Genomic DNA, 144,179 nt, shown 5'->3' with positions numbered 1-144,179 from the left:
TGATGTTACCAAAGAGATTACATTATTAAAAAGATTGGGAAAGCCCAGTTACCAGTATGAGAGGATTACATTGATGTTTTAAAAGATAGCCAGATTGTTGAATACTATTGAAGTCAACAGTAAACACAATACAAAATAAGCAAAGGAATACATTTATCTCCTGTAACTGGAAAATATCATTAAGTTTTGAATTCCCAAATTATGGAATTTAAACACACACACACAAACATATATATCCTTTTATTAACTCATTCACAGAGACTAGTTAAATGATATCTGAAAATTAGTACTAGTTCTAGTGTCAATAACCCAGCACTTTTGAATTTTAATACTGACACAGAGAGGAATCATTTCCAGGGAAATAAAATAATTTTAAATTAAAATTCCTTGAAGTTCCAAAATTTGGTAAGCCAATAAGATTGAATTTGGATTCTTCACTAATTCAGCTTGAAGACAAATCCAAACCTTTTAAAAAGATTACATAATTCTAATCTAGGAACCAGCCTAAGCAAGCTTTGACCTCTCTATCTGAGACTCATTGCACCAGTCTTGTTTATAGAAAAGAAGCAAAGTGCAAGAAATGAACTTGAAAATTAGGACGTTATAAGGAGAACAAAACTGTATTTAGTCTATTGGAGTAAATTATCAAAACAATTCACGTCATACATGAAAGCATTTTTGTTGTGAAATTTTCAAATAATACAAAGCTTGATACTCCACAAAGAACACACTCGACCAAACCTGTTTGTATCCTCATGTCTTGTAGTCTAAATTGGAAAATATCTCTATACTTATAGGCTTGGTCTTAAATGTAAATATACAATAAATATTCATTTATCTCCAAAATGCAAGTTAGAAAACAGAGTGCTTTAACTTTTAAATAGTAGGATATTCAAAAAATCATAGGAATTCCCACATATGCCAGAGATGTAACTCTGCTTTGTTGTTACATGCCACAGATTTGGAAAAGTTTCTGACGAGAATATGGATGTCAAGGGAATAGACTACTTATTTTCATTTCCGTGCAGATTGATAAAAGGGCATGAGTTGAGTCATATTTATCTAGTAACAGATCCTTTTTTGACTTACCTTTTCTTTAGTCCAGTGTCTAGAGCTTGGTAGTAGGCACTTTAAAAATATTTGTTTAAATAAAAAAAAGATAGAAAGAGTATATATTTCTCATTAATCTAGAAGATATAACTTAAAAAAAACAAGAACCAGAGCCTTCCTGTTTCACCCAGCATCATGGTGATAACACCTTCTTAAGAGCAGAAGACATTACTGACCTCAGCTTGGTTTGTATTTGAAAATATTCTATATATTCCTTATGACACTTCAAACCCAACAAAAACCACCCTTCAGGGGCGGTATAGGAGTGTACTTGAATGTGGCTATTATAACTGACTCCATTATCACAATTTATGCCTGTCTTCAGCTTTAACACTGTTAATAAGAGGAGGAAATCTTGGCTTATCTTCAGTATTTTCATACCATCAGATAACTCTCAAGTCAATTTGGCTAACTCTACTTTTCCTTTTAAACCAAGAGTTGGATTGTCCATTGGACATCTGTACACTTGACCAATATCGATTGTATATTCCTTAAGACCAACAGCGTACCATATTCAATATATCCAAAAGTAAACACGTTAACTCCTCCTCCCCTCTTTTCTATCTCAAACCTAAGATTGTTTCAGTATACTTTTTCTTATTGGTTACAATTCTTGTAAAGAAAGTAATCGTCCATCTAATATCCATTTCTCCTTCGTGTTCAACAACACAACATTAAGTGTATTCAGAACGGCACAGCGTTCAGATAAAATACAACACTTCCCAGCCACCCTTGCCACTAGGTGTGGCCATGTTACTAAGTTCTGGTCAAGGAGAAGTTGTTAGGTAGGAATTCTGTGAGCTTTTTAAAAAGGAGGGGAAAGGCTGAGCTGTGCTCATTTTAGCCCTTTCACTTCCTGCTCACTGCCTGGCATATGAAAGTAATAATTGAGCTCCAGCAACCATCTCGGACAATGCAAATTGTGATGAAGAAGAAAAACGGGTGGTGGAGCAGCAAACTGAAGGAGCCTGGGGCTCTGTTAACACTGTGTTGCCATCATCTAGGCCTAGGATGCCTACCTTCACCCTTGGCTCATCGAAGAGAGAAATAAACTGCTACTTCTTTTAACCACTGTTATTTCTGGTATCTGTTACTAGGAATAGAAGGCAATTCCTTACTAATGAAGTACACAAAGTCCCCAAGAGTCCCTCTAGAATTTCTCCTCCCTTTATAATCCACCCCAATAGCCAATTAATCACCAAGTCCTATCGGTTTAATTTCTTTTTTTTAATTTTATTGACATAACATTGTATCATCACGTTATATAGCTTTGAGATGTACATCGTAATATGTTTCGAATTCTGTGTAGATTACATCATGTTCACCACCCAAAAACTAATTATAGTCCATCCCCTCACAGGTGAGCCTAATCACCCCTTTTGCCCTCCCCCTCCCTTCCCCTCTGGTAACCACCAATCCAATCTCTGTTGCTACGTGTTTGTTTGTCATTGTTTTTATCTTCTACTTATGAGTGAGATCATATGTATTTGATTTTCTCTCTCTGACTTAGTTCGCTTAGCATAATACCCTCAAGGTCCATCCATCTTATCACAAATGGTTGGAGTTCATCATTTTTTATGTCTGAGTAGTATTCCATTGTGTATAAATACCATATCTTGTTTATCCATTCATCCCTTGCTGGGCACCTAGGTTGCTTCCAAGTCTTGGCTATTGTGTATAATGCTGCAGTGAACACAGGGGTGCATGTATCTTTATGCATTTGTGTTTTCAAATTCTTTGGGTAAATAACCAGCAGTGGAATAGCTGGATCATATGGTAAGTCTATTCTTAATTTTCTGAGGATACTCCATAGTGCTTTCCACAGTGGCTGCACCAGTTTGCACTCCCACCAGGAGTATGACGGTTCCCTTCTCTCCACATCCTCTCCAATTCTTGTTGTTTCCTGTCTTGTTAATTATAGCCATTCTGACTGGAGTGAGGTGATATCTCTTTGTAGTTTTGATTTGCATTTCCCTGATAACTGATGATGTTGAGCATCTTTTGATATACCTGTTGGCCATCTGTATATCTTCTTTGGAGAAATCTCTGTTCAGATCTTTTGCCCATTTTTTAATTGGTTTGTTGGTTCTTTTGTTGTTGAGATGTATGAGTTCTTTATATATTTTGGATATTAATCCCTTTTAACCCCTTAGCTGATATATGGTTTGCAAATATCTTCTCCCCATTGTCAGGTTGTCTTTTCGTGTTGTTGATGGTTTCCTTTGCTGAGCAGAAGCTTTTTACTTTGATGTAGTCCCATTTGTTCATTTTTTCTTTTGTTTCCCTTGCCCAGTCAGACATGGTACTTGAAAATATGCTGCTCAGACCAATGTCAAAGAGCATACTGCCTATGTTTCCCTCTAGAAGTTTCATGGTTTCGGGTCTTACATTCAAGTCTTTAATCCATTTTGAGTTGATTTTTGTGCATGGTGTAAGGTAATGGTCTATTTTCATTCTTTTGCATGTGGCTGTCCAGTTTCCCCAACACCATTTATTGAAGAGACTCTCCTTTCTCCATTGTATGCTTTTGGCTCCCTTGTCAAATATTAGCTGTCCATAAATGTGCGGGTTTATTTCTGGGCTCTTGATTCTGTTCCATTGATCTGTGTGTCTGTTTTTGAGCCAGTACCATGCTGTTTTGGTTACTATGGCTTTGTAGTATATTTTGAAATCAGGGAATGCGATACTTCCAGCTTCTTTCTTTCTTCTCAGAAATCCTTTGGCTATTCGGGGTCTTTTGCTGTTCCATTTAAATTTTAGGATTCTTTGTTCTATTTCTGTGAACAATGTTGTTGGAACTTTGATAGGGATTGCATTGAATCTATAGATTGCTTTCGCAAGTATGGTCATTTTAACGATGTTAATTCTTCCAATCCAAGAGCACGGAATATCTTTCCATTCCTTTGAGTCTTCTTCAATTTCTTTCAACAATGTTTTATAGTTTTCAGTGTACAGATCTTTCACCTCTTTAGTTAAGTTTATTCCTAGGTATTTCATTCTTTTTGTTGCAATTGTAAATGGAATTGTATTCTTAATTTCTCTTTCTGCTACTTCATGGTTAGTGTATAGAAACACAACTGATTTTTTTTTTTGCATTTTATTATGTGTAAATTTTATTTCAAATGAGAAAATTAAAAAGTTAACTTGTCCCAGAATACAAAATTAGTAAACAGTTGAGCTGGGATTCAAACTTAGGGCAATTTGAGTCTTTTCACTAGAGTAGGGTTCATTTTCCTACCAAATTTTTCTATACAAAGATGAGAAAACGATGAGAAGTCTCTATTATTACTTAAATACACAATAAGCATCATTCATGTCGTATATTTTATTCATAACATCCACAATATGATAAACTGTACTTATTTTGGCACCAAAACATCCTATATTCTACTTCAAATGCTGATATTAACTTTGTGGCACTATACCAACAGTAACTTTTTATGGAATTGAAATAAATTGTTGGAACCAAACTTCCCACCATCCCAGATGACTGGTAACCCAGTAAGATAATTCAGCTGAAGAACAAACATGTTAAGATGAAATTGTCAGAATATGCATTGCCTTTAACTGGCAAGAACACATTAGCTGATTGGCATTTGTGAATTATCACTAATAAATCTCCAGTGGTTGAACATCCTAAGATTGATGAAACAATTTACAGATAGACAGTAAGATGCCAAAATGTCAATTAACAAGCATCACTTATGCCTGGAAACACAACTGATTTTTGTATGCTGATTTTGTATCCTGCAACTTGACTGTATTTATTTATTATTTCTAAAAGTTTTTTAGTGGATTCTTCAGGGTTTTCTATGTATAAAATCATGTCATCTGCAAAGAGGGACAGTTTCACTTCTTAATTTCTTAAATTGGTTCCAAATTTTCTGCTTTCTCTCCATCCCCACTTTGATTGATTTAGTTCAAACACTCGTCATCTGTCACCACACCATTGCAGCAGACTCTAATTCACCTGCTTTCAATCTCACTTCCCTGAGGTATATCATCCACAGTGCTACCAGAGTGCTTTCCTTGAAATGATTATCTGATCGTAATCCTCTCTTCCCCGCCTCAAGTTCAAATATCTTCAACCAGGTAATTTTTTTTAGTGTGCCAAAAAGTATGAATCTTGAGTATTGGCCTTTATCTGACCTTATGCTCTAGAAATTCAAAACACTGGCAGTTCCCTGAATACCCCTTCTATGCCTTGTCAATGCTGTTTATTCTGGAATGCCTGTTCTCAGACTGTTGGGTATAAAATTCTTATTCATCAATTAAAAACGTATTTAAGTTTCTCTCTGAAGATTTCATGACTCTCTGACTTGCTAAACACATCTCCACTCTGTAAAATTCATTGTACACAATTCTATTATTTTATATCACACTGTATTATTATTATTACTATTTTACATCCCCTTTTCCTTTAAAAGACTATGGGCAACCTAAGGACAGATAGAATGTATAACTCAGTTTTATATCTCCAGTTCCTATCTCAGCAACTGAGGAATAGTTACACGGGTCACTCAGGAAGTATTAGAAGCACTTGTGTTGTAGTGTGACTTCTCTCTGGTATACTGTTAGCTAACAAATCCCCAAGAGAGGATGGTATCATGGGTCATCCTAATTGAAGCCAAAATCATTCAGGATTATTATCAACATTAAATGACCATTGGTTTATGTTGTACAAAGTTACTGTTGTGGGTGGGCTTGCCAGAGAGGGCAAGGGTCTTGGAAAGTTAGAAAAAAAACAGGTGGTGGCATAATGATGTTAAAACTATCTTGGTACTATGAGTGATAGCCAGCAACATTGACTCAAGTTTGCAACGAAACAGAGCAATTTGCTTATGAATGAATATTTTTACCAAAATTCTTTTCTTTCTATCAAATTTTATTACAGAGAATTTATTATTCAGGCCTGTATTTGTAGGTTATTATTTCTTCTCCATATCCTTTGGTTGTGGTTATCTTATCATCCAGCCCTAGGCAGTAGATAATCTTCATTTCTACTGTTTAAAATTCAGCAAATTTAGCTTCTTTTAGTACTTAACATGTTTAAATGTCTTAGATGTTTGGAAAATACTAACATAAGCTTTTCTATTGTTTTGAAATAGTTACAATCCCCTGCTTAGACATATTTTTTAGTACTATTTTAAGAGGAATAAGGCAGTTTAAGTACATTTGGTAAAATCTTTGGTATTTAATCTTCAGAATTTAGTGGTTAGTAGAGAATCAATCATTTTCTGCTAATACTTTACTCATTAGACTTGGGTATTTGATTTCCCCCATTGTAATCCATGATCACCACTACCAGATTGGCCCCATTTTGAGAACAATCCATTATTTCCACAATAATATTGGTGTTCTCTATGTATGGCATATCAGAAAGTTAAAAATTTCAATTTGGATGCTTACTCAACAAACAGCCTTCCTGACCGATCTACTCACTATGCTGCTCTCGCAGAAACACTGCTGTGACTGAACTCCGATGTAGGTCAAGTCAACAAAAACGTTATTTCTTTCACCTTCAAGGACTTCAGGCTGTCCATGTACTTTTGAGTGTACATAAAATCGATTTTTAAAAAGTCTTTAGAGATATATCTTTAAAATCTATGGTAGATATTTTTTCTTATCTGCCTCAATATTGGCTTTAATAGAAGTAAAATTACTATATGAGCTACAGTGACATCCACTCAAATCATAAATGGTAGATAAATTGGAATTCTTATCAATATCGTAATTAAAATATAATTAAATTATTTTTCTACTTTGAAGAAAGTATGGACAAATTTTAAACTTAAAATGAAGACATCATTGATGCAGAATGAAGTGGAAAGGAAGACGATATTACTATATCTAGAAAAGTAAAGGAAAAAAGAACCTGGAAAAAGTCATGTCACAAATATCATGATTGGCCGTTCATTGCAATTGGCTGCAGAAGAGCAAAACGAAAAAAACTACAGTATTGTGGTGTTAAAAATGATTGAAGGGGCCAGCCCGTGGCTGAGTGGTTAAGTTCGCAGACTCTGCTTTGGTGGGCCAGGGTTTCATTGGTTCGAATCATTGGGCATGGACACGGCACCGCTCGTCAGGCCACGCTGAGGTAGCATCCTACATGCCACAACTAGAAGGACCCACAACTAAAAATGCACAACTATGTACCAGGGGGCTTTGGGGAGAAAAAGGAAAAATAAAATCTTTAAAAAAAAAATGATTGAAGATGCTATAGTGGGCAATGTTACATCAGCAAATACATGGTGACTTTGATGTGAAGTTTTCTCTCAATAGTCAAAAAAGAAACAACAAAATTAGTCACATAAAATTAGAATTACTATCCAACAAAAATTTTAAAGAATATTTAACAGCTCCTGACAGTATAACTCTGGAGAGGTTTAATATAGCTTAGATTCTTGCAGACACAAACAAGAAGACATTTTTTGGACAGAGAGATGGTAAAAGAAAGTCTACTTTCAGTTATGGACATTTCGTTAGAAAATTATGAAATACATTATTAAAGAGATATTTTACAAAAAGTGAAAGATCTCAATTAAGCCATTATCCAAAAGAAACCTTTCTAATAATATCAAAGATCATTTTATTAAAATTTAAAACTTTGCAAGAATTTGTCTTTAGCTTTAAATTAGTCACATGACATAAGAGGCACCGCCCAGTGAATACTTAGGGTACATTTTGTGTGGAAAAACTTCCAGACTTATAAAGAAGTGTAAATTCACAGACTAAAATATCAATTTATAGTGTAGATTTTTAAATTTTCTACTACTATCCAAGAAGAATTTTAGCTGGATATAGAAAAATTGGTTTCTACATGACTGATAGTCTTGCATTTTACCTTTAGCTCCATGATACATTTTGAGTTAATTTTTATGAACAATGTAAATTCTGTGTCTAGATTCATTCTTTCTTTTTCTTTTGCATGTGGATATCCAGTTGCTCCAACACTATTTGTTGAAAAGACTGCATAAATATTGAAATAAATATTGAGGTGATTCTCCATGGCTGTTGTACACATCTTGTGACAGCCTTTGTCCCAGACTCACTTTTCAAGGATGTTTGTATAGCAAGCAGTCCTCGAAGCTAGAAATAGTGTCCCTTTCTGGGTCAGAGGGAAGATTCGTTTCCTGACCAGGCTAACAGATGCTTCCCTCAAGAGAAACTGTTGGGCCAGTTTGCTAGCAGCCCCCTTCATAAGATTAGGGGTTTCCTAAGCTCAGGGTTCCTCAGCAGTGAAACACATCCACTGTGTGTTCTGCATCCACCTCAGCTTACTCTACATTGCCCCCACGGGACTTGAGTGACAAAGGGGACCGATGAGAATAGGAAGCCCCTGTTGTGCCTGTTATACCATTACAAATAAACTGTCTGAATTCTTTAAGCTTGCTGTTTCCTTACAGATCCAATCTAGGGAAATGGGGAAAGCAAATCTGGCAGGTCCACATCATATTGTTGCTTAGGAACTGTTTGAACACCTGACAAAAATCACATTGTAATGTGACACAGAGAAAGTAATTTGAACTGAACCAATCTGTTGACACCAAATAAATTAATGACATGCTTATGAATAATAGCATCAACCACACACGCCTGGCATGTGCACTACAACATAACTATGATATCGCAGGCCATTCTTGGTTAAAGAAAACTGTAGTCTTAACGAGACAATAAAGCTGTGTTAAACAGAAAAATATTTACACTGCTTTATTTTTTATATTTAAATTTATTACAATTGAATATATTTAAAAATTCAATTCTTTATTATATAAGCTACGTTAGCTTAATAACTATGTCTGGCTAGTGGGGACTGCATTGGATTCCATAGCTCTAAATTGTGTACTTATTACTCTAATTGTTATTATCTATATAAACACATATATAACCATGTACACACATGCAAATATATATAGACACACATATACATATATTCAAATATATATATGGTTTTTCATCATTGATTAATATCTTAATCTCATTAAACACTATAAAATCTTTCATGAGATAACTTTCATTTTACTTCAAGTCTTTAAATTAATTATAAGCCTCTATAGACAAAAACATTTTTGGAATGAGAAGAACAAAATAATATAAGAAACGGAGTGTGTTGGATTAGATGACAGGACACAAGATATTTGGACACTGGTTTTGTATTACAGTCATCTCAAGTTTCTCTACGAAAACTACATTTTGACCCTAAATGTATATTATTCTTAAATTGGAAAATCTTACACATTCGTTGCCCAAACAAAGGATGGATTCAGAACTAAATAGGCCTATTAAAACCATTCTATGCTTGTTTCCAACAGTGGTGGATTAAAGCAGTTGTAGCATTATTTGACATTATTGTCGGAATAAACTGAAAACTACTAAAAAAAAAAAAGAAGAAGTAAAATTACTGGCAGAGGAAAAGATTTCCACTCTTACTCCCCAAAGAAAATGAAATTCAAGTAGATGAGTGGGAGGATTAAGGAATATTTGCACCTGATTTTTAACCACATCCGATGGCAATTTCCTCAGCTGAATTTTAAGTAAATTTCCCAGGGTCACAGAGCAAGTATCTGTTGGAGATAGGATTCATTTCTAGGTGAGCTGGCTTTGGCGTCTCCACATGAAACATTTTTTGCTGTAAGTGTCTCCAGTGGATACTACATTGATATTTAACAAAGCATTACAGTTCAATTCAAAATGATTTAACAAAATTTATTGAGAACCTATATGATATAAACCCAAGATGCCTGACTCTGTAGAGCTCACATTCAAACAGGGGACAACAATGGACAATTAACATAACAAATAAATACATAATCCAGTGTTTTAGAAGGTTGTAAGTGCTATGGGAAACGACAAAAAGCAAAAGGAAGAGCAAGTGTAAGGGAGACTGGAATATTTGGGAATGAATTATATTTGTCAACATATACCCTCCATGGGAAAGAACTTTATCAACCAAGGAACAGTGCTTGTATATAGTTTATATAGATAATATAAAATGAAGTCTTATAATCTTCACTCATTTCCAAAGTTACTTAGGTCAGTATCTTTTCTCCTATACCTTCCGTGAGGTTATATCATATATTGTAATATAATTAGATTTTAAAAATCACAGTCTGCATTCCATCTCAGGATCCCCTAAGTGAGTTTTATTAAAACAAAATTTTTACACCAAGGTACATTTTTTCTGCTATAAAGTTCTATGAGTTTTGACAAATGCACAATATCATGTAGCCACCATAACAATATCACACAAAATACCTTTTTCCAGCAGCTCCCAGGCAGGTTCCCTGCTGCAATCCAGAATGCAGTCAGCAGGAACCACATCCCTGAACGCAGGGACTCTTCTTGAGCCTGCCAGCTTTCAGACTGGAACATATACCATCAGTTGTCCTAATTCCAGGTCTTTGGATTCAGATTTGAGCTAAACCTTGGCTTCCCTGAGTCTCTAGCTTGCTGAATACAGATCTTGGGACTTCTTGGCCTCCACTATAGTGCAAACCAATTCCTTGTAATAAATCTTATATATATGAAATAAATCATACATGTATATGATTTAGTATAAGAAAATACAATTCTCTCTTCTGTTATGTATTCTTCTGAATATACACATACACTCATACACTCGGGGTATATATGTAGGATATCCTATATGTATACATGTCCTACATATGTATACAACAGGATATCCTATCCTATTGATATCCTATTGGTTCTGTTTATTTGGAGAACCCTAACTACTAATGTAATAGCTTATTTCTTTTTGTCACAGATTTATATTCTACTGTATGGATGTACCCCTTTGTTTATCCATTCGCTTATTGAAGAATGTCTTGATTGCTCCCAGCTTTTGGCAGTTATGAATAAAGCTGCTTTAAACATTCATGTGTAGGTTGTTTGTGTGGACATAAGTTTCAAACTTGTTTGGGTAAATACCTAGGAGTACAACTGCTGGATTGTGTGCTAAAACTATATGTTTAGCTTCCTAATAAATAACCAAATTGTCTTCTGAAGTGGCTGTACAATTTTGCGTTCCACCAGCAATAAATGAGAGATCCTTTTTTTCCACATCCTCACCTCAGTTGTATCATTTTTTTGTATTTAAAAATATAGTCTTACAGTCTCGCTTTGAGTCTTAGGTAAATTTTAATCTTTTCCTATACTCAAGAAATAAATGAGATAAGAATAATTTAGAGAGCCTCAAAACTATTACAAAGAAATACATCTCCAACAAGACAGAGAGCCTTCTTTACCATCTCCTTTACCTGTTGCATAAAGAATAAGAGCCATAACTCATCCTTACACACACTCACACGGGCACAGCATCAGACATATAATAGTCTCAGTGTGTAGGGTTATGCAGTACCCCTGGAGGGATAGGGTCTACACCTCTTACTGCCCGAAACAAAGGCAGTCTTTCTTCCCAATCAATCCTCTTAAAGCTTTTTCATTTAGTTTATCAGAAACAAGATGGAATGCAAAGTGTCTTTGTTCAGTATTTATCCAGACTTCCCATCCTCTAGAACTCATGAGGTGATCATTTTCATATCCTCTCTGCTTCATCTGAGAAAACAAGAACACCACTACTAGGGTGTTAGGGAATCTGTAATACAGCTAGAAACTAGGCAGCTCTTATTGATTCCCTATTCCCTGCTTTTCCCTGTGAAATGCAAACCAACTCCATGACAACAGCCACGACCATTATTTAGAAACAGATTTTCTGAGTTACAACTGAAGCCTCACGGACAGCCATAAAACCTTCATTCATGGCTTACGTTTCTCTTATTTCATGAGTGGGTTAGAGGAGAGGCTTTCCATTTTGTAATAACAATTTTAAAAAAGGACTTCATGCACTACTAAGATGCTTTCTATCATAATATATAATTTAATTATTAAGCCCACCAAAACAAACAAAAACTAACTTATGAGAAATTATTGCCTTAGCTAGAAACCGCTGCAAGGAATTCAGCATTATGAAGTGTGTCTAGAGAAAATTGAAAATCAGTCAATACAAATAGCTAGAATGCCAAAGACTGAATTGACAACCTAAAATCCTCATTAATATGCCCCCAAATGCAGCAGATTTAGCCAAATGTTGATGAGGCCCATGTGCTTCCACAGTGACACATTCGTGGGACTTTTCCCCAAGCGTCAAAGTCCAAATGAGGGAACTTGAAGTCTCGAGCAAACTTTCTCTCTGAGCCCTTGCTGCCATCCCACTAAGATTTCAGTTTCAATCTTGCCTGTTCTGTGAATACCATTCGCCAGCTCTTAAATTAGATGTTAGAGAAGTTTTCTTGGCACAGCAGAAAGATTGTGCTGAACAGAAAGAAGGAAATGCAAATACGTGGAATTCAGAAACTAATTTTCAGAGTTGCCAAGCAGGACTCCAACTCTCAGGAGAGTAGCAGCCATCTCCACACCTGGATGTCATTAAATTTCGTATCATTGTTTATGCCAAGACAGAATCTGGGCTGATCTTGGTCACTCAAGATTGAGCAGCCACCTGGAACAACATTGCTGAAAATGTAAATTTAAAAAATTTTGTTCTCTAAATGTATGCCACTATTTTTTCACATAAGGCAAAAAAAGAGAAAAAAAAATAAAAAAGAAACCTCACTGCCTGTGGCCACTGCTTAGCTGACAACACTTTTAATTCAGTGGAGGAGATAAGTTCTATCATTGTCTTTAATAAGTGTGGTCTTTAATAAAATGAAAAGAAATTAAATAATCATCTTATGAACTTGATCCCAGTAGGCGTGGAAAATTCTGGCTACATAGTACCTCCAATGTGCAGGAACGTTGTCTTTGATGGATGTGTTAAGTTTACTAATACCACTTGCCTGGAAAAAAAAAAAATGCACATAAATGAATGTTTACTTTCCAGTTTCCTTTCCACATTCTCAGTATGACAATGTTCCCAATTGGGAAAAAACCGCTCCCTCCAGGAAAGTATCAGAATCTCGACAGGAAGCAAGTATAACCTGTTTAATAAAGTACATTCAAATGAACTGTTATAATTTTGGGAAAAAATAACCCTTCATAAGGGGATACATCAAAATCTCCTGGGGGAGAAACGTGCTATGTTTATACTATCACAATAGTCACACAAAAGTTTTAAAAGGCTAAAAATAATTGACTGCAAGGTAGGACTATTTTTAAATGGCATTTATTTTTTTTAAGTAGACATATCACATTTTATATGTTTTCAAGGGCCTTCAAAGTTTTCAAAGAACTATGACCTAAATGTCACCTTTACAATGCTGCTCAAAACATTTGGAAATTTTCATCTGGAAAAGTCTAATGTAACTAGCAAGCAAGAAAGAAAATCCATCTCTTTCCTTTACAGTCATATACACCTGTGACCCATATTTATTTTATTGTGCATAGCCACTGGATTTGTCCCCATAGCATTTTATATGTTTACCAAATCATCTTTTAATGCAGTGGTTTATTGAGAATCTGAAAAGCGTACAAAATGCAAACCCCCGGACCCTAACGTGAGAAATTCTTACTCGTCTAGGTATCTTTGATGATTTTGAGGTAGTTTGTGAAGAACAATACATATTGATTAACATTCCATTAATGGATGGAAATCTGCTTCCATTAAGGAAAGCTGGATGAGCATGCCAAAGGCTTTGAAGACTTTTCCAAAAAAATTCCAAAACAGTTTCGGGCAATAACACCAACATTACATTAAGTGAATGGTCTCCAGTATTAAGAACCTTCAAAGGCAAAATTTTCTTGAATTTATGATTGTTACAAGTTTATCTTCCTAAGAAGTCCACAGGGTTGTCTTTTACGTTATAGTCTAGGGTACGCTATTTCTGGCTAGCCTGCTGGTTGCCTCCTTCCTCTCGGCCAGAAAACTTCTGACCTGGCTTGTCAGTTCCTACATGGACTGCTGTCTTCTATGATTTTTCCTATCTGCCTTCTGTCCAGTCATCTTCCTCAGCTCCACAGGAATGATTGATTGATCCCTGATTTGGAATTTCTAAGCTAGTGTTAGACTACTGTCAGCATTGGCCACCATCCATTGAGAGGAGGAGCTAAATAATAACCTCTAAGTACACGCCATCTTCCTGAGTATAGCATGTTGCCCGGAGGTAGAAAAAGAGGAAGTATCTTTAATGATTTTGTCAGTTAAGCATTTACATTACATGTAGAAAAACTTTTGACAGTGAGGATTATAAAACACTGAATGTGAATAGCTTTCTCTGGAAGTCTCTGGGGTGGTTAACACGAAATTCTGCCGGAAATCAGAGAGAGAAATTAGAGCTGTGAAAGTTACGTTTTCTTCCACTTATTTCCCTTTACCAGCTGGGAATGATTCTCTTGACCTGGACTTCTCTTGCTTACCCATAAAGGCTAAACATCTTTGGGCTCCTTAACATAAGAGCCAAAGATCAGGGAGGGGAAGGGGTGAAGGATCATGGTTTCTGAACTACAAACTTTTATCAGACATCCCCATTGAGCTTCAGGATTAAAACCAGTGTAGCACACACTCTAAAACCTATACCGTGCTGCCTTCAAATTGGAAAACAGTTTTAACTTCATAATGTACATTTTTGGGACATGTAATTTATAATTTAATTTATCATTTAAATTATAGTGTCACTGAATTCAGCAAAGTCATAATCAGAAATTGATTTTTAATTCTTCTCTCTAAAGAATATTGTCAATGACCTCTAAATATATTTGGGCATTTTGTTTACACAGAAAATAAGCATTTGTTTATTTCTAGATGTGTTTTAGAATATCAACATCTGTATATTAAAAAAGGTTACATCAGCTTATTCCATTCTATAATTTAAAAATAAAGCTTTTAAATTTCTTAGAGTTTTACTGCCAACAACACATCTTGAATTATTTCTAGCATCCTTTCTGCTAATTAACATACTCCTGATAGCAATTTTGATAATGATATTTATAGTGTTTATAGAGCCACCTCCAGAGCATTGATTCCTAATTAGGGTAATTCAGATGCTAAAAACCACTCCCTGGGTTTAGATTAAAGCAAATCAGACACATACAGCACACTATTTATTCCGAAGCATTTTGAAGTAAGTCACTACACAGACAATATAGCACATTCTAAGAATATTGGCTAAATTTAAATTCTAGAACAACAGCTATTTGATATTTAAAACTTTGAGTGCACCATAGGTATCTTCAGATTATTATCAGATAATTAGCTGAATATTATTACTTGGATTTTGAAGTATGCATGATTGCAAGTTTTAGTTCACTTATAAAGGGTGTTTATGCTACTTCAGGAGGATAAATGGACAGAAATATGTCTATAAAATTGAACTTACAAAACAGTTAAAAATAAAATGATATCACTAGTTAGGACTTATTATTATTAACAATGGTATTGATAATAAAAACAATAAGGATAATAATGTGCCATTATTATAATCATCTATGTTCGTACTGATGATAGATTTTAATAAATATGGTACAAATACAATGCATACCTTGAAGAACATATTTAGTTTAACTTCTCAATAATTAACTGATACCTGCTCTATTCTTCTTGAAGTGCTTTTTTTATCTTGTTTTCAAGAATCCCATATCCCCCTGGTTTTCCTTTCCTTAGATTTCTAACTGCTGGTGCTCAGTCTTCATCGTAATCACTGCTTCCTCTGCCAATCCCTTACTTATTGACAATTCTCTGAGTTCTGTGTAGCCAGGGCCTTCTTCTCTCATTGGGTATTTCATCCACTTCTAAGTCTTCAGGTGCCATATATATGACTCCCAAATCAAAATTTCCATCTCAAATGTACATCTGACTATCCAACTGTCCATTCATCTACTTACTTGACTTTTTATAGCAACTCAAAGATACTCTCCTAGTCCAAGAAACCAATCTCTCCCCAGGGTTTCCAAAGTATCCTCCTAAATGAGCTCCCTGCATCCAATATAGTCTCTCAAAATTATACTACAATCCCAGAAAACTCTCTAAATGGAAATCTCATCCTGTCACTCTTCCTTTTTTTTTGAAAGATTGACATCTGAGCTAACAGCTGTTGCCAATATTTTTTTATTTTTCTTTCTTCTTCTCCCCAAAGCCCTCCAGTACATAGTTGTGTATTCTAGTTGTGAGTGCCTCTGGTTGTGCTATGTGGGATGCCGCCACAGTGTGGCCTGATGAGCTGTGCCATGTCTGTGCTCGGGATCAAACTGGTGAAACTCCGGGCCACCGAAGCGGAGCACACGAACTTAAACACTCGGCTAAGGGCCCAGCCCTCTGTCATTCTTATTCTTAAACCACTTTAACCACTTTTGAATGGAGTCCTAAAATCCAAGGACCTTCACAATCTCACCCCTACTTACTTCTCCAGCCTTGATGTCATCATTTCCTACTTCATTCTTTTCTTATTTATTTTAAAATTATTTTCCAGCTTTATTGAGATATAATTGACAGATAATATTGTGTAAGTTTAAGGTGTACAATATGACGATTTGATGTAAGTATATATTGTGAAATGACTATACAATAAGGTTAGTTAACACATCCATCACTTCACGTAATTCCAATTTTTGTGTGTGTGGTGAGAATATTTAAGATCTACTTTCTTAGCAACTTTCCAGGATATGATACAGTGTTTTTAGCTATAGTCACCATGCTGTACGTTAGATCCCCAGAACTTATTCATCTTATAACTAGAAGTTGTACTCTTTGATCAACATCTCCGCTTTTCCCCAACTCCCAGGCCCTGGTAACCACCATTCTATTCTCTGTTTCTATAAATTTGGCTCATTTTATTTTTAGATTTCACATATAAATGAAATCATACAGTATTTGTCTTTCTCTGTCTGACTTTTCACATAACATAATGCTTTCGAGGTCCATCCATGGCTTGATTGCTCAATATTCCATTGTCTGTACGTACTACAGTTTACTTATCCATTCACATACTGACAGGCATCTCAGCTGCTTCCACGTTTTGGAAATTATGAGTCAAGCTTCTATAAACATCCATGTGCAGGATTTTGTACGGACATATGCTTTTTCATCCCTTTTGGGTAAATACCAAGGAGCACAATTGCTGGATCATGTAGCAAAAGTTGCATAGTTTTGTAAGCAACCAACAAAGTGCCTTTCAAGGTGGATGTACCATTTTGCATTCCCACCAGCAATGAATGAGAGTTTCTGTTGCTCCACATCCTCGTTGACATTTCTTATGGTCAGTGCTCTGGATTTTGGCCATTCTAATAAAGGTGTAGTGGAATACTTAATTTTAAGTATCACTTTACAGTTTATAAAAGCTGCCTCTTCTCATTTGATAACAGTGCATATTTTATATACTCCATATATAAATAACAACAAATATAATTCTGTCTTAAATAAGACTTTGTTTACTAAACAAAAGACAATATGTAATGCTATTCAATATAAATTATGCGCTAGAGTGTGTACATTGTTTTTATATTCTTCATAAAATTTCAGATTAACACATCAAATGTAAAAGTGTAGTTTAATTGCATTGGAGGGATAATGAACCATGAATCCACTTGAAACACATGAGGACTGGTCTTTAAATACATCTATAATGTATTCAAACGTCTGATTTTTATGAAAAAGTACTGAAAATATGTGTGAAGAAGAGCAAGCAGTACAGGAAATTTTAACACTTGAAAGAAAAATTTTCAAAGAACTTAGAATTTGCAAAATTGTTTGCAAATTATTTCTTATAACACTGAGAAAGACCCTACAAAAGAGGAAACCAAATTTCAGAAAACATAAAAGCAACAGCCCAAGTAATCAAGGACTTGAGAATTCCTCAATATCTGTTTAACTCAGGTGATACTTGCCAAGTCAAATGAAGGTTCTATGGCATATAAATTGCATATGCTTTCCAAAAAGACAGAGTCTGTATTTATTGTATGTCCTGAGGGAAATGGGTGATCTCAAAGTCCTAGAAATAAAGTTAAAATGGTAATGGATACAGTCTATACAATGAAACCTGCATAAACTATTTCTTCCAGTTTTTCTTTATCTATTTACTGTGTTGCATCCAGGTACTATGTTAGGCATTGTGGGAGTACAAAAGTGAATTAGCTATAAATCTTCACCTCTGGGTGCTAATAATGCTTCACAGAGATTCTAAAAATACTTAAATATAATCTATGTGACAAATGCCATGAGAGGGACAAAGATAAAGTGTTAGAGTAATGTAGAGCGAGGAGGGTTACTTCTGCTTGCAGGAGGTCTGTAGATCCGGGCTGCTGAGCGGGGCCTTCGGGTGTGGGTACATGCAGATGGAGATTATGAGCATGTTACATTAGGGAAAAGCAACAACTTGAGCAAAGGAATAGGAATAAGAGCGAAAAATATGGAAATAGATGGAAAAGAGCAAACAGTTCAGTTGACATAGAGCATAGAAAGATTGAAATGCAATAGTAGACGATGTTTGGAAACACAGATTGGACCCAGACTTTAGAGGACCTTGAATAGCATGGTAAGTGTAGTTCTTCAATTCAGGAACAGTGGCTAAAGTTTGAGTCAGATAATGAATTTGGTTGAGAGCTACCCTAAGAATACAATAGTTCAGATCAGGATAAGGGCAAGCTCTCTGTTAAAGAGGTAACAGTCCTCTTCAGAGGGGCTCCAAAGACGAACGCTTCTCGAGTCAACATTGGAAAGGGCCTGGGATATTACTTGGCCCTTTATTCTCATTTCTTATTTCTCTTAGTTTACTAAAGCAAGAATGTATCACCTTCAATTATTTAACATTTCTTCTCCCATAGTAGGAATTTGTTTATATACTCATGCCAAAATTTCTGTCTTTCAAAAAAATAATTTCAACTAGCAATGATATTATAATAAAAGTGTGATTCATTGAGTGTCTGTAATATCCCAGATACTATGACAAGCCAGTTAAAATATATCATTTCATTTAATTATCATAACAAGTCTACAAGTATAATATTTTTATACTAATTTTACACATAGTGAAACTGAGGATCTGAGAGACAAAATCACTCCTTCATTGTCTTATAACTAGCACGTTAAGAGAAATAAGATTCGAACTCAGAATATTTTGACTCCAAAATAAGCATAGTCTATTCACTATGACTGACTGAAAATGCGGTAAATTCAACCACTGATCTTTCTTGCATAAAAAGCCAGTGAATTTTTTTAGTTTGAATTGTATCTTTCAATTAGTTCTGTCATTTGAATTTCCATAATAGAGATCTTAGATGAAATTCCTCTTTTCCTCTTTATTCTCTGCATATAATATGGCTCTTTTCAACATTTATCGAGATTAATTGCTTCAGACTCAGTAACTTACGTGATATTTGTGGTTCCTAGAGGAAATATCCAAAATACTTAATAACTGATATGGCATGGCAGCAATCAGTCAGGCAGCAGGCAATCGGACTCAGCCATAAATAAACAGAAATGGCAGCTCTGATACAGACCAGCTAAAATATATCTCTTGTCAATATCATAGGAATTGATAAACAGTATTGCCATTCAAACAAATTCCCTGTTGACTGCATCTCTCATCTTTTATCTACTGAATTGTCATAACAAATTCTGACTCTTGAAGGATTTGTTGAAGGAGCAGTGGAGGGACTTTGGAGAGATGTAGGCTTCATGCTCTCAGCTTGGAGCTACACATTCTCAAGTAACCCCTTACCTCTCAGAATCCATTTTCTCCTGTGGAAGCAGGGTCCATAACACCTACTCTTCAGACATTTATGAGGACTACGTTAATGTGTGACTAGGGCCTCATAGCTGCTGACACAAAGCAGGCACCGTCTTGGATGCTATTCTTCACTCCTCATGGCCCCTGCATTGGTTCTTTTCTTTCTGTTTCTTCAGCCTCTACTTCTTTAATGGGCTAATCTAAAGAAATTGTCCAAAGGAAAAAAAATCTCTGTTTCCAAATAAACAGATGAGCAATATATTTTTATTTGCAATTTTTTTTTGTTATCGTTATCCTAAATCCTGTTTTATGCTTTCCTTCTTCTCTAAACTTTGCATTTGTGGCTGATTTTCATCATGGTTATATATCTTAAACCTCAAGAAATGCCTTTAGATAATGGTTCAGAACACTTTGTCTTATAAAATTAAACCTGCAGTGTAATTCCATGGAAATTCCTTTTCTTCTTGCAACACCCAGCCCTTAAAGGATTGTTCCCAAAGGATCTGTTCTTAGCCAAATTCTTTCACTTGCTTCATACTCTTATCTATATCCATGATTTCAAGTGATGTCTCCCAATTCTACATCTGTACCATGTGCTCTTCTTCTGCAATCCACACACATATTTCTTTATACTGATTATCTCATCCTGAATGTCTCAACAGCATTATTTCCCCTCCCCTTCCACATTTCGAAAGATGTGCATCACCTCCCCTGACCAAATCCTGCTCTTAATACCTATCTAGTTACAAAATCAGAAACCTAAGAACCAAACGAAATTCCTCTCTCTCACCACCTCTACCCCCAGATAAGACTTGCGCTTTATATCCTTTACTAAATCATGTATTTACATGTTCATTCATTCAGTTATTCAATGTGTATGTTGTGCAGGGTTACTATTATGTTCCAGATACGTTGAGGAAAATAAGAGACAAAGACAGGTTTGGTGCCTGCTGTCATGGAGGAAAAGAGAGAAATAAAGGTGAATGACTGGATTTGGGGGCTCTCTTCTTACCTTAAATGATTTTTGTGAGGCTCAATCTGAACAAATATGTGTAGCATTCTATTCTACCTCCTGTTATAATTAGTTGTATAGTATAATTAGGTGTATAGAATGTATTAGTCTATCCTTTTTCCTCTGGACTGTAAGTGAAAGAACCATGTGTCATTCATCTCAGCAGAATGTCTTCCACCTAGTCCATGATAAGTAATGTTCATTGAATTAAAAGAGTGAGATGGAGTGAATGCTGAGGTGACAAATGACTGGATATGATAAATAATCTCCCTTGAGAAACTTATACAGAAACTTTCTACTTTATGTTTAAAAGCAAATTGTAAGTTATTCATAATCCATTCTGCTGCATTTTTAAGCACCCATGAATGGAGTGAAGCAAGGATTTAATGATTTTTGTTTCATTGAGGAAACATCAAGGACAGTGAGCTGAAATATGCCTTGAATCACCACCTGGTTTGGGAAAGAGTGAAACACTCCCTCCAAAATTCAAACACTTCCTTAATTGGGTTATTTTTAATGGACCCTTTCTCCTACGATGTGTCTTGGATTTATTCTCAAAAGGCACCATAGTCATCAAGTAGCTAAGAGCAAGGCCATGGTCTCTGTAGACCCCACAATGATAGCCTCTAAAAAGATGGCTTCCCAGACAATGGAAAGAAGTTACTTCATTAGTAGTCACAACATGATAGGGTTGTTATTTGTCAAAGCACAAGGCTTAAGCCTGACTCTAGGGAAGAATATTTAATGAGATAAAAGGATCACTTCTCCATTCTTTGCACCTGACAGGATATATTATTATTATGTTCCTAAATGTGAAATATCACTATAGACAAAGAGTTGAAATAATGCCAAGGGAAAAAATAATGTGTGCGTTGCATTTCAGATCACTGCCTATTTGTAAACTGTTCTGTAACCTGCTTATTGCTTTCTGGACTCTTTTAAAAATAGCACATTCCTTGTGTTCTCCCTCCTAAGGATACTGGAGGAGCTCAATGAGAGTGAAGGGAATAGAATGAGCAATGAAATGTTTACCATGCAAATTTCAGCTCAACGAATAATGTGGTATATCTCCTCTTGACTAATTCACATTTTATGAGGGCTATTTTTAAGTGCGTGCCTCTTTCTCTATTGACTTTGCCTATGCTCAAGGGAGTCTGCCACACACAGGAAACATTTGTATCGATATTTCTAAAATGAACTTGCTCATTCATTTGGTAGAGTATTTCTGATTCATCCATATCTGCCCTCTTAATGTGAAGTAACACTACTTTGATTAGATATTAATTGACTACTCTTTAGTCTACTACACTTAGGAACTTTATTTGTGATTGCTTATAAAGGTAAGAATGGGGCTTATCCATGCTTCTTCCGAGGGAAGAATACCTTAAGTAAGACTTGTTTTAAAAAATATGCATAATGAAATAAGTCAGACAAAGAAAGACAAATACTGTATCTCACTTCCTTGTGGAATCTGAAAAAAATCCACAGATACAGAGAACAAATTGGTAGTTGCCAGAGGCAGAGGACAGGGTGGATTGGCAAAATGGGTGAAGATGGTTAAAAGGTACAAACTTACAGTTATAAGATAAATAAGTCCTGAGGATGGAATGTACAACATGGTGACTATAGTTAACAATACTCTATTGTATGTTTGAAAATTGCTAAGAGGGTAGATCTTAAAAGTTCTCGTTACAAGATGAAAGCCATTGTAACTATGTGTGGTGATGGACATTAACTAAACATATTGTGGTAATCATTTTGTGATATATACATATATAAAACCATTACTTCGTACACTTACAACTAATACAATATGTCAATTATATCTTAATTAAAAAGAAATCTCAGACCTCATCTGTTCTACTGGACTAATAATTATACATAATGAATGTAAATGTGAATATTTACTACCAAATCCAAATCTAAACCATATTCTTAAGAATTCAAGAGCCCAAATTTTGTATAGTTTTTTAAAGTGCAAGAAATTAGAGTCTCATTATATAAGTTGGATCTATTTCCTTTATCCAGGTTCCAGGTCCTTCAGATTAGCTAATACTCATTTGTCAAGCTTTCATTTCTTTGGAAAATTTCTAAAGGCAAATTGTCAAAAAAGACACAGTTATGAATCAGAAATTAATCATGAGCAGTTAAAAATCTAAGATGATAATTGAATCAATTAAGAATAGAAAAATCTAATGATAATTGAATCAATTAAGAATAGAAATCTGCCAAACCAGTTGTTTATTGTCATATAGATAGATTGACCACCATGGAACTATTTTCTCTTTTCAACCACTTATATCTTCTTTATATAGATACAACCCAAATTTCTTTACTATTTTAAAAAAAAAAAAAAAGCATGTGTGTTTAGATTGTGACTGGTTGTCAAAGATCCCCACTGTGGTAGACTCTTGCCTGACCAGTATCTATAATCCCCTACCCCATTTCTGGTAAGAGAACTTCAATTTTCCTTTGGCAAACCAATCTTCTCCCACTCTCAGTCTATGTGGTCATAATGAGACTGTCCTCATCCCCCAGCTTCACTGGCCAAGCAGAGTAACTATGATTGGTCCAGAATAGGTACAGGATGCAACTTGGGCTCAAGAGTCTCGCCCTAAACTTTCACTGCTTGGAAAAGGCATCCTTTTCTCCTCATGTTCCTAAACTTCTCAAAAATAAGTGAATTTTTCAAGGTCATTGCTTGGAGACAACCAACGTGAGAAAAGAGCCAATGCAGAAGAACACAGCACTCAAATCTGGAGAAAGAAACATTTCCTGAAGTTATTGCTGAGTTCCTAGATCTACCTGTGATCAGAACTTCAGAAAACTACACAACCCTGATGAAAAAATCACAGATATCAATAAACGAAGAGATATTTCATGATCAATGACTGAAAGTTTCAAGTGATTTGAAGATTCAACTGATTCAAAAATCTTACGTCCACAAAAACTGCACATAAATATTTATAACAGTGTTGTTTATGTTTGCCAAAAGATAGAAGCAACTTCCAAACCTCCAACAGGTGAATGAATAAACAAACTGATATATCCATGCAACGGAAGATTATTCAGTCATAAAAGAAATGAGCTGTCAAGCCATGAAAAGACGTTGACGAATTTTAAATGCATATTGCTAAATGGAAGAAGCCAGTCTGAAATTCTATGTGATTATATGACTAGAATTATATGACATTCTGGAAAAGGGAAAACTGTAGAGACAGTAAGTAGATCAATGATAGCTATAGGTTCGCAGGTAGCGTTGATTAGGTGAAACATGGCGATTTGTTGGGAGCAGTAAAGCTGTTCTGTATAATTGTCTCAGGGTAGAGACATGATATTATGAATTTTTCAAAACCCATAAAAATTTACAGCAAAGAGAACTAACAATGCTTGCAAGTGTTATAAAATTCATTTAGGAGGCTGGGGATCCTATGAAGGAATGCAGATTGTGACAAGAAAATCTAACTGCATTACTAATGTAGAAAACAATCTCCCTGAATGGAGTGGGGGAAATGGTGCCGATAAGTAACTTTCAAATTTAGTGGATTCTGTAAAACTAAAGGCAAAAATAACTGCACATAGGCACTGTACTTTGGTTGATAAAGTTTGTTTCTACAGGAACACCTGTTAACAATTAACCAGTTAACAATTCTGATACTGCTATACATTTATACTAAAATTGAACAATTACATAAAATTATGTAAGTTAAAGAAGCCAAGTATAAAAGAGAGTACACTAAATGAGAGTTCCAGTGATATAAACTACAAAAACAGGCAAAAATATGTTGTTAGAAGACAGAATTCTGGTTACCCTTGGAGCGTGGTGGGGTGGATAGTTACTAGAAGTGGGCATGGGGAGCTTCTGAGGCTCTTGGTCTGGGTGCTGGTTACATGGGTGTGTTCAATTTACAAAAACCCCATCAATCTGTGCACTTATGTTCACTTTTCTGTTTGCATATTATACTTCAAAAAAATGGTTAAAAACATAGAGGGGCACTATGATGTCGTGGAAAAGTCACTGCCTTATAGAAACTGCCAATAATTAGCTATAAGAGCCTGAGCTACTTAACTTCTGAAATTGAGTTTCCCCATTTACAGTATATCATAGGGTTATTGTGAGAATTAAATAAAATCAAAGTATGTGAAGGTATCACAAAGAAACTTGACCAGTATTAACCACGCTTTCTTAATGTAATGGCTTTCCGACTGCTGTATTGTCATTATCACCAATGTGGAGAAATAAATGGTGCATTACTCGTTTTCAATTATTTTCTATATTCTTTATCCAGAGAATGATTATCTCAAGCTCAGTCATCAAGGGGTTCCTGTATTTATGAGTTTGTGTCACATAGCATGACTGCCAGGTGGATATAAAGTGAAATAAGACAAAATAAATACATGTTGCTTCCTCACAGTGTCAAAAGTTGACAATGCTATTTTGGGCAGTATTTCATGGTGAGATGATTATTGTCAATTTCAACATGACTGTGTTAAGATTGCACCTGGAAACAAAAATTTTTTTCAATTTTTGGTCGCTCAGGAACCTCCAGCAGTACACCAAATGGTAGGAAGCCTAGGAAGTGGTTCAAAGAATCTATGAAATTCCATGCCTGTAAGAAAAAAAGAAGGAAAGATGATGGGTTAAAAATGCATCTGGTTTTGCTTTGTCAGTGAGAATGAACGTAATAACTCACAAACATGAGAAAGGCATAAATTCTAAAATAAGAGGATAAATGATTACAGTCAAGTATAAGAAGGTATATCTATGAGTAGTAGGATATCATTTTTTAAAGGAACAATTTATGTTAAACATTAAAAAGAAAACACCTCCTGAGGACAACAACTATTCAACTATGGAATGCTCATTTAAGAGAGGCAACGTAAGCTCTATATCTCAAGATAGTGCAAGCAAAACAGATTAAGCAGCCAGAGGGTAGTTACAGGGAATAATGTTTTGCTGACGAGATGTTGGTTTGGTTTAGCATCCAAAATACTGAAATTGGTCTCATTTAAAAATATACTAAGAGATACTTAATTTCAGATAATTTTTTCTGTCTTTAGCTTGTGTTATTAACAATTATTTGTCTCTGAGTAAGTGGATAAGAAAGATGAAAGATCTGTTTCATGGAACATGTTAATGTGTTTCTGTAGTGTCAGTAAACATATAAATTGGTCTTAGATTCTTACTATCATCCTTTGTGTTATATGTATAGCATTCATTTACAAAAGAAGATTGTGAAGAACCTGGCAAAACAGGTTTCCGCCACGAGGAAAAGTGGTAGGCCAGCAAAATGTTAACGCGTCCATTTCACCCAGAATGGTTTTGTTTGTTGTTCTATACAGTCTACGATATTTACAAAATATTTGGTAAGTAGAGCTTGGTAGGATCTGAAATTCTTACTGTAATTTCATTTTTACCTAGGAAATTTAATACTGTATTACTGTTAGACCTTCAAAGAGCTTTAAGGAACAAGAAAAATCAAAATAATTGAGTTCCAAATATATCAGGATTGAATTTATTCCATAGCACTTAAATACCCTAACAGAATCTGGGATTCAATATGGTGCTGAAAATTGGATTTGGCATGGCATAATAATTTCTCCATTTTGTATTTAAATACTGAGCCTAATTTAGGTACGTGTAATTTATAACTTATGGGGCAATTAAATTCTCATGAAAGCAGCATTTGTTCACTCTTTTGCTGTCTTCTGGTTTATAAATTGTCTATGAGGTAAAATTGATATAAACATTCTCAAAATCTCTATGTAAGAAACATCACATTGCTTTTTAATTTAAATACTTTGACTTAAATCACCATTTCCAGAGTTTCTAATAAAAGTCATTGGGATGGGGAGGTGGGGAGACATTTTTTTCTATCCAAGAATTGTGGTATAAGAGTTCAAGAGAGAACACCCATTTCAAAAAGTTGGAAAATGATTTTGCCCTTGATCCATCATGGTCTACCCTGAGAAGGTCATTGCCCAAATCAGCCCTTCTCAATTGAGAGTATTGAAAGAGTTAAGCCCTAAAACCCTAAGGCATTCATTGTATATAATGAATTGACTTTTCTCCTATGCTTCTAGAATGGTACTACCTATAAGACATCCCTGGGAGAATTGACAAAATATTCATTTCTTACGGAGCTTAATTCTCTTGCAGAACCTTGGTTGAGAAAAGGAGGTTTAACTTCGGGTAGTCCATTTTAAGCCCATTCCTTGACTACTCACAGCATCCATTCATGTCCTCTCAGCCCCTGGGACCTTTTGACATTTCCAAGACCCCTGTTACAGCAGTCATTTATACAACTCCATCAGATGTCTTTCCATCTTCCAGAGCCCTGTATGAGAATGGGGGCCAGATTTCATCACTCACAGGGAAATTATCTCCTCCACTGTCCCTTAATTCTGGCAAATCTAGTCTTCCTCCATCTCTCTTTCAACCCTTCCAAGAGCCCTCTAATTCTACTCTACCAAAACAAAGCCTCTTGATTCTACTGGAGCAAAGGAAGTCTCAAGCACAATTTTCTCTTTTGAAAGAGAAAAGAGAAATTACCTCCTATTCTTTCTTGAAGAGTCTGAGTAGCAACAGGGCAAGATAATTTCTCAGTTAATCTGTTTAGACATGAACATCTCAGCTGGCTCCTTGCTCCTTGCTCCTTCCTGAGGGACAGTATTTCCTGAGTTTCTTGACCTTCTTCAAATCGTGGCATATAGAGAAAATTATGGGATATGGGCTGTTGGGGAAAAATGGAGGGAATTTGGGGACAACTCTATGGGATCTGATAAAAAGATAAATCATTACACTCCTTTATATGGCATAATTGTGATTTAAAAACATATGAAGTATTAGAGAAAATATTACATTTTGAATTTGCATAAAATGTCCAAATATAATCTAACAAAAATTTTATGGAACATAAGATTATATCAAGCTTTTTTCCAGTGAAATTGATAGATAATTTCTCTTCAAAACTTTGCCAAAATGATCTTTTCAAGTTCTTGAAGAAACTATATTTGGATCAATAGTTGATAATAATTTTAAATCATTGCTATGAATCATTATAAATGATAATGTTTGAAATGTAAAAATTCTGACAGCTATTTCTTTTCTGTAATTTACAAACATACTTTTGAAATTTCCTGTAGTAATGTGAATGCCCTTCAAATTCAAGTAGTTTTTTGTATGAGGCATTTCCTAACAACCATCTGTAATCACAAAACTGCTTGCAACTAGCTTGCATGGCACTAAAAGGAATTTTGCATGGCACAAAAAAGAATTTTCCACTAAATATGAAGAGACTGCTACCTAAAGCTGTACCCTCCAGAAGCTTCCACATGGCCACTGATTCCCCCTCCCCTGACTTTATCACCTTGTGCTGCTTCAGTGATCCTCAGGCACCTGGAGCAAAGGATCCTCCAAGGGCCACTTTTTCCATGGAGTATGTTTGCATCTGGCAACTGAAACAGAAGCTCAAAAGATAGAGCACCTCCTTGGCAATGCTCAGTATCACATACTATAGCAGTACGAACTGGAGGATGCTGAATACTCTGCTGCCTGCAACACCTGCAGATTCATCGAGCAGTGGGAAGTGTCAGCAGTGGGGATGGGAAAGGTGATGAGAGGATGGAGGAAGAGCTCCACCCACCCTATGCTCCACCCCATGAACCCCTCTAAAGACTGAGAAGACAAATCTTTCCTGTCACGTGTGTAATGCATTTACTGTTTTGCAAAGTGGTAAAATACCAGTACCAACCTCTGCCTTAGGCAATTTTGTGGAGCCACTCTTCCTACGTCTCCTCTTTCGTTCCTTGGCCTGGTTTCAATTTCTCAATCCAGCGCTATAAAATAATATTGCAGTTGAATGCTCTACTTTTTTTGTTTAATTCGGATTTTTTCCATGCATGATATTGTCTAAATGTCCTTCTCACCACCTCCAACACTACCTCCTTCATCCAAGCCTTCATTTATGACTGTGATAGACTCCTATTGTTTCCATCTCCACCCCATCCCTTAGTGGATTGTATCTGGAGCCAGCAGATTAGGAGATTGATTTTATTAACATATTAAGCATATCATGTCACCCGCCTTCTCAAACCCTCTAATCTATCCACTTATAACTAAATACAAAACATTACCATGGTCATGCGGCCTTAAATAATCTAGTCCCTAGCTACTTCTTCAACCTCATTTCCAACTTCTTTCCCCCAACTCACTAGGCTTTAGGCATTCTAGAAACACTCCACACTCCTTTCTGCCCTTTGCCTTCTATGATCTTCCCCCAGTTCTTCCTCAGCTTCACGCGCTCATTTCTCCATTCAGGTCTCTCTACTTATGTGTCATCTGCTGGACTCTCTATCTAAAATACCCATCTATCACTTCATTCCCATATCTTGATTTACTTTACTTCACTATCTGAAATTATATCATACAATTATTTGTTGATTTGTTTGTTGTATGAATACTCCACTGAATGTAAGCTGCTATAGGTCAAATATTTTCTTTCATTTATGGGGTATCCTCAGTGGCTAGAATGGTGTCTGGTAGATAGTAAGCCCTCCAAATACATTAGCTATTTTTCATATTCAATATTATTTCATAAATCAGTATTGCCCTGTCCTCCTGCTCAGAAAATGTTTCCAGGGTCTGAGCCCATGCATAGAACCTCAAGTCAAGATCTGGTGTGTGAGTGAGGGTAAACTAATTAGAATACTTCAGAAGAAAGATTTATTTAATCAAATTTATTGATATTGCGTGGCATCTCTCTTCCTAACCCAAGCCCCTCAATGTAAAATTTGACCACTTCTTTAAATCTTCTACTGTTATAGACAATGCAATTGTCCAATCAATAAACTCAAAATCTTTAGTTGCCATTGGCTACGAACAGAGTTCTCAAATAAGAGTTCTGAACTAAGAACCATTTCTAAGTTACCAAGAAAATGTAAAAACTACTTTTATTCCTCAAGACTTACTAACTGAAGATGCAAGAAGTGAAATAAAATACTAATTTTATTTTTATCTCAATGGCCTGAAAAAATGAAGAGAACTTCTGGTGTTTCTTATTTATTCCCAGCAATTGGCATATGTGCTGAGAGAATATAGTGTTGGCTTAGCAGAAAGGATTTCCTTTGAAATCTCAGAAACTTTATGCTTATTCAACCCCTGTGGCATATGATATACTACAGTTATGACCTATTACAGGAGGAATAAACCCTTTCAAATTATTGGATTTTTCATATTCCCTTATCATTCCTTAAGGGTAGAAGAATGCTTTTTTTAAAAGCTTGAAGATTACTGATAAAAAAAACCTTTTTAAAACTTATGATTTATTCTGCTGCCTTGTTAAGCTGGGAATATTTAATATGCTATAGCTTTAATTTCCAAATATTATCATTATTAACTTAAATTTTTAAATTAAATTTTAATATAATGATGTTCTCTGGAGGTATTGAGATTCATAGGCATTTTCCCACCCACATTAAGTGACCCCAGGCTGCTGTGCTTTTTAATTCTTGTTTCTCATTGCATGACTTTTTCTGATTAAAAATTAATACAAAGTTTTTATTCACAAATTGAAAAGTACAAAAAGTATAGAGGACAAAATTAAAAAGATCATAATCACCAGCTAGAGCACTAACAAAATGATTGTGTAATTCCTAATATTATTCTTTATATTCATACTTTTAAAGACAATTAGGATTGTTTTGTTTACTTATATGATTTTTAAAGCATAGTTTCAGTCATATTTATAGCTAGATAATACCTATATAATTTTAATGACTATGAATTATTCTGTCTTATAACTGCCATTTATTTCACTATTAGCCTTTAACTAGAAAATTACACTGATTTTAACATTTTCCCTAAAATAATACTGCTATGAACACTCTCATATGTAAATCCTTTTGATCATCATTGAGTATTTTATTAGAGTAAAAATGAGAAAGTTAAATTACTGAGTCAAAGTATATTTTTAATCCTCTTCATATATGTTGCCAAATACCTTTTAAAAATATTGTACTCATTTATATTTCCATAATTATGAGAATAACCATTTAACTTCACCCCAACAACACTAATTATCATTTTAAAATAAACATTTGTGGGGCTGGCCCGGTGGTGCAGCAGTTACGTTCCGCATTCTGCTTCTCAGAGGCCCGAGGTTCACCGGTTCGGATCCTGGCCGTGCACATGGCACAGCTTGGCAAACGCCATGCTGTGGTAGGCGTCCCACGTATAAAGTAGGGGAAGATGGGCATGGATGTTAGCTCAGGGCCAGTCTTCCTCAGAAACAAGAGGAGGATTGGTAGTAGTTAGCTCAGGGCTAATCCTCCTCAAAAAAAAAATTTAAAAATAAATAAAAAATAAAATAAACATTTGATAGTCAAATAACAGAAGAATTAATGACCAATTGCACTTTTTGGTTACTATTGAGACTGGACATTTTTTAACATGTTAACTAGCCATTTGTAACATTTTGTTTCATATGAAAAATACCTGTTCATACATTGTGACCTTTTCAAGCAGACTGTTTTCTTTTTGGTTTGAAATAACTATTTATATGTGTAGAATAAAACTTTGTCATAAATGTTTCACATTTTTGCCAGGTTATTATTTGCCTTTTTATTTTTAAATGAATTAGTGAAGGAAGCAAGAAGAGGAATCATCATGCCATTTGATTTCTTGTAATTAAATATAAGTAGTTGAAGAAGCTGAAGTGGATAAAGTCTTGGAAAAATAACAGCTTCTCTCTCCGTTTTTCATTAATTCGTTTTTCTTTTAATTTTTTATGTATTTGTTCAACAGATATTTATTAAGTATTTGTTCATTGAGATGATAAATTAGCATCAACTCCAAATGGGGAAACAAGCATTGACACAGTGAGATATACACCCAAGTCTCTAGAAGATGTAAGATGAGCCACTGACTGGATACTTTAGTTCTAAAATAGCTGAACTGCACGGTCATCTCTTGAAACCAAAATTCTAACTACAAATTCCTCATTTGAGGGAAAGTAAAAGAATAAAAATTATTAAATCTGGTGCCTGCTCAGGAACTACTCTTATAAACGTATATTTTGAGGGAAATATGGAAAGCTGGAAGGTGGAACATACACACAGTGATAAACTGTAGTGTGACAGGAGTCTGGAAATAGAGAGACAGAAAAGCAAGAGGCATAAATGAGCAGAGGCTTGTTAAAAATGCCAAAGACAATAAAAATGACATTTTTAGAAATGTTGAGAAGAAGAAAAATGAGGTCAGAATAAACCCACTGCTTGGGGGCATATTACATAATTCTGGAAGGAATAGCTACTGCATGGGATGACAGAAAGAGAATTCAAAAAGATTTCAGCAGGAAAGAATGAAGGGCCAAAACTAACAAGATGAAATTAGATAGTGATAAATGAATCAACTTGCCCTTAGGTTAAAAAAAATCAACTGTACAAGTACAAGATTGGGAAAACAGGACAGTCCACATGAAGAGTACTCTGGGGTTTTCACTTGATTGAAAACAGTATGAATCAGAAGTTCAGAGTGTGGCCAAAAATGGCCACAATCATTATTGGGTACATTTACAAAAATACAAAATTACAGAGATAATTATCCTCTAGTACTTGGTCCTTATCAGAACACACCTATTATACTTTACAGAGTTATAGGCATTTTACTTTAGAGAAACAGGAGAAGTTAAGACTTACTAGTATCAGTGGTCAGCCCTGGCAGGCTAGTGATTAAGATTTGGCTGCGTGGCCCTGGTTTGTTTCCTGATCAAGGAACCACACTACCCATCTGTCAATTGTCACACTGTGGCAACTGCGTATTGCTGTGATGCTGAAAGCTATGCCACCAGTATTTCAAATATCAGCTGGGTCACCCAAGGTGAACAGGTTTCACAGAAGCTTCCAAACTAAGACAGACGAGGAAGAAGGAGCTGGCCACCCACTTCCAAAAAAATTGGCCATGAAAACCTTATGAATAGCAGTACAGCATTGTCTGATATAGCACCAGAGGTGAAAGGATGGCGCAAAAAGACTGGGTAGGGTTCTGCTCTGCCATACACAGGGTCGTTAGGAGTCAGAATCAACTCGAGAACACTAACAACAAAAAGTATCAATGAAATTTCTCCTGTAAATGTTGCACTCAACAAAAGGCATGAAAATTGTAAAATATTTGAACACTATGATAATAGAAATAGTTTTTACTTGTTCTCTATAGTTCCAGAAGTTAGAACTGAATGCAGTGGATGGAATTCACAAAAATATAGATGCTGTTTTAATATTCAGACGATTTTTAATACAGTGTGCTCCTGATCTCTGGAAAAATTGAAAAAAGGGTCAAGAATGTGTTAGAAAGGACTTAACTATAGAATAAGATCTAACAAGAGGGATTCTCATTGCCTTATCAGCTCACCGTTCTATGCTAATCTAGTTTTCATATTTGTTAATGTAACTTAGCTTCTTCTCATCAATTTCTGTCTTTGAAATAACTATGTAAAGAGTTGCTCAGTTATTAAATACATAACAATGACTAGTAAATGTCTTAGTATTCACTTTTTAAAGTGTTCAAGGAAGTCTAAGAAATCAGAATGGAGGTGAAAACTATCTCTTCCTGGCTGCAAGAATTTGGGCAGAACACTCCATTTTACTGAACTTCAATAGCCAGGCAGCTGATTCTTCTTAAGATAGAAAGCAAGTCCCAGCAGATATTATTATCCCTGGTTTGTAGATTAGAACAGTTGGTTGATAGTGCTGTTTGTTTCTTCTATGTCTTTGCTGATTTTTTTCTCTACTTGTTCTGTCAGTTTCGTATTAAAAAATCTCCAAATATGATTATAGAATTTTCCTTTTCTCTTTTAAAGTCTATCTATTTTGCCTCATATGTTTTGACATTCTGTTACTGGGAGTTTCCACACTTAGGATTGTTATGTCTTTGTATTAATTAGTCTATTACTCTGTAAAACATTATACCAAAACTTAAGGGCTTGAAGCAACACATATTATCTTACCATTTCTGGAGCTCAGGAATCCGAGTGCAGCTTAGGTGAGTCGTCTCTCGCAGTCGAGGTGTTGATTAGGTCTGCAGCCATCTCAAGGCTTGTCTGGTCAAGAATCTGCTTCCAAGCTCACTCAGGTGATCGTCGGCAGGATTCAGTCCTTCCTCAGCTGTTGGACTGAGGGTGTCAGTTCCTCATTGACTGTTGGTCTGAGGCCACATTCAATTCCTTATCTTGTGGGCCTCTACACATATCAGCATGCTTTCTTAAAACATACAATCAGGGAAGACGAGAGAAATGACCATAAGATGGTAGTCAGAGCCTTTTGTAACCTAATCACAGAGGTGACATTCCATCACTTTTACCAGTTTCTATTAGCTAGAAGTAAGTCGCTGGTCTGGTCCACACTCAAGGGGAGGATATTATGCAAGGATTTGAACACCAAGAGGTAGAAATCTTTGGGAGACATGTCCGAAGCTAACTACCAGAATCTATTTGTTGAATTAACCCTTTTATCCTTTTATTATGTCCTTTTCTGTCTCTGGTAATAATTTTGTTTCGATGTATATTTTGTCTTTTATTAACACAGACACAGTTTGCATGAAATATCCTTTTTCTTCCATTCACTTTCAATCTATCTGTATTCTTATTTAAAGTGTGTATCTTGTATACAACATATACTTGGGTCTTTTGGTTTCCTTCCATTCGTCTCTGCCTTTTAGTTGTAATGTTTATTTCATTAATTTTTTATACATTTAATTTAATTATTAATATTGATGAATAGTGGTGTGCCATCTTATTTTTTGTCTTATACTTGACTCCTCTATGTTTTGTTTCTGTGTTTCTCCTTTCTTGCCATTTATTTGGACTTTAAAATATTTTTTAGAATTTCATTTAAGTTTTTCATTTGGCTTCTTAGCTATATTTCTGTGCTTAGTCATATATTCTGCATTTTCTTTTTGTTACTTCAGGAACTTCGAAACATTCTTAAATTTTCATAGTCCACTTATAGTGAATTATGTATAGTCATGTGTCAGTTAATGATGAGGATACTTTCTGAGAAATGTGTCATTAGGCAATTTTGTGCAAACATCATAGAGTGTACTTACACAAACCTAGATGGTATAGACTACTACACACCTAGGCTCTATTGTACTAATCTTGTGGGAGCACTGTGGTACATGGGATCCAACACTGCCCAAAACATCGCTATGTGGCACATGACTCTACTACTTCATGTAAGTATAAAAATCTTGTAAACATGAGACCGTAGTTCCCATCCTTTACATTATAGTTTGTTATATATATCTACATATACTATAAATGCGACAAGACAATGTTATGATTTTTGCTATAAACAGTTACATGGTTTATAAAGATATTTAGAGGAAAAAGGAGAAAAGAAAAAAACAGTCTTTTGCATTAACCCAGATATTGACAATTTCTGTCGTTCTCTATTCCTTTCTTAGGATCTGAGTATCATTTTCCTCAATTTGAAGAATTTGTGATTTCTTGTAATTCAGGTCTGAAGAACATGAATTTTTAGGGTTTTTTTAATCTGAAAATGTCTTTATTTTGCCTTTATTTTTAAAAGATATTTTAGCTATATATAAAATGGTTGTTTTTTTTTTATTATTTAAGCACTTAAAGTATGTTATTACTCTATCTTCTGGTTTCCATGGTTTCTGATAAGAAGTCATTGATTCTGACACGTAATATGCTATTTTTCTCTCGCTGCTTTTAAGAGATTCTCTTTACCTTTGGATTTTAACAATTTGACTTTGCTTTGTTGTGCCTTGTCGTTAGTTTCTTTAGGTTTTCTCTGCTCGATGTTGACTGAGCATCTTAAATATATGAATTTCTCTCTTTCATTAATTTGTCAAATTTTGGCCATTATATTCTCAAATATTTTTCTGTCCAATTTTCTTTCCCCTTCTTCTTCCATTCCAATTATACTTATATTTTACCACTTGATATCATTTAACAGGTCCCTGGACATTCATTCATTTTTTAAATATTTATCTTTTTTGTTACAATTATCAATTTTTATTGATCGATCTTCAGATAAGTTTACTCTTTTCTCTGTCAAGTCCATTCAGCTAAATCTTTCCAATATTTTTTATTTCAAAAATTATATTTTTTACTTCTACTATTTCCTTTTTGTACTGAGTTTTATCTTCACTAAAATTACCCATTTCTCTATTGGAATATACATTGGTTGAAAAATTGTTCTCTTTTAGTTCATTGGGGATAATTGTAAATCTTGCCTTAAAATCCTTATCTGTTAGTTTCAACATCTAGTTTATTTTGTGGTCAGATGCTGGATTTATTTTCTTTTGAGAGAATATTCCTTATTTTTTTGCTCTTTATATGTTGGGCAATTTTTTATTATATCCAGGTTATTATGAACACTAATTTTTAAATATTCTGAACTCGGTTTTTTTTTTTCCCAGTAAGAATTACCTTTTTTGTTTTAGCAGTTAATTTTCTTGGCTGTGTTGGAACTGCAAATTTGGATTCTTGCATGGCAGCTCTGGTTTCATGCATGTCTTTGAATCTGTTTGATATTAAAACTGAGAGAAAATATTGTTTACAGTTGCCTATATATGTACCATTATGATTCCCAGCATTCCTTTGTGTAGACCCAAGTTTCTTTTTGGAATACTTAATTCTGCTTGAAAAATATATCTTTTAATATTTCTTATGATGAAGATTTTATGTCTTTACTAAATAGATTTAGTAATGGAATTCCTTCGGCTCGTTGATATGAAAAAATTTGTTTCCTCTTTAATTTTTTAAATGTTTTTGCTGGGTATATAATTCTAGGTTAATAGAGTTTTTTGCTTGTTTTTAAATTTAAGTACTTTAAAATGTCATTCACTTGTCCTCTGGATTGAATAACTTTAGATGAGTCTGAAATTCTTGCCTCTTTTCCAATGTACATGATATACCCTTTTTCCTCTGGCTGCTTTTAATTTTGATCCTTATCACTCATTTCCAGCAATTTGACTGTGATATGCCTTGTTGAGTTTATCCTACTTGCAGTTTATTGAGCTTCTTTGACATGTGATTTTCTAGATTTCACCAAATTTGGAAAATAATTGGCCATTATTACTTCAAATATTTTTAGTTACTTCTTCTTCTAGAACTTATACTGTACCTATGTCTCACTTCTTGGATTGTCCTATAGGTCACTGAGTCTCCATTCATTTATTTTTTAGTCTTCTTTTCTTTCTGTGATTTAATTTGTATTATGATTTTTCTCTTTGTAATTTTAATTTCGATTGCTGTGTCTTAAGGTTCACTGATCCTTTTTTCTTCAGTGTTTCATCTGCTATTAATCTCATATGTACTATTTTTCATTTCAGATATACAATTTTTCATCTGTGAAAATTATATTTTGTTCTTTGTTATATTTTTACTTTATATACTTATTACATTAATATTTTTCTCCTTAATTTTGAACATATTTCTAATATTTATTTATTTTTGGTGAGGAAGATTGTCACTGACCTAATATCTGTGCCAATCCTCCTCTATTTTGTGTGTGGGATGCCACCACAGCATGGCTTAATGAGCAGTGTGTATGTCCCGCCTGGCATCCTAACCCACAAACCCCATACCTTGAAGCAGAGAACATGAACTTAACCCCTACATGCCACTGGGCCAGCCCTTCTAATATTTAAATAGAGGTTTTAAAGCATTAGCTAATTCCATCATCTCTGATATCCTAGTTATGGATCACATTTTCTTGCATCTTCATATTTCATATATAAATTGAGTAGTGTATATTGTTGAATGCTGGTTTTATCACCTTCTTTAAGATGTGTTAGACTCTGTTAAGCTACTTACAGAACAAAGTGATACTTTAGAGGCCTGTTTGAAAGCATTTTTAGGTCAGATATAGAATTGCCTTTACTCTAGGCATCGTTTAGCCCCACTACTTAGGGGTGCCCCACCTGTATTCTCCACTGAAGGCTAGGTGTTCCATGGGACGCTTGCAGGCTATTAGGAACCTGAACGTTTGCCAGATCTCTTGTAAGCTTCGGATTTTAGTTCTCTAGCCCTTCCATTTCTAGCCTTGTGGAATTGCCCCCTTGATTCTGTGACTTAGATTTAGCAACAGGCCCAAGGGATTCCTGTGGAGATTTATGTATCTCTTTCTCCGTGAAACACCCTTCTCTCCAGTACTCTGCTCTGAAAGTGTTGGCTACCTCGCCCTCCCAAGAATTCTTCTTTTTGTCCCATGAATTCTGTAAGACCACCATGCTTTGCTTAGTACCCCTCTTCTCATAGCACAGTTTGTTAAGTGCCTAAAGTCAAGACTAGGACAGAAAACCTTGCTTGTTTCCCCTCTCTCAGGGATTACAATTCTGCACTGTCTGTTGTACAGTATCTGAATACTGTTTATTTGAATACATTATATGTAGTAGGAGAGCAAGTCTAGTCCCAATTACTCCATAATGGCCTGTAGTGGAAATACCCACACTATTTATTAAAAGCAGAAATCACTATAAAATACATTGCTTGTGGGTTTTTCACGTGTTTAAAAGTCACTAATAATCAAAAGATATTTCAGACATCAATCAAAATTGTAATAAAGTACTAAGTACTATATTTCCTCTAATTAATTTTCATAAACACTATTACTAATAGTGTTACTATTAGATAATTAATTCTAGGCTATATTATCACTAGAAGACAAAAAAAGGCAAAAAATAAATTCAGGTTTAATTATCTCTGCTTCTTGATCTTTAAATTAGGAAAAAATCTTCAAAATGTTGTTTTCTTTTTTTAGCAGGATCACCTTATTAAATCTCAGCTGAGTCTTTAGAGACAATCATTTCTAACTACACTGACGAAAGTATTAAAATATTAAATAAACTTTTAGCATTTAAGATGTGCAAAATGGTTTGGAATAGTTTTGTGATTTTTCTTTTCCTTAATCTTCTATACTACATTGGTCATTCTGTCCAGCACCTAAGGTCACCTTATAAATTTAGTTTATAATAGCTTGAACACTTTAAATCAGATCTCAGAATTAGTTTAAATCAGTTTAAAATTTTGACCAGTTTAGTTACTAAACCTATACTAGTGATTGAATTGATTATTTCCTCAACTTACTTCATTATATTAAGACAGGTGGTATCTATTTACCAACTCCTGGATTTTCTTTTATTCACACATTAAAATGTCTACAAATCTTATTTGGGTAAATAGATGCATGAGGATCTCAGAACTCTTAACTATTTATTGGCAGAACTTAGGTCCTTAAAGAAAGCAATTGTGAAGAATTTTTCTGATTAGCTAGTAAGTTTACTAAGAAATATTTTAAGGTTCCCCGCACATTCGTATTTCCCTGCATCATATACGAGCCAGCAGATTTTTTATACTATTGCTCTTGTTGAAGATGTACAGGTTTTGAACCATGTATCCCTGGATCTCATGAATAGCTCTTTTGGTGTCTCATGGCGTGAGAAAAATTAAATATTAACTGTGGGGTCACTGGTATTTGGATACCAATGCACTTTATTTAGTTTTCTCTTGATTTGGTGTTTTATCCTATAATTCTTTTTGAGAGATATTGGATGCAAATTTGAACCCATCTTTTGCTATGATTTCCACAATTAAGAGTAAATCAGCTGTCCTTGCATTTACTTTGGGAGGATCTTTACATCACTTAAAAAGGCATGCAAAATATACGTTATCTCCTGCAACAGATAATGTAATATGCTTTTGTAAGTTCTAACAACATTGATTCTCATGTTTTTAAACATAAAACAGAAATTTTTTTTTGTGGGTAGTGATTGTCTTTATTTTATTCCTATAAATATTTCTGTTTTAGTGTGACGCATTGATAGTCATTTGTAAGTGAAGATGAATTTAACTTCTTATACTTGCATTTGATTTTCAAGTTTTGGATTTTGTAACAATGACACAGGATCAATCAATATTGGTTATATTCAGGCATATGATTAGGTTTTGGCGTATTTAAGTAAACATATTTCCAGCCATCACATTCACAGATGAAAATTCAACCATAATACGTGATTTATGCATTTCTTCCTCTCTCTGAAATTCATCTATTGTTAACACTACCTCTAGGTTCTCTACAAATTAATTTCCCTTTCTATAAATTACACTTCTTCCTGTATGTCTACATTAACCAATCTGCCTTAACAATGACTATAGCTTGTTATTCTCTTTCTAATGGGGAAGAATTCTTTAAAAAGTAAAGCAGTGACTAAAAACCAACCGAAGTTTAGGCAAATAGATGCTTCATTATTTCTACATATAAATTGGATCATTTAGATGACTTCAACAAGGTTTAAATAAAATAAACTATGCTTTATTAAAGCCAAAAACTATTAGAAAGATTCTAAGAATTGGCTATTTGGTGGACTGATTTTTCAAGAAGAGGAAAGTGAATCCGCTAATTACTCAACATAAGTGGTTGAGTTGTTCTCCAGACATCACAATAACTGGAGACCCAAGGCCAAATAACTTATACTTCTTCCTTCTTTGCTATTTTATTTTTAAGAGAAGAGTATTCAAATTTTTTCAAATATAGAATACAAATATATCATAAGGAAAGTAAATTACAGTGTAGAATTGAACTTAAACTATGAAACAAGCCCTGAATCACATTTAAGAAAACTGAAACTTGTACTTATCTTATAGATTGTATAACACTCAGCTTTAGTGTTCTCAGCATTGGGGCTTTAGAAAAAGAAGCTTCTAGTCAGAGTTGCACTAATGCACTGCACGAGTCTGCATGTAATCGGAGGTCAAGATGTCCTGGTCTTGTCTAATGTGTCCTAACTCAGTCCTCCTTTCTTCTAATCCTCCTCCTTCTTCCGGACATCTCCAAATGAGGAATCCAGTTTTTGAGAGAGGTGACCCACAGCCCAAAACACCTTCTCCTCCCTCTACTTCTTGGATCTTTCTGATGGAATACCTCGTGATTATTTATGAGGTAAAATCAGGTATTTGAAAATGAGGTCCAGACACAGCGATTCCCAGACTTCTAGAGTCCCATGTGCATCAGATTACAGCACGAAAATGCCCAAGCCAAGCTTGACCCCTGCCTTAATGATTCTGAGGAGGGCTACTGTCATAAACAGTCATGCAATGAGTCAGATTTTTTACTTTAATAATGCCCTTTCCAATAGAGTACTTAAATGTACACGTCTCTTGAATTTGAGTGAGAACATGCGACCCCAGTGGTCCTCGGTCTGACGACGCATCCCAGAACGTGAAGCAGCCAAGCAGCGCAGCTAGGGGAGAGCAACGGTCTGCGGGCTGGGGAGGAACTGCGACCACATCCCCACAGAATTACAGCCCCAGTCAATTGCGTTTCCCACCCACCTGCCTCCAACACGGAAGCTGACAGGTCGAGACAGCAGGGAGTACACGCTCCTAAGAGCAAGCTTCAGTGTAGCTCTTATACAGAGAGGAGCTCCTTCGTGACGGTCCTTCAGAGTTTTAATGAATTTAGGAGTCTGGCCTCTCTCCATCCCCTGCTTTCTGTCTGCCTTCCTTTGCCCACTGCGCCCCCACCCCACCCCGCGTACACGCAGAAGAAAGTTTTACACAGACTGAGCCCCACGTTGACGTAGGCATTGCCTCCCCTCCCATCTGGGCAGAAGGGAACGAGTGGGGGAGATGCAGAGCTAGGGATCGCTTGCATTGCTAAGGTTAGGGTCCTGAGGTGGAGCCGATCAAGTGCCAGCCAGGAGTATTGGTTCTAGACCCACAAATAGATCAAGATTTTTCCCTCCTCCATCAACCTCTTAAATCCCAATGAGGTCAGTGCAATGAGAGAGAATCAGATCAAGAGAGAGGGCGAGGAAGAGGACGACGACGAGGGAGAAGAAACCCAGACGGAAAAAGGCCATCAGACAAGGTCGCTTTTTCTGGCGACACAGCAACTGCGAGGAGCGTGGTGCTGAATATCATCCGCCCGCTCAGCCTGGGGACCGAGGGACTAGCAGAAGCACTTTGTGTTATCAGGAAAACAAAGGAAAGGAGACGAGAGGCAGAGTAAGAGGGAAGCTCGGGGCAGTTCCGCTTTGGATCTCCGGGAAGCAAAGCTCTTCTCCTTGGCAAGGAAAGAAAGGGGAACCTGAAAGGGTCTGGAAGGCTGAGGAGGGAGCGGGGTTTCCCTACGGAGACTCGGGACGCGGCAGAACTCTGGACAGCGCCTTGCGAGTCGGGCTCGGAGCTTCCTGGCTCCTCCAAGGTTTCAGGCTCCCTCTTGAAAGCCCTTCTACTGATGTGCTCTCCTCTCCTGGACTCCGACCACCGAACCCAAAAAAATCCTTCTACGATCCCTGTATGAACGTGCCAGGGTGTAGAGTGGCTCTTTTGCCTCTTGTCCGGTCAGGGAAGAAGGTCTGCGGTTCCGGAAATCCAGTCCTTGTGGATAATGCTTCGCTGGTGAAGAAAGAAAAGTTTTGGGGTCTGGTAGGGGGCAGAGGGGTAAGGAGAATAGTGGAAGAAACAAGGTGGATTGTTGGTTTCCCTCTCTGATCTGGAAGGAATGATGACCGAGGAAGGATGTGCACCAGCGGCCAGATTATTGGGAGCCTCTTGGTGCTCTCTGTGCTGGAGATAGGGCTGGGGGTGTCCAGCGTGGCCGTGGGGGCGGTCAGCTTCAGCCTGGCCCTCCGAGATCACAAGCCGCAGCTCGGAGACTCGTCCCCGGTATGGAGCGGGGTGTGTGTACGTTGAGCCATTTCACTCTCTCTTTACCTCTTTACGGTGATGGTCAGTGTGCGTGCGTTAGTCGCTCCTTCCCTGGGGAAGAAAATCATAAATCTCCTCTGGCTTGCGTGTGGGTTCATGTTGGCAGGCTATGCTTCTTTATGCTGTTCTCTTAATTATTAGTTGGGTTTTTTTCCTTACCTTGGCTTAAGACCAAATTAAATGGCTTTGTTTAAAGTTGGAGGGGGCTGAATCTGCAAAATGCTGCCCAGTGGTGCCGCTTAGGGAGTCACACCTGTCAAGGGCAAGCTCACTTAGCCTCTTGTTTCTTTTACAAGGAAAATCAAAATGAAAGTGTTACATCATTTTCTTGTACCCGGAACAAGCAAGAATAGAGTTATACATTTATATCTGGGTAGCAGCACCCCAAGTACACCAAAGGCAACACAGATAAGACAAAAAGAGAGATGTGGTATGAGTGAGCAAGGAGCATTTTATCCCAGAAAACATTGCTCTTAATGTTCCCTTGCTAGGTTTCTGATGCTTCATGTCTAAAAACTCTTTTGTAAGTTCTAGGCAATAAGTTAAACAACAAATGGCATGATATGTAAGAACAGTCTAATAGGAGAGTAACTCAGCTTGAAGAGTACCTAATGCTTGGAGAAAATGTCATAATTTTCACTGGGTCAGATGGCAGACCCAAGAAGATTCTTGTTTATCTAGTTTAGGCGAATCTCCAGGAAAGCCTTTGAGACCCATTCCTTCCACCAAGGATCAATAAAATAACTCAGCACTATTCCAAGTGTGGGCCTAATTGTGAAAATCATATTTTCTTCTCCTTTAAGTTAAATAGCTTCTATATCCCTCTGGGTCTCTAGCTTGATTATACATTCCAAGATAATTTAATAGGATATTATTCTGTCGCTGATAATCAATAGGTATAATTAACAATCGTGGGTTAGTTACTTGTGCTTTAAGTCACTGAGAAAAAAATGATCATTTAAGAGTTCAAGAAAAATCACTCCAAAGTAGTTCGTTTTTGAGGAAAGTTCTAGCATTCTTTAAACTGGTATAATTATGCTTTAGAAAATTAGTTTTTATATTTTAATTTTTCAAAGTGAGGCGAATGTTTTTAAATTGCAGAAATTCGAAGAAAAAAGAAAAATGGTGTTCAATTCTAACATTGAAATCCTCCAAGAACCCTTGTTCTGAATTCAATAATAAGTTACTACCAATCTCCAAATAATTACCTCTATCTTAATTATGTAATTTTTATCAATCTGTATTTTAAATTTAATATGGAAGGCTAAAAAGCAAATCTTAAATTTGATGATTTCACATCTTATAGTAGTAGCAATTATTTTGAGAATTGCAGTTATTATTATTGCTATTATTGTTTAAACAGAAATAGTCAGACTAAAATTTCTATCAGACAATTGTTAAAATGAAATGTCAACATTTAAAGCAAGAGGAAGAAAATGTGATCTTTTGATGACTTATGAGGGAGAAGCCTCAAATACTCTTCAAATCACTTTCCCTCTGAAATTCCAGAAATTGAATGAGCAAACTTAGATTGTCTCTAAACAGTATTAAAATATCCAGTTTTTCTTCAAGAATTAAGAAAAAGATGACATTTGCTTGACATCATGTAAAAAGATAAATGATTTTTTTCTCTTTTCTCAGACTATTATCTAGATTAGTCAACATATGTGTACGTACAGAAAACGAAAACTTTGAATCAGTTCAGTGAAGAGCAAATAAAACAGTAAAAATATATACATATATGTACACTCATTATCATAAAGAATTATTTCCATTTTAACTGGTTCTTTAGAGTAGCCAAAATTTACCTAGGATCCTCAAACGATAGTCTGGAATTCTATTGTCTGACTCAGTAAAATAAAAAAAAATACATGTGATTGAATGAATGGCTTTGAAACTAGAGTCCAAACAGTTGGTCACTTTTATAAACTAAAGTTAAAATAATCAAATATATGAAGAAATAAATACCCAGTTGTGATCATTGTTTATCATATTATAGGCTTGTTAAATTGATTTTTAAATTATTTTTCAGAGGTCATTTGTGATACGGTTTGAATTATCCCAATTCTGTCAATGATGAATTCATATAACCAATATTTATAGAGGGCTTACCATGTATAGGGCGTTTTACTTTTTAGCACATATTTAACACAAAGACTTTTCAGAGGAATCAGAATGTCTAGCAGAGGAAACAAGATGGGTACATTGCAAAATTTATCAGCAGAGAGGAATTAGAGTTTGACCTCGGAGAGATACAGGGGCAGATAAAGAGGAGGGAGGTGGGTGGTCAATGAAATTTCCATGGGAGAATTATCATTTTTCTCTTGATCTTGAAAGTTTATTGGGACTTGGAGTTAATGTATCACAGTGTTAAGTAGCATATCACAGTGTGAAGTTTGGAGTCTACCCGGGTGCAAATCCCAGATCTGCCATTTGCTATCTGGGTGATTAGCCAGTTTCCTCATACTCCATAAAACAGAGTAGTTAGCAGACACAAATGAAGTAATGTTCTTAGTAAAGTGTGTGGCATGTAGTAAGCACTGAATAAATGTGGGCAGCTAATACTGGGTGCGCAGACTGGCAGTGAAAGATATGAGAAAGGAGAGCGTTTCAGAGAGCAAGGATGAAGGCAAAGACATGGGACAGGACAGGTTGTGTTCCAAGAAGAGCAGGCTCTTCTATTTTTCTGTGGTTTAGGTGGGTGAGGGGGAGATAAGGATGCAAAGAGTGGTTGGGGCCAAATCATGGGAGGCTGTGTGCCAGTCTCAGGCAAAGATTTATTTCCTCTTATTTTCAATAATAATAATAATAATAATAATAATAATAATACCAATTTTTACCTCCCAGAGAGAATCCAGAAAGATGCAGAGGAAAACTAGATTAAGAGTTGTTAATCTCTCTGGTATTTTACGAATTAAAAATCTGTATTATTTATGAATGGTAGATGAGATTTTATAACCTGTCAGGATAACCATAGTCTATAATCACAGTGTGTTTTAATTGGTTCCATCAAGTTTTTCCTAACATATCAATATCATTATTACAGGATTTCTGATTAAATTTTAGAAGTCAATGGAAATAAAAACTGTACTATGACGGGATTACTTCTTATATACAGACCCCCAAATCATAACTTTTTCATCTATGTCAAATACACTAAGAATTCAGGCAACTATTTCAATTATTTGGACCCATATATACAAATTTCAAAAAAGTGGCTTTGAAAATAAAGTAGTACTAGATAAAGGGCTTAAAAGTCCATGAAATGTGTGTTCACATGGATTATTTCCAGTCACTATTTCATAATCAGGCAAAGGATACATTCCTATGATCTAAGAAATGTGGGCAATTAGAATAAAAAAAGTCATTTAACTATAATTTCATAGAGAAAGGAAGCTATAAATTCCTTTATAGGATTTTTGCTTCTTCTTGATTCTTTGTTATAGCTGACATAGTCCCCTCATTGAAAGCGTAAAGGAAGACATTACTGTTAGATAACAATGAATGAACCATTGAGTAAACTGCTTTGGAAAGCACATAGCTATATGAAATATAATTGATGTGTGAGATGTATTGACAGGGAGTTAAATAGACAGGGCTATGTTTCTAAGTTGTTTTGCAAAACAGTCAGTGTCCAGTGCATCATCTGTAATGGGAATGGCCTGTATTTAATAGTACACAGATTCCTGGATCCAAGAGAATTTTATTTTGTTGCTATAAATTGACACGTGGATATCCAGAGATTCAAATGGTGGTGTCCAGAACAACACTTGATGCTGAGTTGTATTTGATAAATACCATGCTAATTTTATCCATTTATATCTGATAGTCATTCTATAAATTTAATTTATTAAAATAACTTTTACCCCACATGTAAACATGGTCTTTTAAAATATTCAAAAATTTTATTGTCTAAATCATATAAAGTTTGAGTGATTATTATTGCTTATTTTTCTGGAGCATATTTGATTTGTATATCATAACTTTATCTGCTTAATAAGTCAGATACTTTGGGTGCGTGAAATTTATAGTAGTATGATTAAGGCATATATTTATTATGTGAACTCTTGATTCACTATGGTAACAACTCAGCCAATTGTAAGACTGTGTTGAAATTCACCTACTATACATTCTGATCCATATCACAGCAACGCGAATGAGGTGATGTATATAGATGATAGCTGATGATTTATTTATTTATTTATTTATTTTTGGTGAGGAAGATTGGCCCTGAGCTAACATCTGTTGCCAATCTTCCTCTATTTCGTATGTGGGATGCTGCCACAGCATGGCTTGATGAGCAGTACATAGGTCCATGCCTTGGATCCGAACCCACAAACCCCAGGCTGCCAAAGCAGAGCACACGAACTTAACTACTAAACCACCAGGACAGCCCCTCTAAAGCATCATTTTTAATATTTGAATCTGTCCAATTAATTTAATGAAAAATGAAAAAACAATAAAGTGAAAGTAGCCCCTCAAACAGTTACTTCAAATGTCCACAATTTGAAGTTAGTGTGTCTCTGATCAGCTAATATATCATTTTTCTCCAGAGTCAAAATACATAACATAAGGGATTCATATCCTTTAGCATGAGATGAAAACATTGTTCCTATTCTCAAAAAAAATTTACAAGTGTACATTTGTGCCCCATTTTAAAATTAATTTTAATTATACCATTAATTCTTAAACAAATTCTCCTTTCAAATGATTTTTAAAAAGGATCAAAACTGAAGTTCTTTTCCGTACCACTTCACCAAAATTAGCCACTGTTATAAATTTAGTGGATAATCTCATGAACATTTCTCCATGCATAAATAGTATTGTTTGAGCATACAGATCAATTTCGATCAAGTTTCTGGATATAATAAAGCCCAGGTAACGACTCTTTTCCTTATGACGCACACACTCATTCTCAGGTGCTACTTGTTATCTACTCAGGTTAGGCAACTAGATAATTGGCAATTGGATAAGTCAGACAAGCTAAACTACTTGGAAATACAGTTATCATTCAAGAAAACATACCATGTGTTAAAATAATCATGAATATAATGTCCATTTCTGGTGTTGACTTATAATGGTATGATGAAAGAAAAATGATGAGTTTTGCCATTATCTAATGAGATTTTCTTTTGTCCATAATTCATCCACGTATAAACGGCGTATGTTGGAATTTCTATTCAGAGGCCATGACAAATTCTGCTTTGGGATTTGGCTTTATCCAAGGGTATAACTGGTCTTGAAGATTTTGCCATGGAAAGATTAGAGGATAAGAGAGAATAATTTATTTGTTGACAACTTGTTTGATATAAACATGATCTGAATAAGTCAAGTCTCTTCTTTTGGACGCTTTTGCCTAAAATATTCGTTAGTTGTCTGGATTGGCTTAATCATTAGCCAGATCATCCAATATGTGCTTCCAATATGGCCAATTTAACTTTTTTGTATATTCACTTAGTCCTCACATAATACTTAATTTTATTGGTAGATAGGAGGCATAGCCCAGTCATTCAAGCTGAAATGCCTGTCTGTAAAATTCAATAAAAACTAGAATAGATTTTGGTGTATGTGTGCATGCACACTTACCAACAGGGGAAAAATCCCAAAATTTTATGTTCAAATGATGTTGGGCCATTCAGTTATGAAGTGAACCAAATTTCATTTTACTACTGCATTATATATATATAATATAATATACATAATATTCCTTCAATTGATTTTTCTATACTTAAATATCTAATCCCAGAGTTGATAAAAATATTTTACTTTATTGTATTAGTAATTTTGTCAAATTACCAGGTAGCCACTCTACAGACAGAGGTTTTTTTCGACATGCAAAATAGACAATGCTAGAATAATTAGATGATAGCATATAAAGACTCTCACTGAGCATATTTCTAGGAGAGTGAGAGAAGAAACCATGTGACTACTTTTCTCTATGATGTACAAAGCCATGCAGTCCTTCTCATGAATGCAGATCTAATCTACATATACTTTATTCAAATCGAATGACAGATTGGATTGATACATCTCAATATAACTGTGGCACTGGATAACTTATCTTTCTTCACTAAGTCAAGGAGAGAAATGCCGGTACCTATCTCACGCAGTTGTGCAGCTAAGACAATGCTTGTAAGTCTGTCAGTACCAAGCCTGGCACAGAGTAAGTGTTCAGTGAACATTCGCTTCTCCTCTCTTCTCCTGCCCTTGTGCTGTTCCTTAACTGCCTGGAACCTAAAGCACACCAGTAGTGCCCTGGTTCTCAACATTTCTCCAACACCCTTCATTAACTCCAGTTTACTTCAGCTTTTTTTTTTTTTCACATATAGTATGTGTCTAGATAGGTTTTGATTTAATTCAGGTATATACATTAGCAACTACAAAAATGTACCAAAATATCAACATTAGAGAGGTCATGTAAATATTCAGCTTAAAACTGAATAGGAAAACAGTTGCTGCTGTAAGATACCTCTCTTTGTTCTTGTCTTCAAGGTGGAGAAGATGGTAGAAACTCTATCTTAAACATATTCAGTAATCAGAAAAATTAGACAATTAGAGAGTTAGGCAAGTCAGAGAGTGGGGTACAGTAACTACTATTTATGCCACAAAACCAAGTCCTTGCAAACCACATAAAACTATATAAGTTCTTGTCATAAACTCAAAATAAAAGTACAAATTAATACTCCTAATAAAGATACTTAATATCTTGGAGACTTGTATGGTTTTGCTAGAACTACCCAAACAGCTTTTGAAGCAATGTTTATTACACATTGCATTATTAACAGATGCAGCAATGAAGTATCTACATTACAACAATGAATCTTATAACCTTAATTAGTGCTGATGATTTTTAGCACCAGTGTTAACACTCCTGAGAAACAATTCTAAGTTCCATTAGTTCGTAATATATTATTAAATACTGGACAAATTATGTGGTCAAGGCAAAAAAGAAAGTGTTAGTGGTTAAATAGGTCATCTTGGGAGACAGGGTGACTTGAGCTATTTATCCTATAGAAATAATACTAGATATCATTTATTAATAGTTAATTATGGTCCAAATGCTTTCACATACATTAATATACATTATTATTTCAAATCTTAACAACTTTATGAATAATGTAGTATTTTATAAAGTTTATATAGGAAAAAGAACTGCCTGGAGTTCACTGAATCAATCAGCTGAGTTTGTATTTAAAGCCAAGGTAGGCTTTATTTAAAATCTGTACTTTTTCTATTGCATTACGTGGAACATGGGAAACTTTCATGAAAAAGTCGTTTACTAACTTTTATTATTACCTTTATTACTTTTTACTATTACTTACTACTTTTATTATTTGCTCCCACCCCAGAATATATGACTCAGGCAGGATGGCATAAATGCCAGGTCCCAATCACTGTTCGTATCCGTTTCCTAGAAGACATAGTCATAGTCAACAGGTTAACAAGCACAACCCCCATGTTCTCAGAAGAGGGTGAGATATTAGACTAAATTTTTCCTACCCCTAAAGCTTAAGTCTAGCCTTAAAAAATAAAGCTAAAGTATGCATCTCAAATGATCGAGAGCAAATCAGGAAGACACGAGACAACATATTTAAACATAGTTCAAGATGAGAGGTAACATTGAGGTGTCAAGGGTGACTTCTTCATAGAGGAAGAATTTTATCCAGGCCTGGGAGATTGGGAAGGTTTCCAGTGGACAGAGGAGAGAAGAAGTTGTGCTAAGCAAAACTATTAACATGTGTAAACTCATGGAAGGGATAATAAAGTGGAGAGTTTTGGGGAGATTGAGGAGACTGAACTTGTTAGAGCAAAGATGTGCTCACATAAAAACTGGTAAGTGAAGATCAACCTCATCCAAATCGGATGGGACCAGCTTTAAAAGGGTCCTGAAAGAATGGCGAGACTAGGCTGCTTTTGATTTCCAACTAAGCTTGATGAGCTCTGCAGGGTAAAACCTGAGGATCATGAGGCCAAGCCACTTGGGCCAGGCATGCCTGCTCAATTTCAAAGCAAAACATCAGCCCTTGCTTCCAAGATGCGTATCCTTGATCAAAAGAAAGAGTTGAGTGAAATCTTGGGACTTGAAGGAAGCGTAAATCTACCACAACAAACCTAACCCCAACTTCAAGTGACTTTCCTGTTGATGGTGGGTTTGTAAGATCCTAAGTTCCTTTTGTTCAATTATTCTTACAGCTGCCTGACATACTAAGATAAGAGCTCAGTTATTTAATTGGAAGTATCAACCTGACACAAAGAAATGAAAATAGGTTTTGGAGGTATTAAGACTTCAGTTCAAATTCTGGCTCTGGTGTTTTCTAGTTTAAGTTTAAGTGAGTTACATTATCTCACTGAGAAACCAGCTAACTCATCTGTAAAATAGTAAGACTATTACCTATCTCATGGGGTTGTTCTACAAATTAAATGTAATACTTTTTAAAGGGTTTGACTTATCTTAGGTATTCAATAACTATGACTGACCCACCACGATGGTATGCTTTTTCCATATTTCTGGAAAATCCATTTTCTGTATGTGAATTCTCCTTGTGTGTTACAGACTTTTTATTTTCATACATTTCTGAAGAGGAGCTTATTGTAAGACCATTGATGAAATTGATCTTGGACTGAAGGCTTGGTAATATTTAGGTCAAATACCCTCTCTTAGAAAATGTGGACTTTTCATAACCTATTTTGGACAGTAATATTCAGTTGTGATTCAGTGCTAGGTCAATATTCGGATAAAGAGGTATAATTTTGTTTGTTCTACTAAATAGAGACGTGTGTTTGATTTTTCTCATTATTTTTGGCTGAGCTATTGAAATTCCTAGCTAATTTTCTACTTGTTTTCTGCCAATTATTTTCCTACATGGATTACTCTGAGGAATTAAAATAATAACGATAATAATGATGACTTAATAAGAACAGCAATGGCAGCTTATGTTTATGATACACTACATTAAGTAAGAATTCCAACTGCTTTTGTAATACCATCTATCCCAGCAGATGAGTTTCTTCGCTTAGAGGATTTAGGATTCAGTGATTCGAGATCAGAAAGTGAAATCAGTAACAGGAGTAGGATAAAAACCTAAATCACCTGAAGAAAGAATGCATATGTGGTTGTGGATGTGTGCACACATGCATGCATGGAGTCATACACATGCACAGGGGAGATGGAGAGAGAAGAAATTCCTAGGAGGAAGTTGATAATTGTCACTGATATGCAATGTTAGCTGCATTTAGGCTGCCAGTGCCCTGATTTGGGGGCAAGTTCACAACTTTTGTGACCCTCTATCAGCTACAGCTTATCTCCTAACTGATTGGCTTTCGGAAACCGCCAGGCATGTTGGATGGACATTCACTTGTGGTGTTGACAATTCTTGGGAAGAACATAACTTCTATCTTCTAGTCCCCTGGGATCACTGGCTATTTTCAACTCTGTGAGGATAAGGACAGGTCACAAATCATAGAGTCAAAGCTGGCATGTACCCAAGGGAGTGCTTTTTTTTTCTCTCCTCTTTACCAAACCCATCTTCTACATTTTAAACTCTGCTATATTTCACACATGTATCAAGTTGTGAGCATTATATTTGAATGTTGCCAAAATATATTACAGCATCTAAGTTAATTTTACATATATATATCATGAGAGAATCTTAAAGAAAAGAATATAAACAGGGGGCCGCCCGTGGCGCAGGGGTTAAATTCACACATTCTGCTTCTCCGCGGCCAGGGGTTCACCGGTTCAGATCCCTGGTGCAGACATGGCACCGCTTGGTGGGCCATGCTGTGGTAGGCGTCCCACATATAAAGTAGAGGAAGATGGGCATGGATGTTAGCTCAGGGCCAGTCTTCCTCAGCAAAAAGAGGAGGACTGGCAGTAGTTGGCTCAGGGCTAATCTTCCTCAAAAAAAAAAAAAATCATGCAAGTTGGGATAACGCACATTAAGGTAAAACTTCCTTAAGTCGTACAAAAATACTTATCAAATTGTTATTATGAAATATCTCATACAGAGGTCTTGTACAACGTCTATAAAAAGTTTAAGCTACCTTAATAAATGAAATGTTATTGACATTATCAATACCTGGATGCTCAATATTGACTGCATCTTCCTTCGCTTCCCTCCAAATTAACCATTCTTAAATATTTGTATAAGTTTGAAGTTTAAAATTTATTTATTTATTGTATTTGGCTAAAATAACAAAAATTTGGACAGAGGAGATAAACTCTTCTGGTTTTGTTACTGTTATCTGAGACAGTTTTACTTTGTTTCATTTTAAGGACTAACATGAAAAATGACTATATCTAAGATTTATTTGGACAATTGACACTTAAATAAACTGCAACTTCAAAGTCCCTCTTACCCCAAAATTGTGAGTTTAGTTACAAATTTCTTCCTACTTTTAGAGTAGAAACATCTGTAACATCAAAAAGCCTTACTTACTTAGCACACTGAAAATATTTGACAGATTATTTTTGAAAAAGAAAAATGAACACAAAATAGAATTGGATCAGAGCACAATGCATAATGCACTAAATACAAGAATGAGTGCATTATGTGAACACCGAGGGAGAGATGTGAACGAATGACATTCTAAGAATCAAGGCTGAGTTTTTCTCTACTCTGAAGGCTTTGGGTCCAGATCAGTGGGAAGTTTCTAAGATTTTTGGGACTTCGATTCATTTAGAAGAGTTTGGCAGGCCAATCAACTATATGCTATGTCTGACAATTTCTTCTGAAATTCATTCTTGCGTATTGTTGGTTTCTTTCAGTTACTTTAGAGTCTCTGAAAAGATTTCTCTCCCTACTTCCACCCCATTGACCACTGTGGGGTTTTCTTTCCATGTCTCCTTTGAGTGCTTTTGCTTTAATTTCTTTCTTTTCTGTGGTTGCCTCTTATCCCATGCTGTCTGCTAAGTCACCAAAATGGCGCTAATGGAGGAGTGCTTATCACATCAACATATGTGTTGTACATTTTATACTCTTGTATTTTATTTTTCTGTGAAGTTGATTATATTTGTGAGAGATAATAGCTCTGCTACAAAGATGTACATTTACCCTTTTTCAGTTGAACTGGTTTTGAAATTTTCTAGAATAGAAGAACAATAGTATATGGATCTAAGTGCCTTATTTTATTTCAGTGCTTTGTTCTCGGGTGGAAAATAAGAAATTAGTTAGAGCTTAAGGGAAAAAAGAACACTGCATAATTAGCAGGGTTTTCCATGGACTAAGAAAAGAAAGAAATATAAATAGGAAAGTGGAAAAGTGGCTTCTTTTAAAGATGAACACTATGCAAAAATGCATGAGAACTGGGAGAAGGGAAAGCAAAGGCCATTGAGGAGATCTGTACATCTAATAAAGGTAGGGAAAGCTCAAGGACCTGGGTTGTGAGGTAGCACAACTCAGGGCCCGGGATCCCCAGGGCTTAGGCTTATGGAGATGGGGCCAAATCAATGCGGAAGTCAATGGCAATGACACTTGATGGATCTGAGCTCCATTATCTGCATTGGGTTGGGAGGAGTCAAGAAGAAGAATGACAGCACAATGTGGAGAAAGAGCTATGGAAAGTCAGAGGAGTCAGGTTTCTTTTCCCATTCTCATGAGCCTGTTGTTCACTCTCCTCAGTTCTCTTTCCTATAAGATTTATTCAACAAATATTGATTCCACAGCTGTGACATTCTATTCTCTGAGTTAGGTTCTGAGGATCTAGCAGTGAACAAATAGTCATGATCCCCCCCTCATCTGAAGCTTAATTTAAAAAATATGTAGAAAATGAAAAAATAAGGCTTAAATTAACAATTACAGGTTGTGACATGTTAAGCAGGAACACAGGCTTATGAAGAATATAAGATAACTTTTATTAATAATGGGGGAAATCAGTAAAAGGATCTCTAAGGAAGCAATATTTTCTGACAACAATGAGGCATTATCCAGAGGAAGAGGAGGAAGAGCATTGTTCCAAGCAGAGTGGACAGCATGGGTTAAGACCTAGAGATAGGAAAAGTTTAGTGTGTTTGAGAAACTGAAATAAGGCCAGGGTGACTGGAGTATCGCAAGTGAGGAGGAGGAGGCAGAAGGTGCTAGTTGAGGTAAGAGGCAAAAAGAGGTAAAAATCACTTAAGGCTTTATACAAATGCTACAATATTTTGATTTTTCCCTAATTATAATAGGATTCATTGAAAGATTTTAAGCAGGAAAGTGGAAAGATTATATTCGCCTTTAAAAAAGCTCATCTGCGGGGCCGGCTGGGTGGCGCAGCAGTTAAATTCCCATGTTCCACTTCTCGGCAGCTAGGGGTTCGCTGGTTCGGATCCTGGGTGTGGACATGGCACTGGTTGGCACGCCATGCTGTGGTAGGCGTCCCACATATAAAGTAGAGGAAGATGGGCATGAATGTTAGCTCAGGGCCAGCCTTCCTCAGCAAAAAGAGGAGGACTGACAGTAGTTAGCTCAGGGCTAATCTTCCTCAAAAAAAAAAAGAAAGAAAGAAAGAAAAAGCTCATTTGGGGCTGCAGTTTAGAAAACATGTTGGAGGTAGACAGGTTAAGAAGTCACAAGTCTAGTTAAGAGGCTACTGGGATGTATGATACGATGGTTACTTGGATGAGAGTGGAGGTGGTAAAAATAAAAGAAGCACCAATATTTGAGACAAAGAGTCGAAAAGATCATGTTTGATTAGATGCCATTGTAAAGTATTAAGAATGACTCTTAGATTTTGGGATCCAGCAAATGGTAAGGTAGTGTTCCCATTTACTCTTTCGAAAATCAGACTATTAGAAAAGGAAAAATCGTGTGTGTGTGTGTGTGTGTGTGTGGTATAGGGTGGAGAGAGATCATGAATTTATTTGTGATCTGTTAAATTAGAGGTGCCTGTGAGATAGCCAAATGGAGAGATGCTGTGGACTGTTAGATGGGTCTAGAGTTTAGAAGATAGGACTGTGTGGAAACCCAAATGTGTGAGTAGTCCATAAATAAAAAGTATTTAAAGCCACATGACTGGTTAAAACTACCCGAAACAAAGCCTTTAGTTGCTAGAATATCCAAAAGCTGGATAATGATGAGGAGGTAGAAAAAATAGACTGAGAAGTTGTGACTAGGGAAATATGCTGAAGACCAGGAGAGTATGGTGTCAGAGAAGTCCGAAGGAGGGAGCTTCCCTGTAAGATGAGGACTGAAATGTGGAGGTCATTGCTTACCTTAGTAAAAGCAGTTGAACAAAAACAACGGGAGTATAAGTCAGTTTGAAGGCTGCTTGTAGTCTCGCTTACTGAAGCCAGTCTGAAGTCTCTAAAGAGAGAATGGGAAGTAAGAATATGGAAATAATAAGTGTAGAAGCTTGATGGTGAAGGGAAAGAGAGCGATTGATGTAAAAGTATTTGGAGTCAAGGAAGGTTTTTGGTTTTAAGGGAGATTTTGGAACACTTCTGCATGCTGATATGAATAATGGAGTAGAAAGGGAGAGAAAGTCTTTGAGTAGGTGAAGGGTGATTGAATTTAGAGCTACAGTGGGAGGTTTCATGTTGATGAGTTTTATCTTTGTCTACTGTAAAAAAAAAAAAAGAGAGAGCAAGACAAATATGAGTGAAGATGCAGATAGTTTGTCACACTTAATGGCGAACGGTGAGAAGAGTCTCTGATGGCTTCTGTGTTTTCTACTTAATCCAAGCCCTTTCAATAGCTAAGGGTAAAGAAGAGATAGAAGTCTGGTCTGAGGAGTACTGAGAACATCATTAAAATGTTTTCTTTCCCCATTGATTGAGAATTATAATTAAGGTACAAAATGTAAACTGGTTAGAGATGCAGGAGTAATTTATTCCAGATACATCATTTCATAGATAAGTAAACTGAAGCTCAGAGAATTAGCTGGCTAACTATAGAATTGGGCAAGGGTCCAAGTTGTCTAGTTCTTAGTCTAAGACTGTTTCCACAGATGCCTCAAAATATTAAGTATCCTTAAAATAAGTGGTCAACCAAAAGGAAAATGACACTGTCTGGCTACTGCCCCAAATTGATCAGAAATCATTTCAAATTATTAGCACTAGTAAACTATCATGGAAATGTAATAAGTGTTTCAACAAATTTCAGGAGTTTCCTCCCAGTTGGGAGTTTCAAGGAAGCAGTTTTCTACAAAACTTGTGGCATGTTCTCCATGATGCTTTTCCTGAGCAACTGGGAAATGGTAGCTAATGTTTAGAAGTTAGCTAATATTTCCAAACCCACAAGAGCTATTGATCAATGTAGGTAAGTAAGCAAATTGCTTTCAAGAAGGCTTTAAAAACAGATTCCAAAGCTCGTTTATCAAACTGGACACAGTTGAAGAGCTTGGCCAGGGAATGGCAACATTCTGTAGTTCTGAATATTTTCTGACTGAGTGTTTTCTTTTTAATTAAAACATATAGGAATCAAAGCTAACAGTCAGATTTAGTACACAATTGTACTAAAACACTTAGGAACAAACATATGTATATATATTGTGCCTTCATCCAACATTGCTTTAAAAATTGTCAAATGTTTCAGAAAGATAGATGCCTTTAAAAGGGCCACATTAAAAAAGGTGCTTTTTTTCCATAAATGTATCCTTGACCATGGATGTAGCAGAGGGTACTTATCACTGATGGAGTGAGATGAGTTTTTAATGTGATGTTAAGAACTTAAATATCATTATGAAAGACAAGCAATGTCCACCAGCTTTATACCCCAATCACTTGTAATTAAAATAAAGGATTTTCTCAAAGGAACAGTTCTTTCAGAGAAAGAAGCATAACTTTAATCCATGATTTTGCTAATGTCTTTTCAGCTATAGCTAAAAGGTATCATCAAACATCTTAGGCCTTCAGACCTTCAGAATAGTCTTTTAGAGGGAGTCATGGCGAGTTTACGAAATGTCAAGTTGAAAGTATCTGCTTTGTTGAAAAGATACAAGTTTTGGAGACATCATGCAATGAGTTGCCAAGAAAGTTAAGCCATCAGAGAGCAAACCGCCTCTAGAGTGCTCATATAACTGAAATTAACTAATTTAGGGAAGCATTGGGTCTCCTGGTGATAAGATATTGAGCAGAAAACTTGTTTTTCTTTGACTTTTGACCACAACTAGAATTGGGTACAATCTAGATTTACACAGTTAAAATAGCCACTAGCCACATGTGGCTATTAAGTACTTTAAATGTGACTAGTCTGAATTAAGATGTGTTATAAGTAAAAAATGAACACTGGATTTCAAGGACTGAGTATGGAAAAAAGAATTTAAAATATCTTGAGATTTTTTAATGTTGATTCCATGGAGAAATGACAACTTGAATGCATTGTTAAGTAAAATATATTATATTCACCTTTTTCTTTTTTAACATGACTACTAGAAAATTGGAAGTTGTATATGTGGCTCTAATTTGGGGATTAAGTCCGATTTCTTTTGTTCAGCTCTTGTCTAGATACTTTTTTTATCAAAAGAAGTAATTAGCTGATCAGGAAAATCTTCATGCTTTTTCTACCTAAATTATGAGCTATAGATGAGGAAAGACTCTGAGACAATTTGAGTTATTAGTGAACTGGGAAGGCTGAATTGGCTTAGTTGGTTGGTAGAGACACTAGAAGTTTCTGAGTGATACAGTGGAGCATTTCCCAAAATGGACACTAAGTTACCTGCTCCTGTGACACAAGATTTGCAAACTTTATTTTTATTTATTTATTTATTTTTGCTGAGGAAGATTCACTCTGAGCTATTGTCTGTGCCAATCTTACTCTATTTTGTATGTGGGACACCACCACAGCATGGCTAGTGATTGAGTAGGTCTACGCCTGGGACCTGAACCCACAAACCCAGGACACTGACACAGAGCATGAAGAACTTTAACCACTTGGCCACGGGACTAGACCCCAAACTTTATTTTTTAAATGGTGAAATCAAATACTCTGTGTGACTTTTTATTAAAGAGATTCCAACTATCATTTGGCAGGTACCAAAAGTGTTTTGGGAGAGGAGAGGCTTTTTCTCACTTCTCCTACCAACCTGAAGTCATTCATTCACTTATCCATTCTGTATTTCTGTATGTGCAAGGTCCTGTGTTAGTGCTAAACTTTTAAAGACTAACAATGTATGACACCTGACTAAGAGGAGTTTAAAACCTTTTGGAGTGACTGATATATAGGTAATAGTTACCATAAAATATTATCAAATGCATCAGTGTTATAATAGACATGAATATAACATGCTTTGTTAGGTTCTGACTAGGAGCACATAGCAGTGTTGCAAAAAGCTTCACAAATAAAGTTAATATTTACACTGGATCTTGATATTTAAGAAATAATTTTCCAAATAAAGGGAGAAAATAAAGATTTATTGGCACCTGCCCTGTCCCATAGCCAAGGCTAACCACTCTCACATGGGTTGTCTCTTTAAATTCTACAATCATGTGGCATTAGTATGAGTCTCCTCATTCTTATAAAAGGAATGGAGAATATCATTGCATTATAAATGATAAGTTCAGTGTCAGAGAGCTGTGATATATGTTATGGCAATACTGGAGAAATGTCTGCTAAAAATGAGTAGAGACAAAATAAGTCCACTTAGATTAGTGAGGAGAGAATGTCAGAGCAGGGAGGCACTCGCAAATCCCATCCAAGCCAACTCCTTCCTTTGAAAGGTGAAGCCCAGAGAATTCAATTGACTTGCCCAGTATAATTTAAGGACAAAGGAAGACTGAATGGGAACCTAGGGGCTCTGCTCTCAAGTGCAGAACTTTTCCAGCAAAAGTGGATGGCCACAGCCTCCCAGCCCATGATACAGAAGACAGTTCCATCAGAAGCTGCACTTTGGTAACAATACATGTCAAACCCTACTCATCCTTTACTGCAAGCTCCCAGCTTGTTTAAACAAGATTCGTTTCTGTATTCTACTATTTAGAGTTGCAATTATAGTATTGTTGGCAATTTTTTCACATAATATCCCTTTTTTGAAATTCTGATGATTTTCCCTCCTCTTTCTTTGCCTTCCTACATATTTGTTCCTTTAACAGGACTGATCTTATTGAGGTAGTTATGTTAATACACAGCCTCAAATATATAGGACCCTAGAGCTTCCCAATAAATCAATCTGACAAATAATAACTGGGCTCACTTTAAATGAAACACTTTGCTGATAATTTAAAGATAGATAATTATCTGGACTCTGGATTCAAGGGCTTTATAGCTGTTGGGGGAAATGTATGCAAAAAATAACAGATATTGAGCACGTGAGATCTTCTCAGTGCTTTACACTTACTATTTTATCTAATATTTACAGCAATTCTATGAAATGTGTTCTCTTATGCATCTAATTAAAGGGAACACTGTGGCAAAATAATTTAATTAACTTTCTCAAAGTCACACAGCTGGAAAACGATGGAGCCAGGATTTAAATCCAGCCAATTTGTCTCTAGAGCAGTCACTCCATCACTAAACTACATTGCCTCCTACTAAATCCAAATAAATATAGTTAAATAAAGAATTCAGTGTATGAAAATCCTGTGGATGCACAAAGAAAACAGAAGTGGGAGACAGATGACTGCATGGGGGATGCGCAGTTGGTGGCAAGTCTGGAAAAATGAAGTAAGGAAGGCTTGATGGGAGGTGAGGAGAGAAAGGCATTCCAGGTTGGTGGAGACATGATCCATGTAAAGCTGGAGAACGGTAAAGAGAATCTTGGTTTCAGAGCACAGAATGTGCAGAAAGAAGAGAGTCTGAAGAGGCTGGCTTGACCTAACTGTGAGGAACTTGAGTTCTATACTATGGAATTGAATTATATACTTTTTAAGAAATGGACAGGTACTAAAAATGATTGAAACCTTTTGAGGATGGAAGTAACATGAGTTAATATATTTTAGGAATAATCACCTAGGCAGCAGAGTGAACAATTAGAGCCAGGGGATTATGCACATCTTTCATATTAAAATTTAGAATCAGGATGAAGGTAACTCCAGTGGGAATAGAAATAAAAAGGGCACACGTGAAAAACTTCATGGAGGCAGATTTAACAAACCGTGGTGAGAAGCAGGCTATGAAAAATAAGGGTGATAGAGACTGGAAATTAAGGCTGACTTTCTGCCTGGTTTAAAGAGAATGAGAGATATTGAGTACACTGAGATCAGAAAAACAAAAATGGAGGCATATTTGTGGAGGAGTAGAGGAATTTGATGAGTTCCAAGTAGTTAAGAGATAGTTCAGTGAAGGTTGAAGCTGTAGAAGGTAGATCATGAAACACTTCATAGACAGGTAAAGATTTTTGACTTTCTCTTAAAGGTAATGGGATAGCATTGAAATATTTGAAAAGTGGAAGTCACAAGTTCAGAGAAGAGTGGATTTGATGGAAGCAAGGGTGGAAAGAACAATTTGAAACTTTGCTGTAACACTGATGAGAGATGATAGTGGTTTGGAATAGAGAGGAAGCAACGGAAGTGAACAGAAGCAGATACATTTCAGTTATATTCTGGAGACAAAAAGAACACTGTGTGGTTCAGTGACTGTGGTGCATGAGGGTATGAAGGCGGTGTCAATGAGGAGTCCCAGATGTCAAGAATGAAAACTGAGTGGATGGCTGTGCTATTTCCAGAAGTGAGAAATATTGGAGGAGGAAAATATTCTCAGGAGGAAGACGACAGTATTTTCAGGAGAATATTTTCACAATATTTTCAGGGGAGATGATTTGGACATTCTGAGTATAAAGTATTTTTGTAACGTACCTGAGTGCCTGATTCTTCTAGTTGGCTTCAGTCTTAGTTTCCACATTGTGGCCCCCAACAGTTCTCAGGTCACATCAGCACCATACCTAGGCCAGTAGAAAAGACAGTCTCCCTCCCTGTCTGATTAAACAAAATTTCTAGAATTTATTCTCTTCTCCTATGATTAACCTTACTTGTATCTTATGGTCATATCTGAAGCAATCACTGTGATGAGGAGGACAGAACATCCCACTTCATTAAATGTGGTTCACAGTGCTGTGGGAGATGAGAAGCAGATGACTGACAGTGAGGGATAGATGATTTTCTCAGCAGAAAAATGAGGTATAATTGCCAGAAGATGAATAAATAAATTCTGAAGAGCAAAATAACATATTTCTACCATCATATATAATAATTGATACCATAGAAGTGAATGAAATAAAAATAAAAATGTATAGTTTGAAATTTGGGGAGGGCATTGTTGTTAAAAAGACAGCTGAAACTCCGTTTCTGAGCTCAGATAGAGGTTGATTCCCAATATACAGACATGAAAAGTTTTTGGCAGAGAAGTAATAGTTAAAGCCACAAATAGCATAGAATGAGAACAGAATTGAAACTTCAGGAATACCAGCTTATAGCATGACGAGGAAAAAAAGAATCCAACAATAGAGAGTGAGGAGTGATGGGCAGAAAAGTAGGAGAGCAATCAGGAGAGTTCAGTGTCATGGAATCTAGTGAGGAAACTATTTCAAAAATAAAGGAATGGTCAACAAGGTGTCCTTGATAATCTTTGAATAAGCAATTTTAATGATGTGTGGGGATAAAAACTGCATTACTGGGGCCAGCCCCATGGTTGAGAGGTTAAGTTTTCATGCTCAGCTTCCCGCTGCCCAGGGTTTCGCTGGTTCGGATCCTGAGCACAGACATGGCACCGCTGGTGAGGCCACGTTGAGGTGGCGTCCCACGTGCCACAACTAGAAGGACCTACAACTAAGAATACACAACTATGTTCTGGGGGGATTTGGGGAGAAAAAAGCAGGGGAAAAAAACTGCATTACTTGATTTGCTCAACAAATAATTATTGAGAGCCCACTGATTGTTAAGTATTGTGGCCAAGGACCTTACTCTTCCATTCCAACAATTTAATAAATGTGTACTATAAACCAGGGACCAAGTGTTCTAGGTAGGAGTAGGGTTCTGGTGGTAGCTATAAACATGAATAAAAAGTAGTCATGTCCTTAAAGAGCATAATGTCTAGTGATAGAGATAATAAACATGTAAATAACTGTAATATGAGTGAAAATGTTATAAGGTCCGTAAAAAGATGCACATAAGGTACTATGAGAATTCAAAAAAAAAGATGAAACCACACTGGTGAGAAAATTTGAGAGGGACCAGGGAGAACAGGTAAGAATAAGAACAAATTTTGCCAGAAGACAAGTGGATGCAAGCAAAGATGGTAAACTGAGAGTATACAGGAATTATTATGTCCACTTTGGCTGTAAGATATGAGCACGAGACCAGTTCACAAATTGAGTTGGAACTATCCATCTGGGTCCTGATGACAGCCCAAGAAATTTGTTGAGCCATTGAAAACAAATCGTACGAAGGAGTGAGATACTAAAATAAGAATGAACTTAGAATGAAATTGGAGAAACAGAAGGCAGAGAGACACTCCGGAAAGCTCTTGTATAATCCAGGTGAAGACTGGTCTGAGGGAAATAAAAGGTTCATTGTGAATGCAGAACTAATGGCACACAGTAACTGATTTGATGGGAATGATACGGAAAGGGGGAAAATATCAAAAGTGCCTCTGAGTTACGAGAGAATTGTAGTAGGAGTGATAGAAATAGGAAAGTGATGAGTGGAAGCAGATTTGAAACTCATTTTGTGAGTATCCCCGCTGGATCTCTTTTGTTGACTCCCATGCATCTGGCTGTGAGCACAATGAATTGCAGAATGATTGTGGGCTGAACTAAAAATAGACGAAGCTTTTATGATGACCAACATCCTGTGTTATTCTCTGGTCTCTTGGAACATGGACCCACTTTAGACATGACATTTTGCTTTGAAATATCACATTCCGAGGCAAGTATTGGCAACACTTAGAAGACTTCCTTTACATCAAATAGACATTAATATATTTGATAATTATTTTCTAGAAGGTAGTCCACTTGTAAGCCTTGAAGTCTTGTTAATTGCAGCTCAGTATATCAGGGCTAGAAGTTGGAGAGAAAAATAGTGCCCAAATCCCTGAGTACATATTGATGTGAGACAACCCGCCTCCACGAAGGAGGCAACATGAGCAAATATAAACACAGTTTGGGCAAAAGACAAGATTCTGTGAATGAGAAAAAAAAGCAATAAAGAATGAATGCATAAAAAATTTTTTATAATTACTATCAGGAATTCAGGCACTGGTCTGTACTAATCAGACACTCAAAAATATTATGCAATTTTAATAATTGTCAATAGCTCCTTTTATTTATGGTTTATTTGGCATTAGAAATTACACCAAGCACATCATAGGCATTATCTCATTAATCTTTTTAATAGCACTACAAGATAAGTGTTAGAATCCTTGTAGTAATATATGCGTTTTACGGATGGGGAAGTTGCGATTCAGAGAGTTTAAGCAGCTACTGTAAGTCCCACTAATATGTCGCATAGCCAAATTTAAAGCCTATGTTTTCCTGACTCCACGGTCTGTATTCTTAACCATTATGCTATACTTCATCCATTTCTTTTAAGTCCTGGCTGTAAAGAGCAGTGCTGGTTCTATATCCCAGACCTTAGTGGACAACACCCATCCATTCACATTTTCCCAGAGTGAGAAATGTCCTGGAGCATAAATATGGCTTTTCTAATGCTTCGGAGTACCCAGCAGCTCAATGTGAACAGTCATTGCAGATACCTTTCTCCTGCTTGTAATTTCATTCTGCCAGCTGATGCACAGCCATCATGCTATCTGTCTTGTCAGGGGAAAGGGATTATTTCCTCTCCCAATATTTGTGCTTCCTTTTCACGTCATTTAGCAGAAAAACCATGCCAACTTGCTTCTTCTTAGTTCTACACTAAAAACCAAAATAACCACGATGTCCTTTTTCGCTAATCAGATGCTCTCTTTATTTTTTCCCCTCAGTAATCAAAGTAACACTTAAAATTGCATTACATATTTAACCATCACCCTTAACTTGTTCCCAGTATTGCAGTTATTCCTCACAGACAACTTTGGAAACGAAACACTATTCAAGGAAGTGAGCATTGGAAAACTGTAACCTTTAAAACAAATATTTAGAAAGACATAATACGCCATTGTTCCTCCTTCAGAGATTCTGAAGCTGTATTTTGGTTCCAAATTGTGCAAGCTTCACTTTATTTCTGAGGGAATGATGTTATTTTTACCGAGCTCTGTAAAGTATAGAATTATCCATAAGGGAAAGGAATTGGATAATGGGTGATATTTGTTTATAGACTTCTAAACCTTGTGGACCTCATATATTTTCATCTCTGTTGTTCTGTTTGAGAGAGGAAAATGGCCTGGAATAGACAACACCAGAGGGTCACTGCTTAAAATTATCCACCACCCAATGGCACACTTCCACCGGTTTGACTGACGTGTTAATTCTTCTGAGATACAAATACCTGTAAGGAGGGGGGTAAATGCTATGGTGACGATTAGGAACGTCAACAATCTGAAAATTTGCTAGAAAGAAATCTCCTGACTAGAAGAGGAAGGTCTGCCAATTTATTGATTTGCTTTCCAGGTAATTCCATTGCTGACACTTTTTTCTTAAAGAGACAGAGAGAGAAAGACAACAGAACATTCAGGAAAGAATGATCATGAAGATGGCTGAGGAGCCAGAGCATACTTGCCCTAGAGAAAACACAAGGTTAATGGTGTACTTGTCTTAAAATGTGGACAATGGATAGACTCCACAGGGATAAAGGCTTCAGGCTTAACGAAGGAAAGAACTTTCTGACAAAGTTAAAGAGAAAAGCTAACTCTCTTAATGGAAGAGATTGATCCTAAACTGTAAAGACTCTTCTCAAGCAAGTAATGCAAATAATATAGTGATGTTGGACATGTTATGATTATATGATTCACTTATTTCCTTGTTTCGACAGCAACAGGCTGAGCTTAGCCCCAGCAATTAGGAGAATTGTTTGTTAATGTTGTTCATTTGAAAGCAGGAGGGAGGATAAATGGAAGAGAAGAATTTGGAGGGGTAGTTAATGAATGCAAGGCTAACTCACAAAAAGCCTTGATCTTCTCTTTCACTGAAAACAGAACTCTCTAGGACATTTATCACTGCTCTGGATTAGTATCAAGAGTTCTGACATACACATAAAGCAAGAAATGGTGTTTTCCCCATATGGATACTAACTTTGTGTGTGTAAAATGCACCCAAGTTATATGTTGGATTTTAAATGGATGACCTTTGGGAATTCTGTGACAATTCAAATATATCATTCCCATGGTGGGAACTTAAAGCCAGCAAGGGACATATTTTGATTAACTCTTTCCATATTACACTTTATAAGTAGGTCCTCTATTTTAAGAAGAATTGTCTCTTCTGGCTTATTTTCCATCTTATTCATATTCATTAACTCCTCCAAATGCTAAAGCCGTAGGCCAAAGTCACATATGATGTGATCAGAACAAAGTTCTGGAAATACTAAATGAAATATCCTATTATTTTACATAAGTCTACTGTAGACAATTGGGAAAATACAAAAGAGTAAAAATGACATTGAAGTCACCAATGATCCCACCACCACTGTTTATATTGTGATATATTGCCTTAGCTTTGCATGGTCGAAAATAATACTTTTTGGAATATAAAAAGAAAATGTGCATAAAGTTTTGTATTCTGCTGTTTTGTTAAAGTATGGTTATAAACATTTCATCATGGTCTAACACATTCTAAAAAACATGATCATAAAGACTTATTTAGTTATTTAGTCCAGGCTTCTGCTTTCAGATAGTTCTATACAATTATTTAAGTCTAATATTACCTACAGTTCTTAAAAAAGGTTTGCCTTAGCTCATTTTAGTCCACCACTCCAATCTTCTGCCTGACTTCAAAGGTAAGAAAATGTATTCTTTATCACAACTAATTCACTTCTTCTTGTCTCTATGTCAGAGAATTAAGCATCCTTAGAATTTTAATATTCCCATTTGAACTTGAAAATTAGAAGTCTTTCACAACTGCTTCTTTCCTTAGACTTGGTAATACCATTATCAGAGAGTTAGCATGAGACAGTGGAGAGTGCACGTGCTGTAGAGTCAGACAGTTCTGAATTTGAATCCTGATTCTGCCATTTATTGACTGTATTTGCCAACTAAGTATATCTTGGATACGACCACTTACATTTCTTTCAACCTCAGTTTCTCCTTCTGTAAAATGGACTGGTTTTGTGAATTGAGACAATATGCTTGAAGTTTCCTGATTATTGTAAGCCAATATTAATAAGTTAACACTCAGTGATTGCAAATTCCCTTCCACTTATTGTTTGAAGAGCCCTGCTATCCATTCTTACCAAGCTCTGTCATCACCCTGTTTTGGTCAGCCACACAAAAAACACCTCTAAAGCTATAATGTTGAATGGAAGAAACTTTTCTATTGTCATTATCTATGGTCTTTATTCTAAAAGGAAGTCAAAGGACTTTAACTTAGGAGAGGCAAGAGGGCATTACTTCAGTGATGTCCAAGACATCATCGTCATCATCATAAATATATATGGGAAAGGAACTGGTAGAAGCAAATATATTACATGAAAATGTTAATTAATTGAAAGGAGAAATCTTTTAAAAAATCACTGCCAGCTAGAGAAACAGACAAGAATTTTAGTTGTAAAATAAAAAACAATGCTATCAATTAATTAGTAGCTACTGCCACCAAGTGGTAGAAAAATACTTCTTCAGCGACTAGTATCCAATAGCCTTTAGAGGGAAAGCTCCCTTATCACACTTAGTATTTACCAGTGGACTCGAATTTATTCTGTCTCTTCCCACCGCATCATAACCACCCAAGACCTGATCTTCATTAACTGGCAAACTGTCTTTGATCTCTATTACCACACTCCCAAAGCATCTTCCTGTCAAAAGAGAAAACTTAAGGCTTATTATGATCTCTGCTTGAGGAGCAGCCTCTAATACAGAAAGAAAAAAGAAACATAACTGCAATGAAGCTCAGAGAGTTGGGGTAAAATCATGATTAGAAAATCCTAATTTACTTCAGCCTCTGGAGTTAGAAAGGCTGATGTCTGAATGTCAGTTCTGCCTCTTACCAGCTGTATGATGTAAAAACACTGGTCTCAGCATCAGTTTTCTCAACTGAATTTGAGGATTAAATTAGATGACGTATGTAAAGTGTTTAGCCCAGAGCCTAGGATTTAGCAAGTGCTCAAGAAATGTTAGCCCATTCTTTTTATTACTATAACTTTTATACTGCATTTCCTTTCCCTAAACCTAAATAAATTTTTATTATCATTACAATTGTTACTAATATAATTCAACCCAACCCTAAAAAGGCACATGCTAAGAGGGTAAAATCACTGTAACAATAAACTGCCAACCATGGTAGGGATGATCTATGATTTCTCTAGTCCCCAAGAGAGAACTGGATGAGAAGACAGCAATGAAGACACTCACCAAATTCTAAATCTGGACCTGGCGGTAGTTCCTTCCTGCTGAGGTTCTGGGCAAAGCAATCAAGTCCACTTTTAGCTCCCCTAACATACACAGTGCTATAAAGAATATGAATTAATTAATTCTTTGGAAAGTGGCCTAGAATATAAAATCTGTATATAGATGCCTATAATAATTTAAACACTAGGAACCATAAAGAATCATCTATTATTAACCTTAAATAAAAAGAAAGGTAAAAATAGCATGGCTGTTTCTGCAGTTACGGTAAACCGCTATCTGGCATACTATATTCAGTAGCTTCAATTAACCAGTAGGTCCATACATTTAAACATTGTCTTGTCTAATGTATGGTCACAACAATAAATAGCCCAGGACACTGCGGAGCCTAAAATATCTTGTTTCATCAGAGATAGATTGCACAGTGCCATATGTTTGTCACCGAACTCCAATTCTTTGAAAATTGGTCATCTAACCATGTGGTAAATTACTCTCAACCATAATGTCAATATATTTCATAAGATCCTACTTCAACCCCTTGTCAGAATTGTACCAACTTTTCCTCTGTACCCTGGGAGGTGGTCATTCAGTCGCTCCTCAACCATTTCCAAAGAGACCTTATTAATGTTATGAGGAAGCCCAAGATACTTTGTGGACAGGTCTATTCGTTAGAAAAATTTTCCTGGTAATGAGTGGAAATCTCACTCCATGCAACTCCTATCCAGTATTCTTGGTTCTAGCATTTAAATCCAAAAATAATACGCAATATTTTAGACTTCTCCCGTTTCCCAGATAGGCCAAACCACAGAATTTTTGATAGTACTACCTTCATTCTATAAATATACACATCCTGCAGCACAAAACGTACCTCTTCTGTATAGCTTATCTTTCAGCAATCATATAATCTCACGGACAGGTATTTTTATGGTCTCAACACTTCAAAATAAATAAAAAGAAAGATTTTCTGTGTATTTGATTTTTCAAAATCTGGATAGAAATTAGAATTAAATGTAAAAGTGTCACCATTTTTATTGTCAGCTCACAGAATACTCCAAAAGATAATTTCGTTTGGGAGCAGATGATCACGGAAGTGGCCTCTGGCCCTTTGTCTTCTAAGGTTTGATATCCTCCTGGCATTAGTACTGAGTCCTTCAGACGGGATGTAGGATGGCACGCAGCCTGCATGTTAGATGAGTTATTCGCCAGGAAGGGGACCATTGCCATGCATCTTACACTTTCTTTGCTAATTTTGCTCTTGTATCCCTTTGTTTTCTTATCAAGTTCCTTTGAAAATATCAGCTTATTTTAGTTGTGTTGAGGGGATAAATAGGAAGAATTTTATTTTATGTTTTGTTTTATCCACAAATTGGACTAGAGATACAGCCGGGATACCTGAGGCTGAGTATGATAGTGACTGTGAGGAAAAAGAGAAAGCAATTTCAAGGGGGAGGTTAAAAGTAAAGGTGATGGGCATACTTGTATAGCTGTCCTCCTTCCTACCAGAGAGATTTCCCTCAAAAGCTTTTCATGGGAACATTTTATGACTTGTTTGTTAAAAAGAATATTTTTTGACAAGGTGTTTCTACTATTCTTAGAGTTAATGTGAAATGGGGTATAGCGTGCAACAAGCAATGATTTGGGAGCCCCAGTCTTCAATTCTCATTGAATTTCTGCCACTGACTTGCTGTGTAATTTTTTTTTTTTACTTTGGCATCTTAATCTCTCCATCCACAAAATGGAAATAGTAAAGAGTTTTTCAGCCTTCCCAGAAATACTGGGAAAGAGAACCCAAATAGTAAGCGTTACAAACTTTTGAAAAAGTAAACTATGGAAATTTGCGAATTTATCCCAACTGAATACTTGTGAAAGTGTTCCCGTTTGGGGTCCTTAAACAGGAATTAAAACAAAGGAATTGGATGATGGGGGTAAAGGTCCGTCTGCTGAGACGTCTTATAAACTTTCTTCCAGTAAGGCAAATAACCTTTGTGCTGAATGGTATTGATGGAGAGTGCAGTGTTTAATATTTTCTCCAAAGTCCATAACCCAAGTGGTTTTTTTAATGCTCTGAAATTATTTCCTTTTGCCTCATTATTATTTCTTCCTGCCATCTTTGTGGGTTTCTCAGTAAAAGTGCACCTTAAAGCCAGGAAATAGAAAAACTGTCAGGTTTAATCTTTTTGCTTCTTTATGGGCCAGCACCTACTGTTTGGCTCTGTTCAAAAGTATAAGTATTTTTTATTCACTATAGTATCACCTTATAGTACTACAAAGACATGTAAGTGTCTATGCGACTACACTGGCATAATAAAGTTGCTGAGTAAAGAAGAAATGAATCAGTGGAAGGCTGAAATTATTTTATGATGGTCTTCTTTATCCAGAGAAAGCAGAAAGCCATCACATTAATAAAATAAATCAGTGCCGCTCAGAAACCACCATTCAGAGCTATTCTGAAACAATTCAGAAACTCAGCATCTTCCCTGAGTCCTTTGTTAGCTTAAGTTTATAAATCTTCTGCACTGTTATTGCATTATTCAATTACAATGATTCCTTCCAAAATTTAGTCCTCAAAAACCTCACTCTCCAGATTCGTTTCCCAGAATCTGCTAGCTTTAACAGCCTGATTCATGTTCTTGTAAAATGTTATTTAAAACTTTGTTAAGGCAATGAGAAATTTACAATCAGTTTTAAATCTTGTAAGTTGTCCAATGACCTATTTGGAGAATTGAGTGATAAGTCTCCTTATTTACCTTGTCAAGGTTTTAGGGCTGTCTGGCAATCCAACTGAACTAGGTATGGAAAAGATATAACACACGTTTGCCGTCGTTTAAAATCAGTTCGAAGTTAACTAAGTAAGTGTGTGGAGAAACGGGACACTTCACCCTCAGGAAATTTCAGGTGAGCTATAAATAGTGCTCAGCAACTTGTTGCTCGCCCATGGAGATTGGAAACACTTTATTCTCTTTTACTCTTTCCAACATCTTGGTTTTCACAGTCCAATTATGTATCCTGACAGACTGTGGCATAAATATATTTAGGAAGAAAACTATAATTTCCTACTTCATCCAAAATATTCATTATAAGAAGTGTAACAAACAGAGAAAGGCTTGCTAAATAATATAAACTATAATGCTGAACCACAGAATTGAAGTAAAAGTCATCTCTGTGTTTATTTTGCAAGACTCTAATCAACTGCTCCAGGCTAAGAGAGAGAGAGACAGACAGAGAAAGAGAGGAACAGAAAAAGTTGGGCAAAAAAACTTTCCTTTTGTTTATGCCTTTTAAAGAAGCAATTCTCTCATTCCTTCGAGGCTTTAATGTGGGTATACTAAAAGCCCCACCTTTGCTTCAATCTAAGTGTTCTGATCCCCAGAAATGATTCATCATCATGGGAAACAGAGAAAAAAATAAAGCTTAAAAGACCTTAAAAGCCAAAATGTACTACCAGTTCTTTGATGAGGGAAATGAACCTGTCAAAGACAAACCACTTAAACTCGCCGTGCAAAGGCATAAAATGTCTGCAGTAGGACTCAGAGAAAGCAACATCAATCTCCTTCCCCCTGTGGTTGATGGAAATATGTACGAACAAAACACTCTTACTTCTGCTAGAATGCTTCTGACAACTGGCTTAACGCCAGGGAATGGAGAGATAAATGTTTGCTATGAGAGTTTAAACTCTTCCAGAAAAAGATGCCTGGTTCATCATATAAGCCTAAGGAGTCTTTGGGGTCTGATGTTAGACATCCGTTGCAGCTCCCTTCAGGGCTACTCGTCCCATGGTAAGTCCCACATCCAGCCAGCTCCTGATAGAGCCAGCTCATCTAAGCCAAACTAGAGAATTAAATCAGTCCTGTGATCCTCCAGCTAAGGTTTCCAAACTATAAAGAGTATAACAGTTCCCTTGGAATTTATCCAAACTGCGGATCCTTGGATCCCATCCTACCAAAATTTGATTCAATGGGGGCCCATGACTCTGCGTTTGTAACAAGCATCCCCATGCCATTCTGATAAAAATGGTTTACTTATGTCATCCTTTGAAAAATTCTTGTCAGTGCTTTGTAACTCAGGTCATTTGGGCTAAAGTTCAGACAGCCAAATGCATATTCTCAAAGATTTTCTTTGAAGAAGAAAAAAGGAGGTAGCATAGGCAACTTTTATAGTGTGCCTAAATCCCAAGAGAGCTGAGGGAAAGCTTGTTACTTGAAACTGGATAGATACGTATTCAGATGGGATTATTGCATGAAACACATGTTCTCACTTGGGGAGGAATCCCTTCACTCTGAGTGAGATCTTACAAAGGATTTCAAGTCCACAACGTCAAGATTACTGTAATTGTGACATAAGGCCTAAGGTTTGGTGAAGTTATTTTTAGGGACCCTACTCTGCCTGCCACAGTATTCTTTTATTTCCCCAGAAGGAACACATAAAGATAGTAATTACCTGCCTTTAGTCATAGCCCTTCCAGGATGGGCCATTGCTTATAACCAGAAAATGAGGTACCCCTCTCCTTCTTTTAGAATCTCTGCTTTCAGACAGGCTTGGCTTGCCAGGTATAGTACCTATGGCTTAAACGAACCACAATGTAATAAAGCAATTGACCCTATGTTTTAAAAACTCATATTCTGATATTTTGATGTCCTGGAGCTTTTTGTGACATCATTTGACTGTTTTTACATTATCTGATCTTGACAGAATGAAAAGTATCTGGATTTCTTCCATGAGCAAATTTCTGAATGGGATTGGGATAGTGTGTGCCTTAAGGTTAAAGGAAAGATTGAACTACAATTACTCAAAACAGTTTACTACAGAACGGGCCAGTCAAGAGTAGATAATAGCATTCAGAGGACAGTGCTGAGACACTGCCCGACTTCTACATTCATCAAGGGGGGAAAAGCTATTCTGTGTCTATTCTGAAGCCAAGCCTGGTGCTCTGAGAGGAAATTAATCAATATCTGGGATATAGACTCATAGGTTACTTTCCCAAATCATTTTCTGTCTCATATAATTAAGAACACAAATTAATATAATGTTTTACGCCAACCATACCTCAACAAAAAAATTAACCAAAAAAACCCACAACCTTTTCTACTTTGGGAAGTCAATTCTCACCTTTAAAAAGAATCTTCTGACGATTATCACTCAGTGCCAAGGTAATACCTTTCTCAGTGATTTTCATGTAGAAATGTCTACTGATGCTGACATCTCAAGAGCATCTGAGGTTTGAGAAGGAAACTTTTGAAACCCACAAAGCTATGATTGTGACACTTAAAAGGGCAACATCATCAAATTATTTTCAAATGCTACCATTGAGAAGAGAATTAACCTAATCTGACCAATCACGAGAGTTTCAGAAAAACAAAAAAGAAGTTAACTGTATTTTATTCAGTGAAAAGACTAATCACACTCAGTTATGTGTCTTGGAATTGGCTAAATTTGATTAATTTCTGCCCCTCCTCATGTATACTGTAAATACATTCATCCATCCATCTACTAATTCATTCAGTTTGAAATTCCATTATGTCATCTAGAAACTTTATTTCAAAAGCTCAGCTTTGTCTGAGGAGCTACGGCAAAGTTGGATATAAAAATAGATGATCTCTCACCCTAAAAGTACCAGTAATGGCAAATGAAATAACGCATTCAATTCCACTTTTGTATAATATGAGGTTTAAAGCTGTTTCTTTGGTTCACTGTTTCTTTTCTTCGTTGACTTGCCCATCATGGAGCAAAATTCCCTTTTTCAATCCATTTTTTTCTAGAAGGTTGAGACTATCAAACTGCTTTGCAAAATAAGAGCTTTATTTCAGTAACTACTATGAATGTATAGGACTAGGAAATCTTTTCTAAATAAAGATGAAATAAGGTGGTCAGTGAAGATGAAGCTGCATCTACTTTAATGTTGTAGTGGTTTGTGATTCATTGTGCTTAACTGAGAATAAAACCACATTCGGCCTCCATGATAGGCTCCATTTATTTCAAAAGAACTGAATTCAATTCTGTGAACTACTCTGTAGCATTTTGAGATTTGTGCCTGAAAGGTCTGACCATAGCAGGTTCCAAATTCTGTTCAATTAAACATCAAAACCAGCCTTGTGTAAAAGCAGGCAAGATGATGGCTTAGTATTGTGATTGAAGAAACACTAGCAAAGCTCCCTGACTCAAAAATACAGGCTGGCATCCTACTTTTCAAATACGCATTCTGAAAACATAGATTGAAGAGTTTTTATTAGTTTGTGTTTTTTAAATACCCACAGGGAGCACAGACCTTTGAGTCATTCAGGAATCCATATGTTTTCAGAAATTATGGTCCCCTTCATCCAGCTGCCATCACTCCTCCAACCCAGGTGATCACACCTATTTGTTTCTTACGTGTTTTTCCAGAATTAGTTTATACATGTAAGATCAAATATGTATATAGATTATTATATATTTCTTGCCTTTTTACACAAAAAGTAGTTTGTTACATACACAATTCTGTGCCTTGCTTTTTTCACTTAGCCATATATGTTAGCAAGCTTTCCCTATCAGTGTATAGAGAAGTTTCTCACATTTTTTTAATAGATGCAGAGAAGTCCATTGAATTTAATCAAGTCTCTATTGACTGACATCTGAGATTCCTCTTGTGTTGTTACTAACAAGGCTAAAATAAATAATTTGACACATAGATCATTTTGCACACTTGCAACTATATCTGCTGGATAAATTCTCAAATGCAAGGTTGCTGAGGCAAAGGAGATATACACGTGTACGTGTGTGTGTGTGTGTGTGTATATATATGTGTGTATATATATATATATATATATAAATAATTTTGATAATTGTTGCCAACTTCCTCTCAGTAGAGGTCGTATTGATTTATCTTCCCAAAGCGATGTGTGACGATCTGGTTCTCCATATCTTTGCCAAGATTATCAAACTTTAGGATTAAGCTGATAGGTGAAAAAATGCATTTGAGTTAGTTTGAAATTGCATTTCTCTCATTATAGATGAAGTTGAGCATTTCCATGTTTAGGAGTCATTTGTTTTTCAGAGAATTATCTGGTCATACCTTTTGCCTATTTTTCCATCAAATTATTAGTCTTTTCCGTATTGATTTCTAGGAGTTCATCTTACTTTAGGAAGATTAGTCTTTTGTTTATAAACTGCAAATATTTTCTCCAGTTTTTCGTATTGAAGCTGCTCATAATAATATTTTACCATGCAGAATTTTTTTTGTTTACTTTCTTGCTTTTAGTTTTTTAATAAACCAGTCTTTTATTTCATGAAATTTAAATCATAACTAAAAAATCTTTGCCAGGCCAAAATGATTGTAAAAGTTCCACTTTCTTCTAGTATTTTATGGTTTATTTTAAAATTTTATTCATTAGCTCATTAGGCTATTTCTCTGTTATAAGGTGGAGTGTGTAGATCTAATTTCATTTTTGCTCCAGATGGATATATAGATGTCAGATGTCCAAACACCACTTATGGAATGATCTATCTTTTGATAATTGTTTAGAGATGCCATTTTGTTATATACTAATTTTCATATAATTTATTTATTTCTAGACTTTACAATTCTATTATTTAGTTCAATTTTTCTGTTCATGTGGAAATGTCATTCTGTTTTAATTATTGAAGTTTTATAATATATTTTGTTAACTGATGTTAACATTTATCCTCATAACTCATCTTTACCAGAGTTTTCTGACAATGTTTAGATAGTTATTCTTTTATACTAATTTTGAGATCATCTTTCTAGTTAAAAAATGGATCCTTTTGCTATTTTTATTGAATTATGTTAAATTAACAAATCAGATCAAAAAGTATTAGCTTACATTTTATAATGAATCTTTTTTTATCCAAGATGATGTTATATTTTGCCATTTGTGCAAATTTTCTATTATGTTCTTTATTCATGTTTCTAGGTTTTATCTTTATTGGTTTACACTTGTATTATAAATTTACTTTTAGGAATTCTGTTGTTTTTTATTGAAAGTGGAGTTTCTTCCATTACAGCTTCCAATAGGATGTTATTTGTATACATGAATCTTATTAGTTTCCGTATATTAATTTGTGTCTTGTTACCTAACTAAATTACCTTATTTTTTGTAGTAAATTTTAGAGTTGATTCTCTTGGGAATTTCATGTGTCAATCATATTGTCCGCAAACCATGACAGTTTTACCTCCTCTTTTCCAATTTCAATACCTTTAATTTCTTTCTATTATCTAATTGTGTTATCTAATTGTAAAGTAGCTCCATTCCAATGTTCAAGAAAAGTGGTGATAGTGTGCATTCTTGCCATTTTCATCACATCATATCAAGAATACATACTATCAACCTAACTACCACTCTTGGTGTTGACATTGATCACTGGCTGAGGTAGTGCTTCTTCAGTCTCTTCTTCTCTAAAGTTGCTCTTTATTCCCCCTTTCCATATGGCACTCTTTGGAAGGAAGTCATTATGTGTGCCCCACTCTTAGGGAGTGGGGAGTTATGTTTCTCTCTTTGAGAGCGAAGTATGTACATAAATTATTTAGAATTTTTCCAAATAGAAGATTTGTCTCTTCTCCCTATTTATTTATTTATTTATCCAATCATTTATTTATATCAGTATGGCACCATGGATATTTATTATACACATAGTCATAATCCAGTATCACTGTGTTTGTTTTGTTGCTCAAGTCATTCTAGCTTTAGTCATTAGAAGCTCTTTCAGTTGGCTCCTATGTCCTTCTGACAAACCTCAGTTGATGTGGGGTTTTTGTCTGTTTTTTGAGCATCTCTTTATCTTCTGACACTATATTATGCTCCAAGCTCATCTTGTATATTTCCTGCTGCAGCCCAAGGAACAGCCAGTTCTCCAAGGGTCTGTGATTCCTTTTACTGGAGGATGGTATTAGAAACCAAGATCTGAGTTATAGGGATGTTCTTTGCTGTCAAGCTATCACTGTTCCTAGATCCTCTCAGGTGACTGAGCAAGAAAGCATGTGCATATACTAATGTGGATATGCACAGATCTATAAATAGCTCTATTATGACTATATTCATAAATATTAAGCTAAAAATTAGTTCATACTGTTATCTACAAGTCTAGTCCATTACCATATGGATCATTCTAGCTTGTTTCCCTTACTTATCTACGCTCATTCCAACAGTAAGAAACCTGACTCCCACCATCCACCATCCATTTAATCTAGTTGTTCAATTTCAGTATACATATATAGTAGTATCAGAATTGTTAATCAGTAGTCTTGTAGGAAACAACTTTGTTAAAGTGAGTACAGTGATATGTATAGTTTCTTTTGCCTTTAGTTTTATAGACTCTATTCATTTCCAGAGTTACTTTGGTCAGTATCTTTTCCCCCACCTCCTTCAGTGAAACCATTTCTCATGTTTGCTATACAGTTACATTGTTTTGTCACATTCGGCATTCTATCCTGGGATTCTTATGATCCCCTAAATGATTTTTTAAATTTGCATAATTAAGGTTTATTCCTTGTGCTGTAATGTTCTATGAGTTTTAACAAATTCATATTAGCATGTATCCACAATTACGGTATAATACAAAATAGTTTCATTGCCTTAATAGTATCCCCTATTCATCTATTCAACTCCTTTTATCTTCCCCCTGCCCCTAAACACTGGAAACTACTGATCTTTTCACTGTCCCTATTATCTATTGTTTTCAGAATGTCATATATTTGGAATCATACAGTATGCAGCCTTTTTAGACTGGCTTTTTTCCTTTAGCAGTATACATTTAAATTTCTTCCATGTTTTTAAATATCTTGATATCTCATTTCTTTTTATCACTGAATAGTATATCATTGTATGGATGTACCACAGTTTATCCATACACCTATTGAAGGACATCTTGGTTGCTTCCAGTTTTCGTCAATGATGAATAACACTGGTGAAACATTTGAAATTAGTTGACTAAATACCTAAAATCACAATTGTTGGATCATATGGGAAGACTGCGTTTAGCTTTGTAAGAAACTGCCACACTGTCTTCCAATGTTGTACCATTTTCCATTCGTACAAACGATGAATGAAAATTCCTGTTGCTCCACACCACTAGTAATTGGTGTCAGCAGAATTTTGGATTTTAGTCATTCTAAGAAGTGTGTAGTCATATTTCATTGTTGTTTAAGTCCATAGCATTTTAATGACAAATGATGTTGAATATCGTTTCACACTTTTACTGGCCATCTGTGGATCTTCTTGAGTCAGGCGTCTGTTCAGATCCTTTGCTCATATTTTAACTGTTATTTGTTTTCTTATTGTTCATCTTGCTTGATTTCAATCTATTTCCTTCCAATATTTTTTTACAATGATGACTATTTGTATTGGTGTCTTTCTTAGGCCTATTTTCTCAATTCCCAATACAAAATTAGTCAGGTTCTTTCAGACAATAGTGTATCATGCACAATTCTACATCTAGTTAACTATAGAAAAACAGAAAATTTGAAGAAAGTTTAGAAAAGATTAGGGGTTTAGGGGAAAAATCTATTAGCAATGATGAAAGGCACTGGATAGAATAAGTTAAAAGATGATGAAATAATGATCCTTATTTCTAAGATCCATTAAAGACCAAATAGCTCTGACACTTTGACTCTACGTTATAAACAAGGACTTCATGTTTCTCCCTTGAAGAGCACCTTATTTGGCTTCATGTTTGTTCGCATCTCACTGAGAGTAATTAAGGGGAACATCGGTGCTTCAGTGGAGAGCTCTGAGGCAGTAGCTCTGCTGATAAAGTGCTGGCGAAAGCCCTGCGTGCAATTCTGGACCTTCAGAGCACGTCAGAATCACATTGGAAGATTTAAAAACACTGATGCCTGAGTTCCAACCTGGAAATTCTGATTTTCAATTGGTCAAGAGATCAGGAATTTTAGAAACTAATACACAGCCAAGTTTGAGGACCACTGCCTTCTGGCAGGCTTTCCAACTTGATAAGCTTTCCCTGTTTTACACAGATAATTTTTCCTTGAGTCGCTGTGGAAATGGGATCCCTAAGGAAAGGAAGCCCATGATAGACAGGATATCATTAGGAGTCTAGCCAGGGTGTCATGTAAGAAAATCACAGTCATATCAGCACAGTATCAGGAAAAGTATGAATTACTTTAGCGCACTAGTATTTTCTGTGCTCAGCTACAAAATAATCCTTCAAGAGACTGCAGTTATCATTCCTTAACAGGTGATTGGAGTAAGTAAAGGTGTTCAAGGACTGGAGGTAGCAAAGCAAATCATCAAACTTTTCAGCCAGGTACAAGAAGAAATACACTGTTTAACCAGAGATAGATGTCTTTTGAATCAATTTCTCAACATTTAATATTTGTCTGTTTTCCTGATAACTTTTCTGTACATTTTAAAGAAACTTACTAATTTTGATGAAATTGTAGAAATTGTTAAAGGTTATCAAAGTATCAAGTTCAATTTGTGCTTTAGCTCATTATCTTGAGGGGAAAGAAAGGTAGCGCCATTTCTATTTTCTAATGTATTTATCTTCTATAATGGCTGGTGAATGTCGTGAAAATTATTTCATCTGAGGTGGTTAAATGTTAGGTGGCAAAAATTTTAATAAGCTGTTCTTTAGGCAAGTTTGGCCCACCGTCTTTCATAATCCCATCTACTCAACCCTCGCTTAATCTCCTGGTCAGTTGATAGAACCACTGCTTTTATCTGCTTCCATTAGAGCTATGGTTTCAAAATTTTCCATTACATAGTTTAAATGGAGAAATTTTATAATAGACTTGTTTTACTCTTAGTCCTCTCTGAAATAAACTTTCTTAAACAGAAAGGAATACTAATAAGGAACTCATTAACTAGAACCTAAGTTAGTGCTGAGAGAGAGAAGGGAGAGAGAAAGAAAACCAGTAAGGAAACAAAAGATTTTTATTCATTTTAGGGAAGCTTTAGCAAATCCCTTATATTTTTAACCTAGCAGAGTGTCTCTCCCTCTCTCTATTTTCTCTCTTATTAGGAAAATCGAATACATTCACATTTAGTCTGCTTACATGATTGAAATTATTTATACCAACTTATTTTATAGTTTCACTTTCTTTCTTTCTTTTTTTAAAAAAAAGACACCTGTTGGTTCAATCTTTATTACCATTATTGTATTTTTCTCTTTATTTTCTGGTCTTCTATATTTTAATGCACAAATTTAAAGTTATACTTTTCTATCAATAGCTAGAAGTAGTTAGCTCCCCTTTTTCTTCTGCTAAATGATGTAAGAAGCTTAGAACATATTACTTACATCTTCTTTACCCTCAACCCACCATCTCTAACATCAAAATCCCTTGGCATGTTCTTTCTAAGCAGATGTTAATTTTTCTGATCAATACTTTTCAATTAAAAAGATTTACTGTTTTGTTTTACTTTGTACTTTTGCTACTTTATCCCTTACTTATCTCATGTCTTTCCCTATTTGTTTTCATGAAGAGCAGCTTTTAGTAGCCCCTTTAGAGAGTCTCACATGAAACAACGTTTTAGAGACTGTTAGTTTCCTATTGCTGCTGGAACAAGTGACCACAAACTTAGTGGATAAAACAGAAATGTCTTCTCTCACAGTTCTGGAGGCCAGAAGTCTAAAATCAGCCTGCAGGGCTGCATTCCTTCTGGAGGCTCCAGGAGAGAGTCCCATTTTTTTGTCCTTTCCCATTTCCAGAGGCTTCCTACATGCTTTGCCTCACCGCTCTCTTTCCTCACCTTCAAAGCCATCACTGTAGCCTCTTCAAATCTCCTTCCCTCTGTCTCTTTGTGTCTTCATATAGCCTTCTGTCTCTTTTGACCTTCATGTCTTTCTCTTAAAGGATCCCTGTGATTACGTTTAGGCCCTACCTGGTTAATCCACAATAATCTCCATATCTCGAGATTCTTAATTTACTCACATCAGCAAAGGCTTTTTCGCCCTATAGGGTAACGTTCATGGATTCTGGGGGTTAAGAAACATATATCTTTAGAGAGCCATAATTCAGTCTACCATGCTGTTTTTGCCCAAATGAGCCTGTCTTTCCTGTAATCTCTTGAGTGAATGAGAGTTTGGCTGGATATACAGCTCAAAGATTAAAAGACTGGTTTTCAGAAACATGTGACTATTTTATCTTAATACCTTCTTTTAGGCTGTTAGTGTGAAAGGTGGAGTCATTCTATTGAGGAATTGACTTCATGATTTCAATGATTATCTTTGATGCGCTGTAGTCTTCAAATTCCGTTAATAGTGGCCTGTGGTTGCCGTAACTTTTTTCTGTGTCAGTAGCTCACTGTCAGCTTGTCCCTGCTCACCTCCATCAAAGAGGGGATCTCCTTCCATGCTCTTGCCTCTCCCTCACTGTAGACTGCTGTTGCATGTTACTCCCACCTGTTAGACTCATGGTGTAGGGCAGGTGGGGGTCGAGGAGAAGCTTCTTTCTTCTTCTAGGCCAGTCTCAGCTTGGGATGGCCCTGTGCATCTGGCCTCGTGGGCAGGACTTTCTCAGTATTCTGTATCCTCCTCAAAAGCCAGACTTGGCCTCGTGTTGATGGTTAGTCTTGAGTAGGAGGTCCTGCCTCTCCCCCAGTGGATGATGACTCCCCTTTAGTATAGGCATAGGATGTTAGTCCCAAGATGAATTTTTGCTTCTCCTCCTGTACAAAGAATTTTTTTCGCCTACTTTTCCTCCAGTTACAGTGGCAATCCATATTTGCATATACCCTGGAAATAATAGGCTTTGCTACCCTTCTGCTAAGGGCTTAAAATATTTGATTCCTAAGAGAGAAAGCCTAAGGGAGAAGCAGGGCTTTCCACTCTTCCTCCCACACTTGTATGACAACCAGCACCTCCTCCTCCCATCTCTGCAGCAGGTGACATAGCTTGTGTATCCAGACTATCCCTGGAGGGGTTTGTCCCTCTTTGAATTGCAGTTATTCCACTGCCTTGGAACCTAAGCTCTCTGATGGGCTCTAGAAAAGTTATCAGTTTGTAGTTTATCTGTTTTTTCATATTGTTAAGGTGGTCTTTCGATATCCTAAGCAAAAGAAGGAGGCTCTGTGGACCTTTCATTAAGAAAATCCACTCAAAATATAGAATGCTATTTTAATAATAGCTCCATTTCATCCTACAATGAGTCACAACCTTAGTTATCTAATAAATTTAATCTAAATTGGAATCAAATAAATTCTGCTTGGAGGACTACCTAGTTTTATTACATAATTACCCTTGATGCTCTAGCGTTAGATTGCTCCATTTATATAACTTCATATTGAGAGCAAAACAAATAACTCCCTGGACAGCACATTTTCTCAGAAGTAAAATTATATTTTCTCATGTAAAGTTGTATATCTAATTCAGTACACACACACATACACATATGTAGCCATCCATCTTACTTTTTTTTAACTAATTTGTTTTCCACTTGTTTCATAATTTCCATAATGTGGATAACTGCTTTGCATCTTGAATAAAGTTATGGGGAACAAAAACATATCTTAAAATATTATAACAAATTCCCTATATAATAAGGTACAGTTAATTTTAGACTATAGTACCATTAACTAATCTTATGATTATTTTTATTACAACAAAAGTTAACAATGGCAATTATAGATGATCAGGTGTTCATTGAACACTTCTAGTTGGATTTGCAAGTACAATGCACACTGTACTAGCCCTGAAAAATCCTCTTGAAAATCATTTCCATTACATTGTTAGAAATAAATTAACTAACTTAGACACTTAATAAAGCCTTAGATTATAGGTAGATTATATGTGTGATTGGTAACCTTGATGTGTGACCTTGAGCAAGTCACTAAACCTGTCTGGACTTCCAGTTCCCCAAGTGCAAACTGGGAGGGCTGAATTGAGTCATCTTTTAAAATCCTTTGCAGTGCTATGATTTGGGGTAAAGATAGCCAGTGAAATAAAAGATTGCTTAACTGATTTTTTGTGCTTCTTTTACTCTTTTCTATAAACTGTCATGGCTAAACTTCAGCCAAGATCCCATAGAGCCTCCTCAGAAATTCCACGATTTTATATACTTCCCATTACCCAAGTTTGTTTTTCTCAGATTACAGGTTTCCTGTAAGGAATGTGGATTTTGGATAACCTAACAGAAGTAACTATGGGGAGTATTTACCCTGCAGGCCTGACTGAGAGTAGAAAAATATTGTTTGACTTCCCTCCTATTCTACCTTCCCCCTCTCAAGGCCTCAACTTCCTTTCCTTATTGGGACAATAGAAAGAAGCAATTTTATTGTCACCTAGGTGTTCCCACTGAGGAGCTGGGATGAACTGTGCTTATGCTCCTGAGATCCCCTGGGGCTTTGTTGTGAATAAATAGTGGCAATGTTTATAGGTTTCAAAAGAGATCCAAGGAACACAAAACTACAATAGTTTCAAATTATGTCAAGAATGAGTTCCGGGTGAGTGGACTTTCAGGGTGGACAATGGGTTAGCGAGGGAAGCAAGGAGAAGGGCATGCTGAGGATTCCAACTGAAGCTTGGAAGCGCGAGAGGTACAGAACTGGTTCAAACTGGAATGGCTGGTGCACAGCCTTGAAAGATGTGAGATGGGATCAATAAGAAAGAGTCCATGTGGGGACAAAAATTATCTAGACCTAGGCCACAGAGAGGGTGAGAAATGGTCACTCAGAAGTAGCTTTTTAAGGTTTCTAAAAATTATGCTAGTATTCAAATTTTATAAAATTCTGAGTTTCTATCTTCTCATGGTTTTATGGTATTAAAATTATTTTGTTAGATCTATTTATATAGTATGTTAACCCTATGTCTGTCATATGCTTTCTGAATATAATCCCAATTTATATTTTGCCTTTGATAGTTATGATATTTTTGACTATGGGAATTACAATTTTGTGTATTAATATTTATAACTATTTTCCATTTTGGTCTATAGCTTTGCTGCTATGTTTAGAAAATCCCTCCCACTCCTCTAAAATTATATAAATATTTAACTTTATTATCTCCTACTACATTTGTATTTTTTTAATGCATTTAACTATTCAAACTGTTTCATAGACACTCTGGTATATGATATTGGAGAAGGTTAACAGATTGTCCTAATTCCATTTATTGAATAAATGATTCGGATCTTTTCCCCATTAATTTGAAAGGCCATCTACATTTTATACCAAATTCTTATGTATTGTTGTGTTTGCTGATCTGTCTTCTGGCCTCATTGCCTGCTTTATAATCATTTTGTTCTCTTATACAGAAATTTCCTGCAAAGGGAAACCTCCCTTACCCATTAATTTTTATCAAATTTTGTTGGTGCTTCTCACACGCATATTGCTTATTTCAGATAATTCTTAGAATATTTTGATGTGTATATTTAAAAATCAATCCATATGTGAGATACTCAGTTAAAACCATGTATATTATTAGTTCTGACTTGAGATAGCAAAATTTAAAAGAGAAATGAAATAGAAATAAGTTTAACCACATTCAAAGTTTTCTTTGCTAATCTGAAAGCCCTTCATGGGCTTATTATTTATTAATGAATATATTATTTTATTTATGTGGTTTACTTCCAGCCAGAAGTATCTACAAATGCGCACTCAAATGGTCCTAAATGGTTCTATCCAAGTTAACAGTTTACTGTGTTTTGATAACCAAAATGTCTAATAGGCTGTCATTGGTAGATGATTCAATGCAATTACTTTTGTAAAGCAATTATGTCACCAATGTGCTTATTTACCAGAAATTACATGCCATCAATAAGGTCATCCCCTTATGTTCTTCTGTCATAACCACAAGGACAATATTTCTGGTAGAATGAGAAGGTAGCCATTTTACCTGATGTAGTTTCAGAGGTACAAAGACTGTCTCTATAGAAAAATATCTCCCTGTCTGACACCTTATCTTTTCCTTTGTGCTGGATTCCCTACCCATAGAATAGCCCACTGATTTATGATTGCTTAGGATGAATGAATGTATACACCACTTTTCTCCCTGAGAAAGTAAAAAGGGACAAGAAGACAATGAAAGAAAATAGGAGGAACAGAACTCTAAATTCATTTACTTCAGTATTTTCTCTGGCGGTAAAACTGATTCAAGTTTTGCTGAAATACCACACTTACCTATATCAACCTTGCAAAAAATAAATTTTCATTAGCATTTGCATTTTTATCCCTTAGTATTCTAGAATGAGGTATTTTCCTTTTCAGATTTTGATGGGAATGTAAAATTTTCAAGCTTTCCTAGAGCAAGTGTCATGAGTGAACCATAAACTAAAAACTAGGGGTTCTCTTATCTTTGGATATGGAATAATTGTTATTCTTTTCCTTTTCAGTTTCTTCTTTGTGGCATATGTGGAATATTGTGCGCCAAAAAAAAATCTGGACTTGTTGTAAGTTTCTGCCTTGTTTGTGTTATGCATTGAAATATTTAAAATATCAGAACTCAAAAATGGAAATGATGAGTAGCCAACTTTCATATGCTGAATGTTGCTAATTTTGGATAAAAAAGAGACTGGCAAATAAACTCTGGCTTTTTTATTGTCAATGAAAACCATCAAGATTATTAGAGACTATGACAAGAAGAAAAGAGAGAAAAGTTTTGATATACTCTTTAAATTAATGAGTATGCAACCCTTAATGACTGCTGTGGATGGCAGTCTCCACTTTTCCAGTTTAGAGATTCCCAGACACTCACATGAATCCTTTAGTAAGTTGGTAAAGACGTAGCTTGATTTCATGGGAAATTTAACTATTTAAATATGGAACTGGGCCTAAAGATTACTGGCTTTGACTGTGAAGTTAATTTTGCAAAGCAGCAAAACAGCTGTGTTGTTATAGTTACAGTTAATTCCCGAGATTTTTTATTTAATTTTATTTTATTACAGTGAATGCAAATGTAAGTGTTTTCAGATGTTTTATGGTACTATCGCGGTTTTCGGGGGTATGGAACATGCTCCCAGTTAATCCTGATATTGGCTGGAGAAGAACTGCATGCTGAAGTGTGGATTCCCCATTACTTTCCATAACATTTTCTGATGGTTGGAAAGAAGGAAAAAACATCTTTTTTTTTAATTGAGTACCATAGGAAAGATCATAGACCTTTATAAATTTGCAAACTTAATCCTACACAGGGACTCTAGAAAGTGGTCTTTGACCCTAAAAAGAGTTGTCCAAGGTGAGTGATCTGAGGAGGCAAGGAATAGGAGGGTATTGCAGTTATTTTTATTTAACTCTTTTTTTCTAATCACATCTTTCTTTGTGAGAATATCTATTGTGACAGAAATGGTGAAGCCCCCATTGCTTTAGACATGCAAGATGCAATTTTTAAAAATTACATAAAGGGAAACCTTTGGATAAAAAACTTTTTGGAGGCTTACAATTTGCATTTATGATTCTCCCATCATTCTTTAGACATGGCCTTCATTCTTTGCACGCTTTCTTTTACCAAGACTCTTTATGGCTATATAGTAACAATTTCTTGGAACTTGGATGAAGCAAAGAAAGAGAAAGAGAGAGACAGAGACAGAGACAGAGAGAAAGGAAGCGAGAATGGAAGGAAGGAAAGAGAGAGGAAGGGAGGAGAAGAGGGCAGGGAGGAGAGGAGAGGGAGGCTTATAAACAACAGAAATTTCTTTCTCACAGTTCTGGAGGCTGGAAGTCCCAGATCAGAGTGCCAGCATGGTTGGATTCTGATAAGGCTCTCTTCTGGCTTACACATTTCTGGCTGTGTCTTCACATGGCAAAAGGGAGAAGAGAGCTCTCTGAAATCTCTTTTATAAGGGCACTGACCCCAGTCATGACGGCTCCACCCTCACGACCTAATTATCTCCCAAAGGTTCCACCTCCAAATACCATCATATTGGGGATTAGGCTTCAACATAGAATTTTGGAGAGACACAAACATTCAGTTCATAGCAGAAGAGGAGGGAAGGGATTTTTTTAAAAGACACTGGTCTCTTTTTGCTGTCTTTCTAACTCTCTTATAAATTATTTACAAATCGTAAGATCTGAACATTTTAGAAACCTCCATCCACTTTATCATCCTGTGCCATCTGAGGTTCCAATAGATGATATTTAGCTATCAAGGGGTTCTGCACCCTTCGATCAAATTGTGTGAAGATTTCTCCACTCCAAAAATCTCTGCAGTCTAGAATCTCCAGTCTGGTGAGATTTGAAAACAGTATATGGTTATAAACTTGGGTACAAATTTTAACATTTTAATTCCCAGGTAAGAATGTTCTGTCTGCATATGTTAATAAATTGTCATGCTTTTAAGACGTAATGAGAATACCATCAGGAGAGATATCTGTTTTCCTGTAATATTCAATTAAATTTGTCATTTATTTTCTTAATTAACAGTAATTCATTATTTGAAGGCTGGAATGTAACATCTTTCCATATTTTCAGAGAATGAATAAATACCAAAATATATTCCCAAGGAACTGCATGCCATGTGAATATACTTTAGAAAGAAATATAACTGGTTAATTGTATTTGAAATTGAGAGCTGTAAGTTCCCACTTGGGATGATTCAATTATTTGGTAATTGATATTCAGTATTATATTAATCAACTATAAAATTTATCCTAATCCATCACTGGGTTTTCAATCTTGGTGATAAGTACTATGAGACATTCACAGTAAGGAATGCTGATTAAGTTAGAGAAATAAAACTAACTACTTGTGCTTCTTTCTGCTTGTCATGCTATTTCGTTGTGCTGTTTCATACATCCATGGCCTTACTCTTCACTGGGAACTGCGTGCCCTTAGCTTGGATGACGTGTTTTCAAGGAAACCTTGTCTGAAACTTGTGGTTGGGCTAAATTCCCCTTCTCCCTACTCTGAAGGCAACCCATTTACCCTTCTTTTTTAATATTTGCCATGTCATGTTGGAATGTTGTAACTTCTCTCACGCAAGACTGCAATGTACTCAAAGGGAATAACTATGAGCTATTGTTTTTCGTAATGCCAACTGCTGCCTCACTCAGGGCTTAACAGATGCTAGGTGCTCAATAAGCACTTGATAAACTCAGCTAACTGTCAGCAACAAATAATACCTGATAATGTACAATTAAATGCTGAAGTTATATAGCTGCTTGTTCTGTAGAATTATGGGAAAGGAGGAGATCAGTAAAGTCTAGGAAGGCTTTCTGAGGAAGTTAGGACTAGATTTGGGCCTTACATCTAGGAGTCCAAGAAAGAAGCAAAATAATTTCCAGGAGATGAAAAATATCATTGCAGTGGGAATGAACAAGCTATACTGATGGACAAGAGAGGTGACTGGAATAGAGACTGTGTTCCAGAGAAAAATAGAAATAAGGTTGAATAATTAAGTTAGTATCATGAGATGCTAGTATTATGAGAGCCCATAGGAGAATTTAGTATCATGAGATCCCATAGAAGAATTTAGACTAGATGCAACTACAAAATAAAATTATTAAAGCTATTGGAATATTCAATTAAATTTATTAAATATTCACAGAATATTAACTATGCAGAAAGCATTGTGCTTGTTTCAGCCAAGGATCTTAGGATATTTAGGTTGAATAAAATGTCCCGTTCTATTGATAGAGACCTAGAGCAAACCAATAGGAACAAAAGGAAAGCAACATTTGGTGTTTCTCCAAAACAACCAACCAAACAGTATTTTTGGAATATCTCTTGTGTATTTGTCATTGTGGTGCCACTGAGTAACAAAAGATCTGTAAGATAAAGGGCCAGTTTGTAGGGAGTTCCTAAACTATCTGTGGGGGAAGTAGATACACACATAATAAAATTCTTATGAATGAAAACAGCAGTTAACTAATTCCCTAAGCTCACACAGCCAGAGAAATATAAAGATTTGAGGCTCAGTGGAACTAATAACAATTCAATGAGAAGGTATTTAGACATTTTGGGAGGATTCACATAGTGAACTGGATTTGGAGACAGAAAATCTGGATTCAGTGCCTAAATTTAAGTGTTATCTGCTCACCATTCATTTTCCAAAATGTGTATTACTATCTCTCTCAGAGGATTACTGGCTGGGGTAAGTGAGATGAAGACAAATTTTCTTACTTCAGAGTTATTATAAGCTGTATCCCTAGCTTTTATATAGTTAGCTATTAATTCCCGAAACACTATGGTCTGTGTCCTCTCCATTGAGTCAGATTGCATAGAATCTTGGTGAAAGGATAGCTCCTGTCCTTTAGGAAGCATCACATGCATCTTCTCTTTATTGTAGTTCTGCCATCCTTGACTTGCAGCAGGACAGTGCGCTGTGTTGGGGTCAACTTTGCTTCCTAAACTTTAACGCCTTCTTTCTTTTTCCTATCAGATGATCCTCTTTTCTGCCTGCTGCATCTGTGGACTCATTGGGGGCATCCTGAATTTTCAATTCCTTCGGGCAGTGACAAAGAAGACCTCTTCCCTCTATCCTCTGCATCTTGCCTCCATGTCTCTTGCGTGCATTGGGATCGGGGGCTGCACCCTCTCTTCATGGCTCACTTGTCGACTAGCCAGCTATGAACAGAGGAGGATGTTCTCAGAAAGGGAGCATTCGCTGCATCACTCTCATGAAATGGCCGAGAAAGTGAGTTTTGTACCTTTTCCTCTCACTGCTATCCTGTGATGAAGATGACAGTCAAATCTAGGTGAATCAATTTGCAGCTTTAGATGAGAATTTAAGGAACTGGATTTTATAAAAGTTTGGTCCTATTAGGCTAAGAATAGGAATTTATTATTTTTTTCTCTGCAATTCTAGATACACCTATTTTCAACATGATTTTGTAATCTATCTGTACAAAACACAGTTCCTAAAATAGCATTTCATGAAATATTGAATGCCTTATAAATATGGATTTCATGCATTGTACTAAGGAAAAACACATAAACTAAATACACACTCAACTCAGTAATGCCAGTTTTAGAAATCGGATGAATTCCCCTTTCTAGCTCACCCCTTATGCTTGTAAGTAGATGCATTTGATTATGTAAATTGAATTTTCAAACATAAAGGGGCCTTTTAATAAGGCAACAAAAAAGCCTTGCTTATCAGTGCAGATATTACAATCCACATAAAGCTTCATTTAATTCTCATCTAAACTTCATGCATCTTTGGGTAGCTTTGCCTGTATTTTAAATAATGTTCCTTGCATAATTGTTTCATGAAGCCCGTTCAAACAGGAAGTTACATTTTTTGCATAAAAGGACAAATGACATAGTGGGCTGTCTGTGTTTCTACTACATTTTGCACATATTTCTTAATTCAGTTCCTGCTTCTGGATCTGTTAAGGAAAGATAAAATATCTGTAAAATAAACTCACTAAGATACGAACCACATCATATTTTACTTGATATCATGGAAATAGAACTGCTTAACCACAGAATAAAAGAAGGAGTACCAGGAGTTACTACTGAGTATTTCTTTATGTTATTTTGAAAAAAAATATTCTGTAGTTTTATGTGTTTGCATTTCATATACAATATACATTCAAATAAGGAGAGTAGCTGCTCTTAAATTGTTCCAAGAAAGCAATTTTAAACAGATCTACATGTGTCTTTCAAAAAAAAGAGTTAACAGTACAAAAAGCAGGACTGGTTATTTAAAGAAATGGGTTGTTAAAAATAGATTATCATTGTATAATTGGGTAGTGGCTCTTCTGTGTTCTATTTTTATATTAGTGTAATTTAGTTTTCTGTATATATGTTTGTGCAATATTTATTGTATGATTGTTATATTTATATTAGAGATTGAGGGCTATTGAAATAACCGACTTGCCCAGCTGCCCGGTGGTGCCCCCGACACCCGAGTTACCTACAAGGTACGCTGATTTCTAGGGAGTTACCATGTTGTAATGTCACTGCAGGAAGCACTGCCTCTTGTAGGAAGCCATGATGCCAGCAGATCAGTCTGGACTGATGCTGTGATGTTGCTCCTCAAAGTATAACTTTCATGAGAACTGCTTTGAGGACCTGACATAAACCTACATGGCAGTCTTGCAGCTTGAAAGTTGGTTGAGTATTTAAAATATTCAGCCTCCCTGTAAGCATCCAAACACACTTCTGCTTGGATGATTCATGACTCCTTTAATCTCTGCTACATCATGGTTCTGACTCAGTATCATCATTCACAGACCAGAATTTTGTTTTTAATAATAGATGTGTCTGACAAAGAGAAACTGTGTATCTGCCTCATGCCAAAATTGCATGAGCAGATAACCTAGATTTGACACTAATACAGTAAAAATTCTGTATGAAAGCTTTCTCCTTGTAAAACATCTAATGTGATACATCAAACTTTTTCCCATATTTTGGATTGCTGAAAATAAATAGTTGCCATTCTTGCTTTGGTTAAACAATATAACTGGAAATATAGAAAGTCACATAGATACTATGGCCCAATTGCAGAAAGTATATCCATTTGCAAATAGTCACATTTGGTCCTGCTCAAATTTAGAGTATAATCTTGTTAAATTGGACATACCTATTTGCAAACAACCTGAAGATATTCATCCATTTAAAAACTAATTTTCACTGTTTTTCCTATCAGTGATTTTACTGTGTCCATGTTAAGATGCATTTAATTAGGAAAATTCTTGTGTAAGATTTTTAAAAACTGGATTTTTTCTTAATCCTGCAATAAAAGATTATACATTAAATTAGCTTTTTATGTTTTTTAAGGTACTTTTTGAATGCAAAGTCATTTTAGAGGAAGAAAAGGTACCCAAGAATCTTACTTCTATAAATTCATAAGGAAAATGTGTTTTTGTCCCAGTAGAAAGAATAGAAAAATATGTATGAGTAAATCTTGTTAAAGATCATTGTGGAGGGATCATTTATACTCATCTTTCCACCAACAGTGAGCTTTTGAATGAAGCCTCAAATCAGGTTCTTCTCCATAAACTTAACCTCAGCCCAATAACCCCAATGTTTTCAGACCAACTTTTACCACATATATCTCTAGCAGAGCCAGCATCTCAATTACACTGAACCACACCAGACCATAAAGGCAGGCTGCTGGCTCCAAATGTTCTTCTCCAGCTTCTGTCAGAGCCATTACCCCAAAGGGGTTTGAGTTTTAAGTCTTTCCTTCTGGTAATTTCTCAGCACCTTACTAGGGGAGATATCACATATACCCAGGTACAAAACAACACCCCAGGACCTGGAAGGGGCCAGGCACTTTGCGTGGAGAGACGGGTCTGAATGTGAGAGTAGGAAAGATTTCCAATGCATATTATCTCCTTTCTCAGAATTTTCTTGGAAGAAATTCTACCCTATCTCCTAAAAGACTACAAAGTTTTCAAAAGCGAAGTTGGAAAACCAGGCCAATTCCTACTTTCTAGTCCCTCATTGATCCTCCTAAGCAACTTTCAATACCACCCAACACAAGAAGCAAGTATCTTTATTCTATTTTATATCCTGTATTGAATTTTCAAAGAGAAGAGAGAAAAATGAGGCATGGATTCCTTTTCACCTTTCAAATAAATACTTGGAAGAATTTCTAAAGTTTACAAAAGCAAACATATTAGTTTTTAATTTTTAATTTACCCACACAGATATTAGATATAAACTGATAGGCTGGAGACAATTGAGAAAATAACTTTCATTTGAATTTCCTTTAATATATTTTTGCAAATAGGCTTGTTCAAGTGTGGAAAGATGTTGTCATCTATTTTCAGATAGTTTTGCCTAAATATTACTTATAATATGGTGCACTAACCATTACAAACGTGAATGGGCCTCACATCTCACTACCTTTAATCATGTAGAGAAGAGTTTAATGTTTAATGAAACATGAACTCAAAGCATCTAAATTGTTCTTAAATTAAGGTATTTTCTATAATTGCAAATGGAATTTTTATGTTAGTTTTATATTTTTTATATCTAAATTATCATTGCCTTCCCATGAGTTTTCCTTATCAACTTCTTAGTAATTGATACCTTAAAAAACACATTAAGAGGTTTTACTATTGGTGTTTTTACTGTATGAGTGATAGTGTCATGAAAAGTCTTCCCACTGTGCTTTATCAGTGATCCACAGTTAGAAATAAGCAGTGATCCCCTTGGGCCTTTTTCAGTTCTTTGCAAAAAGGCCACACTTTTTTCTACAGAATAAAGATAACCCCTAGAATCTGTCGGCACTTTGTTGACAGGTTCAGCAGAGGAGCCTATGCAATGGGAAAAATGTGGGCATTTAATCATCTTCTTCTTTCTAGGTGAGGTCTTTCCAAAATAGAGTTGAGGAACGAAAGGGGAGACTCAGGGGACTGGGGACAGATTGAATTGTTTTTGTGAATAGAAGACTTCGGTCTAACAGACTGTCACTTCAGCCTTTTCATGTGCTCCAAGATGCCATGAAATTTCATTTCCTCAAGCACAACTGTATCAATCCTTGTTCTTCCCCAAAACTCAGCAAGTTTTTCAATGGCTTGAAATTTCTGCTTTGCAAACCCATTAACCAAATCAATGTCTTACTCTGAAAGTGAATTTTAATTAATTCATGTTATTTTCCTAACAGGAAATGACAGACAACATGAGCAACGGAGGACCACAACTGATATTTAATGGAAGAGTATAACCAATGTTTTAAAGAATGGAATATTTTTTAGGACTTTCACGACGCAAGGAAATACCAAAGGACTAGAAGATAAAATTAAAACAGTTCTTGCATTTGCTGTTGTCTCTCCTGAGCACCCACTAAAATTATTCTTCCTCGATTTGCCTCACTTATTTCTTCAGTTTTTTTTATTGGGTGAAGAACTTTCCAGAAATGTTCTAGTACAGTAATTTCAATAAACTTTCCAGATTATTCTAATGAAGACTTTCTAGGAAAAAATAAGAGGAATAGATGAAAAGAAAAATTCATATTCTACACAAACGCTATTTCACTAGCATGAGCATTAGATTTGCAATGACATATTTCATATAAGTAATTAAAAAGTGCAACTATTAAGAAACAACAATAACTTACTGATGTCTTTGTTTTGAAAGACGCTGGCTTCAAGAATGCCACAATTCAAAACCTCAGCAATGCCTTGTTGTAAAAACATTGTAATTATTTTCAACTTGTGAATGAGCTATATTTCATAATTTATTTGTAAACAACAAAAAACCTAAAGCATACAAAATAGGTTTTTTTAGAGAGAGAAAATACTAATCTGTATGATATTTTTGCATTTTTGCGCAAGAGTGAGAAGTTGTAAATGAATATCATTTAAGGAAAACAAATGTTTTAATCATGCTGTGCAGATTGATCTGCATGCTCACGAATGAGCCTAAGAATTAAATAAAGTATGCGTGTGTGTATGTGTGCATATATATACTGTAAATATAGAAAATATATATAGCATATATTTGTAGCATTCATGAATGTAAATAGGTAGTAGAAAAGAAATTGTGATGCTGCGGCGTATTATTAAGATTCTATTCCCATAGAGATGGGAAAGCTGTTGTTCAAGGCTTTTCTATGTCCACAAAATCACATATTTAATTTCTACTAAACTTGTTCATTTTTATTCTTTTGTTATGTCTGCTGTGTGTAAATGGCATTGTGGCTGATATTCACGGAGTTGAGTGACCTGAATAATGTAATATGAAGACAGATTACTTAACTATTTGGTTATTTTACCATTATTATGGTATTTATGTAATAACAATTATTGAGATTAATTTATAAACATAACTTTAAATCACATACTTCCACTTTTATAAGTATAGACATAATGACTTGTGATTATTCATGATATTTATATTTCAAACACTTTACAGCCCAATTAAGTTATAAAAAGGACAGATGCTCAAAAGATGAAGTTACAATTAGGTTTGCTGGAATTTAATTTAGGTTTTTTGCTTTGTTTGTTTATAATACAGACAGACAGTTTTTAAGAACACATATATCCAAAGAACGCAAAAGAGTTCTCTGTAGAAGGAAATAAAAAGATGGGCTTACATTTACACAGCTGGAGTCAATCCTTATCTTCCATAATGAAATGTTAAAATAGCAACCTACAACAATACATGTAGGCAAGAAAATATTTATGAGGATATAACCTCTGGAAACAGAAAAAGAACTCTAAAATTTTTAAATATATAACTCTCACTGTATTGTATACTTTTATTTTTTCCCCAAAGGTAATCAATTTTCAAGTCATTTTTTATGAGTTACTTATTGAACCATACTCATATTGAACATATTCAGTATGAGAACGTTATAATTTAGAAGCAAGATATGGGTTTTAATTGTGCTAACAAAATAACAATAATTCCAGATAATGGAAATCTGAAGGTCTTTTAGTTTTAGAGCATCATGATCACCACCAACCCTATTTAAATCAGCTCATTAAAAAATTCTGGCTGCAATAACTGGACTGTGGTTGTTTGGTGCAGTTTTTGAAGTCTCCCAGCTCAGATGAATAACTTCATTATCCAATAGATTGCAGAAGTTGCCCATAAATGCAACCTCAAATAATGAATCAGCATCATCACTGTTCATTTGATGCCACAAGCAGGAATGATCTCCATCACTGAAAATCTAAACTATATAATGAAGATATTTTGGGTGTATATGGTTCTACTGAGTTTACGCAAGGGTGTAGTTTTGTACTGAAAGAGTAACCACCTACTCTAATTTTAGGTGGCCTTTCTTTGTAAACATGTTTGTACAATACAGAGTTATAATACATCAGTAAGATGTTTTAATGACTTTTGAAATAATTTATGAAATCACCCATTAAGGATGAATGTAGGCATATCATTGCTTTGGCATAGAGTTAAGAAAAGATGCAATCAACACAATTAGCCAAATAGTCTACAATGTATTTAACTAAGTATAGATATATCTTTAAATGTAATTATTTTATCCAAATACTTTCAGGGCTCAGTTATTTAGAGTGATTTATTTGGGACGTGTAGTGATTCTTTTTGAGGTAAGTAGGGGAAGTTAGGAAGACATTGTTCAAGTACTTGAAAATTTAATTTTCATAATACGTTGAACTATGAACTAGAATATTTTAAGTGATTACATTACAGTTTTAGTATGAGCCTATCTTGAGGAAAAAGTAATGTGATACTAAATTAGAAAAATATGTGACACTAGTGTGGTGGCGTGCTGTAGAGACTAGCTACAAAAAGGTGCAGTTATTATAAGCATAAAAGAATAAAAGTGGACTCTGGAAATTTTTAAACATGTGTGTGTGTGTGGACCCACCCACACACACACACACACACACACACATATATACAATTGTTTAGAAGTGAAACATGGTATGATGATTTCTATTGATATGTCTATGTAATAAAATGGTGTGTTTTGAAACTGCATATGGTGTGAGCTTTCTTTTCATCATAGTACAAAAAGTAGTGTCCCCCAATAGCTAGATGAATACATGTGCTGTTCTGAGATTGGCAGGGGACAGGACGTTGTGAACAAGGAGGCAGAGATAGTCCCAGCCAGAGGATATGGAATTAAGAAAGGGTATTACTTGAGATATAAAAGATTAAAGCATGTTCAAATGTAGAGAGGGAGTAGTTGAAGATACAGGACAAAATGAGCATAATAAGAAAGTGAGGTCCCTGAGGAGGCGGGGGAAATAAGATACAGATCATAGGAGACAAAATTAACTATAGATAGGACTGAGATAGGACTCACAAATGAATCCACAATGTTTAGGGAACTCTGCTCGCCTATTTGGGTTTACCAAATTAGTTGCTACTGGCATTTGAGATGGACAATAATTCATTGTGCAGACTGTCCTATGCATTTCAGGCCATTAAGCATCTTTGGTCTCCACCAACTAAATGCCAGGAGGACACCCCAGGTATGGCAACCAAAAATGTCCTAACAAATTTTATCTGTCACTTTGGTAGGGAAGTATTGCCTCCTAATTTATAACCACTAAGGAAAACCCTTGAACATGATCCAGAGCAGCCAATGTGAATGCTACCCACAAGTGTAGACTTGAATTGCTCAGGGTCATAAACTCACTGTTCTAAGGTAAACCTATATTATCTGTACTATAGCCACTATCCTATCCATGTGTGATTATTTAAATTTAAGTATAAATCAATTAAAATCAAATATTCAGTTTCTCAGTTGAACTAGACACATTCCAAGTGCTAGCCACATATGGACAAATGTTAAAGAATATTTCTATCATCTCAGAAAGTCCTATTGGACAATGCTAGTCAAAAACACATAGACGGGAACTATTCCTAACCCCTAGTTCTTACACAGTCAACCAATTACCATTATAATAGAATGTATGAAAAGAGTTGGTAAATGCTCCATGGAATTTGAAGTTGATGGATCAGTTAAACCCATGGACTAAGCAAAACTAGCAAAAATACAGTGTAGGCCAAACCTTTAATAAAATTGAGAAGTTGCTTTAGAGATTCATGTTTAAAAAGATTCTTTTCATAGAAAGAGTCCACTAAATCACTATATATTTTATGTTTGACAGGTAAAATGAGATGTTGTATAATTCCTATTTTTGAAGAAATTTACTCAGAATATTACCACGCATCAATGAAAAATTCTGCATTTCTAGTTCTTGGGAAGGTGAGAACAATATGCTCCCCTCCACTATTTTCACTGACTTAGCTCGAAGTGGCATGTTTAGAAATCTTGTGTCTAAAAATTATTTAGCAAACACGCTTCAAAAACTTAGAGAGAGCATCTCAAGTACCATTTGGTTAGAACAGTTTCCAAATAAAGTTTCAGAACTTGGCATTACTTCATTCTTTTCGCCCTTAAATCATTTTTCTGAAAACGTATGTAATATTTCTTACTCAAAGTATATGACAGCCAAGAAAATCAATTGTTCCAAATCCATAAATCACAGGTTGTCAGTTATTCATAGCAGAGAAAACCAATTCAGAAATTGCTGGAAATGTGGATGCCTACTAAAATTATACAAAAGGATATCTTTTTTACTCTTTTTGCCAAGAAAATTGTTTACTGAATATAAAAGTCTTTTACTAGGAATGTATTTCTAAGGAATATATTGTAAAAAGTCAAACTCTAGATCTGAAAAAGTTTATTCCAATATCTTAATAGTTCAATATTATCTACATCAACTAATTATAGGCAGATACACTTCATTTTATTGGAAATGTTTAAGAACTAGGATCCATCTTCACTGTCCTTCATATGAACTAGGGACTATTTATTTCAAAGTTTCTCCGTCATTAACACAAAGGCTATACTTCTTTGGTCACACTATATATTGCAAGCTCTACCCCAAAAGCCAAAATGTGTTGCGTTACTGAAAATTGCCAGAGAGACTCTAGAACTCAGCTGAAGCTTCACAGAAAAACCTTAAATCTTGTCAAATTTGCATCAAGTCTTTTATTAACCATGAGGAATCAAGACTCATGACTGCTCCTTGTTATTAATCAGTCAGGATACTGGTCCCTACCTACCTAAGACAGAGGTCCTCAAACATCATTCCACAACATCCAGAGGGAGGGCTAGAAGAAATCCTGTGGGATTTCCTCCAAGGTCATTGCCCAGGAAGGAAAAGCTGAAGATTCCTTTGTGGCAACTCTACCAGCCAACACTGTCCCTCATTATAAGTAAGCCAAGGAAAGAGGCAACACCCAATCTTATTCACATAAACGTACTCAAGGACCCTAAGCTGTCTAGATGTCCACCGTCCTCATTACTATCCAAAAAGTCTTTTGAGATCTAGACTTCTCTGTCTTTCAGTCTTTTAAGTATATTAATACTTTTACATCAATCTCCGAGAAAAATAAAATAAACTAAAGGTTCTACGTCCTTCAGAATAAAAAGAATTGTTGGAGAGAATGTCAAGTTTCCGTCATAGAGTAAGTGATAGTAATATTAGTCTATTGCTATCTTTCAGCAAACAGGATGGCAGTGCAGGAGGTAAAAGACAACCATTTATCAAGTGCTATTATAATGTACATTGTCTATAAATGTGACTATTCCTTTGTCATATTAATATCATTTATTTAATATGAAATAAGAAAAAAGGGGGAAGACATCAGTATTTCAGCTGAAAGGTGAGGTCATTTCTGTCTGTACCCATGAATCTTAAAGCCATTCAATCAAATCATATAACTTATATACACTTAAGTCTGTTAAACAAACCACAGCTCCATCCCACATCAACCACTCGCCTTTTCTTGTTCTGCTTCTTCTAATTTCAAATCCAAATTTCTGGTTCTGTGGTGCTGCCTTGATTTCAGTTTTTGGCCCCTCTGTTTGAACCTGAGACCTCATCTCTCTAGTTGTCAAGCTTTGATGGCTACAGTCACTCACTCCACTCTAGACACTCAGGATTGTTTAACAGGACTCACTACTCCTGGGCCAGTCAGTGAAATTCAGCCTTGGCCACTGAGCCAGCAACAGCGAGTGACAGTAGAAGTTTCAACAATGTTAGTCACCTGGCAAACAGGCATGTACTCAAATTGGAAACAGGAATTCAAAGGAAGGATCTCAGATAACTAAATATAAAATGTGAGTTCCCTATAACTTGAATGTAGGAAGGTTGGAAAATCTAGGAGGTCATCGGAGACAGGGAGCTATAAGTGAGAAACTGAGGCAAGATCATTTTTTCCCTGGGCTTCATAACGGGATTGGATCAGTAAGCTGTAGAGAAAACTACTTTTGTCATGACCAAATTCTGCCTTTGTATGTCACATATGTTCATTTCTTGTAGTATCTGTGTTTTTCTTCTTTTAAATTTCTAGTTTAGCCTACTCACCTATGCCAAAGAACATCAGAGGAAGAGGTTTTATTCAAGCAGAGCTAACACTGTCAGTACCACTGTAAAGCTGATATGGTGCCTGACAGCAGGAATCACAAGAAAGTGAGACACGAGGGGAGTTACTTTCATTTGGTCATTGGTCCTCCTCACAGAGAAATACCCTGTTCAGCGTGAATCTTGGAGTCTCAGATTTTTATTTTACTAACAAATGTGGCTTTTATGTAGTGTCTTCCCTTGTAAAGTTCTGCGTGCTGTTTTGTTCTTTCACAACTGGGAAAGTCTACTTTGCCACTGGATAAAGATAAATTCAATATTGTAATAATTTCCGAAGCATAGAAGTATTAAGAACACCCCGTGGCCTTAAGAGGGAGTCTAGAATATGATTCATTAATATGTATTTTCTTTAATGACTCTAGTCATTAAAGTCATTAAATTTCTAATTGCATACCAAAATACACCATGTCTAATTTCATTTTTATTTACTTTTCGCCCTCAAATTTTTCATACTATGTCCTTTGGAATATATTTAATGTTAAGGATCTGTGAGTTCACACCCACACAAACTCTGCAGCCAGTATGTAGTTTATTAAGCTATAGCTTTAAAGTAATAGTCAAAAAATAGAAAAGGAAACAGTTTTCTTATTTTGTTCTGCAGTGAGCAAAAGACAGATGGAAGTAAACGAGAATTTCCATAGGTACCCTTGCAAGCACTGTGTTTAATTTTACTGGCTAGATTTCTTGGATTTGAAAACCTTGAAAGAGGGGTGTTGAAACTCTGTTGCAGTAAGTTCTAATTGGGAAAAAAATAGGACCTTAAAAGAAATACTGACCCTAGTTTTCATAAAAGGACAGTAAATTACATAAAGATGGCATCATATCCTCAGAGTGGTCCCACCCCTTTCTGATGCCTTCTTTATTGCTTCCCAACCAGCCTCAGTGCTCACAGCTAGATGCACACGTGCCCATACACAAACACATCTCCAAAATTAATTTTATTATTTAAGCCAATCCTTCTTAACTAGAATCTTTCATCCAAAAGGGCTACATAGTTGCCTTCCTGGTAAGGAGTGAGAGATACCTAGAGAGATATCTAGATTGACAGATCCTTGCAATCTCAGGTAGGTGGGGCTAAGAAATTGGTATGATTTTATGTAAGTCCATATTTTAAAGTTTAAGGTTAAATATGTATATATTTATCTATATATCTATACTAATAAATAACTATATATAGAGAGAGAGAATTCTAACACACACATTCTTAGGGAATATTCAGAACATCTAAACTATGGCCAAGAAACAAAATCCAAGCATAGAGATCCAGCTGTTTCAACCTTATTATGTCTGATTATTACAAAAGTGAGAAAGATGCAAATAATTACATAGAGAGAGATGAAAATACAATGATTACTTATGCTTTTTGCTCTTGTTGTTACCCTCATAAGCTCTTAATGTGATTTACAAATAATCCGTTCATTAAAACTGTGTGAAAACTGTATTTATACATTATGAGCAAGAAGAAATGTTGCCTATAGACTGCAGAAGTTGAATAAACACTGCCTTCTCATGGAAACTGTTAGTTTATATGTTCTTTGAGAAATTCTGAATTAATAAAAAATTTCAGATAGTAAGATAACTGAGGCAAAGTAGTGTTTAGGATAAAATTATCACTCACATAGATAAGCAATTTTTGTATAGCTTTTTTTTTTCCTGAGGAAGATTCACCCTGAGCTAACATCTGTGCTAATCTTCCTCTATTTTGCATGTGGGTCATCACCACAGCATGGCCACCGATGAGTGGTGTAGGTTCATGTCCCAGAATGGAACCCATGCTGCCTAAGCAGAGGGCACCAAAATTAACCACTAGGCCTGCCTTCTCTTATTTACAAATGAAAATGTGGCCGGAGGATACTTACTGTTAATTTAAAATGCTCGTTCCTCTTATTTCAGTGACAGGAGAATTGCAGGAGGATTTGGTTATACCTAGGAGAGAATGGAACATACACATACATACAAATAAGAATAACACATGGTTTATAGATAATTGTTTTCCTTCCTGAAGATTGCTCTATACTTCTCAGAAATAATAATATTTTGACTTAGTTTTAATTTGTTTCATTAGTTATGTTACAATTTCAAAACTTACATTAATGCTATCACTTTCAGTTTAATCTAAAGGGGAACATAAACTGAAAATCTTCATTCAGTATACGAAATGTGTAGAAATTAAGTAACGGTTCAGCTTTCCGAGTCTACATAAATTGTGTGCTACTTTATGTTCATTATTTAGCAAACTTTACTGTGTTTGAACCCTAAATTAAAGGAAAGAAATAATCAAATACACTGTTAATTATCACTGCATTTACATCAGTTATATTGGAATAAAAATTATCAATTTAGAACCCCTTTCTTGTATTTCAAGTCTCTTTAGAGACGCTAGTTCTCAAACATTCCTGGGTAAAATTACCTGGGGTTCTTGGTAAAACAGATTGCTGGGCTCCATCCCCAGAGTTCTGATTCAGTAAGCTTGCGGGGGGGGGGGGGGGGGGGCCTGAAGGTGCATTTCTAACCACTTCCCAGGTGATGCTCAGGTTGCTAGTCCAGGGACCTGACTTTGAGGACCACCAATAAAATATCACCTTATTAAAGCAGTGGGATCTTAACTAATAGACAGATACATTTGAGTCATCTCATTTCTACATATTTTCAGCAACACCTTAGCTTGAAAAATGTAAAATCTATTCAATAAAATGTAATTTAATGTGCTCTATTATTTTTTTTCCACATTGTAAGCATGGTGTACATCTGTTAGTTCAACAATCCAATAAGGAAGTAACAGGGACTTTCAGAGTCAAAAACTGACCCTAAGTCCTCTTATGAAGAAGGAATGTAGGCAAAACCAAGCCATCAATAAACAGTTACTTTGGTGTTTTATCATTCTTACAGTCTATTGGACAAAGGGAAACATTACAAATTTAAAGCTCATGTTTGCCATCTGCTGACATATTTGCAAATTACAAGTGGTCTGCATCAACCAATAGCTGGTTGATGTATACTGTGTTCGGATTTGTTTGGTTTTTGCTTCTTCATTTCCAAAACCCATCATGCAAATTTTAAACATGTATTTTCCCTAGAAGCACTGTACTTCACAATTTGTTGAACTACTAAAAGAAACTAAACACATTCATTTTAAGCAACTAGTTTGTATTGAAGCTATTTTAATTCTGCCGACTGACAAATGAAACTGCAAATTTGTATCTCAGTGTACATACTTCATATCTACAGTGAATTTTATCAATAAAATACTTTAAGAAGATACGATATTGAAGTCTTTCATTATTTTAAATTGAATCAAATGTTTATGTATATTGATTGCTTATAATGGCAGTACATTGAAGAGGAGCTGAAATTAATCCTGTTAATAACTCCAAAACGAAGCAAAAAAATCATTCCCAGAGACAGAACTAAAGCATTCTCCACTTTTATTCATGCTTTTATGCAAATTTTCCTAAGTCCAGGGCTCTACCTCACTATTCATTCAAAAAGGTCGTATGTTCCTGCTCTCAAGTTCAGCTTTACAGAATTAATCAGGCTGAATCAAGCATATTGTAACTGAAGTGTCAATCACGGACTCAAAAAAGGATATATTACTGAGTATTTAATTAATATAGGCCAGTCACCGTGCTTAGTATTGTATGATCATTGTTTCATTTAATCGTCACAACTTCATATCATCATATCTCTACACTACAGACTAGGAGGTTGAAGTTTAAAAAGACTAGGCAAGATGTCCAAGGTGACAGAGCCGAGACTGACACCCAGATGACCTGATTCTAGCACCTGGCTCCTACTAGCCACGCCATATTGTCCGAATTATTTTCCGCAAGACTATCAGCAGTCACACTTTGGCCAAAACCAGTACTTCTTTGACATCTTCCCAAGCCTGTTAAAATGGTAGTATTTTCCAGTTTGGTCTGATTCCAACTTTAACATTTTTTAGACAAAGGCTAAATAAAATAAGCCACCCATTTTCCTGACTCTTACAATTTCTTCCTTTATCAGCTTTGGTCATGTGACCAGCGTGAGCCTTGAAATAAGTCTAGCCTGGTTTAGATTCTTTGACTGATTAATAGCTATGTATCCTTGGGAAAGTCAGTCATTCTCTCACTCAAGAAATATGTGTTAGGCACTAGGTTTGTAGCTGTTAACAATACTGATAGGATTTCCACCATCATGGGTGTGATATTTTTTGATCTTCCCTAGAATCTAGTTTCCACATCTGTAAATATATATGATAATTATAATAAGTGCATAAAGATTCTGGTCGGTGATTTGTATAAAGCACTTACCACAGTGCCTGGTAGGTTTGTAATAAAGCTTAGCTATGATGATCTTAGTTGTTGTTGTGATATTGATGAAATCATCATTCATTCTACCAATTTGATAAAAATCAACCCATAAGGGCGATGAACTCTTCCTGTCAGTACTATTATTACTCTTTGTCCAGGGTGGGCATTTTTAGGGACTTTCAATGCACATCTAGTATATGATAGAAGTAGCCCCTGGTCCTCTCTTAGGCAAAAGACAAAATACTTGAGATGAGAACAATTTCATGCATTGGATTGCCATTGTGTAAGTTCCTGAGTCTAGGCAAGAGGTCATATGTATTTCCCTCTTTCTCTCAGAAACCTGCACAGCTGCCAGGAAAGGAAGACCACTCTAGCATGTTGAAAGATGAGACACATGGAGCCACATCTGATTGCAGATACAGGAGTGAGTCCAGCTGAGCCCAGCCCAAATTTGTACCGACAGAATTATGAGCTAAATTAATGGTTGTTATTTAAAGCCACTAAATTTGGGGATGGTTTGTTACACAGCAAAAGCCAACTGAGGCAATGGTGTTTTTACCTGGAATGCCTTTTACATGAAACTCTTTTACGTAAACCTTTTCACACAAACTTCCTAATTCCGTTTTTTTAATTAAAATCTATTCCAATAATATCAGCTTTCTTAAAAAAGAAAGAAATTTGCCTAATGTCACACATCTAGTAAGTGGTAGAGTCAGGATTCAGACTCAAACAATGTGACTTTAGCAACCCGGCTCTTCACCTTGTACTATATTAAACCACCTAAAAATAGCGGATTTCTGTTAACAACCAAAATCTCCAACAATAGTGATCCTTTTGTTGATTTTCTGACTTTTTTTAGCATAAAATAGTTTACACTCATTACAATAACACATGAAAATTTGCACAACTAAAAAAATACCATAAATCCACCCTCAAGAGATAACTAATACTCACATATGGTATTTATACATCTAGATTCTCTTCTAATCATAAAAGTGTACATATTTCCTATAAAAATCGGAGCATACGGCACAAATTACTTTGTAATTTATTTCAGCAAACCACCAATTATTGCATGGTTACATTGCTCCAGTGATACTCTGATTGTGAGGAATAGAAACACAGTAACAGAACACAGTGTATGTGCATGCGTGTTGGCAAGAGAGAGGACAAGGGTCCAAAAAAAAAAGAGAGTTGTGGGAACACTTTTCTCTCTTCCTTGGGGGTCAGTGGACATGGGGTCAAAGTCATTTCTAACCTTCTCTCTTCTCCTTGTAGAAAGGGGACTTTCTTAGTACCTACTTGCCTTTGGCTTGACAAGGACTTTTCACGAGACAGAGGCCACCACTGCCTGACTTTGTGGCACTTTGACCAAATTTTTAGAGAAAAAGACAATGGTGCAGTCCAGTTATAGGTCCTGATCAAATGAGCTTTGTGTATGTGTGTGGGATGGGAGACAGGTGGGAAGGATCTCACTGTACTTCTATTTTCTTCTTCCCTGGGTGGTGGGAGGAACAGGTTAATTTGGTACAGTAATTGCACAATGGTGAACACTTACAAGGAGGCTGAATCACCTTGTCACTCTTTCAAATCACACAGAGTGTGGAGAGAGGCTAACAATCAAGCCAGAACTTAGGAAACTAAAAGGTAGAAAATACTTTGCAAATCAAACAAGCAAATCTCTAAATTGCTTATGAACACAAAAAGGATGACAAAACCACTCCATATTTAAAATTTGTGGAAAATCATAACTGGGGTACCTGAATTCAGGTGAAGTTTTGTTTTGACTGATTTGTCCTCATGTCCAGCTTGTTTTACTAAATTGCTTTCTGACAAATTGTTTTTATTGAAATCATTTGCAGACAATCTCGATGCATCTTGACTGCAAGGAGAGGTTTTGATTGTTTTATTGCACAGATCTGTTGCAGGACTGTGCAATAACATCAAGGTAAGGCTGTTACATTTCCCGTGTATGGAATTTAATATGTTTATCATTGGACTTTGGGAGCAGTTTCATCCCATTATCCTCTCATGCTGAATTTGAAGTCAATTAATGAATACTAAAGAAAATGCTTTTTATTTATTTTATTTCAACCTCCTATCATCTCTGTAGTAGGCAGGGCAAGTATTATTTTACAAGTGGGAAAACAGGTTGAGAGAGGTTACAGGCTTTTTGCAGGTACCAAGTGAAGGCAGGAGTGTTTGTACTCACGCCACCACGTGCTATACGTTTCTCTTGTCACTTACGCAGTGCAGTCCATGTTATATGTTTATCTTTAGATCCTATTTCCTCACATAGACCGTGAGCTCTTTATTACCTGTTATTTCATTCATTCATTCAAGATGCATTGGGTTTTTTTTTTTTTTTTTGGAGCCATTTGGAGGTTGCACTGCTGAATGAGGCAGATATCGTGGTCCCTGCCTTACTGAGCTTGAAGTCTAGTCTAGGAACCCACAAACAAATAGGCAAGTAACATAAAATTAACATAAAAACAAGCTCTTGATGGTGGTAATTTACAAAGATGGACAACTACCTAACCCTTATGGGGGCAGAGGGGCAGCGCGGTAGTAAACTCTGCCCAGGAAGATAATGTAAAATCTGAGCTAAAATTTGACCCATAAGTAGAATTTTCTCATATAAGAGAAGCTACCGTATTCCCAAGTAGAAGGAACAGCAAAAGACTGAAGAGGAAGAGCGCGAGCTGAAAGTGGATCAATGAGCATGCGTCGTGGCTAGCGGATTCTTAAAGTGGGGAGTGCCCTCAGTGAAGCTGCTGGGGGAGGATCGTAAAATGGCCTTGTAATTTAAGAGCCATTTTGTATTAGAGTTTGAATTGTCCTGAGTAAAATGGGACGCCTATGTGAATCTTAAAACTGCGCAAGTCTTGGTCATATTTGTGTTTCAGAGAAGATCTGACTGCTCCTCCGCGTCCTCATGACCTGGCTTCCAGCGGCAATTTCTGCAGTTTTGGAAGTGAGGAAGGAGAGAAGTGTCCGAAGAGAGCGATGTTTCGGCTTTGGGCCCCACAGGCTTTGGGGCTGATTTGGTGTTTAGGGGTACAAGAGAGGTCCCGAGGATGACAGCTAGACTGCCATTTGTAAAGCGGTGGTACGATTTCCTGAATTAGTCATTACGGAATGAGAAGAGGAGCAGTACCAGAGAGACAGGAGGGGTTCGTTTTCAGACTTGAGGCATCCGGGCTGCTTTTCAGGATTGGATTCCCTGCAGAAAATATATTCCATAAATATTTTTTAACTTCTTATTGTGTTATCCAAGCTTGTAAAGTCTAGGAAACCACATTACTACTGGAAGTGATCAAAGTGTGATCCTCTATTAAATCTGCAGACTAAATCCTATCAGGACATTTACGAAAATACAGGCTTGCCCGCTCTTAAGAGACAGGTGGTGGTTGGCTTTCGAGCATGCTCAGTACGTGACCAAAGGCTCCGAGCTCCTGAGGTCGGCCAAGTGCGAAAAAAAGCGGTTGCCCGCTGCTGGTCAGAACTGGGTAGTGCAGCTCAAGGAGAGAAATTTCCTAGGGGCGTGGTAGCTGGTGAATGACGTAGAAACCGGGCGTCCGGAGAGATAGGTGGTTATGAGTGCGTCAGTGGCGCGCGCCGTGGGAAACCTGACAAGCCGCATGGCTGCCGGTTGTTCACAGGCTCCGCGGCCGAATGCGGCCTCTGAGGGGCCGGTGGTGGGCCCCGCCGGCGTCCTGCCTTGCCTAGAGCTGCCGACCTACGCTGCCGCGTGTGCGCTTTTGAATAGCCGCTACTCCTGTCTGGTGGCGGGGCCGCACCGAAGGCACATCGCATTGTCGCCGCGCTACCTTAACAGGAAACGCACCGGTATCCGAGAACAGCTCGACGCGGAGCTCCTGCGCTATTCCGAGAGGTATCAGCCTCTTAGCCTTTTGTTTTGCCGAGCGGACAACGCCAGAAGTAGCCTGCCGTCCATTCTTTTGGTCATGGGAGGGGACAGCGAGTGGACCCGCTGATGGCGCAGCAGAAAGGGGGCGATAGGGAAAAGTCGCACTGGCCACCGCGAGCTTAGCTCCGAGGCGTTATGGAGTCGCGATGCTCCCCGAAAGGCCACTACTTCCCTGGTCAAGATCTGTATAGGGACCCTTTCGTAGGCAAGAAAGAAAACTTAAAGGTGGCATGAATTGTGTCGGCGGACGGAGTGCGGAAGCTTGCTCCCGAACCGGGGTGTAGGGGTGGGAATAGACCAGGGGTCTGGAGACTCAGTAGGACCAGTTTCTCATTAGATGATGAAAGTTTGGAATGCAGTACTTCAGTAGATTCTCTCTCATTCTGTAGAAAATTGCGCATGAAGCCTTAGTACAATCGTTTATTTGTAAACCATAAAGGGCAGTTTTTGTTGTTTGTTTGGGCCCTGGTACTTTCCCTGGGTTCTCTTTTCTTGGATCTAATCAGGAATGAGAGAAATACAGTTAGTTTTCTTTTTAAGAGCAGTTTGTTTAGTCTAACTGGCCTGCCTATTGCTCTTGAGGGTGAAGAAAACCTGGTGTATTTAAACGAAGATATTCAAAAGTAACTTAAACTCTCAGAATTACAAGGGTGGAGGAGCAGGGGCCGATGCACCTTAATACTCCTCCAGATTACTTTAGCTCAAAGGTAAGGCTTCCAGAACTAGGGTGAGTGGAGTCCCTAGGGATTTGTTATTTCCCTTAAGAAATTTCATGACCCCCCCCCCCCCGAAAATTGCAGAAATTTCCTGTCAGTTTTTTTGGGCAAAGTATCCAAAGCTTTGACCGCTTTCTCAAGTGATTCTAAACCCTAGACAGGTTAAGAATTAAGCAAATCGAGTATACAGCTTCCTCCAAGCACCAACACACAGTTGTTATTTTGTATACCAGGGATTTGGGATATAAAAACAAAGAAAAAACAAGATCCCTGTTTCGAGGAACGTTAAGCTCTAGTAGAGATAAATCAGTGTAAGCTAAATAAATCCAATGAAGTGTTAAAATTTGACAAATCTAAAGTAAGTTATAGTATGAGAAGCAGTGTTGAATGGAATCCTAGGCCTTTTGAGAACAACTTGAGAGGAGGAGGGTTCTTTGAGATGGTAGCATTTCAGGCAAAAAGAGTGGCATAAACAAGTGGATGGTAGATGTGAAATAGAATGCTTTGACCAGAGAAGTGGAAGTACTGTGTAACTGGAGTAAGGTTTATGTCAAGGGAAAGATGTTGGGTGCAGGTGGAGAGGAGGGCAGTGGGTCAAAGATGGGGTAGGGGACAACAGAGAGGATAGCCATTTTGCTCTTCCCTTGCTACCTGTGCCAGTTTTTTGTTTGTGTGTTTTTGGCTTAAGCAGGGTTAGCACTTCATCCTCTCCATACCCTCCAACTTTGAAACTGGCATACTCTTAAGAGAGTAGTATATGTCCCTGATCTCTGAGACATAATCAGATTTGCAGTTTAAGAACCAGCACTTGGTAGCATTAGATAATGGTTTAAGGAGGGTGAGACAGTAGACACAGAGACCAGTTAAGAGAAATTTTCCAAGAGAAAGTAATTGGAAAATTGGAAGTAATTTTCCAAGAGAAAAGTGACTAGAGAGGATAGATTTGAAAGATTTAAGGATACACAAGGTGGTCATAAAATCTGAAAACATAGGCAACTGTTTGCTTTATTTTACTACTTTCTTTAACCAATTAAAACCTCCACTTGACAGCTAAGGGAAAGTTGCCCGAAGTGGCTCCAATAGGAACCCGTTACACCAGAGAGATGAGGAACTGATTGAATGATAATTTCTATAACTGAATTGGACACTGTGGCCATGTGGAGCAGGTTGCATTCTGAACAGCTCTGGACTCCCCAACCCCTATTACTTGTGAGGTGTGCTAAAGACTCTCGTTTATTCAGTGCAAATCAGGCACCACACATTGAACTATGCATTACTAATGAGGGACAAAACATTGAACGTAAAGAATTGTAATATTAATCAAACCATTTATCATGTATAGTTGTTCATGTTTCCAGACTTTGGGGCCGTCCTGTAGAATCAGGAGGACTGGCTTCTCTTTATTTAAGAAATGAGGAGAAGAGAGGTATTGAGAATGGCTCTCATTAGTCTAAGTTGTCTCAGCATATCCCCTGTTTGACAGACTGTGCACTTTTTTTCCCCCAGTGACAGAATTTTTTAAGAGATCCCATTTCGGGCCAGCCCTGTGGCCCAGTGGTTAAATTTGCACATTCTGCTTCGGCGGCCCGGGGTTTCACCGATTCGGATCTTGGGTGCAGACCTAGCACCACTCATCAAGCCATGCTGAGGCGGCGTCCCACATAGGAGAACTAGAAAGGCCTGCAACTAGATCATACAACTATGTACTGGGGGACTTTGGGGAGAAGGGGAAAAAAAGATTGGCAACAGATGTTAGCTCAGGGCCAATCTTTAAAAAAAAAAAAACAATCATTCTAAAAAAAACAGAGATCCCTTTTTTAAAATTTTTTTAATTGCAGTAACATTCAGTTATAACAAATATATAGCTTTCAGATGTACATCGTAATATATTTTGAATTCTGTGTAGATTACATCATGTTCACCATCCAAAAACTGATTATAGTCCATCCCCTCACATGTGAGCCTAATCACCCCTTTTGCCCTCCCCCGCCTTCCCCTGTGGTAACCACCAATCCAATCTTCATTGCTATGTGTGTATTTGTCCTTGTTTTTATCTTTTACTGATGAGTGAGATCACAAAGTATTTGACTTAGAGATCCCATTTTGATTTTGGAAAATCTGCTTAGAGAAAGTAAGTAGTTTTCTAAAATCACATTATAACTTCTAAGATGTACCTTTGAGAGGCCATTAAGAAAAAAAAAACTTATCCCTCTTGTATATGACAGCTCTTGAGTTGAAAGTGGCAAATATGTTCCCTCCCAGTAGTTCCAGAGAAGTCTTAAGTGTGCAATCTAAGCATCTCTTAAACTTGATTTAATTGTTCTCTGAAGATCTCAAGTGAGGCTACCACCCTGCTCTGAAACCTACTTAGGATGGTTTCAGAAAAACACAAGTGAAAGAGGAAAAGATATGTAGCGTTGAGGTGTCTGTCTTTGTATATCTGATGACTTTTAGTAAGTTTCATACTTTGAGTTGCTTTCCCAAAGTTTTGATGGATTTACACCAATCCTTTTGCACTTAGGCTCTATGGTCTCATTCCCTAGTCAGTAGTTCTGAACTTCTGAACCCCCAGAACCCAATACCTCCCTCTTATGAGAAATATTTAGCAGTACTACCTTTACTATCATGAAAACACTCTTTACTGTGCTGAAATGAAACTTAATATAAGCTACCTACACAATTGCAAAATAAGAAATCTGTATAGTGCTCTAATACCATACAGTAAAATATTTCAATATGATGATGCTCAAGTATGACTACCTGGGAAGACTGAAGTAGTTAGATGCCTCCCGTACCTATACCTAGAACCATTGCAAGTGTCAGTCCCCAGTGTGGATTGATGCAAGGGTTTTGAGTTGACAACAGATAACACACACAGTATCTCCATTGGTGAAATGCTTTTCTGAAATAATGAGTAATTCTTGGTAAAGTTCTACACAGAACAATCTACCCTTGCATTTAGGTATTAGCTACATTCCTGGAAATTTGTAAAACTGCAAAGATGACATTATATTGATTTTTTTTTTAAGTTAGATTCTATGCCCAGCTTTTTATAAATAGGTTTGTCCCCTCATTCAAAAGTCAGGTAAGACCAGGGATATTTGTTCATTGTATAGGACTGTCCTGTACATGACAGAATGTCTCCCATCCTTGGCCTTTGCCAGTGATTGTGACAACCATGATTAGTACCACAGATTCCAAAGTTCCTCGTAGGGGACAACAAATTTCCCCCCACTTGAGATTCTAATTGTTGATTAGGAGAAACAAATTCTTCATTTTATTTTTCTATCTAATATGGTAATTACCTTTTTTCCCCTTCCTTCTTGTTCACTAACTCTGTGTTTTCTGTGCCCCTAGTATTTTCTTAGTGATGGTATAGTTACTGCTTAGGAAAGCCACAAGCAGAAATTAACAAAGTAAAAGAGTACTTTCTGGACTAAGTCTCTGAATTTCTGGTTTTCCTAATTTGGTACTTATTAAAGTTCCTTTCCAGTGGCTCCTAGCTGTTTTACTTAACAACTCTTAGGAGTAAATTCTTTCTCTTATTCTTTGTGAATCATTCTAGAAATTTAATTGAGTTCAACAAAAATGTTTTCTGCTCCCCAGGCCCTTAGAGTTGTGTGTGGAATCCATGCATATATACCAACAGATTCAATAAAATGAGGTTAAGAACAGTGATCACAGTGTGCATGAAGTGCTGTAGGAGTAGAGGAGGAGTGATTTCAGCCTTTCCTGGGGGAGTCAGGGAAGTTTCCTGGAACAAGTAGGGGGTGTGGTAGTGAAGCCACCTGGTCTGCCTCCTTAGTAGTTGTAATTCCTTAAGAGGTTGGAAATGACATTTTGAAATAGTTGTTGCCCGCTAATTTTGACTGTGAAACGTGTAAACTAATCTAAAGCGTTAGAGTCAGTGCTCAATAACTGGTATAGTTGTATTTCTTAACATTTTCATTGACTAGCAACAGTTGTAGCTTGAGGATTTTTCTCCACTAAGTCATTGGCTTTAATATTCACGGGCTTCAGCTTCTCTTGCTGTATACCATCTAGTACAGAAACTCGGTAATGGTGGCTAATACCAAAATTGCCTTGATTCACTCATACAGAAATACACAGACATTTTTCTTGCCAACTCCTATTTTTTCTCTCATTCTAGCATGACTAGAATTCAAATGAGTAGCAAATAGGGAAGAAGGTCAACTTATTGCTCCTGCATAATAGGACATTTTGTCTCTGGGTACCTATCCTGAATAATCATTTTTAGTTTAGCCAATATTGGAACTCTTTGGTGAAATTGTACTACTGAAGTTGTTACAGGCTAATCATATGCTGTTGTGTTTTTTCTTTGGGTTTTTTGTTGTTGTTTTTTTTTTTTTACAGCCTTTTAGGTGTCCCCATTGCATATGATAACATCAAAGTGGTGGGTGAACTGGGAGATATTTATGATGATCAAGGCCACATTCATCTTAACATTGAAGCAGATTTTGTTATTTTCTGCCCTGAACCGGGGCAAAAGCTTATGGTATGTATGTCTTTTTTTCTAGCTTTCTTTGTGTAGTTATATAATTGTGTAATTCAGAAAATTTTAAGAGACTGTATACCTTGGGACTCAAATAGATTGCTATTGTGGGTAATTAAAAATTATTATTGTTATTATTTTTGCTGAGGAAGATTCGCCCTGAGCTAACATCCGTCACCAGTCTTCCTCCCTTTGCCTGAAGAAGATTCACCCTGAGCTAACATCTGTGCCAGTCTGCCTCTATTTTGTGTGTGGGTCGCCACCACAACTTGGCCACTGATGAGTGGTGTAGGTCCACACCTGGGAACCAAACCTGGGCCACTGAAGCGTAGTGTGCTGAACTTAACTGCTAGGCAGCCAGGCCACCCCCTAAAAATAATTTTAAAAGAGAAATTATTTTCCATCAGTTTAACCTAGATAAGTTTTTAAACTGCATCCTCCTCTCCATGCATGTACAGAGTATGTGTCCCATCTAATTTTTCTTTTCTTAGTATAGCACCAGAATCATCTTATGGGGTAAAAGATCAATTTTTGTAATTTCTCAATTATACACAAATAAAGGTTTTTTTTTATAAAGGATTCAAACAGTATAGCAGTATATAAAACAGGAGTTGCAAATTCAAAGGGTTGTGGGACCAGGCAGATAAAGAAAATGAATGAAGCTTGGGCATCAGGGAACCCATATTATACCATGGGAATGAAGGCCCTGCGGGGAAGGTCTTTCAGTTGAAAAGAAGCTAGAAATACAGAAGCTGATGTGAAGGCCACTGAAACGTATCCCTTTATCTTCTTCACTTCCTCCTCTCTTCTGCCAGAAGTTCTATGTGTATATATGTTTATATGTGCATATATATTTATATATTTATATTATGTGTGTATATATAGTTTTTCTTTAACTAAAAAAGAAAAATTTTTATAGGAATTGCTTAATCTAAAAGATAAGAACTGTTAACTAACCGTTGATACTGTTAATAAATCTGTAGGTTAGATTTCACTATAACAAAATCTACAAGACTTTTAAAAATTTTTTTAATTTTTCAGTGTCACTTAAACAGGTAGAAATAGTATCCTTGGCCTGTCAAACTGGGATCCTACAACCAGCCTCCATAATCTTAAGGTTGGCAGTAGATTTGTACTTAAAAATTCCCATATTTAACTGTCATCTGCTTTGGATAAATTATCATAAATGTAAACATGTACATGGAAATAACATTCAAATTTTACAGAAAGTATGAAAGGAAAAGTAAAATTATCCCTTTTACTCTATCCCCTACAACAAAATGCAGTCCTCAAATATATTTGACCCTTTAGTTTATTCCAATTTTTATTTATTTTTAGTAATAGGGCATGATTTACATGCATTGAAGTGTGTAAGATATAATTTATGTACAGTAAAATGCACAGAGCATAGTCTGCGGTTCAGTGACTTTTGACAAGTACATGTTACCATTCTGTCTCCTTAGAAATGAGCCTCATGCCCTTGCCTGGTCACTTCTCTCTATCCGAGGTGCAACCACTGTTCTGATTTCCTTTATCATAAATTAGGTTTGCTTGTTCTGTACTTGTATATTAATGGAATTTTTCATTATACACTGTTGTAAAATTTGGCCTCTTTTGTTCAGCATGTTTTTTGTTTTTGGTGAGGAAGATTGGCCCCTGAGCTAACATTCATTTATTGCCAATCTTCCTCTTTTTTTTTTCTCCTCAAACCCCCAGTACCTAGTTGTATATCCTAGTTGTAGGTCATTCTGGTTCTTCTATGTGGGATGCTGCCACAGCATGACCTTACGTGCAGTGTCTAGGTCCATGCCCAAGATCCAAGCCGGTGAACCTCAGGCTGCCGCAGTCTTTTAATGTTACTGATAGGCATATAGTAGTTTCTCATTATGGTTTTAATTTGCATTTCCCTCATGAACTCTTTTTCATGTGTTTCAATAATAAGGGCCTGTTAAAGTACTTTGCTCATTTTTAGTTGGCTTTTTGTATTGTTATTATTGAGGTGTAGTACTTTTTGTAGTCTTAATACAAATCCTTTTCAGATAAATGTACTGTGAATATTTCCTCTCAGTCTATGACGTGTCTCTTAACTTTTAATGTTATCATTTGATAAACAAACTTTTAATTTTGATGAGATCCAATTTATTGTACACTTTTATGGTTATTGCTTTCTGGATCCTATCTAAGAAACTTGCTTCCCTCTAGGTTGTGAAGATATTCTTCTTTAAGCTTCTAGAGTTTTTGTAGTTTTTGCTTTTCCATTTAGGTCTGTGATAAATCTTTAATTTTTTGTGTGTAGTGTGAGGTAGGCCCTGGAGAACCATTTTTTTGTCCATATAGCTATTCAGTTGTTCCGGACCCATATGTTGAAAAGACTTTTCTTTCCAGTGAATATTTTTTTAATTGATAAGACTTTATTTTTTACAGCAGTGTTAGCTTTATAGCAAAATCAAGTGGAAAGTAGTGTTCTCATATACCTTTCCTCACTTTCCCCCAACATACACACAAACACACTGTTCTCTTGTTACTGACATCATCTTGCGTTAGTGTGGTACATTTGTTACAATTATTGAGCCAATATCAATACATTGTTACTAAATAAAGTCTGTAGTTTATATTAGAGTGGACTCTTTGTGTTGTACCTTCTGTGGGTTTTGACAAATGTATAATGACGTGTATCCACTGTTACATTCTATAGAATAATTGGTCACTGCCCTAAAAATCCTCTGTTTGCCACCTATTCATCCCTCCTTCCCCTTAAAACCCCAGCAACCACTGATCTTTGTACTCTCCCCATAGTTTTGTGTTTTCCAGAAGGTCATATAAAACGATGTTTTAGTATAACATGGTAAGTTTTAATTGAGGTAAACTTTTTTCCATATCAAATTATACTGTTATTTTTAAGTTTTCTCTTTGAAGATTGGTTTGAAGCTCCTAAAGTGTGATCCACTTTTTTTCGTTGCATCTCTTCCTTATGTTATTCTCTTTTTTCCTTCTTCTTCCCAGGGTACAGTTAATAAAGTGTCTTCCAGCCACATTGGCTGTTTAGTACATGGGTGTTTCAACGCCTCCATCCCTAAACCTGAGCAGATGCCATCTGAGCAGTGGCAGACTCTGGAGATTAATGTGGGTGATGAACTAGAATTTGAAGTATTTCGTTTAGACTCAGATGCTGCTGGAGTATTCTGCATTCGGGGAAAACTGAATATCAGTAGGTCAGTTCCTAATCACTTTATTATCATTTTCATACTTAATCAGTTCTATTTAATTCTGAATTTAGAGAACATAAGCCCCTCTTTTTAAAAATTAATTTTTTTATTAGAATATTTATGCTTTCAAACCATAAAGTCAGTGTAAATAGGAATCTTAAGTGCTATGACAATGTATTAAATATTCTAAAGCTCTGTGTCTAACTAACCAGTGTGTGTTTTAATAACTCAATTTTGCCGACTATTTTCTAGTTTGTTAAGTTTTTAAAGAATTGATCCCTGAGCTTGAAACTACTAAAAGCTTAATCATATTGTATAACTATTAGTCTGCTTTTATTTTTATGCAGTTGAAACAAAAATAATTTGATTATTATCAGTTTGCCAGGTAGATAATTTCTATATTTTTCTGTATTGAAATTCTTATAAGAATTACTCTGATCTTGAGCTTGGTTCCACAGGAGCCAGGTTTAATGGGGAGAAGGAAAAAAACTTGGAATACTGCTGGTGTTAACAGTTTTTTCTAGATTCTGCCTTGATAAGTAACAAGAGTATGGGTTAATGTTCTAGAGCAGATAATAGAACTTTCTGTGATGATAGAAATGTGCTGTATTTGTGCAATACAGTAGCCTCACCATTCAGCACTTCAAATGTGACTAGCGCAATTTGAGGAACAGAATTTTTAAAGTTATCTCATTGAAATTCTTTAAATTTAAATAGTTATACGTGGCTAGGACTGTGCAGTTCTAGAGAGAGGGTTACTTCATTGATCTTTGTTTTTATTTTCGTGATATAAAATAATTCACAATTGTGAAGTAATACTGGTCAGCGTAGGCTAAGAATAGCAATGAACTATTATTTGAAACAAGGATTGAGAGTAGGTGGGAAACTCCATTACTTTAATCGATACCAGAAGTATATTTTCTCTCTATCAAGTGTCAGTGATATGGCTAATAAGCCTGGATACTGTGATCTTTAATGTTGAGTACCCAAATTTTTCTTAAACCAAAATTTAGAAGCCATGTTTTGATAAAATTTTCATGTCATTTTTATGTGTAAAAACAGTTTGGGAGAAGTACTTTGGAGACAAAAATTTTAACATTTCCAAGACATTTCGGTGGAGTGAGGGATAATAGGATAGAGTATTTGAAGTTTATGCCATAGTTATGTATCTTGTACTACTGCCATTATTTAGAAAAATCTTAGCATGTTGACATATTTTTCGTCTCATTTTATTCTTTTATTTTTGCTTATTGCTCTGTAAAATTTTTAAACTGTTAATCTATAGTTTACAAACCAAGTGCTCTGCAGTTTCTGAAGAAGTAACAGAAACGGGCATGGAAGAAGCTGTTGAAAAACCTCCAAAGAAGAAAAAGAAAAAGAAGAAAGACCCAGAGCCAGATGAGGTGGAAGGTGGTACCACAGAGTTAGCAGATTTTGCAGATGGCACCGTGAAAGACAAGACAGACCTGCAGATTAATAATGTGAATGGCCTCTGGGAAGAAGAGCCGAAGAAGAAGAAAAAGAAGAAAAAGCACCAGGAAGTTCAGGACCAGGACCCTGTTTTCCAAGGCAGTGACTCCAGTGGTTACCAGAGTGACCATAAAAAGAAAAAGAAGAAAAGAAAGCACAGTGAGGAGATTGAACTTAGCCCACTTTTGGAACACTCACCTAAAAAGAGAAGGAAGAAGTAATTTTCTTTAGTGTGTTTTTAAATGATTGATTTATATACAATAGATGAATAAGTGTTTGAATGATGTGAAATGCTTGTGTATTTCCATAGTTTGCAAAGCAGGAAACATTTGCTTAGGAATTGAGTTTTTGGTGCTAAAATTACAAAACTGATAATTAGGGAAATACCAATATTGTTAAAGTGCCATTTTATTGTACACAGAATAAAAAGGTAAGAGCTGCTCTCACCCTCAACTCTTGCATTCTTGCAGTTTTTACATTCTAAAAAAATTATTTCTACAATGTCAGGACCAACAAAAGGACTTTATAATACAGTATTGTTCATATCATTAAAGAATGAGTTTGAGCTTGAGTTTTTGGTTTGTTGTGTTTTTTATAATAGATTTTATCTTTAGTCATGATAGTACATGCCGTTTTACTTCACTTTTTTAAAAATTCAAAGCATTTACCAGTTTTAGATTTTCCTTTATCATGGCTACCGTCGTATTGCTGTCGTTTGACTTAGAATGTTTTGCCAAAGAGCTTCTGAAGTCTCCAGAGCTCTTGAGAACCCTGCCACTGCTCTGTGGTAAGAAGCAGTATTCAGTATTCTTTCTTCCAGGTGCATATGTGGTGGTGTTTTCTTATTTCTTTAAGTCTAAGAGGTTGATGGAGAGGGCTGCTCTCTTGTACTTGTTCATTTGTGCGTCAGCCATTCTGCTTTTCTTGTGTGTTGGAGAAAGAGTCGATGAGGACAGGATAATGTGATTACTTTTCAATAATTGGATTAGGCCACTAGAAGTTGTTCTGAAGAGAAAACAGCTGTTCACTGCTTTCAGTGAGAAAATGTGGACTGTGTCTTAACTAATTGAAAAACACTGAGTAATTAAATGACAAACTGGTTTGAGCTGATAATCACATGTCCTATTCATTCATTTCACATGTATTTGACCATCTACTATGTCTAACACATTTTACAAAGGTCCAGGGATGTAATGGCAAACAAGTTAGATGTATTTCCTTTGCTCATGGAATGTCATAGGAGAAACAGATACACACAGTATAAGGAAGAAAATCAGTAATTGTGGTAAGTGCTACCAAAAAAAGGAGATTGCCTACTCACTGTTAGTTGTATTAGCATCTGTAAATGGATGAATGGTTGAATTGAACTCCCCATGTCAGCCATTTTTGTTGCCATATATGTAGTATCAGACATAGACACATTGTTTAATTTTTTATCATGTATAAATTCTGCTAGTGGTATATGTTGATTGAAATCTTTTTATTTTATTGCAGTAACATTGGATTATAACATTATATAGCTTTCAGATGTACATCGTAATATATTTCGAATTCTGTGTAGATTACATCATGTTCACCACCCAAAAACTAATTATAGTCCATCCCCTCACATGTGAGCCTAATCACCCCTTTTGCCTTCCTCCCTCCCCCTTCCCCTGTGGTAAGCACCAGTCCAATCTCTGTTGCTATGTATTTGTTTGTTGTTGTTTTTCTACTTGTGAGTGAGATCATATGGTGTTTGACTTTCTCCCTCTGACTTGCTTCACTTAGCATAATACCCTCAAGGTCCATCCATGTTGTCACAAATGACTGGATTTCATCGTTTCTTATGGCTGAGGAGTAGTCCATTGTGTATGTATACCACGTGTTCTTTATCCATTCATCCCTTGATGGGCACCTAGGTTACTTTCGAGTTTTGGCTGTTGTGAATAATGCTGCAGTGAACATAGGGGTACATGTATCATTATGTATTTGTGTGTTGCAAGTTCTTTGAATAAATACCCGGCAGTGGGATAGCTACATTATATGGTAGATCTATTCTTAATTTTCTGAAGATACTTCATATAGCTTTCCATAGTGGCTGCACCAGTTTGCACTCCCACCAGCAATGTACCCGGGTTCCCTTCTCTCCACATCGTCTCCAACACTTGTTCTTTCCTGTCCTGTATAACCATTCTGACTGGAGTGAGGTGGTACCTCATTGTAGTTTTGATTTGCATTTCCCTGATAGCTAATGATGTTGAGCATCTTTTCATATGCCTGTTGACCACTGCATATCTTCTTTGGAGAAATCTCTGTTCAGATCTTTTGCCCTTCTTCTAATTGGTTTGTTGGTTTTTTATGTTGTTGAGATGATGAGTTCTTTGTATATTTTGGATATTAACCCTTTATCTCATATATGGTTGGCAAAAATCTTCTCCCAATTGTTAGGTTGTCTTTTTGTTTTGTTGATGGTTTCCTTTGCTGTATAGAAGCTTTTTAGTTTGATATAGTCCCATTTGTTCATTTTTTCTTTTGTCCCTTGCCCAGTCAGACATGGTACTTAAAAATATGCTGCTCAGACCGATGTCAAAAAGCATACTGCCTATGTTTTCTTCTATAAGTTTCATGGTTTCAGGTCTTACACTCAAGTCTTTAATCCATTCTGAGTTCATTTTTGTGCATGGTGTAAGGTAATGGTCTACTTTCATTCTTTTGCATGTGGCTGTCCAGTTTTCCCAACACCATTTATTGAAGAGACTATCGTTTCTCTATTGTATACTCTTGGCTTCCTTGTTGAATATTATCTGTCTGTAAATGTGTGGGTTTATTTCTGGGCTCTCGATTCTGTTTCATTGATCTGTGTGTCTGTTTTTGAGCCAGTACCATGCTGTTTTGGTTACTATGGCTTTGTAATAGTTTTTGAAATCAGGGAGTGTGATACCTACAGCTTTCTTCTTTTTACTCAGGAATCCTTTGGCTATTTGGGGTCTTTTGTTGTTCCATATAAATTTTAGGATTCTTTGTTCTATTTCTGTGAACAATGTTGTTGGAACTTTGATAGGGATTGCATTGAATATATAGATTGCTTTAGGAACTATGAGCGTTTTAACGATGTTAATTCTTCCAATCCAAGAGCACGGAATATCTTTCCATTTCTTTGTGTCTTCTTCGATTTCTTTCAACAACGTTTTATAGTTTTTCGTTTGCAGATCTTTCACCTCTTTGGTTAAGTTTATTCCTAGGTATTTTATTCTTTTTGTTGCAGTTGCAAGTGGGATTGTATTCTTGATTTCTCTTTCTGCTACTTCATTGTTAGTGTATGGACATGCAGCAGATTTTTGTATTCTGCAACTTGACTCCATTTATTATTTCTAAAAGTTTTTTTATTGGATTCTTTAGGTTTTTCTACATATAAAATCATGTTGTCTGTAAAGAGTGACAGTTTCACTACTTCCTTTCCAATTTGGATCCCTTTTATTTCTTTTTCTTGCCTGATTGCTCTGGATAGGACTTCCAGCACTGTGTTAAATAAGAGTGATGACAGTGAGCATCCTTGTCTGGTTCCTGTTCTTAGAGGGATAGCTTTCAGTTTTTCTCCATTGAGAATGATATTTGCTATGGGTTTGTCATATATGGCCTTTATTATGTTGAGGTGTTTTCCTTCTATACCCATTTTATTTAGATTTTTTTTATCATAAATGGGTGCTGTATCTTGTCAAATGCTTTCTCTACATCTATTGAGATGATCATGTGATTTTTATTCTTCATTTTGTTAATATGGTGTATCACATAGATAGATTTGCAGATGTTGAACCATCCCTGCATTCCTGGAATGAAACCTACTTGATCATGATGTATGATCTTTTTAATCTATTGTTGTATTCGATTTGCTAGTATTTTGTTGAGGATTTTTGCATCGATGGTCATCAGTGATATTGGCCAGTAATTTTCATTTTTTGTGTTGTCCTTGTCTGGTTTTGGTATCAGGGTAATGTTGACTTCGTAGAATGAGTTAGGAAGCCTCCCCTCCTCTTCAATTTTTTGGAAGTGTTTGAGAAAGATAGGTATTAAGTCTTCTTTGAATGTTTGGTAGAATTCACCATGGAAGCCAACTGGTCTTGAACTTTTATGTTTTGGGAGGTTTTTGATTGCTGTTTCGATCTCCTTACTGGTGATTGGTGTATTCAAATTCTCTGCTACCTCTTCGTCCAGTTTTGGAAGGTTGTTGATTCTAAGAATTTATCCATTTCTTCTAGATTATCCAATTTGTTGGCATATAGCTTTTCATAGCATTCTTTTATTATGTTTTGTATTTCTGAGGTGTCCATTGTAATTTCTCCTGTTTCATTTCTGATTTTATTTATTTCAGCCTTCTCTCTTTTTTCCTTGGTGAGTCTGGCTAAGGGTTTGTCAATTTTGTTTATCTTTTCAAAGAATCAGCTCTTGATTTCATTAGTTTTTTCTATTGTCTTTTTAGTCTCTGTTTCATTTATTTCTGCTCTGATTTTTATTTCCTTCCTTCTGCTGATTTTGAGATTTGTTTGTTGTTCTTTTTCCAGTACCCTTAGGTGTGCTTTTAGACTGTTTATTTGGGATTTTTCTTGTTTGTTGAGGTAGACGTGAATTGCTATAAACTTCCCTCTTAGAACTGCTTTTGCTGTATTGCACAGATTTTGGCATGTCATATTTTCATTTTCATTTGTCTCCAGGAATTTTTTGATTTCTCCATTGACCCAGTCATTGTTCATAGCATTTTGTTTAATCTCCACATTTTTGTGGCTCTTCTGATTTTCTTCCTGTAGTTGATTTCTAGTTTCATACCTTTGTGGTCAGAAAAGATGCATAATATTATTTTGATCTTCTTGAATTTATTGAGGCTTGTTTTGTGGCCTAATGTGTGATCCATCCTGGAGAATGTTCCATGTGCATTTGAAAAGAATGTGTGTTCTGTGGTTTTTGGATGGAATGTTCTCTATATATCCACTAAGTCCATCTGGTCAAATGTGTCATTTAAGGCCAGTGTTTCCTTATTGATCTTCTGTTTGGATGATCTATCCTTTGGTGTAAGTGGAGTGTTAAATTCCCCTACTCTTATTGTGTTACTGTCTATTTCTCTTTTTATGTCTGTTAATAATTGCTTTATATGTTTAGGTGCTCCTATGTTGGGTCCATAAATATTTACAAGTGTTATACCTTGTTGGGTTGTTCCCTTTATCATTATGTAGTGCCCATCTTTGTCTCTAGTTATAGTTTTTGTTTTAAAGTCTATTTTGTCTGATATAAGTATTGCTACCCCCACTTTCTTTTCTTTGCCATTTGCATGGAATATCTCTTTCCATCGTTTCACTTTAAGTTTGTGAGTGGCTTTAGGTCTGAAGTGTGTCTCTTGTATGCAACATATATATATATGGGACTTATTTTGTTATCCATTTGGCCACCATATGCCTTTTGATTGGAGCGTTAGTCCATTGACTTTTAAAGTAGCTATTGATAAATATGTATTTATTGCCATTTTGTTACTTTTTTTCTCGGTGTTTTAGTAGTTCTTCTCTGTTCCTTTCTTTTTCTTTTGCTGTCTTCCCTTGTGGTTTGATGGCTTTCTTTAGCAATATGTTTGATTTCTTTTGTCTTACTTATTTGCTTACTTATTGAAGGTTTCTGATTACCATGAGGATCCCATATAATATTCTATGTATATTACAGTCTATATCGAGTTGATATACTCTTTCGCTTGACCTCTCTCTGAAAGCTGTACTTTTTCACTCCCATCCTCCCACATTTTGTTTTTGAAATCATATGTAATCTCTTGTTTGGTGTGTCTATCCATTACCCTCTTATCATTGAAATAGGTAATATTAGTAATTTTGTCTTTTAACTTTCATATTATCTTCACAGGTGGTCGATTTGCTACCTTTACTATATTTCTACCTTTAACAGTGATTTTATTGCCTGGTTTTTTGGGGGAGTGTTTTGATAATTTTTTATCACTATTTGTGATCATCTCTTTCCAACATCAATAAGTCCCTTCAGCATTTCTTGTAGAATTGGTTTCTTGGTGATAAACTGCTTTAATTTTTGCTTGTCTGGGAAGCTCCCTCTCTCTCCTTCCATTCTGAATGACAATCTTGATGGATAGAGTATTCTTGGCTGTAGATTTTTTACCTTTTAGCACTTTAAATACATCATGCCATTCTCTTCTCACCTATATGGTTTCATCTGAGAAGTCCACTGATAGCCTTATGGGCTTTCCTTTGTATGTCACTTGTTGCCTTTCTTTTGCTGCTTTTAGGATTCTCTTTATCTTTAATTTTGGACATTTTAATTATAATGTATCTTGGTGTGGGCCTCTTTGGGCTTATCTTGTTTGGAGCTTTCTCTGCTTCCTGTACTTGGATGTCTGTTTCTTTCCTTAAATTAGGAAAATTTTCATCTATTACTTCTTCAAATAAATTTTCTGCCCCTTTGTCTCTCTCTTCTCCTTCTGGGGGACACCTATAATACGAATGTTAGTGTGCTTGATGTTGTCCCAGAGTTCCCTTAGACTGTTCTCTTTCTATTTCTTTTTTCTTTTTTCTGTTCAGTTTGGTTGATTTCCTCTAGTCTTTCATCTAGCTCGCTGATCCATTCTTCTGTATCCTCTACTCTGCTATTGAGTCCCTCTAGTGAATTTTTCATTTCCAGTATTGTATACTTCATTTCTAATTGGTTCTTTTTTATATTTTCCAGTTCTTTATTGATGAGCTCACTGTGTTCATCCAGCCTTCTCCCACTATCTGTGAGCATCCTTATGAGATTTTCTTTGAACTGTTTGTTGGATAGGTTGCTTATTTCTGTTTCATTTAGTCCTTTTTCTGGGGTTTTGTCCTGTTCCCTTGCTTGGAACTTATCCCTTTGTCTCCTCATTATGCTTCTTTCTCTGTGCTTATTTCTGTGTATTAAGTGGGTCAACTATGTCTCCTGATCTTGGAGAAGTGGCCTTATGTAAGAAATGCGTTTTGGTGCCCAGCATTGTGCTTCTGTCTTGTCACCAGTCCAAATGATCCAGGAGTGACCCCTTTATGGGCTACTTGTGTCCTTCTGCTCTAGCAGCATTGCTCTTAATGCAGGGAACCAGGGAGTCTAGTCTTTCCTTCTCAGGTGAGCTGTTTGTAAGTCCTGTTTGGGGAGCCTCAGCACTGTTGGCTGCAAGGTCTGACAGCACACTCCTGTTGCAGTTTTCCTGTTAAGTGGGTAGGTACCCAGTGTAGCTGGTTGCTAGGCTCAGGGGCTTACAGTTGCTGTAGGCCTCAGGCCTACAAGGCTGTTGTCAGTTATCTTAGGAGTGCAGCTGAGTGGGGCTGGCCCTCGGCCTGGGAGCACTCAATTGTTTCAGGCTTTGGAAGGTGGGGCTGATCCCTTTTATGACTATTTGTGAAACACAGGCCTTCTTCCTCTGATAAGCCTCACCCCCCACAGGACTACAGACACTGTCAACACAGTGCTGGTGGTGCACACTTCCCAACCCCCTGGAGCGTTCCCCAATACCCCACTGCAGAGGCCCCCTCCTCTACACCAATGCCCCCCACAGTTCACCTGGTTCTCACACAGGCCCTGCCTCACAGAGGCAGACACACTTGCCTGCCTTTAGAGGATCAAGGCACCCAGTCAATGCAGGGTGACAAGTACCTTGAGGGCTTGCTGTTGTGTGGGGCTGGTCCTCAGGGTGGGCTGCCTGCCCTAGCTGAACTGGATTAAATCTGTACTCTCATGGGTGTGGCAGACCCCGGGCTAACAGGCCAGGGGAAGAACCTCAATAGCATCTGCCAGGGTTTGTGTCAGCACACCTGGGCCAGGTCAGAACAATGGCCTCCACCAATGTCTCAGTGTCCAGAGAGGTCCCTCCTCTCACCAAGATGACCCCAGAGCCCACCATGTGAGTCTCTTTTCACCAAAGAACTGTCAGCTTTCTCTCCGGTGATTTTAGTTTGGTGAGGTGAGTGAGTTTGTGTGTGGGCTCTTTAAGAACTGGGTCTTTTCAGCTTTCTGCCAATAGTTTTTCTGGGGGTATCCCTGCTGCAGTTAATAGCCAGCAAAGCCAGATAGTAAGACCCTCATCTCAGTTATGCTGAGTCTGAAGAATGCTTATACCAGTATCAGCCCACACACTGGACCTCACTCCTCCAGGGAAGGCTGTGAACCTTAGAGTGGCTCCTGCCTGGCCGGCTGAGAAACTCCTCTGCTCCCAAAGGTGGCTTTTTCTCTCCAGCAGGAATTTCTGCCTCTTCCGCCTTAGTCAGGACTGTCCCTTGTTGTGGGGTTTCTTTTTATCCAGTTTTCAGTTTTCTACCCAGGGTAATTTTTCCAAAAATAGTTGTAACCTGGTTGTGTTCATGAGAGGAGATGAGTTCAGAGTCTGCTTATGCTGCCATCTTGACGACATCTCTGATTGAAATCTATAATGATAGGATATAGAATTTGGAGAGTGGCAGACATTCACAATGTTTGTCTACTTCCAGACAATAGAAGGGTACAGGGCAATGTCTTTCCATTAGTTTAGTTTCCTATGGCTATTGAGCCCTTGAAATGTGGCTAGTCCCAAGTGAGATGTACTGTCAGTATAAAATACCAGATTTTGAAGATACACAAAAAATGAATGTGAAATATCTCAGTTTTGTATATGTTGAAATTATAATATTTTTCCTATGATGGTTTAAGTAAAATGTTAAAGTTCAGCTTTTTTTCAGTTTTTTACTAAAAGATTAATAATTGTATATGAGGCTCACTTTATTGTTCGTTTGGACAGCACTGGTTTAAAGGAATGATGAGTTGAAAAAGGTTTGCAAGGAGCTATGTTATATTTTCTGGGCTTAATATAGTGACTTACTCAGAAAATGTTTAATAAATGCTTCCTTAAATTTTAAATTTGAATACATAATTATAATCATGTCTGGGTTAATATAGAAAATTTTAGTGAAACAATTCTAAAACCCCCATTCATACAAACCAAAAAAGCTGTGAAATTTATGCTATTCATAGAAGAATATATTGTAGCTTAGTGCAGTAAGCAAGTTCCCATATTTTTATATTTTGCTTCAATTGATGCTTCTGTCAATTGTGTTGTATTTTAAAATAATTTGTGTCTTTGAAGAAATGAAGGAGCAGCATGCTGTACTTGAAACTAGATTTATTTGTGCTTTTTCACAATGTGAGTAGCTTTGAAAAGGCAGATCTGGTCATATGCCTTGCCTGGAATACAGTAACTGTTGTTTATATCTGATACAAAAAACTCGATGTCCTCTATATATTCTTCAAAACATTTGTCACATGCTCAGCTAACCTAGATTTTATCTTTTCTATCTCAATTTGCTCGTTAAAATCCTCTAGCCTGGACTGAACCCTTTATCCTCTCTCCAATTCCTGCCATTTACCAGCTTTGCAAGGCACTTCATTAATCATTGGAAATAAATAAATGGTTTAAACAGTTTCTACTCTCAGGCCACTTAGAAATTTGTCTGTGAGATACACAACTAAGTGCGACTCAAAGATAAGTACAAAAGGTATTAACCAAGTGCGGGACAAGTCATGAGTAATGCCACTTTTGCAGATCAAGGCAGAAGGTAATGTTTGAGGTGGTTTCTGGATTAGCAGCATTTTGACCCATGGAGAAGGGAAGGGGATGTGGCATTCCAGGGGGAGAGCCTAGCAGAGGTCTGAGAAGTATCTAATTCAGAAAACTTTCTCAGACAGTACCTTGTGCATAAAGTTTTTTCAGACTAAAGTGGGCTAAATGTGTTTGCCTTATAATCATAATTGTTTTTATTAGATTTTTTTTTAACTTGTAGCACTCTGCATTATTGTTTCAAACTGCTCACCTGTCTGTAAAGCTTGTCTCCTGATCAAATTTGTCTTCACCAAATAAATTTCCTGAAGGCTGAGATTATGCCTTAACTATATCTACAGTTTTTAGCAGAGGGCTGTTTGCACAGTGAAAGCATCAATGGATACTTTTTAAATTGGTAAAGTGAAAAGCACAGTTTCAAATAGTATCACTTTACCTCTGATGCATTATTCTTAACCTTTTCACACATTATTTCAATAAATGCATTTAGTGCTTTGCCTATACATGACGCGGTTTGCAAGTATTATTATCCCGGCAATGTGTCAGTGATGACTTAGATGAAAAACTTCCAAATGGTGGAAATTGAGTCTCTACTTACTTTATACATTCACCACATGGATCATCTTTGGAGATTTTTCTTGCAAAAAGAAGACATTTTGTGTTAATGTGTATACATTTTAAAAAAAACTTCAGATAGCAAAAGTATCTCCCTACCCTTCCTCCACACACCCCTCCCTGACATGTACACCCACGTGACAGTTCTACTTCCCAGAAATAACTACTATTGTCAATTCTGTATATAGTTCTGAAGTTCTGTTTTTAAATGGATTTTAAAATATTTTAAAATATAAATGGAATCAAACTGCTCATACTCTTTGGATCTACTTTCTTTCATCTTTCATCATATGGAAAGAGGACTTTCCATATGAATATGGAGAGAGATTCCTATGCTGTTTAATGTCTGCAGAATTTCAGTGTGTAGATCATTTGTGTCATTTCCTAATGATGAGTACTTTGTTGTTGTTAGTGCCATTCAGTCAATTCTGAATCTTTGTGGCTGTGTCCTCTGCCGGGTCATTTTGTGCCATCTAACCTTCCGTGCTGTATCAGACAATACTCTCTTGCACCTTAGGTTTTCATGGCCAGTTTTTTCAGAAGTGGTTGGCCAGGTCCTTCCTAGAAGACAGAAAACTCCACTGAAACCTGTCCACCTGCTGGTGTTTGAAATAGCGGTGGCATAGCTTTCAGCATGACAGCAACATGCAGCCACCACAGTATGACAACTGACAGATGGGTGATGCGGTTCCTTTATCAGGAAATGAACCCAGGCTGCGGTGGTGAAAAGGCTGAATCTTAGCCACTAGATCTCCAGGGCTGGCTTGTTGAATATTTAGGTTCCTTATATTTTCCCTCTTATTAGACACACGCATTAATTATATATGTATATATATCCTTATTTGACTGACATAAAGTCCTAGAAGTGGAATTGCTGTATGAAAGGGCATAATTTTACTTTTTGGTATAGATTGTCTTCTAGGAAAGTTGTACCAATTTACAATCCTATCAGTAATGTATAGTTGGCAACATGGAGAATTACTTTGTTAATTTTTGACAATCTGGTAGGTGAAAATATTATTTTGTGAAATTTATATTTGGTTATTAGTGAACTTGAATCACTTTTGTATGTTTATTGTCTATGAATTTGTTTTCTTGTGAATTTCTCGTGTCCTTTGATCATTCTTTATGGGATTTCCATTTATTGCTCTTTTTTTTTTAAAAAAAAAAAGAGCTCTCTACATATTAAGGATGGTAACGTTTTCTCTATTCATATTCAAACAGTTTTTGTAATTTATCATTTATATTTGAACTTTTTATTTTGCTTTTCAGAAGTGTTTATTTTTCTGTAATCAATGATTTCTTTTGTTTGAGTTTTGTCTCAGTGTTTTTACAAAGTTTCTTCCCATCCCAAGATTATAAAATATTCCTATGTTTTCTTCCAGTACTTTTATATTACATTTAAAGTTTTAATCCATCTGGACTTGATATGAGGTTTGATGCAGAGATTTATTTTTCCTCAAATTGATGTTCATATGACCACAAACTATTAATTTATCCATATTTTCTCTATAGATTTGAGGACCTATCTTAGCTTGTACCACCTTCAACATACTATTAATGGTCCTTTTTCTCTTCTGATTTATGTACTTATGTATTCTGGTACAGGGCCACACTGTTTGTTACCCTGTTGTAGGCAGAATTCTTAGCTGACCCCTGAGATTTCCCACCCTCATTCTCATAACTGAAGATGATGAATTTCACCTCCAAGAGATGTTATATTATTATTACATGGTACAGTTGGCTTTAAGAAAGAGAGATGATCTGGATGGCCCTAACCTGAAACATGAGCCCTATAAAATCAGAGTTTTCTCCAGCTGGTGGCAGAAGTGAGAGAGCTTTGATGCATGAGAAGAATTTGACTGTAGGGAGAGTCTGTCTTACTGAAGATGGATGGGGAATGTGGCAAAAGTCTGAGCAGCTGAGAGCTACTCCTGGCCAATAGCCAGCAGGAAAGCAGGGACCTCAGTCCTACATCCACAAGAAACTGAATTCTGCCAATGATCTCGGAAGCAGATTTTTCCTCAAGTCCTAGAGAATTCAGACAACTAACACTTGATTTCAGTCTTGTAAAATCCTGAGCAGAGAACTCACCCACATTTTGCCAGACTTCTGACTGACAGAACTGTAAACTACTGAATGGATGTTGTCTGAAGCTACTAAATTTGTGGCAACTTGTTAAATAGCCATAGAAAACTAATATACATGGCCTTATGGTAAATTTTGATATCTGGTTAAAATATTCTTTATTTATGCACTTTCAAAATTGCATTGGTTCATTTCTTGCATATTGTCTTCTGGATATACTTAAAAATCAATTTTGTCAAAGTAGAAAAAGAAGCTTTTTGGGATTTTAATGGAATTGCTCTAAATTGAGGGATTAATTGAGGGACAATTGAGCTCTGTATAATACTTAGTTTTCCTAGCCAATAAACATGTTAGGTATTCATTTATTTAAATCTGTTACATCCTTCAGCAGCACTAAATTTTTGTCTGTTCAAGCCTTTTATATATCTTATGTTTATTTTCAGGAATTTTATGGTATTTCTTGCTTTTGTTAATGGTTTTTTTTAAATTACATTTCCTAACTAGTAATCACTGACATAGAAGAAAGTAATTGATTTTATATACTAACTTACGTGGCCAGATATGTCAAAGTTTTGTCTATGTTATTGTCCTTCTCAAACCACCACTGGTTTTATTTACCAGGTTTGCCAATTTTTGTTTTGTTAATTCCTGCTTGTCACTAAATCCTATATTTTGGTTTACTGTTTTGGTCCTTTGCTTCTTAAGTTAAATTCTTAGTTCCCGCTTAATTTCAAGCTTTCTCATTTATTATTGGAAGCATTTGACCCTAAAATCTTGCTCTGATTTCAGCCTTGTATGTATCCTAAAGGGTGCATACGTAGTGTTCTCACTGTTTCTAATGTCTAGATGTCTTTGAATTCTTCTTTGACCTAAGATTTATTTAGAAGGGTATTGTTAGAATTTCTAAGAGGTTTTGTGGTTGTTGTTGATGTTTATTGGTATCATTTAATTGTTAGTTCCCAACTGTTTTGTGTGTTGTGGTCTTCAAAGGTAAGCTCGGATTTCTGTTTTGGAAATTAAGATTTTCTTTGGGACCTGGTACATTAGCAGGTTTAAAAAATATTCTTTAGGCACTTGAAAAGAATATATATCTTTTTTTAAATCACTGAGGAAAAAAATTGAAAAATAGTGGATAACTTTGCACATGATCTAACTTTTTTCTGCCATTTCTCCTGGGTAATTCATGGAAATTTCAATAAATGTTCAATTCAGTATGTCATTGGCTCTTCTTATTGAAAACAAACATAGTCAGGTACTGTATTTGGTCTAAACTGTTTTTTCTCTCGAACTTCTGCTTTGGCTGCAGTAAATTACTTCATGGTATTGTTTTGTCTTCTACTTTTTTCAAATAAATATTTAGGACACTGGGTCATCTTAAAGCCCTGTTGCCTTTCCTCGGACATTAGACTGATAAACCTGTTCCCACTTATTCCCATTAATTTGATAACTCATCCTGAATTTATTTGAAAGTTTTAGTAAGGCAAAATTTAGTAAGTTAAAAAATTGAAATAATTAAGAATAGAAGCAGAATCAGCAAATACAAATGCAACCAGGATTTCAATAGCAAATAAGCTGCAGTCTGAATACTTGTAGGTAATTAGTTCCACATTCGTTGGACATAATTAGAAAATTCTTTGGTACTTATTGACTCAAGAGAAAACCAAGACAAAATGGAATATCTTGCCAATTCTTGTCTTAGTAAACAGTTGGAAATACAAGGTAATAGGTCCACTAAAGAGGACCATAATTTAGAATTTAAAATTAAAATATATTAGTAAATAAAATGACCCAGAAATTTATGAGATAATGAGCAAGAAAGGAAAGAAATCTAAACACAATGTGTCTGATGCATGAAAGGAAGTTCCTGTTAATTCTCCAACTCACTGTATTTTGTTACAGTCTAATGTCTTTCAGATTTGGTTGTCTGAAGGCCAGTTCACCAGTTAGGGTGAACATCAAAAAACATCCTATTTTGTAAGCATGAGTATTCATGCATATGTACAAGGGAGCCTAGAAGAATACTAACCCTCCAAAATGAATAATTATACAAAAGTATTTCAATGCCTAGTGTTCTAAGATATTCATACCCAATTTTTTATTCATTACATTTAACCTTTGTGTATTAAATGATGGCGGTTTATCCCATGGGGTTGAAGTAAAGCAAACTTGATAGCGAATCTTCCTGATTCTTAGTAATTTGTTGCTTTAAACAATTTTACTTATCTCTAGGGTGTGTTCCTTTACCTACGAAATGAGAACATTCAATTGGGAGCTAGGTGATCTAAAGATTTTTTTCACTTATAAAATCCTGAATGTCATTGATACTGCTGTGTATTGTACATAGTATATTTACATACTTGAAATCTCATTCACTTACTTGCATCTATATTGAGAACTGTGAAGAGTCGGCAATTTTAACCTACTTGAAAGCTAACAAGTTATCTGCCACAGTTTCATGGATTTTGGCATAAGACATGAGATTCCTAGGTCAGAGACACAGGACTTTTATTACTCATGGCACACCAAGCAGCATGAGCTTGTTGTTTGTGTGAGTTCCCCTTGCCCTGCAAGTCCCATGGGGACAATACTGAGGGCCCCATGCTGTGCATGAAGCAAGCCTGTGTCACAGCTGAGAATCCCTATGCTTTGGGAAACTAATCACTTATAATGGCTGTAAGCAAACCTGCCCAACCTTTGCCCCAGAGGGAGACATTATCTTTATTACACTGAAGAGTAAACAAGCCTGGCCACTACTATGGAGGGAGAAACTACTTTTATTTTCCAAAGCTTGAGCTATATAAACATCCTTGAAAAGTTAGTCTGGAGCAAAAGCTGTGAGTGCCTCTTGTTCACAAGATGGGCAGAAATACAAGAAATTTGTGGAAAATTGTCTCCCAACATCACCTCATCCCAAAAGGTAAGGTCAATTAACATCCTCTAAATAATTTTTATATATGCTATATATCACTACAGATTGATACAACCTATGCTAATGTATATAATAATATATTCATATTATAGAATCCATTATTTCAACTTTAATATCAAACTATTCACTATTCACTAATGCTTTTTATTTCTTAGATTTATCTTTAGAAAACTTCAAGTTGCTTATATTTATGTAATTTTTTCTTATTTTGAAACTAATACACGTCAAATAAAGTGCTAACATCTTGGTATGCTATACCCACACATACATACATTTAAACACATATTCACTCACACCTATTAGTGGATATCTGTTCATTTTTCTAACATCCCTTTTAGAAACCAGCTCTCCTCTACTCCATGGATTCACATGGGGTTGTGAAATCATGGGACCTAGTATTGGGGCCCCATGTGACCCCACATGAATCATGGGTTCTGAAAAGACCAAGTGATTAAATAAATGGCAGGGGGAGCTTTGGGAGTACTAATTTTGATCCTGTAGGAGAGATGGTTGTGTTCTTATCTCTGGAATCATTCAACCTCCGTAAGAACATACCTCACAGACCTCCAAAACAGGGAGCTTAATTAGCTATGTGCCCTAGCTGTTGCCCTCTGAAATCCATCCCCACATTTGCATCAAGGCCCTGCTCTCTACTGCTGCTCCCAGTCAGTGACAGCATGGTGCATGAATACTAAGGCAGACTCATTCCTGGGAGACAGAGGACTTCTCTAAACAACTGACTTTGACTTAAGGACATCTTGATGGCCTTTCCCTGAATCTTCTTTAGATTACACAGAAACCTGGGACTTTTCTGCCTAACTTTCCTTTCCTCTCTCTTTTCTTCTGGGTCTGACTTAATTGTGGTTTGACAGCTTACCCTGTCTTCTCTAGTTCTCTCCCCATTTTCTTTCTCGGGCATTTCCCCTAACAAAATCCTTGCATGTTTAATCATGTTTAGATGTATTTTTCTTGGAGGACCTGACTAAGATATATCACTAGCTGTTAGTAGGATCTAAAGTTGATAGTGACTATTTTGACTGTTATATAGAATGAGCCTATTGAGAAGTAGGAAAAGACAAAGGTCAAGGGAGCCAGAGAGATGGAGAGAACTGATAATATTCTTTGAATTCCTACAGCTAGTCAACCTGAAGCCAGAACCATCTTGGGCTTCTGGAGTCCATGAACCAGGAAATCCCCTCTCACTTCTCTCCCTCTCCTATTCCATGAGAGCAGGAAGATTGCCTATCTCCCTCCATGAAAGCAGAAACATGGTTGATCCAGATTGCCTCTGAATCCCAAGCACTAGTACATTGCTGGTCACCTAGTAGGCACTCAATACATATTTGTTGAATGAATGAAAAAAATTACACTCTAATTCCTCTCCTTGTAACCTCTAAGCACTTGAAGGCTGAATTATTATGGAAGTACAAAGGACAGTCATGAAACCAAGTGTACTTCTTTAGTCCAGGAGATCCAATGGGTAGAATCTTTGTTCTGTTCCCCTTTGGAGCGCAGGCAAAGTGTCTGAGTAATCTACCCTTAGGAGAGAAGAGCACTTCTTATGTCTACTTAATATTATAAAGTTTATGGTTTAGGCTTTACTCTCTCTTGAACTATATGCCAATAAAAACAACAAAAACATTTTTTGTTTTGCTTTTTTTTTTTCAGAGCCACATTGTGTTATCCCATCAAATTAACATTTTCCACCTTGACAGGTTCTGTTGGAGCAAAGAAAAGTTTCACAAACAGCATACTGACTTATCTCCCCATAATCTGATATTATAATTTAGAATTAATTTTTCCCAAGTGAATGAAGACTACTAGAATTTACTTAAGCTTAAAAAAAAAAGTTGGGGGGCCAGCCCAGTGGTGCAGTGGTTAAGTTTGCACATTCCACTTCGGCGGCCCAGGGTTCACTGGTTCGGATCCTGGGTACAGACATGGCACTGCTTGTCAAGCCATGCTGTGGTAGGCATCCCACATATAAAGCAGAGGAAGATGGGCACGGATGTTAGCTCAGGGCCCGTCTTCCTCAGCAAAAAGAGGAGGATTGGTGGCAGATGTTAGCTCAAGGCTAAACTTCCTCAAAAAAAAAAAAAAAGTGGGAATGAGAGTCGCTATAAAAATTTAGGGATGCCATAGTAATTTCAAGACAAGAATCCAGCTTGACCTCAAAAAAGATTGGAAGTTACTGGAAAGTACCAAGAATTTCTCTTGATCACTCATGGGAATTCCTTACAGATATTTTGCAGTCCCAACCATATGGAGAGTGATTTCTTGGCTCTCAGTCTCAATGGTAAATTCTCAAGAGAGATAATCTGGCCTAGTTAGGGGGAGGTGTCTACTCCTGGTAGTACTAACATGGTTGCGTGGTACCCAGACTTGTGAGAACTTGTTAGGACTTGTGAGGACTTGTAAGAACATGTCCCAGAAAATAGGGGATCATTGTTATCTGGCAGATACTCTAAAAGTTGACTTCTATACCCTCGTACCCAATAAACATAATATTTTCATCTTAATAAGCATTTTGAAATGATGAAATTTTCTTTTGTATCTTTTCTTTGCCTATAGAGTTCTTGACTGAGTTGTATCTTGTATTCAGTTAAAAAGGCATGAGATAGGGGCCAGCCTAGTGGCACAGCAGTTAAGTGTGCACATTCTGCTTCGGAGGCCTGAGGTTTGTTGGTTCAGATCCCAGGTGCAGACATGGCCCCGCTTGGCACACCATGCTGTGGTAGGCGTCCCGCATATAAAGTAGAGGAAGATGAGCACCGATGTTAGCTCAGGGCCAGCCTTCCTCAGCAAAAAGAGGAGGATTGGCAGCAGTTAGCTCAGGGCTAATCTTTCTCAAAAAAAAAAAAAAGGCATGAGATGGAAGTAGCAACATTGCAGAGTCATGGACAATCATCCTAATCCATATATTATTAGCATCTGAATCTACCAGCAAATTGCAAGCTCAGGCTATGACTAAATGAATCAGTAAAATTGGGAGCATGCTGCTTTGAGAAGATGTATGTTCTGTCTTTATAACCCAGAAGTGATATGCCTGTGTCATCACAAGGAGTCATAAGTGGTGGGACGCTTAGGAGAGGCATTTATTAAGCTGTAGTACTCAACGTTTGTATTTTATTGTATGAAATACATGGCTCATCCATTTCCTCCTTTCAAAAATCCTAAATTTAAAAAAATGGCAAAGAAGCCATTTATTTTTTTAAATCACTCATTAGTTATAGCCAGCCCTGGGGCAGTGCAGTTTATTCCAGTCTTCCCATTCAATTGTTTGATTCCGCCTTCGTTGCCCTGGAGGCTGTGGCTTGCGGTGCTGGCACACTGTTTATTGCTCTGTACAAGAAAAACAAATGAAAACATAAAGAGGGCTGCCAAAGTGCCTTTGTGGGTGTAGTCAGCAGATTAAAGAAAGCCAAGAGAGGTATTGTTTTCATCCAGCTAAATGTTGGAAATTCTGTATATTTTACCAATCCACATGTGACAGGGAGAGAGAAATAATATGTGCACGCAGCCTAAATTTAGTTTCGTTTCTTAACTGTCTCTACATTTGAGCTTGATTTATTTCAAAATATGGAAAACCTGTACTGCCAACACATTTAAAAAACAAATGGTGAAAACTTCTCTTTGGTCTCCAAAATGTCCAAAATGAACACTTCAAAGCAGACTTGGACTAGACATGGCTAAAGCTTAAAGAAAAAAAAAAGACTATGACAAACTTTATTTTTGGACACCTTTTTTTTTTATGTCTTGAAAGTGATTATGTAGTGAGACAAATTTTTAAATGTCTTTTCTATGCATATATTTCTTTCCCAATTTATTCTGTTAGCTGTTAGAACATCAACTATGATTTAAAGAGAAGAGAAAAGAGAAGGTTGGAGTAATAAGTAAGATTTCTCCAACTACATTCTAAAGTGGATTTTGAGTTTTTTCCAAATAGAATTTATGGACTGAAACAACTGAAATCATAAAAGTGACAGCTCTAATCTCAAATAGAGAGCAGTATGGGTCTACAAATCATAACTGAGGAGTTTTGATTTCTTGATTTCAATTTTTCTTGTGAGCATATTTATAATCCCAATAAAATTGAAGAGCTTTGTATTTAATTTGTCATGTAAATATATGTTTTTTTAAACCAAAACTTGTATTTTCTGTTAATTTTGGTTTCAAGCTACGTATCCTATTTGATATCATGTGATGGCGTACCATAAAGTCTAGACTTAGCTGTCTGGTGGCCCCAAGTTATTTTGTGAGGTTGAATGTGAATATACCCTCACCTTAAAAGCCATTTGCTTTGTTATATTTAGATAGTTTTTAGGGTTTTTTTTTTTCCTCTGAGCCATTTACTCATGCAACAAATATTTAGTGGATGCCTACTATGTGACAGACTCTGAATTAAGCACTGGAATTATATCAGAGAACAAAACAGACAAAATTTCCTGTCAATGGAAGACATATTTTAGTTGCAAGAGACAGACGAAAATAGGAGTAAATAGATGGTATTGTAGGGGAGAAAGACATTTCCTCTACCCTCCCTAGGTTCTTCTGGCTGGAAAACGAATTAAATTCACATGAGACAGAATAACAGGAGAAAATTAAACAGAGCTTTATAACATGTATATATGAGAGAGGCTCAGGCAAACTGAGCAACTCGCCAAAATGGCTGAAGCCACCACCTTAAATATCATCTTCAGCTAAAGACAAAGGAGGATGTTGGGGGTGGGGGGGAGTCGATCATGGGAGATTACCACTCAAGTACGGTAAACAAATGCAGATTTAAGTCCTTATATTTGGCATTGATAAGAGTTTCTAGAGATATGATCATCTGCCCCAATTCTTCCTGGTACAGAGAGGGAGACACCTTTACAGATGGAGATTTCCTTTACAATGTAAATGTCTCTTAACAAAGGGTAAGTAAATTCTTCTTCTCAGAGCCTCCTTTCCTCTCTGCAGTTTATTAAAAGTAACCAGCCTAAAATAATCCTCATATCAAAGAGACATACCTTGGGGTGGCCAATTCCCACCCCCCACAGTATGTTGGATGATGATAAATGTTATGGAGAAAAATAAGGCAGACAACATGTCAGTGTGATGAGTGTTACAATGTTTTAAATAAGATAGTGAATAAAGGCCTCTTTAGAAGGTGAAATTAGAGCAAATACTGAAGGAGATGGATTCTAGAGGTAGAGAATGTCAGAGTTAGAACAGTCAGTGAAGAGACCCAACGGTGGGAGGAATGTCCTGAGTTTCAGATTTCTGAACGTTTTCCAGACCAAGCCTACCTGTGGGGCTCCAGCAGAGTGAGCGAGGTGGAGAATGAGACATGATGAGTTCAGAAAAAGTTAATTTTTCATTTTACATCTCTGTATCTTTGACATCATTTAACCTTGGTCAATAATCTAGATTAAAGAAACTACTTTGAAGGAATTATTGGTGTTTGCTTAATAATTATTTGAATATCAATTATTGCAGGATAACTGAAAACCTATAATTGAAAAAATCTTTAAAATGTTAAGTGTCACAGTAAATATGCTTTATCTGTTTTGGTTTCAAATTAAAAAAATCTATGTATCTATAGATAAATAGATAGATATTCATGGGTTTCAACTTGTATACCATAATTAGATAAAATAACATCACTGCTGTTTAACAGATGATGTAGTAACTTCCAGATGTCAATTTTGGGTTATTTTATCTTCCAATAAGTTAAATTATTGATTCAGGTCTGCTCATTTTATATTCTTAGACATATATGATACTTAAAAATCTACAAAAATACCTAGTCTGATAGTGAGCATTGCAATGAAACGATATGAATTAATAGCATAAGGAAGTGAGTATGTAATTTAAAATCCTCATCACAAATAAGGGTAAGAGAAATGCACTTCAGGTATAACTAGAAATGAAGTTCCTCTCTTCCCATGTATACCATTTTTAACCCAATCAAGTCTGGCCCATAGTCTCAATAAGGGGAGTCTTTGAATCATACAACTACACTTTTCTAGCCATGTTGATTTGATCAAGGATGGACAATGATCCAAGCTGAAATAATCATGTTCTCTTTCTGAAGAACTTGGGACATATGAACAGAGACTAAATTATCATCTTTGGATATTGGAGCTGTAAATTCATGGAGAGTAGAGATAATGTCAGAAAAATAACCAGCTAGATCCTAGTGTAAGCTAAAATTACTGACAAGCAAAATTTAGGACCTTGCAAAGAGAGCTGGTTTTCTGTGAGAAGATGATAGATTGTATGTCCCCAGAAGAATAGAGTTTGAGAGACTGGCTGCCAGCCAAATTTCTACTTCATGTACCGTCTGGCTATATTTCCTGCTGTTGGCTTCCATGAGAGTATTCTCTTTATGATAAACATCCTTTTAATTTGAACCCTTTTGAAGGGGTTCTGTTTCTTGCAACCAAAGAGCCCTTTACTATTGTTAGGAACTGGTTCTTGAAAGGATTTGACTTATGTTAATTAAGTGAGCTTGTTGCATTGTTTAAACCAGCCTTTAAAATATTGTTTAAGTATGATAGAAAGTTGTTCAGATATCTGATAGATATCCTTAACTGAAATAAAAATAAGTAAGCCATCTCTCTTCACTGTCCTCATTTGAATAAAGTTGAGTTGAGTTACTACTCTGCTGCATTTGGGCATTGTCAAGTTACACTTGTGAGTGTGTAGCATGTTCACTATCTACACTTATAACTACCATCATCTAGATGTGAATGGGCCTCATTTCTTTAGTAACTTGAAAATATAACAATTTGCCTTTTAACTACCTCCTTTCTTTCTTTCTTTCCTCATTTTATGATAACCGACTGACCAAATTTATATGGAGAACATTAATGAGAGACAAAGCTTTGTACTACCTTTTATTTGTAAAACTTTAAAAATAGTGTATTAAAAGCTTACTATTTGCAGGTTTTATGTTAAGTATAAAGAGGGCTACAAATGTGATTAACAGGTGATATCCACATTGTTCCTTCCCCTATCGAAGAATTTTTGAACTAAAGAAAATCTTTTGAAAAGCAATGATCCGTGTTCTGGGTTGTGTGACTATCACTCAAACTTTGCTCCACTATGATGGCCAAATGATGCAGAGCAGCTAATATTCTCTTATGGTGGAGACCCATCTTTAGAAAGGTGATTATGTCACCTTTCTCACAAAATGGGCAAGATTTGTAGAACAAATCTGAAACTCATTATATTATTTTTATAAAACATTTAATAAATTTCTCAAAGAAACTAAGAAACTCTTCACCCAGTAGCAAGATTTAGGTCAGTCTTTTAAAAGCCAAAACCAAAAAACAGATAAAACATGTATATGGGAGGAGGGAAGGGATTAACAATGCTTTTAATCATCAATCAGTCAATTATTGGCTTAGTAAGTGATACTGTAGAAATATTGTATGCTTTCTGGAGTGAAGGATAAATGAGTTATTTTGTAAGATGGAACAATGCTTATAGTAATATTTACCCTCACTTACAATACTCTAAGACAGTCTGTAACATAATTAAATTTCAGTCCCAATTTTTTTTTCTTTGCTTGAGGAAGATTACCTCTGACTAACAACCATGCCAATCTTCCTCCACTTTGTATGTGGAATGCCTCCACAGCATGGCTGATGAATGGAGTAGGTCCGCACCCGGGATCCTAACCTGTGAACCCAGGCCACTGAAGCAGAGTGTGTGGAACTTTAACCATTCAGCCATGAGGCTGGCCCCCAGTCCTAACTTTTTGTTGTTCAGATTGCAAATTTATGATATGATGAATGTGGGTGGGGAAGATATTTGACCTTATCTATATATGTTTTTTCCTAATGAGAACTCTGTACAAATTTAAAAGTCAATATGAAAAAGATCTTAAAAACTTTCAAGAAGTTATAATTAAAAGTAAAAGCCATGCTATTACGGTAAAAAGTATGTTGCCATATATCAAAGATATGGATACAGTTAACAAATTGAAGTTTATTTTGAGAAGAATAGAAATAATCAAGGACCAGAGAGATTTATGCACAATTAAAATAACTTAATAACTCAGTAATAATACTTAATTACAGTTAAGTGGATGAAAAAGTAATCACTAAAATAACTTGAACATGTAAAAATTAAGGCAGAAGTAAAATTGATTATAATAGTATAAAATTGGACAAAAAACTTACATGAAACATTAGGTAAAAACATAATGATAAATTTAACTGTACTGATAATCATCTTCCAGAAGAAGTGATTTTATTCATGCAAAGTCAACTCCATTATTATCCTTTTTAAGATCTGAAATAAATTTAATAAGACATCGTACAATTTTTCTTGAAAGTAACCAGCAAACAAGTCCTAATAACTCATGTTTTCTGTGAAAAGAATGAGGCTGAGGAAGTAGAACTATGCTTGAGCCCTCCCAACACTATCACTGAATGAAGATGAGAGAACATTAATTGGGGTCTTTAATTTCTCATATTTGCACTTGAAAGAATGCATTCCACTATTTTTATTTTAATTGTTTGCTTCTGTAGAGAATTTAAATAAACATTCCAATTTCACGATTCCTAGGGTACAATAATAACACCTTTCCCATTGTTCTTGTCTCTTAACTCCTCTCATTTTCTCATGTTCTTCCATTGCTACTCTCTTTTATCAACTTCTCCACCTCGCCCATATTTTCCTTCACTTCTTCTCATTTGAATCTTTTGTATAGGAAGTAATCATTTTGTGATAGGAAATAATCATTCTTATTGCAGATGATCCCTTGAAATTCCTTCTAGTTACTAAATCTACAATATAATTATTTCTTTCATAATATCCTTCCCATTAATTTACTCTTTCTCATAAATGTACTTAAATTATGAAAAACTTAATCAAAAGAATCTTGAAAATCAATAAACGAATGGGAGGACTTCCAGTTTCTGGTTCACATATAAGGAGCTTGGAAGTTGCCACTCCATCCTAACAAGTAAAAAGCTGAAAAGACTGAAAAATCAATGATTCTTCTTGGATTCATAAGAGATGGGAGGACACAGGATAACCTGCTGCCTCCAAGATTGGAGAGACAGGCAGGTGAATACAGGGAGCCATAGCTTCCTGGCTTCCTGGAGCAGAGACTCAGGAGCACATACCACCCAGGGAAACCAGTACTGGGGTAAGAAAAGCTGAACTGTAATTGATGAATTGCTGGAAGCTCAGTGTGGATAAGTCTGAAAGTTAAAAACTTCAAGGAGACTCAGTTCTAAATAGGGGGCCCCACAATATTGTGAGATTTACCTCAGGAGCTTGACCAAGTTCCCACAGTAAATATCAGAGTAAAATCCCCTCATGCTTCTGGTAGGGGGAGGGGAAAAGGAACCACTTTGAAACAGGCCAGAGCACTCTATTCTTCTTAACAAGGTCCACCCTCAGGGGAAATGAGCTAACCAGACCCCAATCTGCTGGGGTATAATCAGAGCCTAAGTGATTTAGGAGAAGGAAAATAAGCAACATTAGTCAGCTTTAGCCTTCCATGTTGGAGAAGGGAAATACTCAACTCCAGCCCACCCGAGCCATCCTGTCCCATTTAAGTGGAGGGGAAAAAATCCAAGAAACTTGTGAGGTTCATAGTCCAGAGGCATAGGCTCACCAAAACTGAGCCCTAATCATAAGAATATAGAATACTTCCCCTCTCCCCTTATCACCACATTACTAAAGACGTATTTACAGTAGTTCCTTTCACCTGGTACATCATCAAGTTAGATATCAAGAAAAAATTACAAAGCATGTTAACAGGCAAAAAATACAATTTGAAGAGACAGAACAAGCATCAGAACCAGACATAGCAGGGATGTAAGAATTATCTGACTAGGAATTTAAAACAACCATGTTAATATGCTAAGAGTTTTGATGGATAAAGTAGACAGAGCAAAAGAACAGATGGGCAATGTGAGCAGAGAGGTAGAATTCAAAGAAAGAATGAAAAAGAAATGCTGGAGATCAAAACACTGTTAAGAGAAATGAAGAATGCCTTTGATGGACCTATTAGAGACTAGGCACAACTGAGGAAAGACTCTCAAAGCTTGAGAATGTCTCAATAGAAACACCCAAAACTGAAAAGCAAAGACAACAGAGACTGAAAAAACAAAGCAGAATATCCAAGGACTGTGGGACAATTACAAAAATCTAAGATATATGTAATGGGAATACTAGAAGAAGAAGAAAAGGGAAATGAACAGAAGAAATATTTGAAACAATAACAACTGAGAATTTACCCAAATTAATACCAGACACCAAAGCACAGATCCAGGAAGCTCAGAGAACACAAAGCAGGACAAATGCCAAAAAACAACACCTAGGAATATCATTTTCAATTTACAGAAAATCCAAGAAAAATAAAAAATTCTGAAAGAATCCAGAAGAAAAAAACACATTACCTATAAAGGAACAGATGTAAGAATTACATTCAATTTCTCTCCAGACACCATGCAAATAAGAAGAGAGTGGAATGAAATATTTAAAGCGATGAGAGAAAAATACCTCAAATCTAGAATTCTGCATCCTGTGAAATTATCCTTCAAAAGTGAAGGAGACACAAAAACTTTCTCAGAGAAACAAAAATTGGAGAAATTTATTGGCAGTAGACTTGCCTTGCAAGAAATATTAAAAGAAGTTCTTCAGAGAGCAGGAAAATAATACAGGTCAGACGATATACATAAAGAAAGGAAGAACACTGAAGAAGGAATAAGTGAAAGTAAAATGAAACTTTTACTTTACGTACTCTTCATTGATCTAACAGATAACAGTTTGCTCAAAGTAATAATGGCAACAATGTACTTGATTAGCTATGCTTATGTATTATATATAATACTTGTAAGCATATATATAAATATTTCACTTATATAAAACATAAGCATGCCTAATAAAATACATTGTTGCTATTATTATTATGTTATTATTGTTCATATATATATATACACACACACTTAAATATGCTTATACATAAGTAAAATGAATGAAAACAATGATACAGGGATAGGAAGTAGTAATTAGAATTATTTTGTTATTATAAGCTACTTACCATACCCATGCATTAGTACAGTCATGCTCTGCATAACTACATTTCAGTCAGTGATGGACCTCATATATGGTGGTGGTCCCATAAGATTAGAACCATATTTCCTAGGTGTGTAGTAGGCTATACCATCTAAGTTTGTGTAAGGACTATTGAGGAGGAAGAAATTTTCCTCCTGCCTTCTAGGTTCTTCTGGCTGGTCAAAGAATTAAATTGATATGAGTCAGATTAACAG

At 36.1% G+C, this 144,179-nt stretch overlaps 2 protein-coding genes across 6 annotated transcripts; both read left to right on the top strand.

Moving 5' to 3' along the window:
* The first annotated feature begins 41,424 nt into the window (after positions 1-41,424).
* Positions 41,425-96,010, top strand: TMEM196 (transmembrane protein 196). Of its 5 annotated transcripts, none has more exons than XM_044766209.2 (5): positions 41,601-42,476; positions 85,131-85,187; positions 89,114-89,368; positions 90,526-90,599; positions 93,296-96,010. In XM_044766209.2, exons 1-5 carry the CDS (start codon positions 42,330-42,332, stop codon positions 93,300-93,302), a joined length of 540 nt encoding a protein of 179 aa, XP_044622144.1. In that variant the 5' UTR covers positions 41,601-42,329; the 3' UTR covers positions 93,303-96,010. The 5 variants fall into 5 exon arrangements, with proteins under 5 accessions (XP_014686123.1, XP_070366030.1, XP_044622144.1 ...); XM_070509919.1 differs by having other exon boundaries at positions 41,927-42,494; XM_014830637.3 differs by lacking the exon at positions 90,526-90,599 and having other exon boundaries at positions 41,425-42,476.
* A 10,624-nt stretch (positions 96,011-106,634) lies between these two features.
* On the top strand, positions 106,635-118,259 carry POLR1F (RNA polymerase I subunit F). Its single transcript, XM_014830616.3, has 4 exons — positions 106,635-107,747; positions 112,874-113,015; positions 116,016-116,224; positions 117,504-118,259. The coding sequence occupies exons 1-4, from the start codon at positions 107,449-107,451 to the stop codon at positions 117,907-117,909; spliced, it is 1,056 nt and encodes a 351-aa protein (XP_014686102.3). The 5' UTR covers positions 106,635-107,448; the 3' UTR covers positions 117,910-118,259.
* The last annotated feature ends 25,920 nt before the right edge of the window (positions 118,260-144,179 follow it).

Source organism: Equus asinus, chromosome 1 (assembly GCF_041296235.1).
Source record: "Equus asinus isolate D_3611 breed Donkey chromosome 1, EquAss-T2T_v2, whole genome shotgun sequence".
Lineage (NCBI taxonomy): Eukaryota > Metazoa > Chordata > Mammalia > Perissodactyla > Equidae > Equus > Equus asinus.
The sequence above is the reverse complement of the archived record's forward strand: the minus strand, read 5'-3'. Positions and strand labels throughout refer to the sequence as shown.

Excerpts from the sequence above, each read along its gene's own strand:
- TMEM196 (XM_070509919.1), top strand. The coding sequence starts at position 42,330 with ATGTGCACCAGCGGCCAGATTATTGGGAGCCTCTTGGTGCTCTCTGTG. Across the intron at positions 85,188-89,113 it reads AAAAAAAATCTGGACTTGTT|ATGATCCTCTTTTCTGCCTG; the intron begins GTAAGTTTCTGC and ends TTTTCCTATCAG. Across the intron at positions 89,369-90,525 it reads CTCATGAAATGGCCGAGAAA|AGATTGAGGGCTATTGAAAT; the intron begins GTGAGTTTTGTA and ends TATTTATATTAG.
- POLR1F (XM_014830616.3), top strand. The coding sequence starts at position 107,449 with ATGAGTGCGTCAGTGGCGCGCGCCGTGGGAAACCTGACAAGCCGCATG. Across the intron at positions 107,748-112,873 it reads CTCCTGCGCTATTCCGAGAG|CCTTTTAGGTGTCCCCATTG; the intron begins GTATCAGCCTCT and ends TTTTTTTTACAG. Across the intron at positions 116,225-117,503 it reads GGAAAACTGAATATCAGTAG|TTTACAAACCAAGTGCTCTG; the intron begins GTCAGTTCCTAA and ends GTTAATCTATAG.